This window comes from Phalangium opilio, unplaced genomic scaffold (genome assembly GCF_054372755.1).
Source record: "Phalangium opilio isolate 3A_F unplaced genomic scaffold, DU_Popi_V2 ptg000013l_1, whole genome shotgun sequence".
Classification (NCBI taxonomy): Eukaryota; Metazoa; Arthropoda; class Arachnida; order Opiliones; family Phalangiidae; genus Phalangium; species Phalangium opilio.
In genome coordinates this window covers 9,859,663-10,000,058 of record NW_028324148.1, presented here as the reverse complement: position 1 = coordinate 10,000,058, position 140,396 = coordinate 9,859,663, and the positions used below count along the sequence as shown (strand labels likewise).

Here is a 140,396-nt window from a genome sequence, read left to right as displayed (position 1 = left end):
AAAACGTCTCTCCTCATCATGGAATTAACCTCAATAAGTAACAAAAACAATCCTGATTGCAAAAGAGCAAGAGATGTTATTAAATCCAAACTTGTTGTGCATTTCCTCTGTTCATTCTTTTATTCATCTCAGACATAGATATTGTGAATGCATCAGTTGGTTTAGGGGCTTCAATTGAAGGAACTGCATGTGGGAGTCTCTTTATTATTTCTACCAAAGCAATTCAGAGAAAAATGATAATGCAAACGAAGTGGCTATTAGTAAACTATTAGTCTTTCTTTAATGGAACAAGACATTATCTTGCAAAAGACAAGGCATCATTGCTTGGTCCACCGATAAATTTAAACATTGTTTCCTAACGTTGGGATTATTTGGGAAATATACATCCATTTCTGTGCTTCTGAAACTCGGGATTGGACATTTACAACTCATATTTATTTAAGAAATAATAAATTTAAATCCTAAAGACAACTTATTCCCATAATTATACAATTATAATAAAAACTCAAAAAATATTAACTTATATTGTTTTGTAATAAACCATGTGTATGTTGTTTAAAACATGGCGAGAAATATATTTTAAAATCTATATAATACCACGAATATTCATCTTTTTATTAAGATTCGAACTAACATTATCTGTAGCAAGACCAATGTTCTAAAACGAAGCAATTTCAATTTCGCGCCATAGGATAGATTTTTCCTGCCATCTACGTGTTGCTGTTGGAAGTAAAACATCCAATGGTTACCGCGCATGTCAATGGGAGGGGCTATACCTTTCCCCACTCGGTCTAATAGTCACGTGTACCAGGAACTATAACTTCAAGAGGTAGGGATACAAAGGTACAAGTGATTCGCCACCGCGTTACTGTGGTTTTCCGCTAAGGCGTGGACGTTTAAGAGAGCGAGAGAAATAACACGTTTCATAACAACGCGGAAGTTCTTCACTTTCTGTACGTAGTAGCCTATTCACTTTTGCAATAACTAAACATTCCCTTTCAAAAGTTTCTGAGCATAAGTCCTTGTTTGAAACTTATAATATGCGATAAGTGTGAATCGACATACGTCTATGCTGTAAACTCATCGAGGGGATTATCACTAAAACTATCTGTTCTTCGATTCGCCGGAATATTAGAATTACAGCATAAGTAAATTTATACGGTTATAATTTTATCACTGTTTAGAGTAGGGAATCGAGGGGCTATTAACTCTGATTCTATGCACGGTACATCATTTAAGCATTGAAAAAGATAGCGCTATTCACTCATTAGTGTAAGGTATAGAGGGGTTATCCACTCATTAGGGTAGGGTATAGAGGGGCTATTCACTCGTACGATATGGCTACTATTACGAGCCCTTGGGCCGTCTTGTTTATATTTATATTAGTTGGTTTGTTTTTGTGCTTCGCTTTTCGTATTAAAATGTATATAAATCATTTTTCATTAATTATTATTTCGTTTTGCATAATTGCTCTTTTATTTCTTTGAAATGCGAAAAATCATTTTCAAGATTTATTTGGCACTAAACCACAAGGCTACACCAAAAACCAGGTTTAGAAATAAGTCATTGAACTTAAAATAGAGGAGCTGAATCTCACCTAAAATTGTAAAAACAATTGGATTGTGTTATAACTTAAGTTAGTGTTGTAGCAAAACTATGTGAATACAAAAACATAATGAAATAAACTAGTTCGCAAAAAGCTTGCAAGTGAGTGCGAGCTACTTTAAGAGTGCGTGCATGTTTAGCAAAATGTTGCATGGTGCAAGTACCAATGAAAAGAAAAGTTTGTAAACTTAATTTGTTTTGTGCAGAAATAAGCGAGCTCCAACTCATAAGCCACCGTTTCTAATGTTTCATTCCGATAGCATAGGCTTTAAACACAAAAATATTTTGTGAGAAATAATTTTAGTTACAACCGGCACCAAACGAAGACCATTCGTCGGAAGATTCTTACAAAGAGAACAGAATCTTCTGAGGAGAATGATTTACTTCCTTGATTAAATGCGATTAAAAATTTGCTTAAAAAGGTTTGGTGGTGTAGTTTCTGTCTTCTCGCAAACGTAGTGATATCCATTATGTCCGATTAATTTACCGTCGCAAGTTGATATAATTTAAACGGACAAAATTTAGACTAATCGTCTTTTATTACAATAGAAGACGATTAGCCTAATTTAAACTTATCTTAAATTGTAATAATAATAATTTTTATTTTATTATTATTATTATCGATTGTTGCAAAAGTTTTCAATTTTGAGTGGTAGTGAGATTTCATACATTCTTATAAACTTTTATCATAAAAATCAGATAAAATAATGTGAAACCGCAGCTCACTGTAAAAACAGAGCTTGAAATACAGCTAGTTTCTAAAATTTTCTAAACAAAGATTTTTCAATTACCCCATATTGTAAAGCTCGGGATAAAATGTGTCCCGCGTATGTAGAGTTTTCCCCATATTTCGATTGTAAAATCGATGTCACATCTCCATATTTCAATTGTTTTATTCTGCAAATATTATTAAGTGGCATAAAATTAAAAGGATAAAAATTTCAAGTAGTTCCAAAAATCTAGTTTGCAAACCAATAATTCACAGATACCTATTAAAGAGTTTGATGGCACTTTTTAGTAGTTAAAGTCATTTCAATATTAGATGTCTCAATTCATAGAATTACAAGTAGGAAAGAAATGAAAAGAACACTTTATTTTACGGAAATCGCAAAACTTCTGTCGTAAAATAACACAATTTTAAACTCTACACCCATTTAATTGGGTATACTATAAAAAATCAGCGTAACGAGTTTGAGTTTACAAGTAGATTATCAGTTATCATCCAATTAGATTATATACATAACGCAAGATTAATAATGTGGAGATGAGGCTCGAACGTTCAACGTTACAAAATTTGAATGGCACCGAGATTAGTACATTAAGTTTTCAAGCTTCAAAGCGTGGTCCCATTTTAAATTTAAAATTCTATTGCACGATAATTGATGAAATGAATGGCTTATTGCTCCTATGTAGTTGTTGACTTTAATTTTTTTTTAAATTAAAATAAATGTATTTGAATTTAAATATAAAATATGCTAAAAATAGAAAATACGAAAATGAACTATTTTGATAAAACCCCGTTATAGTGAAGTAAATCAAAATAGAAATTTGTAAATCACAGAGATCCCCAGAAATATAATCGAAGATAAAAGGGGGTGGAGGAAATATTTCCCTCGACCTCCTAAAAACATTTCCCTCGACCTCCTAAAAACATTTCCCTCGACCTCCTAAAAACATTTCCCTCGACCTCCTAAAAACATTTCCCTCGACCTCCTAAAAACATTTCCCTCGACCTCCTAAAAACATTTCCCTCGACCTCCTAAAAACATTTCCCTCGACCTCCTAAAAACATTTCCCTCGACCTCCTAAAAACATTTCCCTCGACCTCCTAAAAACATTTCCCTCGACCTCCTAAAAACATTTCCCTCGACCTCCTAAAAACATTTCCCTCGACCTCCTAAAAACATTTCCCTCGACCTCCTAAAAACATTTCCCTCGACCTCCTAAAAACATTTCCCTCGACCTCCTAAAAACATTTCCCTCGACCCCCTAAAAACGTTTCCGTCGACCTCCTAAAAACGTTTCCGTCGACCTCCTAAAAACGTTTCCGTCGACCTCCTAAAAACGTTTCCGTCGAACTCCTAAAAACGTTTCCGTCGACCTCCTAAAAACGTTTCCCTCGAACTCCTAAAAACGTTTCCCTCGACCTCCTAAAAACATTTCCCTCGACCTCCTAAAAACATTTCCCTCGACCTCCTAAAAACATTTCCCTCGACCTCCTAAAAACATTTCCCTCGACCTCCTAAAAACATTTCCCTCGACCTCCTAAAAACATTTCCCTCGACCTCCTAAAAACATTTCCCTCGACCTCCTAAAAACATTTCCCTCGACCCCCTAAAAACGTTTCCGTCGACCTCCTAAAAACGTTTCCGTCGACCTCCTAAAAACGTTTCCGTCGACCTCCTAAAAACGTTTCCGTCGACCTCCTAAAAACGTTTCCGTCGAACTCCTAAAAACGTTTCCGTCGACCTCCTAAAAACGTTTCCCTCGACCTCCTAAAAACGTTTCCCTCGACCTCCTAAAAACATTTCCCTCGACCTCCTAAAAACATTTCCCTCGACCTCCTAAAAACATTTCCCTCGACCTCCTAAAAACATTTCCCTCGACCTCCTAAAAACATTTCCCTCGACCTCCTAAAAACATTTCCCTCGACCTCCTAAAAACATTTCCCTCGACCTCCTAAAAACATTTCCCTCGACCTCCTAAAAACATTTCCCTCGACCTCCTAAAAACATTTCCCTCGACCTCCTAAAAACATTTCCCTAGACCTCCTAAAAACATTTCCCTAGACCTCCTAAAAACATTTCCCTCGACCTCCTAAAAACATTTCCCTCGACCTCCTAAAAAAATTTCCCTCGACCTCCTAAAAAAATTTCCCTCGACCTCCTAAAAAAATTTCCCTCGACCTCTTAAAAACATTTCCATTGAACTCCTGCCATACCTTTTAAAGAAATTTTTGTTTGTAGTTCAAATTTACAGCAACAGAATCAAGGAACTTTAGTACAGAATAAATTTTGTTATTATTTGCCATTCCTAAACTTATAATTGGCCGTTTAACGATAATTTAACTTTGCTTGATTGATTTTAAAACATTTTCCGTAGACTTCTTTAAAAAGCATTGTCCTAATTTTCCTAAATACACCCTTGAATGGTTTCTCTCATAACGTCAAAATACTTTTCCAAAAACTTCTTAAAAATACTTTCCCATAAACTCCCATAAACGGTTTCTCCCATAACGTCCCAATAACTTTCTAAACACCTCTTACGAATAATTTTCCAAACACTTCTTAATAATAATTTTCCAAACGCTTCTTAAGAATACTTTTCCCAAAAACTCCTATAAATGGCTTTTCCCATAACGCCCCAATAATTTCCCAAACACTCCCTTAAATGTTTTCTCCCGAAACGTACAAATAATTTTCAAAAGATATCTTAAGATTAATTTTCCCAAGCGCTTTACTCCTAAAACCTCCATTCAATTCCCAATTATATTCTAAAGACTTCTTAAGACGTTTTTTGGAAGGCAATGGAGATTTTATCCCACCATAGAGAAAAAACACCATCCTTTCTCTGTAATCCCACTTGACTCAGAGAGCTTTAATTTTGCTCTTCCCAACTTGTTTCATCTGCTATAAATAATGAGTGAATGCTCACACGTTTATCATAACGTGTTTGCATCCAAACAAAGCATGTTCCGTCTCAAGAAAACAAGTGGGTCAAACACCATATCTATTTTACCCTTGACTTTTAAAAAGGGTATATTGCTGATGATTCAGATAGGGATTGAAATTAAGACAATAGATAAATTAATGTTATAATATTAATTTCTTAGAAGAACTCATTTATCTGATTTGAATTGCTGTATTGGTTCAATTTAAACGCAAACTCTAATATATGTGTTGTTAATCTAAGTATATTGTAAAATTCCAAGTTACCCACACGACTTTCACGTACTGTACTTAGATAATAAAAACACAACAAATGTAATGGTATTTGATATGGATGTGAAACTTACGTGATGTTTTGAAGGTTGCTTAAAACGTACGAAGATAGCACATAAACGTTAAACTCATACTGGGGAATGTTACCGTTGGTAATATACGGTAAGTAAATTTCATCGACCTATTTAATGAAAACACAATTTTTACATGTAAGGAATAATAAAATTAAGGTAGGTAGAACAATGTTCCTGAACAAGATTTATTTTAAAGAGCGTCAGTGACATTACTCATTGCAAGCCCAAAGTTCCGTTTCGTAGTTTCAAAATTCTGATAGTGAGTTAGACTCGTGCTCACACTCTCGATCGTGACGCCAATTAGGGGCCACACAACGTAACTAATTTAATTGTTAGTATCGGTGTGCCAAGTATAGGCTTTGAAAGTGAGTTCTTTTTTAAAAAATTATATTAAAAACTGGAATGCAATATACAAATGTATATTTTGAATAAAATTGAATTTCTTCAGATAGCAGTGTAGTGAATTAGGCCCCCTAATAATAAAATTTTGATTTAACACTGTTACATAGTCTAATAGACATAAGACTGATAAGGTTTATTTACTGATTAGATAATAATACGTTGCGCTAAAAAACATAAAAGGTAAGGTAAAATACGAGTTAGGAGGATATAGGGGTGAGGGAGTATTCGACTGTCCGTTATAAGAGCTCAAGTTTCGGCCTCTCCGCGATGGGAGATTCGTGCACGCACACCTAGTTAACCGCATTACGTGACCACGCAAATCAAAATTCAAAAAAGAGCGGGGTTTTTATGCTAGCTTAGGCCTAGAAGCAACGCCGCCTTGTTGTTGTAAGAAGTAAGAGATTAGGGGAAAGAGATGTTGTAGGCACTTGCAGATAGTTTTTAGGCCTTCCGGGAACCGCTGAAGGAGTTGCAAAGAATGCTAGACATGGAGGTAATAGCAAAGGGAACAGAGCCCACCGATTGGGTACACCCATAAGTCATAGTTCCCAAGGACGAGATCAACATAAGAGTCTGCCTGGAACCTAGGAACCTAAATCTCTCATTAAAACGAGAACCCTTCAAGCTCCCGACGTCTCAGGAAATCTTTAGTAATCTTAAAGGAAGTACGATATTCTCCGTAGGACTGTTCACGAGCTCGAGCCAGCTCGGGCTCGTGACGAGCGAGCCGAGTTCGAGCCGAGCCGAGCCGCCACTTTTGCGGCTCGATTAATTAACGAGCGAGCTTTTTTATGGTCGAGCCGAGCCGAGCCGATAGGCATCGAGCCGAGCCGACTCGCGAGCCGGCTCGCGAGCTTAGTCACTGATATAGTGCTTTCCTTTTAGTCTTTATTCTCTCCACCAATAGCGTTCCGTTGTATCTTTACATGAAATAAAGCGTGGGAAAAATCTCTCGTCTCTAACCTTGAGCATATTTTAAAGAGCGGGGTTTACTGAACCACTACATTCCTAAACATGGGATGGCATTTATAGTCATTCTCAAGTTTGACGTTAGTAGTAGCAATTTTTTTTAATCATGTATATGTTAATCGAGCCAGCTCGGCTCGGCTCGATCATTTTCGAGCCGAGCTAGAGCCGAGCCAAGACCCAGCTCGGCTCGAGTCGAGCCGAGCCGCCGTTTTTTTGACTCGAGCCGAGCCGAGCTTTTAAAAAGCTCGCTCAGCTCGGCTCGTGAACAGTCCTAATTCTCCGTCCCTGATGCCAGTATTGCCTTTTGGCAGATAAAACTAACCGAACAGAGTTCCCGACTCTGCACCTTTGCCACACCCTTTGGACGGTTCAGATTTAAGCGTGTCCCATATGGCATCGCAACTGCTTCGGAACTTTGCCAACGTGTCATGCATGACGTACTGTCTTACAAAGAGCTCGCCAGGTTGGCATCAAGTTCAACGCAAAGAAACTACAGCTGGCTTTACACACCGTCAAGTATTTGGGTCACATTCTGTCACAAAATGGAATCAAGGTTGATCCTAACGAATAAAAAGGAGTTGCAACAATTTCTTGGACTAACCAACTTTGTCAGCAAATTCATATCGCACCACTCAGAAAAAGCGGCACCGCTCAGGAACCTACTAAAGAAGACCTCCGAATTTATATGGAAATTTGAGCAACTACAACACGAAATCATGCAAGCTCTAGTCCTCGCCTTCTTCGACCCTGCGAAGCAAACGGTGGTATCTGTCGATGCCAGTCAACATGTCATCGGTGTCGTTCTGCTGCAGGAGAATTGACCAGTCCAGTATGCCTCAACCACGCTTACCATTAACCAGCAAAACTACGCCGAAATAGAGAAGGAACTATTGACCATCGTCTTACCATCAAAGCTGAGGATGAGGAGAAGCTAGCCTTAATAAACTACTCAACGGAAGGTTGGAACTAACTGTTCTTAACGACTAGAAGCTAAGCTATTCTTGCACTTCTTTCAACCTTAACTATTGTTTATGAACTTGATTTCAAATATTACTCACGGGTAAAAGCATAAGCTTGATTTCCATGTTTCTGTAAAGAATTTCGCAATAGTTAAAACCAACATAAATAAAATAATAAATACAAAATGCACCCCTTCCCGTTTTTATAACAAATCAATATATAAATTCTTTTAATAAAAACCACAACTGAAGGGAATTCCATCTTAATAAGCTAAATAACATAATTTGATTTTTTTTACTCAATTTTTAATTGTCACACTTCCATATTTACGACTAACTAAGTTACCCGGCTTTAGTTACTCGTATGATTCTGCATAATTCAGATTTTAGAAACAGATTTTTTGCGAGTTTTTACTTCTATAAATCGACGATTAAGGGTTATTCATAAAGCCTAACTGCTAAGGGTATTGAAAAAGACGTTCACAACTCCCTCAGTAGCAGCGTATTTGCAAACCCAACCTTGAAAATCTCAACTAAAGCATTTTTAAAACCGTCTACGGCTGTTACAGATATGAATCATGCAGTTTGTTAAAATTAGGTACCGAAATATGAACTTGCATAAAGAAGAAAACAAAGTAACACTTTCTCAAAAATGTCTATGATATCCTAAACCTGGTGAGAAATACTAAGAGCCATACTATTTCAAAACGAATTAGCTAATGCCGTAAGTTCATTAGATATATGTTACGTAAGATTGTTACAGTGGTTATTGAAAGCTTGTCATGAAGTGACGTAGATGAAACGTCATAGATTCTTGTAGGGAGACGCCTAACGATTCGCTGTCAAAGGCTTAGTGCAAACTGAATTGGAAGATGGACTGAAAAACTAAGTGTAGCAAATTCTCGCGTCGTTCTCGAACTAACTCTCAGTAAGTCTCTAGCGTTACGAAGTATTAGAGGCGTCACACTTATGTAATATATCTAATCTACTTATGCTAATACGGTACTATTTTTCAAAAGAAATTGAAAACTAGTATACTTGCCTTTGCTGTAATATACTAGAAATACTTTGCTTATTTTGTAATCAATTTTTGAGTGTTAAGTCCGAAGTAAAGAGCTGCTGCAAGTCGTAAGCGAATATTTTGCTACCAGAGACTAATGTAATACAGTCCATAAAAATGCACATACAGGTTTTTCTACGATATATAATAAGAAACGTAATAATAGTAAGTATGATAGTTGAGTAATTCCAATTTCTTAGGATAGGTATGTTTTCTCATTATGGTTAGAATTTTTCCGTGAAAACTGTATGTGGAAGTTCATGCAAACTCTAAATTTTTAAAACTCTTAACCCTTCTTGTTTATAGCGATCAACTCTGCCTCATAATAGGTCGTTCAACGAATGTATTACTTATAAACAAAATGCATTGACGAACTTGACTAAGCGTCATATTTACCGTTGTTATGTATGTATGTATGTTACGGATATATCTAGATACTTAACTTTGTTACACAATAGGATAATGGGACAAGCAACAATCGAGATAAATTACTTTGATACCGTTACAGCCATTTTATAAGAAACAAAACATTCTAATTTCCATGACAACACTACTAAGAGAAACAAAACATTCTGATTCCATGACAACGATTTTTTCAAAGTTTATAGGAACAGAGCAACTTAATTAAAATGAGAACCTTTTAAACTTTATATAAAGTACTTCACTTCTTAACAAACCTTTCGTCAACAAGAGGCATAGTTGACCGCGCTCGAATTGAAAAACTAGCGAGCCTGAACCAAGATAAACATTTTTTAAAGCGATTTCAAGAGCTTGAGGTATTCATAGTATTACCAAGAGCGGTGAAATTAAATATCTCGTAACTATATCAGAAGTAAATGAAGTTCATTTACTTCTGTAACAACGCAAACCCTTATATTTTGTAAACTAACAGTATTTAAAACAATGATTTAGTTGTCTTTCTTTCTAAAGTCAACAACACCAAGAACAATATAGTCCATTACCTACCATTACCGCCATTAGCAACGACGAAGTGTAGTCTGCTAAGTTCCGGTGGAAAAAGAAAGCAAAAATAAACCGGTCAATTAACCGATTCATGATGGTGAACGGTTTGCCGAGTTCTAAAATTAGTACTTTGAATTTGGTGTATATTTTGACACGTGTCAATGTCGTCTGCTCGAAAATTTCAACCTCTCACAAGTCTTAAGTGAGTTTTGCCCCAAAACCGCCACCGCCAATGAAAAGCCTTAAGTTCGATCCTGACCGACCAATCAGCGACCTTAAGTCTGGGGGAGGAGCAGGGTGGGAAACAAGGATTTTTTTTTAAACTGGACATTGGGCCAGCGACCCCTCTGGCCTGGAATAAATAAACTGGTCCATGACCACTGACCAGGGCGCGTCGTCTGCTAAATTGAAGAAGTGGATAATTACAATATATTAGCTAATGTCTGGACTCTGGAAACCCTTGAATTTTCTTAGTGGTCCTGTGGACCACTGACCCCCCTCCGATTTAATTTTTAAACTGGTCCAGGCAATTTTTAAACTGGTCATTTGCCCTGTGCCACCGCCTTATTTCCCACGCTGGGGAGGAGCATACTTTTTCTGCAGAATACGGCCGATGTTTGAAAATCAAAAAATATTTTCGCTTCTAATTCTAAAACCCAAGATGGTGCTGTTCACCTTACGTTTAACAAAAAAAAAAGCTGAAAATTTTCAGCATCAAACTTTTCATTAAAGTATGCCGTTAAAACGTTCGTGTATAATAAAAAATATTGGCAACTCCAACATTTTATCACCCCTCTCCTTAAAAAACGTTTCGATTCTAAATTTAGTGATCGTTTTGAAAATTCTATCCGCTTCTATGGTCAGTAGCCCTATCTTGGAACTCTTTCTCAAGCTCTTTGGAAAGTCAGATTTTTCAGTACCAAATAAGTTACTGAAGTTAAAAAGCAGACCAATACAATAAGTTTGAACTATTGCCGATCGATTGCGCCCATTTTCAGATTGCTAAGACGCGTACTTTTCCTGCAAAATGGGTTTTAAAAAAGGTCGATTTCCGCCCTAACTTGGAACGGTCCGTCCTAAATTGGAACGCCCCCGTCCTAAATTGGAACACCCCGTCCTAATTTGGAACACCCTAATTTAAATACGAAAATATCTGAGTTTTTGTAACTAATAATAGGCAAATATAATTTGTTAGCGATGCTACGACCATCTAGCGACCAACGCTTGCTATTTTATACCTGTACATATATTTTAAAGGGCACTGAGTGTCATCTGCTTATAAAGCTTCAAAAATTGGCGCGCTCTCATGTTCAATACGGTTAAACATTGTAAATTAAATGCACTCTAACGGTATTTCGAATGAAATAATTACAAAGTTAGATCAAAGTAACCTAAACTGTTAAGTTTTTGTGGCGAAAAAGTTGTCGAATCTACATTTTACATCAAGTGAGTCATGATACGGTGTTTGGAAATATAGTTAAACCCAATATCACTCGGCCACATGCTAAATCAGCTAAAATTAGCATCACGTTTATGACTAAATCTGGATACTGGGCTAATAATTCCCGTATCTTTTCCGCATCTTAATCTACGCTTACGGGACCAAAATTATTAAACAGGCAATGAATCAACGCATCTTCTAAGGTCTTTTTTGTTGTCCTTAAGTGAGTAAAACATTAGTTATGGATGTAAAAAGACAGAGAAATTTCCGTGTTTCGGGGTGTTCCATTTTAGGCAAATGATGACATATTTTCTATTCGAGTTTTCTCAATAATTTTTGGGCCTAACCTGGCGTTTAAAGTGTTTAATTTGAAGAGAAAGATCCGAAGTTTTCAATAGAATCGTTTTCGTAAGCCTATGTTTTTCCGATTGGCCGTGAAAGCTTATTTCCCGAGACCCATGGGAGAACTTTCCCTTCATTTTGGAAAAAAATAATTATGCAAAATATGAGGTTGTCTAATTATGCTTGTATCTTCTCTGGAATTTATGATAGAGTCTTGAGGCCGTGTTTTATGGATAGAGGGATGTTCATTCTTCCAAATGAGCCCTTAAAATATTCATTTGAAGCTCTCAAACTTAAGTTATGACGATTTTAAGAAAAGTGTTCCAAATTAGAGCTGTTCCAAATTAGGGCAGCTGACCCTAATCAAGAATATTGTGAAAATGAGTACTTTCCTTTTACAGTTATATATTTGAGAATCTAATGTTGTCTTATTTCATATGATTTTGTTGATCCCTAATAAAGTTTTGAATATTAAGTCTCAACTATATGGAGAGTATCGTATGTGGACTTATTACTGCCAGTGACTAATACAGAGTTATTTCCTAATGTTACACATACCATTATGAAAAGCACTTACAGATGTTTTTCTACGCCATATAATAAGAAACGTAATAACCGGAGCCCCCGAAATGAACTAGGCCCATGCATGTCAAATTTTATGTGGCGAAATATCCAGTTTGTTAAGGAAAATATTTTCACCATATATGTGTACGAGATGGCGCTTATATTACCGTTTTGGCAGGGGTCTTCCTTAAATTATCGTTGATATTTTAAGGGTCAGTCTTAAAATTTTTATGATAGAGAAAAATTTCATCCTAAAATTCACGTAAATGTTTTTGGGGCTATTCACTTTTTATTGAATCTTTAGATTGTATTGATGACAACAAAATAAATTATTTCAATTAAAATAATTCAGTAAGAGTAATAAAAACGTATACTTACAATCCGCGACCTTGGCCCAAATACTTAAGCAGTCGACAGGGTCACGGGGTTGAACTTTGTTTATTTTACGGTAATATAAGCGCCCCCAAGCGTAAAACCACGGCGAACTAAATTGGTTAAAAATATTCTCCCTTCGCGACAGTCATGGGCCTAGTTCATTTCGGAGGCTCCGTAATAACAGTAAAAATTATACCTCCGAAATGCTAGTTTCGCAAGAAAGATATGTTCTCACGTTATAGATAGTGGTTTTATGTGAAAATTGGATGTGGACGTTCCTGGAAACTCTACAACTATTTTAACTCTTCTTCTTTATAGCAATTAGCTCTGTCTCACTATAGGTCGTCCAACTACAATAACAAATTGGGCGGCATATGCCATGTTTTATTCATAAACATACTTTCATTAACGACTCTGACTGAGCGTTATATTTATTGTTTTTTATGTTACTTAAGGTATTATCTAGATACTTTACTTTCATTTCACAATAGGATAATGGCTCCCTGAAATGTTGAAATAGTAATACTTACATACATTTCTTCGTTTACCATGCAATCCTTTTATAAGACAAAAAACATTCAAAATCTCCATGACAACACATTTAAGAGAAACAAAAAATTCTAATTCCTTGACAAAGATTTGGTCAAATTTTAAGAGGAACAGAACAGTCTAATTTAAATGAGATCCCCTCTTATCCAAACTCCGAACGACATAAAAAAATATTCTACACTTTTTACCTCTCTAAATGACGATGACGTCAACTTTAGAAAATATTAAAAGAAGAGCAAATGAAACTTAGAAAATGTTAAGAGAAGAGCAAATGAAACTTTAGAAAATGTTAAAAGAAGAGTGAATGACACATTGAGGTTCAAATAACCAAAGCAAGCCCAACCTAACCTTCCCTGACCCAATAATATTGGGGTTCGAATAACCAAATCAAACCCAACCTTACTCGACCTAATACTATTGGGGTTCAAATAAGGAAACCAAGCCTGATGTTACCTGACATAATACTATTGAGGTTCAAATAACCAAATGTAATACAATTGGCGTTCAAATAATCAAACCTATACATACTAAAACTGTGGTTCAACTAACCATACTTAAGCTGGCATTATGCAATTGGGCTACAACTAACCAAACCTCATCTAACCGGATACAATTGGTGTTCAAATAACAACACTTAAACTGACCTAATACTAATGGGTTTGAAATATGAAAATCTAAAATGACCTAATACTATTGGAGTTGTTATAACTAAATCAAAACTGAACTAATACCTTTGATGTTGAAAAAACCCAATCAAACCTAACCTAAACTGATCTAATCTAATCAAACTGTGGTTATCTGGGCAACGAGGGTGCTGACATGTATGCTAATAGGGGGAGGAAGCGAAGTTCTTTGAACCTGAGTCTGCAGTTCCCATCCCCCATTATCCACCAATGGATTCACTGTCGGATGTCTGCCCTTCAACTGCAGCTCTGGCTCGATATGGATGGGCAGACAAACCAAGGAGTTGGTCCCAGGTCCTTCCTTGGCAAAGGAACTGCTTGCTCTCACCAAAAACAAAACCAAGCTGGTTACCAGTTTCCTCACTGCACACTGTCGGCTTAATAGACACCTGCATCTAATGGGCATCGTTGATGACCCGCTCTGCAGATTCCGCAGGGAGGCGGAGGAGACCTCCTCCCATATCCGCTGCAGCTGAAGTTTTAGCGCTTTGGCATGTATTCTAAGGAACCTCACCAGTCCTCTTTCTCGGCTAATCGCGTTCTCCTATTCATCGAGGCGACAGGACTCAGTGCAGTCTAACCAGCTCGGGGGCACAATATACCTTCGGTTTCGGTGGTTGACGTGGTCACGCGTCACCCCTTTCAACATTAAAATTAACAATCTAACCAAACCGAACCTAAACTAATACTATTTAGGTACATATAACCAAATTTAACGTGATTTAATTAACCTTATATGATCTAATGTTATTGAGGTTCAAATTATAAACGACTGTCACTGCTGCTGATTACGGAACTGCTGTAAAAGTACGTCGCGTTTACGAGAACAGCTGTACAGGAAACAGCCGTAACGGGTAAACTGCGTTTTCGGTAACCCACTATTTAGGGAACCGTGGTTATGAAGACCGCTATTATGGGATCTGCTCATATAAGGGTTTCCCATAAAGACCAATAGTCCCATATTCAGGTAATTAAGAGGGTATAGATTGGTTTATTTTTTATTCCCAGCTTGTTTACTGATAAATTGGAAGTACTGTACATATACAGTTTCTACAAGTTGTATCTGGATTTTTTTACTTTCAGAATTATTGTACATTATTTTAAGCAATTCATTGAAAAAATGGTCATATATATAACTGAGCCCAAAATTTTAAATCAAGTTGAGTTAATCAGGCGAAGTGCCCTCCACCATTATTATTATTATTATTATTATCTTATTATTTGATTGACAGATTAGACAATTTCTACCTACCTATACTGTATAGTTTATATTTAAAGCAATGCAATGAGGGCATTTATACAGGAGCCCAAAATTTATAATTTTGCTGGGTTAATTAGAAGAAGTGCCCTCCACCATTATTCGCTCTTGAATGTTCAGAAACACGGGTTTATGCGGCTTCCCAATGACGGCGAAGTTCATGTGCAAGCTTTCAAGAGGGTCGGTTGATTTAATTTCAAACGTTCTCAACATTGCAGCTAAAACATTCCTCAAAGTACGATATGCAAAAGCCTCGCCTACAATTTAAAAAAAATGCGTTTAAAGAACCTGTGCTAATTTCAAATGCACCACAAGAACGCTTTGACTTAAAAAAGGTATATTTAGATATTCACCAAGACAATTTCTTGGTCCAGATGAGAAAGGGAAATACGCGTATGGATGCCGTCCAGTTGCATTTTCCGGAAAGAAACGTTCAGGGATACACCTTTCCGGATCTTTATAATACTTGGAACTTCTGTGGATAGTTGGCATCAAAATTGCAGCCTCTGTGCTCTTTGGAATAAGTTTTCCTTCTGTAATGGCGTAAAGCAACATTAAACCATATAGTCTAGGTTTTGTCAAGAAAATTACATATGAAGCAAATAAAAAATATCTTAAGAAGACTTTTCCATCGATGTCCTCTGAAAGAAGCTATTGCCGTAAAAGGATAAGAATGCCAATATTTTAGACATAGCTCGTAAACGACAGAAGGAAAATTAAGTGTTTTTCATAAAGTTCGGATGAAATTTGAGAAACATTTGAAAAACTTGGACAGAATAGAGAAAAGAACACACTTTGAAACTATAACCTGGGGGCAATGGGGCACTTACCCCCCGGGCGCAAGGCTTGTTGGGGGCACATTTAGTTAAACTATTCCCCCTTATCAACAATTACTGCTCCTTCTTTCCCGGCCTAAGGTGGTGCATATTATCTCGGCCCCCAAGTGTAAAATTGCTTAATTCCGCCCTCTCAATGAGAGTGTTTAGAAAACAAGGAATCTTGTCGTTAATGACTCATTTTGGGATATACAGTATTCCCTTGTACTTAATACAAAAATTTCTAGCAAGGGGTCAAAACTCATAACATTGCCGAATTATATTAAATTTTTACCAATGTGGAGATCGTTTTTCAGAATTCGTCCAATGAGAGGCACAGAAGGGTAGAGTCTCAATGATTCCTTGACAACGCATTCCAAATACTTCATTTTATGAAAGTCCTGGCTCGTTATCTCACGCGTTCTGTTCGATCCAAATATATCATCCAATTCTTGATGAATCTTTCTCTGAATTTCAGGATAGTGTCCGATCAAAAACACGGCGTATGATAGAGATGCCGTAGTCGTTTCAAAACCCTGAAATGGTAAACGAAGTCCATTTGGAAGAAAAGAATACACCACGCATGCTGTATTTACTAACAGGTAGAACGATAGTTTGCAATTCATGAATGATTTCCTCGTCAGAGAATGATTCCATGTTTTCCATTTTATGGGATATCAAATGATCTAAGAAACAGGGCCGCTCTTCCGCTTGTTCAACTTCAATCTTTTTCAAGAATTTCTCTCGTCTCTCGTCCAAAACCTAAAATGATTTCTATGAGTTGTCAGCAAATAAACGATACTATTTAGAAATTCTGGTTTTTACAGGAAAAAACGCGGGGGGATGCTTGTAACTTGCCGATATTTTCGCGTTTTCTAGTTTGGAAGCACAGGATTGGGTTTCTATTATAAAGCAATTTTTTGGGAAAGGAAAGTGGTGACCAATAGGAAGCGACAAATACATGATATCATATACGTAATTTTGGTCAGCTCCTGAATTTTGTTTCTATTATTATTTTTTATTTGTAAATAATTTTACGATTCCGTGATACTTTGGTCGGTTAAAACTATCCTTTATAAAAGAGACTGACTGTGAGCTGCTAGGTTGGATAGTACATACTATCTAGTTGTGAAAAGCATAGTAACGAGAAATCATTGTGTACAATGGTTGTCTCTCAATTTTCAGAGACGTTATTAGGAGCTAGACTGCTTCTCTTCATTTTAAGATCCACGTAATATAGCAAAGATTGATATTTTTAAACCGCGGGTAGACCAATGATCAGTGACTTTTTAAAGTTTGTCCAAGGAGAAGGTATCTTAGAACACGAACTGTTTCGAATGTACTCTAAAGACATTATTGGGGTTTCAACCACGTTTTTAAATTTTGTGATGCTTTCTCAATTTTGTTAAAAAAATTCACATTTTTCTGTCTGATATACAAAGCGAATTCTGTACCGACAGTTTTCTCTAACCAAAATGTATTAACGTCTAAATAAAGTTAAAGCTCAATGTATATTGTATATTTCTGTAAAGTCCAAGTGATTTAGAGAACCTTACCTCTTTAAAGAAATTCATGGCAAAATTCGAATGATTTTTGCTTTCCTTTCCAATGGGAAACAAAGAGAAAGTCGAATCTGGAGAGAGCCACACATAATACATTCGCTGGGCAGCAATTTCCATAAACCTGTTTTAAAAAGTACGTTCACAGCTCTCTTTGGATGCATCGGTTAACAGAAAAAAGTTTTTTTTTAAATAAACCGAAGCATTTTTTCTCGAGGGGCTAACCAGTCTCAGAGTATCTGTACACTGCTCACGGATTACGCTTAATCATGGTAGGAATGTAAAAGATTACTAATAACAAAAACGGATTTATGGGATAAGAACGTCGGATCATAGCTTTAGCCTCTAGTACCATCCTCGCATACTTTATTGAGAAACTTCGTCTGCTTATATTTTGACTCCACCCACAAATTCGATCTCTAGAAGTAGCTATATACAGAATTTGTGGGTGGAGTCAAAATATAAGCAGACGAAGTTTCTCAATAAAGTATGCGAGGATGGGGAGTGAATTCGCTAACTCCGACGTTCTTACCCCATAAATCCGTTTTTGCTAATAATATGTTAACTATTCAGTCAAAGGTTTACTGTTTCCAGGAGCTTACACTTTGCAATTGGTGTGTATGATTGGCCAATAAAGCAACAATGCACAGAAGCAGCGCAACGCGATTCTATATTCTAACGTTCTCAAGCCTTACTTATTTCCAGAACATATAAAATTCTCATACCGTTCAATTGATTTCAGTACTTGACTTTCGGATGTGATTTGAACTTCATAATTCTTTCCAGTTGAAGCCTCTGTAATTATTCAAAGTTAAAACGGTATTCTACTCCGCTATCCTAGCGGTGCTCTAGGAAGAATACACGTTTTATCATATCAAAGACGACCCCTAGATCAGTTACGATAATATCGAAAAACATCTCAACTTTGATCATTGAAAAACAGTATTATTACAGAATTATAGCGGGTCTTATTTGCGTAATTAAATTCCACAAAATTTGTTTGAATTGGTAAATTACCGTAATTTCTAATCAATCAGCAATTTCCGCTGAAGAGCTTCGTTTACTTAGCATTTTTACTACAGTGTATATATAGCACTTAGAGTTACCCGTCTTTAACATTGAAAATATCTCCAAATGATGGAACTCTTTGTGAGTGGTGGTATAAGCAAGAATTCATAGAACAACGTACAGTACAAAAAATCAGATCTATCACTGTTTAAATCGTCTCATCTCTTTTAATATGTCCCAAACATAAACTCCCCCAAACGAGTAGCCATATCTTCAGTGACCGCAATAACTCTCCCTTTTTCACAGGAATATCAAAACGAAAGTACTCTGCAGTATTAAAAATGTGTCTCTTCCCTTTAAGCCATCCAGACTCACAACTTTCTAGTTTACTGATTTTTTAGTCGTTACATAAAACTGCGTCTGCTAGACCTAGGCATGAGCCGCACAATAGCAAAGATTAGGGCACCAAAACTAACAGACGAAGTAACAAATGGGAATTTATAAGGAAAGCTTTTCAAGAGCTAGAGACTGACTTTAGTTCTATGAAAGTTTCATACATATAAGAGAGAGTGGGACAAGTACCTATAGCGGTTTTCTTTATGTGAAATGTTTGAGTGAAGAATGTTAATCCCAATTGCAACAAGCTAAATATTATTGCTTTTACCCATGGAGATGTCGAAGGTACACGCTCCGAAGATAGGTCCCACGTCTACTGGATCGTTTAAGTTCAGTTTCTTCATTTTTTCCACCATGATCAGGGATTGACGACTCATTACTTCTTGAAAGCGCTCCAGCATTTTTACGTGGAAAACTGGATTTATAATTTTGCGGTGTATTTTCCATTTATGACCCCCGCTTTTTTAAATTAAAAGGAAAACTAAATTTAAATAAAAGATGTTCATGAACAGACCCTACCTTGTCGTAAGGAGACCTTCTCCTAAAACGGTTTTCATTGGTTTATAACTTGGGCCTTTGGCTAACTCAGTTTGACTTCTCAGAATAACCTAAAAGATGACGGAACTATCACCATAAGCGAAAAATAAATAAGGAAAAAGCCACAGCTGGCTTTGATTATATTGCAAGTTGCATTGTATTTAATGTTAGTATTACCAGAAGTGGTATGAGACTAGAAGTGAAGGGCTCTAGCATTGGTAATAGATCCTGGCACTAGTGAACAAATTTGAGGATTTTATGCCGCTTCCCACGCGCTAAAACTAGAGAGAGAAAAATTGGTCGAGTTCCAAAAATATTTCCTACCCCCTTCCCCTCAACCTAAAGCGGCCGAACACGGACCCGGCTCCTTGATTATAGTTCGGCCGTCTACCACCGCGAGCGTCTCACGTTTTGGAGGGAAAATTCTGCAACCGCCACTAGAGGGCCAACCGTTTGTGTTTTATCAAGTCTTTTCACTAATGCCGAGTGAACAATTTGGTTAGCTCAATACTTCTAGTCTCATACCACTTCTGGTATTACGGAACTTCTATTGTCTTGGAAAATAATGGACGGAGAATCCCTGGAACAAAACTGACGAACATAATAATATTAGAAGCTTTATCTACGAAGGGATACCTACACGAAGCGTGTGGCCTTTCCGCTACGGGTGGGTCCTTTTTACAATGCAAATAGCGGTTTTACAAGCAATTAAATTTTGATAATGGGCACGACGCATTAGGCTTCTGTTCGAAGCACTGCATGGGGACGTCATGTACCACCTGACGGTTCGTTCAATAGGGGTACTGCCCAAAGCTTCGCGCGGAAGCGTAACGAGTATTGTCCATATCTTCTTCAATATTGTAGATAGAAACATGGTTCCATTTTATATATTCAATATCCGACCAATCACTTTAATCCTGTTTTAAAACTTACCTCAGCTGTTTCCGCGGAGTTTAGAATTACTAAATTTTTTAATCCTATCTTTAATAGAAACATTCCAGAATTTTCAACTTTTTTGAGGTCTCTTCAAGCCAAGCGATGGCAGCTGCAAAGTTAAAAGGATGCAAAAATTCAATAATACTGTTCTAGAGAACTTTACACCCCAACTTGAAGCCAAAAGTTCTTAATTATTCGTTCGGAAATTAGAATAAGGCACGTATTGCAGTTTAAGAACCATAGTAACAATAAGAATGACACTTCCCACTGTCGTAATGCTCAATGTTTTGACCAAGTTTTGTTATAGAACGTGTTTCACGTGAAAAATGTATGGACAAGTTTCACGCAACTCCAAAACTATAATTTCTCCTTGGTATTTATAACTATTGACTCTGCCTCACCTGGGGTCGCTTCTTCGACCAGTCATATTTGGCCAACTAAACTAAGGTCATCACTAACAGACAGAAAAATAAAGCTAAATCTTTCATGTTATTAATAAAAAAATAATAGAAAGTTTTAAAACTTCAAATAATCTTGCAGTCAGGAGTCAGGATAAATAGGTAATTTGTTTTACGGTCTTTGGGAAATCAAGACATATATATATATATATATATATATATATATATATATATTTTCCTGAGACTTACCCGCGCCAATTGGAGCAGATCTTAGCTTTGTTGGAATATTTGCGAAGAAATTAATTAAATGGCCAAACGGAAAAATCCCTGGAATTGTGGGTATTTCTTTCGTCCATGCTGGATTGTAACGTCGTTTCAGTAGAAAATAAACTAATACGCTCAAAAATAAAATTGTACTGGTTAAGAGAAAACTGGTTGTTAACCCTTCCATGTCAAGAAAAACTTTGACTTCTGATGTTTCAGAATAGTGATTTTATATTCAATCGCAGGATCGTATTTGAAGTACAAGGTCTCCGTTGTATGGAAAGTTTAACACACCCCGAGGGAAGGAATATAAAACACTGATAAAATCATTTTAGTCGTAGTTTTTACATTTTAGCCATACATCTACGTTGAGGGCATTAATTTCACCTACCGTGTTGTTATCGCTGTGATGGTGTCGTCGGCGTGCCACAATACCGGCTCTGGCTGTATAAAAGTTTTCATTCGTCACTGAGGGGAGAGTGGATTGGAGAAAATTGTGAGGAGGGGTCTTTTTCGTTCGTGTGTTTAAAATGACAAGGAATTTATAATAGCAAGTTGAAGCATAGCATTTAATTGCACTAGTTACGGGTAATCATTTTATCACTGGTAAACTCTGTTAGTGTGCTCTACTACAATCGTAACAGAAGTAAATTCATTAAAGTAAGCTTAGCGCAACGAGCGACTATTTCCTCAAATTTTAAAAGAAGTTAAATTTTTGAAGTTAGGATATGGTTTGTTCCACCTCTTGTTTTCAACGAAATAATATGACCAGGAATGTATGGAGGGGCTGGAATGGCTAAGGGGGCTCTCGTTGTACCCTTGATGGTGGAAACATAAGGCGAGTCCTTTTTTTTTTTGAAAAGTGTAGCTCCTCCCCCTACGTCTGTTTAGCTGTCTACCGAAGGCGAAAAATGCCATGACTCGTTAAAAAAGGCATGGCAGTCTTTGGCAGAAGTGACCTTTTAGATTTTTTAAAGTTAAATGCGCTGATTCGCCGCCGTTCGCGTTCATATTCGATTCTCTCAGCCTAGGCAGACGACCTAGGGTAGAGGGTGGAGAATTATAGCAAACAACTTTTTTTGGCAGCCAATGAATGAATGAAAAAGTGGTAAATACGATTTTTATGTCAGGCTATGACGTCACTAGCGTAAATTAAGCCACGCCAGTTGTTTCCAAGATCATTTCACGCCGATTTGGATTTGACCTTAGCCATTCCAACCCCTCCATAAATTCCTGATATGACTTATAAGACTTAGAGGATGGGAACGATGTGGCTTTTATATGGGTCTTGACCATCTAGTTTAAAGCAACTTTTACTGTTGACCGCACCCTCTAGAGAAGCTTGTTTTACAAAACAGCCCATGGAAAAAAATTACTATTATAGAAACGAGCCTAATTTCTGGTTTAGGAACGCCTTCATTCTTGAAACTGCAGTACATCTGAAAATAATGGAAGAGCCCCTCTACTGCATATAATTGATACCAATAAAGTTTTAAATTTATTTTAGTAATGAAGTAGAATCAAGAACGGATTTAATCTAATAAGTTCTTAGAGGCATACTTTAGCCTCTGCTACTATCCTCGTATACTTCATACTATAGTGCTGACTTTATGAATGACGCAAAGGGATTCATAAAGTCAGCACAGGAATTTATGGAATGGCTAAGGTCAAATCCTAATCGGCGTGAAATGATTTTGGAAACAACTGGCGTGTCTTAATTTACGCTAGTGACGTCATAACCTGACATAAAAATCGTATTTACCACTTTTTCATTCATTCATTGGCTGCCAAAAAAAGTTGTTTGCTATAATTCTCCACCCTCTACCCTAGGTCGTCTGTCTAGGCTGAGAGAATCGAATATGAACGCGAACGGCGGCGAATCAGCGCATTTAACTTTAAAATATCTAAAAGGTCACTTCTGCCATGCCTTTTTTAACGAGTCATGACATTTTTCGCCTTCGGTAGACAGCTAAACAGACGTAGGGGGGAGGAGCTACACTTTTCGAAAAAAAAAAGGACTCGCCTTATGTTTCCACCATCAAGGGTACAACGAGAGCCCCCTTAGCCATTACAGCCCGTCCATACATTCCTGGTCAGCACTATGTTACATCATTTTTGGTTGACGTGGCTTTAGGCCCACTTAAATTGATAGAACTAAAAAGTAAGCGAATGTGATTATGTGCGAAACGTTGTTAAAGATAAAAATGTTATTATTAACAAAAAATTCATTTAAAAATAATAGAAAACCTTTTCCTTATGATTTAGTTTGCCACTAAACTAAAGCACTTTTGTCTTCTAAAACGGTTTTCGGGTAGAAATATTCCATTTTCTTCTCGTCTAAAGCTTAAAATTCGAGAAAATAATAAATCAGTTTTAGATAATTCAAGGTTAAAATTCTACATAAGAAAAAATCTTTTTAACCGAAAAATCGAGAAATATTTTTTGGCAAAGGCGTTGAATTTGAAAGTGTCTGAATAATTTTGTCCGCAGGCAATTATACTGTGGATTATAAATATTCATATAAATAACATTTTTAGTACGGGTACTTTCGTACCTTTTCTTTTTTATTGAGAATAGAGTTAATGATTTATGAAGCCCTGGGCGTCTCCGAAATTTTGTTATGAACAAGAGTCATTCCATTGTCTACTCCTTCATGAATGTGAAATAAGGCAATTAAAATCAAATCTGAATTATAAATTGAAATTAGTTCCTATTACATTAAAAACATCACATCGCTAATGCGCATAAAAGAGTGCGATAATTATGTGAAATATTTTTGAAAATTAAAGGCATTTCGATTAAGTAGCCTTGAAATATATTTTAACGCAAATCTTACTAATAATATGATGGTGCTTCCCTAATGAGTTCGCAATCTTACTCCAATTCTTGTTTGCTCATTTTTTACCAGGTTTACAATATGGGCTTTATTTTCTTGTAAAAGGTATATGAAATTAAAAATTAACTCTAAAACAATTTCCTTTATCACTGATTACAGTAACAGTATTTCTTAAAACAAGAAGGCATTTGCAAGTGTGTGCTTGCGTTGGTGAAGCAAAACTAATTCGAAGTTTCAACAACTCACTTCATCCATGCTGCACAAGAGTTTCGAGTTAAGGTCAAAAATTTAACATCTCTATTTGGAGGTATTTTTCAAAACGTCCCCTCATTGAGACATCTCAAGGATATGTTTGGGAGACCATATCACACTTACTATAGGTTGCAGACCTCATGTTTTTTGACACTTCTCACTCAGTTTGATCCAAAGAGCACACACTTTCATTTATAACAGGCTTATCAGAAACACCCTGCAACGCTTTAAAGATAAGGCAGTGATAATATTTGGTTTTTAATCTTACATCATCTTTAAAAGCACACAAGAATGCAATTTAACGGCCAATAACAATGCGATACATTTCATACACAATTACTAAAATCTTACAATAATGTCCCTTCGTACTACAAAGGTGTAAAGTTGCATTTGATTTCACAGATTATATGCTGTAAGTGAGCAAAATTCTGCCATTTTTCTTAAATTTGGTTGTTTCTGATTATCTAAAATCTTTGCCAACTGGAAACCATCTTAGCCAAAATTCTTAAGGAACGAGTTATTTTCAAAGCCGTTAGGATTGAGTCAGTTTCTACAAGATGAAAACCGTAGTTCCCCAAAAATGATTGGTAGTCTTAGTTATGATAATACGCGTGAGTTTCGTACAATAAGTACGGTGAAGCAAACTCTATAGTGAGAGAAAATTCAGACTTCCCCAGGTTCCCAAGCGATATTGCGTAAACATATGGAGAAATCACGGACGAAGTCAAAAACTTCAAAGTGCATCAAAGAAAGCTAATTCCGTAAGATCATCCAATGTAAATGTTATCAATGATCGATGCCGCGTTCGGTGATCCTATTTGTCATCGACACAAATAGCATTGACTAAAGTTTGATGTGTGAGAACTAAAATTTGTATATAGTGATACATATAGTAGTGGAATATACTATAAACTATTTACATATAGATAATCATTTAAACAGCAATTACAGTATGAGAATGTTCAAATTGAAAGTTTCTGATAGAATTTGCAAAAAAAAAACGTAACAAGAAGTAGCAAAATCCACCGTGTTGTATAATCGCTCTGGATCAGCATGAGAAAACTCGGTTTATTGCCAAATCACCTGAAGAGTCTCTAAGGAAATCCGAAACAAAACTCGGTATGTTTAGTCCGTGATTAAACCCGAAGATTTCCTTAGAAGTTACGGATCAAAAAACACAGGTGTACGTTTACTCAACGATCGAAAATGCGTTCTGCGGTTTTTTTCGGCTTCAACGATTAAATGAAGTTGATGATGATTTCCAAAAATGCCACGAACGACGATAATGACAGTCCGCAAGCCAAGATCAGAAAAACTCTAGATAGAAATCCAACCGACAATGGTCCATTCTCGTGAACTTGAGACGTTTCGGTAACCATAATAATCCTATAATAATAAGCTTCCAGTCTAGCCCTAGGTTCGAACAGACCGATCTCTGCAAACTTTAAAATTCTGAAATAATAGAGAAAATATTTTTTGATATCATATATACAGGGTGTTTGTGAAAAGTCCATCAATAATGAAAGGGCGTATTTATTGGGCCATTTTGAGTCGAAAATGTTCTATGACATTTTGCCGTCCGAGCCACGGTTTTCGAGTTATGATTTGAATATTTTAGGGATGACCCCTTCATTAAATTAGCGCTGTCTTTCAATTTCTTAATTAAATTTAAGGGGTCATCCGTAAATTACTCCAATCATAACTTGAAAACAGTGGCCCGAACGGAAAAATGTCATAGAACATTTTCGACTCAAAATGGCCCAATAAATACGCCCTTTCATTATTGATGGACCTTTCACAAACACCCTGTATATGTACAGTGAACGCTCCTGTTTAAGAGAATGGGCCAAAGATTCAAGCCAATAAGGATAATGAAAAATTGGAGTTTGGATTCTTAAGTTCAATCAAGATTATCGTCTTTCCTGATTTACACTTTAAGACTAGCAATGTTCATTGAAATATTTTTAAATTAAACCCTAAAAACCACATGAAGGAAAATTTTCAAAAATAATAAAGGAAATAGGCACAATCATTCCTTCACACAAAATAGTCTCTTACAGTAGGGCAGTGTACGTATTTCTATGCTACTCACAAGTAATCCACTTGTTCGAGAATGTGTAGAGGAAGTCTTTTGTTGAAATTAAAATGTATCCATGTGCTTTCATATATCTCTTTACCAAAGTATACTTTTCGATTTAGGTTTTTCATTTCACCTACGACATTGACCCGCATCAGATTGAAATATATGGTTACTCTTTCCATAAACAGTGCTCCATGTCCTTTGATGAAGATATCAAGAATGTCCTTGGTATAATCATCGAAGTAAATTCCGTTCTGTTGCATTCTATTTGAAAGCCGGGAATATTCCGTACGTCTATTTTCCTTAATAGAAAAAATAGACACATTTTATTGTAGCAGTTAAACTGCTAAAAGTGTAAGGTAGGTTTAAATAGTGCTTTCGAACTTTTAAGGTTCTGTACAGAACCATTTTTAAAATGATGGGCTACATTAAGTGTAATGCCCATAAACAGCAAAGGGGCTTAGATAATGTATCAAGACGATCAAATCAATTAAAGAAAACAGGTTTCGAAGCATAAGTGAATCATCCATTCAAGTGTTAATCATTAGGTCTTAACGGAAGCGTCTTCTGCCTGCAATTGTCTTAAGGATTCATTAGACCTGATCATGTCTCATACTTAGAGTAAGATACATCAGAGATAGGCATTTCCCTTGTATTTTTTTAAAAAAATACAGTATGGCTCCAAGGGTGAAATATCGCAGCGTACGCGACATTTCTTGTATTCAAATTACTCATAGCTGTTGGGCCTAACAGGTTTTAAAAAATCAACCCACTTTGATTGAAAGGCCCAATTTATTGTGTTTTTGGACCAATGGTTTCAGTTGACGTTGTCTCAAAATGTCATCGATATTGTTGATGTATTCGGAATTTTCAATTACCATTTCGCTCTTGAGTAACGAAGAATAGCATTTTAAGAAAACGAACGAAAGGAATAGCCAACCACAACGCAAAAAGATGGATCGCTTTCCGAATTTCTTGGAATCTGTAAAGATTTAAACTTAGGAACTCAGTATAGCCCATTGCAATTAGACCAATGAACTATAGTCTGTCAAACGAAAGAAGAGCCCTGAGAAATTTGTCCAAATTGGTGTCGCCACCATCGACCCCATAGTAATTTATCAACTTGTTTTGTTTTGTCAATTGTCGTCTGTAATATAGTCTGCTATAAACAGATAGGCTTAATCGCAATAGAACCAATACATTTTGCAATATATATTTAATATGTTTATGTTTCATGGTTTTTAACGATCATCGAGTATTAAAGAATATAAAACAAAATTAACGACAAGACACCAGTTTTATCTTTGTTGAACTAGCATTGCAATATATTTTAATGACATAAGTTAAAGTACTTGTCATATATTGCAAAATGTATTGATTCTATTGCGATTAAGCCTATCGGTTTATAGCAGACTATATTACAGACGACTATTGACAAAACAAAACAAGTTGATAAATTACTATGGGGTCGATGGTGGCGACACCAATTTGGACAAAATTCTCAGGGCTCTTCTTTCGTTTGACCGGAGCCTCCGAGATTTCTAGGCCCATGCATGTCGATTTTTACGTGGGGAAATATCCAGTTTCATAGAGGAAATATTTTTACCCTTTGTGTGTACGAGGTGGCGCTTTAATGACCGTTGCGACCGGGGTCTTCCATAAATTATCGATGACATTTTAGGGGCCAATTATAAAACTTTTATGAAAGAGAAAGGTTTCACCTTTAAATTAACGTAATTTTTTAGGGACTATTCACTTTTTATTGAATCTATTGGTTAGATTGTATGGACAAAAAAGTAATTATGAGATTTTAACATCGTTGTTTTTTCAGTAAAACAACACTTCTTGAAGTTGGTAATTCACAGTTTTCATGTACCATTAGAGGATTTTTTACCCCTTCAAAACCTTTCATTTTTTTAACCTTAACATTTTTATCCTTTACTTCTTTGGAATGATTGTTTAATAAAGGTCTTCGGAAATTTTCAAAAACATTTTTTAACTATCCGCGACTTTGGCTTCACCGCTCTACGTCTATACCTTGCCCTAGTATTGTAGCAGTCGGCGGGGTCATGAGGCTGAACTTGTTTATTTTACGGTGCTGAAAGCGCCACCAAGCGGGAAAACACGGCGAACTAAATTAGTGAAAAAAATATTCTCGCTTCGCTTCATGCATGGGCCTAGATATCTCGGAGGCTCCGGTTTGACAGACTATAAATCAAATTAAGAACAATAAAATTGCAACGGAAATGCAAAGTGCAGGTCAGTTATGTTTCCCCTTAATGCACTTTGCAGGTGTTATAGCGTCTACAAACGTAGATCTAAGAAGTTTGACAACTGGTCCGAAACTCTTCTGTCATACTGGCCTAGAATTTTAATATGAAATATAAAGTTAAAATCGTTTAACGTGCAAGCTCATTTAGCAAAGATTTAGATAAAATTTGGCATTTTTCAGTTGTCTTTCATTCTAGTTGTCCTTTCTCGATAGAGTAATATCAAAAACGGATTGATGTACTAAGAACGACGAATCATAGCTTTAGCCTCTGGTACCATCCTCGCATACTTCATTGAGAAACTTCGACTACTTATATTTTGGCTCCACCCACAAATTTTGTATAGAGCGACTTCTAGTGGTCAAAAATGTCATTCTTATCTCTATTCTCCTGGTCAAATAATTTTTTCCGAAATTGCGCCAGTGGTAAAAAAGCAATGCGGACAACAATGCTATATAATTCCCGATTTAGTTGAATTATGTTTTAAAGTTCAAAATATATTAATTGATGTTTCTTTATATATCTGGTTTTTACTTGCTTTGCATTAAAATTATTATTCTAGTACAATTTTAACTTATTATCATTATTTACTTGCCTTATACAGTATCCATATTTAAAGCCCAAAATATAAGATAATAAGGCCGATAGATGGAAAGCGCGAGTTTTTTTAAATTATAAGTCACTCCCATTAAAACATTCAAAGTAGTCGAGGATGGGTAGGAAATTTGCAATGTTAAACGTTCTTACATAAATCCGTTTTCGGTAATATTAAGATAATCCCATCATTTCAATGAGACTAGCACCAACGGTAGGCGGTAGCTAAGGTTGAATCGAATATAGAATATTCATGAAACCCAAGTCATGGAATTTTTCTAAACATTCCAAGCGGGCCATGTAGTGATGATTTTGAATTTTTTAGTCGAATCGCCACTTTTTGGTGTGACAAGTGCGTAAGTAAAGAGAAAACAGTGCTGAACAATTGACTTAACAGTTTTCGAAGAAGCAAGACGTGAACTCCCACAGTTTCTCGTAGAAGAGTTTCAATTGTGAACGGACTCTTGTTTTGACGTTCACTTCAAGAAAGGAGGCGAACGCCACTGCAACGATAGAAGCAATTGCAAAGAGCCAAACAGTTGTATCGAAGCCTTGTATCATTAAGCGAGCAGCATCGAGGTTCTTAGCAGCATTCACGGTTGTCACTATACAAAAATCTGCAATTCTAGCTGGGGATGATACGTGATAGAATGGAAAGTCTCCCGGAGCAGCGTGATATGTATATACAACAGCGTCAGTTATCTATTATAAAAAGAATTATAATAATTTAAAGAGATTGTGATGTCACTTGCGTATCCCGTTTTAATTCGCTAGCATTACGTCCAATGATAGGAAAGTAACAAACAGGTGAATTCTCTCTCTGACGCGAAGTCGCATCGGAGCTAACGGCTAAGCCTTGGTTGTTACGCCTTTTTACTGTTTCCTTGATCTTTCAAGCTCTTCCGGCGTTTAGTGAATCAGTTGTTAGAAAACATATCAATTTTGAGCGGTAATGATTTCGTAGTTTATATTTTCTAACTTTTATCATATAAATCAGATATAATATTCTAAAACCACAGCTCACTTCTACATTTGCATAGCTCTTAGAAATATCTAAGCAAAGATTAATCAATTACCCCGTATTTTAAAGCTCTGCTAAGAACGTGGCCCGAATATGTTGTACTTTCCCCATATTTCGTATGTAAAATCGATCTCGCATCTCCATATTTCAATAGTTTTAAGCTGCAAATAAAGTGGTATAAATTTATCAAGGATGAAATCCGCACCGAATATCAGCATTTCCTAGACAGATTTTGCACACCAAAACAAATGCCTATTAAAAGCCGGTTTCGTTTTCAAAGTTATTTTAATATTTGATGTCTCATTTCGTAGAATTGAAAGTAGGAATACTATTATAACACTTTGCGAGAATCGCGATAATGCTGTCGTAAGATAACGCCTTTTTAAATTGTACATCCATTTAATTTAACGTTTGATTTTACAGGTAGTTTACCAGCTGTTATCTTATTAGATAACGGGTAATTAAATACATAACTCAAAATAACCGATGTAGGGATAACGTTTCAAAACTTTAACTGCTCTGCGCTTGCGAATTACAGAAATCTCCAGAAAAATAGTGTCGAGCAAATGGGGTTTCAGTTAATTAAAATTGATCGTTTTCAAGAAAAGCAGGGGTAAAGCTCGGTTCTAAAATCACTAGTAAACGGAGTCGATAAATTTAGGTCGGCTCTCAAATAGAACACAATAGAGAAAATATACCAATTGACTCGGAGAGGTACAGTTTTGGTTTTAACAACTTGTTTCATCTGCTATACCCGGAATTGTCTCAAAAAATAAAGCTAATTCAATCACACATTTATCATTACAGCTTGTTTTTCTAAATATATTATGAAATTCCAATATGTCCACGCGACTTTTACGTACTGAGATAATAAGAAACGTAACAAATTTAAAATGTTATTGTTAAACGTGATGTTTCGAATGTTGGATAAAACGTACGAAGATAGCACGAACACATTAGGATAAAACTTTGAAATGTCTCCGTTAATAATAAACGGTAAGGCTCATCGTCCTATTCAATAAAATACAGTTATTGCGATGATATCTAAATAAAGTACATTCTATAGCGTATAAGGATTAAGATAATTAAAGAAGGTAGATTGGTTTTCCTGAAAAAGTTTTATTCCAAGAGCGCTAGGGCACTGCTAATTGCAAGCGCTAAGTTCCGAACCGTAGTTCTAAAATTCTGACGCAGCAACACCAGGATTAGACAAAATAACAGTTCTTATCGACAAGATAATCTCGTTTTCTTGTACACATTTCTACCTTTACTATAACTTATGAACTTGAATTTAAATATTACTTACTGGCAAAATCAAAACCTTCATCTCCATTTTTCTGCAAAGAATTTAACACTAGTTAAAACACATATTATACACAAATTGTACTTTATAAACCAGATGTGCTAAAGAAACGCCGAATAGGGCATTTCCCGTACATGTTTTCTCATAATGCGATTTGTTTTTGTTTTTTTAGCCACATCGTAGTATACGATGGTATGTTATCGATTGGGCGTGTTATCAAAACAGCATTGTCCAAAACGGCATTTTCATAAACGCGTTTGCCATTATAGCCATTTCTCGTTTTAGCGCAATTTGATTACAGCGTTTATATCTTGAGCGTACGAAAGTACGCCTTTTCCAAAATATTGTTGTTTATCTTCATTAACTTCCCAAAATAATATGCCTTTTCCAAAAAATTATATTTTATATTTACTTCCGATATAACATTACTCCTTTTTGCATAATATTGTTCTTTGTCCTATATACTTAATATAATAGATATTTCCCTTCCTATCAATCACAGTTTGGGCGGAAACAGCAACCGCTGTTTTGGGAAATAGCGCTGTATTGAGAAACGCGGAAACAGCAACCGCGGTTTTGCTTCCACGCGGTTTTGGAAACCGCTGTTTTAGGAACCGCTTTATTCCAAAACGCTCTTTTGAAAACCGCTCAACTACCCGTGAACCGTATACGATGAGGCTCTTAGTTTGACCCGAGCCGTAGTAGTAATAGTAGTAGTAGTACATGTCGCCGGAGTTTTCGCTTTCGTTATCGTTATTTTTTATCTTAAAAGGAACTTTATATTACCACTACCCACCAATAGGGGTAACTGGGCTCAGTTAGAGATTTAATTTTAATTAAAAATTTTCAGATTGCAGCCGGGAATCGAACCTGGGTCGCTCGCGCAGTAGACAGAGATTCTACCACTGAGCCATAGAGACTTGATAAAAACCCTAGTTTTTATCGTTTATTTTAATCTCTAAAATGTCGGGGTGATGTGGGGTGGGGTACATCTTAATCTGTGGGGTCGGATACTTTTGATTTTTTATCTGTGGGGTCGGATACTTATGAATTTGTATGTTTGGGGTTTTTATATTTATTTCCTTTTTAGCCACATCGTAGTATACGATGAGGCTCTTAGTTTGACCCGAGCCGTCGTAGTAGTAGTAGTAGTAGTAGTAGTGGCCGGGGTTGTCGCTTCGTTATCGTTAGATTTTAGCTTAAAAGGAACTCTATAGTACCTCAACTCACCAATAGGGATAACTGAGGTCGGTTAGAGATTTTATATTAATTAAATTTTTTTCAGGTCAGACCCGGGAATCGAACCCGAGTCGCTCACACAGTAGTAAGAAACTCTACCACTGAGCCATAGAGACTTGGTAGAAGACCTGATATTTTATGCTTTAGTTTTATCTCTTGGGGTTTTTATATTTATTTTCTTTTCATTTATGTGCTAATTAAATAGATAACGATTTTCCCCGTTTCCTACCGCGCTCCTCATGTGTTTCATTCTCGTTCGGTAGCTACCGCCATCTATGTTATGTTTGACTCAACGTTTTGGCGGTTAATTCAAATATGGGTTTAGATAGAGCTAACATAGTGTTAAACGAGCGTTATGCGTTTGATCATTTTAGCATTGCTAAAGGTAATTATATAACTATAACTAAACTTTCTCTTTCAAACGTTTCTGCGCATAAGTCCTTGTTAGAAATTTATAAGATGCGATAAGTGTGCATCGGCATAAGTCTATGTTGTAAACTCATCGAGGGGATTATCACAAAAACTATCTGTTCTTCGATTCGCCGGAATATTAGAATTACAGCATAAGTAAGTTTATATGGTTAGTTATAATTTTATCACTCTTTAGAGTAGGGTATCGAGCGGCTATTAACTCTGATTTTATGCACGGTAAATCATTTAAGCATTGTAAAAGATAGCGCTATTCACTCATTAGGGTAAGTTATAGAGGGGTTATCCACTCATTAGGGTAGGGTATAGAGAGGCTATTCACTCGTACGATGTGGCTACTATTACGAGCCCTTGGGCCGTCTTGTTATTTATGTGCTAATTAAATAGATAACGATTTTCCCCGTTTCCTACCGCGCTCCTCATGTGTTTCGTTCTCGTTCGGTAGCTATCGCCATCTATGTTATGTTTGACTGGAACGTTTCGCGGTTAATTCAAATGTGGGTTTAGATAGAGCTAACATAGTGTTAAATGAGCGTTATGCGTTTGATCATTTTAGCATTGCTAAAGGTAATTCGATTCGTAATCACTATAAACACAAGGTGAATAATCTAACACCAAGGACCTAGCTTTCCAGCTTAGGAATGAGGGTATTGTGTGTCCGGTTCTCTCTAACGAACGTCTCATCTCTAGTGTTCCTAAAACTTGATATCCCAAGGCTAGGCCGAATGCATCTACTGTAGAGTAAATGGTAGTTGAACACCCAAAGTTTTTCTCTCCTAACATATTTTCTCGGCGCCAACTAACATCAGCCGCGGAAAGCTGGCTCTCACTAAAAAAATTTAACCCCCCTTAAAAAAGGTACGAAACTTCATTTTTTGGATTGGAGGTTGGGTCCGCTTGCGATGAGCTTCTCGGCCAATAGAGAGACGGAGATCATATTAGATGATCGGAGTTTACGTTACGGCGGAGCAAGTTACAAATAACGAAACGGATTTAGGTCTCTCAAAACAAACGCAGTATATCCGTGCCAGAAAAAAAATAATTCGGTCGGCTTCTAATTTATCCATTATGTCGACTTAATCACCCTCTTGAAAAACGTTAGCACTCCACACGATACGCCGTTGCCATAAAAAACGTAAACACCGTGGATGAACCCTCCATGCTTGAACTTACTCAGATAAAAAAAATTAGCCCCGCCTGTTTTACTTCACTCTCCACCGCTGTGGGGCGCTGCTTCAAAAGCTCGTTCTCGGTCGTGGCCGAGATTTTAGAAATTTTATCTCTCCATTCACGCGAGCTCCGTTGGAAACTTTAAAAAGCTTAACGTCAGAACTTTCAGACACAGAGGCTACGGCAAAAAATCTTACATAGGAACTTGGTGTAAGATTATTCTACTTGTGCTATAACTAAACTTTCTCTTTCAAACGTTTCTGGGCATAAGTCCTTGTTAGAAATTTATAAGATGCGATAAGTGTGCATCGGCATAAGTCTATGTTGTAAACTCATCCAGGGGATTATCACTAAAACTATCTGCTCTTCGATTCGCCGGAATATTAGAATTACAGCATAAGTAAATTTATACGGTTATAATTTTGTCACCGTTTTGAGTAGGGCATCGAGGGGCTATTAACTCTGATTTTATGCACGGTAAATCATTTAAGCATTGAAAAATATAGCGCTATTCACTCATTAGGGTAGGGTATAGAGGGGCTATTCACTCGTACGATGTGGCTACTATTACGAGCCCTTGGGCCGTCTTGTTTCAATTCGAAATTGACAGACATGCTTTCATATTTACGACTAGCTAAGCTATTTGGCGTTGCACAGTTGTTTATGGAACGGGAAACTACGAAGATTTTCTATTCTACGTAGACTCTAAAACTATACAGTGTTGTCGAGATAAGACCAACACCTTCCCCTATATTGCCAACGGATGACATCACTATACTAAATTATACAGGGTGTAAATAAATGTTTGGGATTCATGTTTTATTGTATGCAAGTGACAAGGAGTGACAAGGTACAAAAAGAAAATTCCGGAGAATATGCAACAAAAGGTTTTAAGCACAGTCCTACGATTAGTCTTAGAACTTCGGCCTCAAATTACAACCACACCTAAACATATATATTCGGTAAAAAAAGGCTTCTATCACAAATTTTGTGACCAGTTTCATTTTATTATTTTTGTATATGCAAGAATATTGTAAAAATGAATACTTGCCTTTACAGTAATATAGTTGAAAATAAAATGTTGTCTTATTTCATGACTTTCCTGATTCCAAAAACATTTTTGAATGTTAAGTCAGAAGTATGTAAAAAACTGCTGCAAGTCGAACGGGAATATTTTCCACCAGTGACTAATATCAAATCTAGTACAGTCCATTAAAAATGCACTTAACAGAAGGTTTTCTACGCTATATAATAAGAAACTTAATAACAGTAAGTATGATATTTGCGTAATTTCAATTTCTTAGGAAAGATATGCTCTCTCATTATAGATGAGATTTTGCGTGACAACTGGATGTGGAAGTTCCAGGCATCTCTGAAACTATTTTAACTCTTCTTCTTTATCAACTCTGCCTTCCCATAGGTCGTTCAACGATTGCTTTCTCACGGCGTATTCCATGTTTTATTCATAAACACACTTTCGTTAACGAATATGACTGATCGTTATATTTATGGTTTTTATGTTACTTAGGCTATATCAAGATACTTAACTTTAGTTGCACAATAGGATAATGGGACAATGATCAATAGGAATACATGACGTCGATATCGCTACAACCCTTTTTCGAGAAACATTATAATTTCCATGACAACATCTTTAAGAAAAACAAAATATTCTTATACCATGACGACACCTTTAAGAGAAACAAACATTCTTGTTTCAGGACAACGATAATATAGTCCACTAAACGATAAGTGGACGCAATGGGGTATCGTTCCTTTCAACCGAATTCCCAATGGACCGAAATCCCATTCGACCGAATATCCCGCAATGATTTTAGATTTCCAGCCCAATGGCTATATTCCCGATGGACCGAAATCCCAATCGTCCGAATATGCCCCTAAAAAATACATGAATATAACTTGAAACACTGTAGCCGTCAGCGATTCGGTGGTGTAGTGGATACGATGTTGGACTGCGAAGCGATAGGTTGTTGGTTCGAATCTCCGAAAGGTATGTTAATAATATTAAAAGTAAATGTTTCGTGATACTAATTAAAACGCTCACTTTCATTCCTTTCAAGGCAAGAGATATATAGAATTAATAATCAAATTGTGCTTAAAATGAAGTACAGTCTTAATGGTAGTTCCATCAAAGTCTTTAAATTAAAATTTTAATATTTTGGTTTCGGGTGGGTTAGGTTAGGTTAGGTGAGGTGAGGTTAGGTTAGGGTTAGGTGAGGTGAGGTGAGGTTAGGTTAGGTTAGGTTAGGTTAGGTTAGCTTAGGTTAGGTTAGGTTAGCTTAGGTTAGGTTAGGTTAGGTTAGGTTAGCTTAGCTTAGGTTAGCTTAGGTTAGGTTAGCTTAGGTTAGGTTAGGTTAGGTTAGCTTAGGTTAGGTTAGCTTAGGTTAGGTTAGCTTAGGTTAGCTCAGGTTAGGTTAGGTTAGGTTTGGTTTGGTTCCAATAATTCGTTGACACCTTTTCCAAAATATGCTCCTTTTAATTAGCTACCACCTTTTCCAAAATATTCTCCCTTTAAATAGCTACCACCTTTTCCAAAACATTCTCCTATTAATTAGCTCCCACCTTTTCCAAAAGATTTTCCTATTAATTAGCTGCCACCTTTTTCAAAATATTCTCCTATTAATTAGCTGCAACCTTTTCCAAAACATTCTCCTACTAATTAGCTACCACCTTTTCCAAAACATTTTCCTATTAATTAGCTGTCACCTTTTCCAAAATATTCTCCTATTAATTAGCTGCAACCTTTTCCAAAACATTCTCTTACTAATTAGCTGCCACATTATCCAAAATATTCTCCTTTTAATTAGCTACCACCTTTTCTAAAATATTCTCCTATTAATTAGCTGCCACCTTTTCCAAAAGATTTTCCTATTAATTAGCTGCCACCTTTTCCAAAATATTCTCCTATTAATTAGCTGCAACCTTTTCCAAAATATTCTCCAATTAATTATCTGACATCTTTTCCAAAATATTTCTATTATTGCTAATAAATTGTTCGTGGTAAGAGGCGGGCTTTTAATACTCATATAAATAATCTTTTTACCTCCAAACAAGGTTGGGTTGGGTTAGGTTAGGTTAGGTTACGTTGGGTTAGGTTAGGTTAGGTTAGGTTAGGTTAGGTTAGGTTAGGTTAGGTTAGGCTAGGGTAGGTGAGGTGAGGTGAGGTTCGCCGTAATTAAAACGTAGTTAAAATAAGTGCAGTAATACATTTTCAACTCACATTTATTTTAACAATAATAAGTTGTGAAATTAAAAATATATTTAATGCAAAACCACACAGTATGTCTTCTTCCAATAAGACTAATTTTAAAAATAAAGAGAATCAACATGGATATAAATCAAAACTATTTATTTGGGTGTAAATAACCCCAGAACAAATACAGAGAGCTTTCGGCTCGTGAGCCTTTATCAATCTGAGGAGTTAATTTCTAAATTTTAATTTTACCAAAGTAAGTTATTTTTTAGGCGCAAAATGTTTTTTGTTGATAACACCCCATAATCCGGATTCTTCACATCCTTCGTCTAGGTTTAAAACACCCTGTTTTTTATGAACAGTCCTTCGACAAACTTCCGTTTGTAATACCCCCTTCTTTGTGTAAGATTTTTACACTGTCAAGGTTAATGCTATGAGTTTTCTCTTCCAGCATGTGCTTGGCTAAACCGTTATTGAGGTCCCCCTTTTTTATTGCTAATTCAGCATTAACCTTGACAGTGTAAAAATCTTACACAAAGAAGGGGGGTATTACAAACGGAAGTTTGTCGAAGGACTGTTCATAAAAAAACAGGGTGTTTTAAACCTAGACGAAGGATGTGAAGAATCCGGATTATGGGGTGTTATCAACAAAAAACGTTTTGCGCCTAAAAAATAACTTACTTTGGTAAAATTAAAATTTAGAAATTAACTCCTCAGATTGATAAAGGCTCACGAGCCGAAAGCTCTCTGTATTTGTTCTGGGATTATTTACACCCAAATAAATAGTTTTGATTTATATCCATGTTGATTCTCTTTATTTTTAAAATTAGTCTTATTGTTTAAAATACCATGGACATCAAAAGTTTTAATATGTCTTCTTCCAGTTCAATAGAATTTCGGTCCAATGGGACTATAATAAAATCGCACCTTTGGCTACGTTCGGTCGAATGGGACCCCAAAAAAAAACCCCTTCTGTCGAATGGGAATTCGGTTCAATGGGACCAAAGCCATAATGGATGATTTACTCCCATTTAACCCAAACCGTTTCTCCCAATTCCCATATCTCCCAATCCCATTTGACCCAACACTATGCCTTTTCCCCCAATTTCTTTTCTCCCAATTCAGCATAAAACATATGTTAATAAATTAAAAGAGAATTTTTTTGTTTTATTAACAATGGTATGTTATACATATTCAGTTTAGTTTGAATTTCCATTTTATGATTTCTAGATATTCAAATGGAGTTTTTCTCCCCGCATCCAGTTCCCTTTTTAGTTGTTTTATTCTTTCCTCCTGAATCTTGTATTTTCTGATTGGTGGTCGAACAGGTTACCCCCCATTTCACCCAATTTAAAACACCCAATTCCCATTTACCCAAACATAATTCAACCCAATTCCCAGTTCTCCTATTCCAATTAACCCAATATTGCATACCCAAAAAGACTCAAATAGAGTAGAATTTGATGGTTTTATTTATTTATTTTTTCATTTAATAAGGGGTACACTTACTTAAAATGTATAACCGCTCCAAAGAGGAAGAGACGTCCTCCTAACCAAACCAAACCTAACCTAACATAACATAACAGTAATGTTTTGGAAAAGGCATATTATTTGAGAAGTCAATGAAGCTAAACGTCAATATTTTGGAAAAAGCGTAACATTGTTAAACGATTTATAAAATATTACTAACCTAACTTAACCAAACCAAACCTAACCTATCATAACAGTAATATTTTGGAAAAGGCATATTATTTGAGAAGTCAATGAAGCTAAACATCAATATTTTAGAAAAGGCGTACCAAAGCTAAATGATTTATAAAATATTTTTAACCAAACCTAACCTTACATAACATAACAGTAATGTTTTGGAAAAGGCATATTATTTGAGAAGTCAATGAAGTTAAACATTAATATTTTGGAAAAGGCGTACCATAGTTAAATGATTTATAAAACACGAACTTTCTCGTGGATCTAGCAGAAAAATATAATACATTTAGAATAAAACTTCACATTAATTGGAAGGAAAATTATTTAACCTAACCTAACCTAACCAAACTTAACCTAACCTAACCTAACCTAACCTATTCGCATTAAAAATAATCAAAGTCATTTTGAAAGCAACCCTTTGCAGCATAAAATATTAGACGAAACCATTCGATTGGGAGAAATGAGAATTGAATAGTTTGGGATAAAAATTCCGATTGGGAAATATAAGATTGGGAGAACTGGGAATCGGAAAGTTTGGGATAAAAATGTATTTTGGGAAACACAGAATTGGGAGAAATGGGACCATACCTAATGGATGCTCGAATTTTTACTTTTTACAACATGATTATAAATTTCAATTATTTATCAAAATATTTAAATGTATATTTTTTTATCGAAATTTCATTTGTCGAAAATATTTTATGATGAAACGATAGCATTATTGTAAAAGTTCGGAAACCAAAACAATAACTCTGCTAGTACATAGGAGGACTACCTACAAACTTATTTACCTAAATATGCAATTATGGCTCTTAACTGACAAGCAAGTGGCTTACGTTGAAGTTAATGAAAGCTGTTATCCTCTCGTTATACCTCAAAGAAATTCTTAGTTTGTGAGCCTGACTGTTAGTCAAATCAACTTTCTTCTAGCCGTACTGAAACAGAATCTGCTCAACAATAATGGAAGAATCGACGCTATAACCCGAGTACGCTCTTCACCAACCGCGGTATAATTGCCGTCATGACACTTGGTTCTAGAAGTCAACCAAAACCTGTTCATATTAATGTGTGTTTAACTCTCGGCTCACTCTGAACCGGTGCAGTCTCGTCATAAGAGACACGATAAACAAAACACAAATTTTAATCCATTTCATTCAGCACTTTCCTGATGTATCTAAATTAGCGTTTAGGCTATATATAAATGTACTATAGTTAAATAAACATGTATATACCCATAACAAATATTATTATCAAAAGATGTTCTTGAAATATCGTAATGAAACGGAGATTTATAGATACAAATAATTAAAGCCATAGCAAGTAGGAAAAATATTTCCAATATTTTTGCTATGTATTTTGAAAAAAATAATAATTTTGTAGCATTTCTTTAAACTGTTAACGTATAGTGATCACCGACGCACCCAAACAGACACACCCATAGATGATTTTGTTGCTGTTTCTGTGTTAACATTGAGCTGAGAAACGAGATTGTCTTAAATATTAAAATAAATATAATTAAAATTATTGGTTTTTTTTCGTTTCTAATTCACCTTATTGCGCGATACATCGTTTTAAGATTTATCAATTGAAAGAGACTACTGTTGAATCTTCAAATGCAGTGTATGCCTGTTGTTTCACCATACACAAATCAGTAGTATATATGGGTTTCGAATCCCAGTGCGTTGTAAGTACAGCGCAATTGTCTGAACCCCGACATTGTAAGGCCAAACGTTTCTCGTAACCCTATAATCGATCGCCGTGAATATCTTAACACTAACGATGATAAAAGTGTAGAAGTCAATGTTTTCAGATTGGTGTCTATGTTTCATAGACAAAGACAAGAAGGCGATATAAGTACTGATTGGTGTTTATGCGGAATAGACGCAGGACCAATCTGACTGTACAAGATTTTATTATTTGATTGACAGATAAGACAATTTCAAAATACCTATATAGTTTACAGGGCCGGATTAAGGGGGGGGGGCAGAGGGGGCACCTGCCCCCGGGCGCCAGCAAAATAGGGGCGCCCAAGATGTCTGGTGATAACCAAATCTGAGCGATTGTTTTATTAAATTTTCGAAAAACTCAAAAACATGACGTTAGTTTTGAATGATTACGGGACTGTTTTTCGTTTTTAAATAGGTATATTAGCTATCGAGACCAATTTATTACACCAAATTAGTTGGGAGGAGACGATAAATAAATTTTCCGAGTCTAAATCTAGAAAAGCCTATTCAAAGACATGGGCAGGGCTGATACTAAGTCACTTTTTTCAAATTCGGTTACTAAAAGTCACTTTTCCAAAAATTAGTTACTATTTGTCACTTTTTTTGGATTTTTTGAGTCTTTCGGTGTTATTTATCTTCTCGACCACAAGGTTAAACGTAATATATTTGACTGTATGACGGTTTAAACGCAAAAACAGCGAGATTACAGTTGATAAAACCCAAAAAATTGTGGAGCTCGCTTCGCTCGCTCATCAAATATTTAACTTAATATTTATAATCAATCCAATTCAAATGAATGTTTTAGTTTTGATTTAAAACGACATCAATTACTTTGCATTCTGAGCTGTGCTCCAAAATGGTTTAATTCAATTTCGCCGTAGAAATTTTATGATTGGACCTTTCCTTTGACTGGAAATATCTAAGCCCATAGATTGGGCTTAATTACGGCACCGACCTTTAAAATATCTTTAACTACTGAAAATAATTATGAAAATCGATCATGTCTGAAAACATTTCATTTAAAGTGCCCTTATTTTATAGCTTAATTTGCCTTTATTTAGTCACTTTTTGTTTACTATTTTTAAATTTATTAGTCACTTATTCAACTAAAATTGAGCGTATGAGTGAGTATCAGCCATGCATAGGGATACTTTTCACTTAACAAAATTACAATAGGGAGCTAACAGCTGGCTAGGGGGGACGTCACGCAGCCGCCCTCTGGTTGGCATTTTTGCGCGTAGAATACTGTTTCCAACCGTTAGGGGGATGAAACTCCAGTAAGAGATAGAAGGGTGTGAGGTTTCAGGGTCAGAACTGTTAGCTCCCTATATTTCTAATAAAAACAAAATTGTTAAAATTTCTAGCTGGTTTTTATAAATTATGGGGCCAAGGGAGGGGGCACCCATCGAGCCACTGCCCCCGGGCAAAAATCTTCTTAATCCGGCCCTGATAGTTTATATATAATGAAATGTAATGAGGGCATTTATACAGGAGCCCAATAATTTTGCTGGGTTAATTTGAAGAAGTACCATCCACCATTATTCGCTCTTGAATGTTCAGAAACACGGGTTTATGCGGCTTTCCAATGACGGCGAAGTTCATGTGCAAGCTTTCAAGAGGGTCGGTTGATTTAATTTCAAACGTTCTCAACATTGCAGCTAAAACATTCCTCAAAGTACGATATGCAAAAGCCTCGCCTACAATTTAAAAAAATGTGTTTAAAGAACCTGTGAACCTGTGTTCTTAGTATTTTAGTGCTAATTTTAAAGACACCACAAGAACGCTTTGAGGTATATTTAGATATTCACCAAGGCAATTCCTTGGTCCAGATGAGAAAGGGAAATACGCGTACGGGTGCCGACCAGTTGCATTTTCCGGAAAGAAACGTTCAGGGATACATCTTTCGGGATCTTTATAATACTTGGAACTTCTATGAATTGTTGGCATCAAAATTCCAACCTCAGTGCCCTTTGGAATAAGTTTTCCTTCTGTGAATGTGGAAAAAAGTATTTCAACGCTTTCTTTCTGAAAGCAGCAAAAAACCGTATAGTCTAAGTTTTCACAAGTGAATTAAACATGAAGTATATGATAATCTTAGGATCACATTTCAATTGATCTCCTCTAAAGATGCTACTGCCGTAAAGGTATAAAAATCCCAATGTTTTTGAATAAAATAGACAGCTCGTAAACGAGAGGAAAAAATATTAAGAAGTGTTTTTTTCACAAAGTTCAGATGAAATTTGAGAAACACTTAAAGAAAAAGTACAGATAGCATAACATCATAACTCAAAAGAACGGCCTTGTTCTAAATATAAAAGAAATTAAAAAAATAAATGATCTCTCATTTAAAAATAATAAGCATTTAATTTGTCTTAAGAAGCGAGGACTACTGCGTCGCAATTGCTTTAGAGGAGTCAGCTAAATCGAACCTCTTACCCCTAACCCATCTCAGCCTGTGAGAATTCAACCAATCCCTTTCGGCGTAAGTGGTTCGATTTAGCAGACGGCACTAAACCAATGACGGTGCAGTAGTCCTCGTTTTTAAGACAATATCCTGATTTGGAAAGTACTTTTCATGTCACAATCTCTGAATTAGGTTGATTTTTAATCAAAGAATCTAGTCGTTAATGACTAGTTTTAGAATATAGAGTATACCCTTGTAATTAAAATAAAAATTCTCGTAAGACCTTAAAATTCATAATACAGGCGAATTATATTAAATTTACCAATGTGGAGATCGTTTTTCAGAATTCGTCCAATGAGTGGCACAGAAGGGTAGAGTCTCAATGATTCCTTGACGACGCATTCCAAATACTTCATTTTATGAAAGTCCTGGCTCGTTATTTCGCGCGTTCTGTTCGATCCAAAAATATCATCCAATTCTTGGTGAATCTTTCTTTGAATTTCAGGATAGTGTCCGATCAAAAACACGGCGTATGATAGAGATGCCGGAGTCGTTTCAAAACCCTGCAATTAGAAACGAAGTCAACTTGGAACAAATGAATACATCACGCATGGTGTATTTACTTACAGGTAGAACGATAGTTTGCAATTCATGAATGATTTCCTCATCAGAAAATGATTCTATGTTTTCCATTTGATGGGATATCAAATGATCTAAGAAACAGGGCCGCTCTTCGGTTTGTTCAACTTCAATCTTTTTCAAGAATTTCTCTCGTCTTTCGTCCAAAACCTAAAATTATTTCTATGAGCTATATTGTCAGCAAATATACGATACTATATGGAACAAAAATAAATTGTGGTTTTCACTGGCAAAAACTTGAGAAAATCGAGTTCTGCGACTATTTTCAAAGGTAACTTGCCGCGTATTTTCGCGTTTTCTAGTCAAGAAGCACGGAATTAGGTTTTTATCTTTCAGAAATTTTTTTGGGAAAGGAAAGCGGTGACCAATAGGAAGCGAAGAATACGTGACGTCATAGACGTAATTTTGGTCAGCTTTGAGGACTTATGCTTATTTATTTTGACGCTTCCGTGAAACTATGGTCGGTTAAAACTAGCCTTTATGAAAGATACTGACTGTGAGAAGCTGAGTCAGAAAGTACATACTATCTCCTTGTGAATTAAGAGCACAGTAACGAGAAATAGTTGTGTGGAATGGTTATCTCTGAATTCTCAGACAAGTTATTATATCATCATAGGGCCTAGACTGCTTCTCTCCATTTTAGGATCCTCCAAGTATATCTAAGATTTATATTTTAAACTGCGGATAGACCAATGGTCAGTGTCTTTTTTAAGTTTGTTATGGCGAAGCTATCTTAGTAGAAGACATCGTTTTTACCTTTTGTGATACTTTCACATTTTTGTGAAAAGAGTTTCAAATTATGACTAGTGAGCTCTTTTAACATTTTTCTATCTAATATTCAAAAGCGTGTTCATTACCCACAGTATTCAAGTTTAATAAAAGTTGAAACTCAATGTCTATTTCCTTATAGTGAAAGAGATTTAGAAAACCTTACCTCTCTAAAGAAATTCATGGCAAAATTCGAATGATTTTTGCTTTCCTTTCCAATTGGAAACAAAGAGAAAATTGAATCTGGAGAGAGCCACACATAATAGATACGCTGGGCGGCAATTTCCATAAACCTATATTAAAAAATATTTTGCAGCTACCCTTGGATACAGAATAGTGCCGCATCCGTTAAAGGCCGACTTCCATCGAAAAGGGTTCTTACGAACTGAAAACCGTGCATCGAGAGTAACAATGGAGCGACCCTGCCGATTTTCGAATCCCCGCTGGACAAAATTTTGAGGGGTTCTTACGAACTGAAAACCTTGATACGGGGGTTCTTACGAACTGAAGATAAACAATAGATATTTTCCTTCAGAGGGTCGTAAAAATCGGGAATAAAATATTTAAGAGACTTTCTATTGTTTATCTTCAGTTCGTAAGAACCCGCATAGCATGGTTTTCAGTTCGTAAGAACCCCTCCAAATTTTGCTCCAGTGGGGACTCGAAAATTGGCACGGTCGCTCTATTGTTAAAAATCGATGCACGGTCTTCAGTTCGTAAGAACCCTTTTCGGTGGAAGTCGGCCTATAACCGCAAAAAAAAATTCAAATTTTTTTCCCGAGGGGCTAAACAGTCTCAGAGTGTTTCTACACTGATCACGGATTACGCTTAATCATTTTAGCACTGTCCATGGCAGGGCTATAAAATATTACGCGTAATGTGTTCAGTACAGTCAAAGATACAGCCGTTTACACCGATTACGCTGATTGACTGTCATTTAGGTAGGACTGTTCACGAGCTCGAGCCAGCTCGGGCTCGTGACGAGCGAGCCGAGTTCGAGCCGAGCCGAGCCGAGCCGCCACTTTTGCGGTTCGATTAATTAACGAGCGAGCTTTTTTATGGTCGAGCCGAGCCGAGCCGACAGGCATCGAGCCACTACGACTCGCGAGCTTAGTCACTGATATAGTGCTTTCCTTTTAGTCTTTATTCTCTCCACCAATAGCGTTCCGTTGTATTTTTACATGAAATGCAGCGTGGGGGAAAATCTCTCGTCTCTAACCTTGTGCATATTTTACCGAGCGGATTTTACTGAACCACTACATTCCTAAACATGGGATGGCATTTATAGTCGTTCTCTATTTTTACGTTGGTAGTAGCAATTGTTTTTAAAAATGTATATATTAATCGAGCCAGCTCGGCTCGGCTCGATCATTTTCGAGCCGAGCCAAGACCCAGCTCGGCTCAAGTCGAGCCGAGCCGCCGTTTTTTTGACTCGAGCCGAGCCGAGCTTTAGCAAAAGCTCGCTCAGCTCAGTTCGTGAACAGTCCTACGCCTAGGTTTATCTTTTGTGTCATAAAAACCCAAATAAGGCTTGAGAACGTATAAATAAAAATGTTCAGTGTGCTTTTGTTCACAATATAATTGTCAATAAAACAGTAATTCACGAGAGAACGGATGTTAGTGGGTGCAAAAAATCTGAAATCACAGAAGCAGCGCAACGCAATTCTATATTCAAACATTCTCATGCCTTACTTATTTCCTGAACATATAAATCTTCATACCGTTCAATGGATTTAAGTATTTGACTATCGGATGTGATTTGAACTTCGTAATTCTTTCCAGTTGAAGCCTCTGTAATTATTAAGAAAAAGTACTCGTTTCATCCAATCAAAAACCACCCCAAGCATAGTTGCGATACTACGGAAAAACATCTCAACTTAGATCATTGAAAAAATAGCACTATGATAGAATCCTAGCCGGTCTTATTTGCGAAATGAATTGCCAAAAATTTTATTTGAATTGGTAAATTATTGTAATTTCTCATCAATTAGCAAATTAGGCATAAGAACTAATGACGTTTACTAAGCATTTTTTTCTGTAGTAGCACTTAAAGTTGCCCCTCTTAAACATTGAACAAATGATGGAACTCTTTGTGAGTGGTGGTTTAAGTAAAAGTTCAAAGAACTACGTTTAAGGCGTCTCATCTCTTTTTATACGTCCCAAGCACCCCCAAACGAGTAGCCATATCTCAGTGTTAAGCGCCCGCGAAAACTTTCGCCTTTTCACAGGAATATCAAAACGAAAGTACTTTGCCGTTTAGAAAGAAAAATAGTGCCTCTTCCCCTTTAAGTCACCCAGTTAAGACTAGAGTCGCACCCGAGGGGTCCGTCACTCGTTAAAAATGTGTACGAGATTTGAAATCTATGCAAATTTCTTTGATTTGTGATTTGTTACGGATTGGAAGATTTGTTAAGGATTTAAAGATTTGTTAAGGATTTAAAGATTTGTTAAGGATTTAAAGATTTGCTAAGGATTTAAAGATTTGCTAAGGATTTAAAGATTTGCTAAGGATTTAAAGATTTGTTAAGGATTTAAAGATTTGTTCAGGATTGAAAGATTTGTTCAGGATTTAAAGATTTGTTCAGGATTTAAAGATTTGTTCAGGATTCGAAGATTTGTTCAGGATTCGAAGATTTGTTCAGGATTCGAAGATTTGTTCAGGATTCGAAGATTTGTTCAGGATTCGAAGATTTGTTCAGGATTCGAAGATTTGTTCAGGATTCGAAGATTTGTTCAGGATTCGAAGATTTGTTCAGGATTTGCAGATTAATTAAGGGTTTGCAGATTAATTAAGGGTTTGCAGATTAATTAAGGGTTTTCAGATTAATTAAGGGTTTGCAGATTAATTAAGGGTTTGCAGATTAATTAAGGGTTTGCAGATTAATTAAGGGTTTGCAGATTAATTAAGGGTTTGCAGATTTATTAAGGGTTTGCAGATTTATTAAGGGTTTGCAGATTTATTAAGGGTTTGCAGATTTATTAAGGAATTCAAAATTCATTACGAATTTGAAGATTTATTAAGGGTTTGAAGATTTATTAAGGGTTTGCAGATTTATTAAGGAATTCAAAATTCATTACAAATTTGAAGATTTATTAAGGGTTTGAAGATTTATTAAGGGTTTGAAGATTTATTAAGGGTTTGAAGATTTATTAAGGGTTTGAAGATTTATTAAGGGTTTGAAGATTTATTAAGGGTTTGAAGATTTATTAAGGGTTTGCAGATTTATTAAGGGTTTGTAGATTTATTAAGGGTTTGCAGATTTATTAAGGGTTTGCAGATTTATTAAGGGTTTGCAGATTTATTAAGGAATTCAAAATTCATTACGAATTTGAAGATTTATTAAGGGTTTGAAGATTTATTAAGGGTTTGAAGATTTATTAAGGGTTTGAAGATTTATTAAGGGTTTGAAGATTTATTAAGGGTTTGAAGATTTATTAAGGGTTTGAAGATTTATTAAGGGTTTTAAAGATTTATTAAGGGTTTGAAGATTTATTAAGGGTTTGCAGATTTATTAAGGGTTTGCAGATTTATTAAGGGTTTGCAGATTTATTAAGGGTTTGCAGATTTATTAAGGGTTTGCAGATTTATTAAGGGTTTGCAGATTTATTAAGGGTTTCAAAATTCATTACGGATTTGAAGATTTATTAAGGTCTAGCGTGTAATAAGAATCAAAACGATATAAAGAGTGGGTATATTTTACTGATGACTAATATTTTTGTAGCACCCTAGGAGCAAATTAGGCACTCGGCGTTGCCCGTCAGCCCGTCGGGACATTTTTTATTGCTTTTCATACTGACATTATTCCATAAAGAAAGGTTTTGAAGTTTTTGGCCGCTATTTAAAAATATGGCAAAAAAGAGCACCCGAAAGACCTTTCAGCCCGTCTATAGGTTAAAGCATAAGTTTATCATTAAAGGAAACCAGTGTACTAAATATGAGTGAAATCCGTTAAAACGCGCGGACTCTGTTGCGTAGAGAAGTTTTTTTTACATTTCTAGGCCCCATTTATTAGGATGGTGGCAAATTTGAAAAATCTTTCTTAGTACGCGCCTACTACTTATGAGTAGCGTTCCTACAAATTTTAAGCCTTCTAGGGCAAGCGGTTTGGGCTGAGCCTTGATTATCAGTCTATCATTCAGTCAGTCAGTAAGGATTTATATAGATATAGATTTAAAATATTGTCTAGGGATTCGATAATTTGAAGATTTATTAGAGGATTTGAAGATTTGTTTTGGGATAAGAATTTGAGAGCAATATGATAATATTAATTTTAAGACCTTTTTTCGGTAGGCTTAGTTATTTTAAACAACTCTTTTGAAAACATGCCATATAGTGTGCTACCACGAAGCTAGGGGGGAAAAACTGTGACGTCAATATTGGGTCCCGAATTTGTATTGCCCAAGCTGACGACGTCTCGCGACTGCCAATATGGTCGCCTGAAAATAAGGTAAGAGATAAGAGCATGTGACGTCACTACAAAGTTCGTGGTAACACACTATATAACTTTTTCTCGTGCGATACTAGTAATCACCCCTTTAAAAACAGTCAATTTGGTATCGTCCAAAATGGGGAATGGGAATGGAAGTTATGGAACGGTTGACTCAAGGCTAGTAAATGGAAGAGTCTATGAAGTCCTTTCGCGGGAGGGAAGCACTCCGTTCATCGCTGCTTAAACCCCGGGAACATACGGGCTTTATGTAGTCAGCAATGAGAACGCTTCAAGAAATGTAGCAGTCACGTGGGATAACTGTCTGTGTGGATTTAAAACTTGAGAATGATTTGAACGTTGATTTGAAGAATGAAAGACTGGGAGTATATGGGTTGAAGATTGAAAGATTGGGAATTTTTTTTATGGATTTTTAAAATTTATGGACGTTGTGAGATTGGAAAGCTTTATCAAGGATTAAAAAGATTTTCTGGGATTAGAAAGATTTTCTGGGATTTGAAAGATTTTCTGGGATTTGAAAGATTTCTTTGGATTTGAAAGATTTCTTTGGATTTGAAAGATTTCTTTGGATTTGAAAGATTTCTTTGGATTTGAAAGATTTCTTTGGATTTGAAAGATTTCCTTGGATTTGAAAGATTTTCTTGGATTTGAAAGATTTTCTTGGATTTGAAAGATTTTCTTGGATTTGAAAGATTTTCTTGGATTTGAAAGATTTTCTGGGATTTGAAAGATTTTCTGGGATTTGAAAGATTTTCTGGGATTTGAAAGATTTTCTGGGATTTGAAAGATTTTCTGGGATTTGAAAGATTTTCTTTGATTTGAAAGATTTTCTGGGATTTGAAAGATTTTCTTTGATTTGAAAGATTTTCTGGGATTTGAAAGATTTCCTGGGATTTGAAAGATTTCCTGGGATTTGAAAGATTTTCCGGGATTTGAAAGATTTTCCGGGATTTGAAAGATTTTCCGGGATTTGAAAGATTTTCTGGGATTTGAAAGATTTGAAGATTTTTAAGATTTGAAGATTTAAAATCTTCTACTGTACGAGATTTGAAGGAGCGTCGGACCCCTCGGTCGCACCTCTCTTGTTTATTGATTTTTTTAGTCGTTACGTGAAACTGCGTCTGCTAGACCCAGGCACGATTGCAAAGATGAGAGCACCAAAAATAAGAAAGTAACATATGGCAATGCATACGGAAAGCTTTTCTAGAGTTAGTGACTGACTTTAGTTCTATAAATGTTTGGTTTTAGACCATGCCATTTTGCTTGTGTGGAAATATAAAAGCTCCTGATTGGCTGACACATATAAGGGACAAGTATTATAGCGGTTTTCTTTGTGTGAAATGTTTGAGTGAAGAATGTCAATCGCAATTGCAACAAGCTATATATTATTGCTTTTACCCATGGAGATGTCGAAGGTACAAGCTCCGAAGAGTGGTCCCACGTCTACAGGATCGTTTACGTTAAGTTTCTTCATTTTTTCCACCATGATCAGGGATTGACGACTCATTACTTCTTGAACGCGCTCCAGCATTTTTACGTGGAAAACTGGATTTATAATTTTGCGATGCATTTTCCATTTGTGATCACCACTATTTTAAAATTAAAAGGTAAACTAAATTTAAAGAAAACATGTGCATGGTACGTAAATGACCCTACCTTGTCGTAAGGAGACCTTCTCCTAAAACGGTCTTCATTGGTTTATAACTGGGGCCTTTGGCTAACTCAGTTTGACTTTTCAGAATAACCTAAAAGGTGTTAGAACTATCACTCTGTATTTTCTTAATTTTTAAGATGAATCAAGGTACATGGAAGTGCATCCGCCAAGTTGAGCACCTCGTATATTAGATAAAAGAACTCCTAACATTCTCGAAACAACTTAAGCACTTTTAAGCAACCTGTATATTTGTTGTGGGTGCAGGTAGAATTCTGAAATTTCACTTACTAAGAGTAACAGTTACTCCAAAATTACAAGTTTGTGCCTTATAGCGTTTACGATATATCGCAAGCCAAATTTAACTTATTTTGTCCTATATAGTTGGAAACTCTCTCACTCACTCATCAATATTCTAAGATAGTGCAAGCAGTGATAGGAACATATAATTTGGGAACTGGAACGTTTAATCTGCCACTCATATCGAGGATTAAAAAATCTTTTTAGGGATACTACGAGGTAGGATATTTTCATCTTTAATCGTAAGAGCGTAATAACTACAACAATATTTCTATTTACAATATTAAATAACATGCAAGCAATTAAGTTTAGTTAATGGATACTACGCGTTAGGCTTCCTAGCGAACCACTGGGGACTACCTCAGACGTCTAGTACCACCTGATGGTTCGTTCAATAGTGGTACTGCCCAGTGCTTTGCGGAGAAGCCGAACGAGTAGAGTCCATATCGGATACTTAATTGCTTGTATTTTCTTTTATATTGGTTCTAATTTCTATGTTCATTTACTTCATTATCCGTCTCTAAGTCTGTTAAACTTACCTCGGCTGTTTCAGCGGTGTTAAGAATTACTACATTTTTTAATCCTATCTTTAATAGAAATATTCCAGAATTTTCAATTTTTTTCGAGGTCTCTTCAAGCCAAGCGATGGCAGCTACCAAGTTAAGAGGATACAAAAATTTAGCAATACTGTTTTACAGTATAATTTAAAGTTAAATTGCTTAATTATACATTCAGAATTTATAATCAGGTATGTATTGCAGTTTACTTCATTATATCTGAAATACCATGAACCACGGTAACAATAAGAGTGTCACTTCTCATGTTAAAAAACGTGTTTATCGTTAAAACGGGATGAAGATTTTCCGCGCAACTCCAATTATAAACGATAATTTTTCCTTGGTATTTATACCTATTGACTCTTCCTCACCAGGGGTAGCTTCTATTACCATATATATTTGGCGACATAAAATATATCAGAGCGTCACTAACAGACGGAGAGATAAAGCTAAGACCATTAAACACAGATGGACTGGAATGGAGATAGGGCGGGTGCCAGGTGGTTCCTTGTGGGAAGCGTCTTTCTAGCGTCCCTCTAGCGCCTCGCTAGCGCCACGCCGCGACCAATATTGAAACTATTTCGAATCAAGCAAACAGGCGCGTGAATTAGCAGACGACATTAGGCCCGTTAACGCTCGAAAGTCTATGTTAGGTTAGAACACAACCTAAGTTAGAGAAAATGTTTAGTTGAATGTAAGTAACTTTCAATAATATTTCGTATTTAAATAGGTATAAGAATTACTATACAAGCCTTAACCCATAGTTCACTTTTAGAAAGTTGATATTTGGGGTTTGGTATTGTGTAGAAAGTAATGCCTTTCATATCAGAATAACGTTAATCATTTTTTACAAACTCCGAATACGCACCTTTTGCTTGGCATCTTAAATACCCAAATTAATCCTTTAAATTACTTATAAGAAAATGAAAAAAAAAGGCGAAAAAGCGGGGAGGGAAAACCTTACCGTGCCTAGACCGTACAATCATGAAAATTCTACAGAGCAGACGACATAATAAAGGTCACATCGAAAAGTCTCGGGAGTCTCCCGCTAGGGGCGACGATACGCGCTGAAGTTTGAAGATAGGGGTTTTAGCTTATCATTCTATATATTCCATCTGTGTTAATGGTCTTAGGATAAAGCTAAGTGTTTCATGTTATACTTATAACTCAAAAAAATAAATACTTTTCAAAACTCAAAATAATCTTGCAGTTAGGAGTCTGAATCAATAGCAAATTTGTTTGACGGTCTTTGGGAAATCAACGTAAATATATAAATTTTAAACTTACCCGCTCCAATTGGAGCAGATCGTAGTTTTATTGGAATATTTGCGAAGAAATTAATTAAATGGCCAAACGGAAAAATCCCCGGGATTGTGGGTATTTCTTTCGTCCATCCTGGATTGTAACGTCGCTTCAGTAGAAAATAAACTAATACGCTCAAAAGTAAAATCGTAGTGGACATGAGAAAACTGGTTGTTAACTCTTCCATGTCAAAAAGAAAATTTCACATCTTATATTTTAAAACAGCGATTTTATACGAAATTTGTATCTCTAGAATATAAGGATCGTATTTAATGTACAAGGTCACCGATTAATGGAAAGTTATACCCACTCCAAGGGAAGGAATGTTAAACATCGATAGAATCATTTGCGTCGTAATAGTTGGAACTAGTTTAAAGCTAGTTTTCACTGTTAACCGCGCCCTCCAGAGACGCTCGTCCTACGAACAACCCATTGAAAAAAAAAACCAATTCACTTTTTTAGAAACGAGCCTTAATCTCTGGTTTAAGATCCCTCTGTAGAGTTTTAAATTTTGGCTTATTAAAAGTGGCCTTGATGTTGTAGAATAAAAAACGGATTTAAGCTAATAATAATAACATGAAACGATAGCTTTAGCCTCTGGTACCATCCTCGCATATATACTGGGTTGAGACGATTCTTCCGTTAATATTTATGTCACGTATCTAAAAGCATGCAGCGCGCCCTTTAGGCGATAGACTTAAAGTAGGAATATTCTTTTGCTTCGGCTTTTACGCAAGTATTTCTGGATATCACTGCCTTGTTTTTGATTTAAAAACTTTTCATTAGTTACTTCATGAGTTTGACAATACCTATTCTTCGTAATGCTTGAGACTTACTGAGAGCTAGTTCGGGAATGACACGAGAATTGACAAGACGGGATTTTGCAGTCCATCTTCCCATTTAGTCTGCATTACTAAGTCTTTGACAGCGCCTCACCAGGCGTCGCTTTACAAGAATCTATGCCATTCAACTACGTCACTTGATGATAAGCTCTCAGTAACAATGCAATGACAAATATTTGGAACATATCTTATGAACTTATGCTAAAATTTATATTGTTTTCGTCCTAGATCTTATACATAGAACCTATTGTCAAGAATCTCTCATTTTTAGGTCTCGGCATTCGAATACTTTATTTCGTAGTATCCTACAAAAGAAACCATACTTTATTTAGTAGAAATCGGGTTAGGTTAACAGAAGTTAGCAAGTATAAAGCCTTGTTATGAACTTCCAAATTACCTTTAAATCCATGAAGGTTGAAAATGGAAAGTTTTTTTACATTTCCAACCGCCATTTTCTAGATCTTATAGAGTACATACCAAAACGTTTGCTAGATAAAGTGGTTTTGTTAGGCGTTGAAAAACTAGATTTCGTGAGCTACGTGATTATTGAGCTCGATTTTTTACAGTGGGCTATGAAAAAATTATAATGTAGATTTTTAAAATAGACAACGAAGTTTACGCAAACCCCTTTTCTTGGCTATTATTGCCTTATTTATCTTGTATACAGTGTGTTTTTGAAAGGTCCATCACAAATTAAGGAGCGTGTTTATTGGACCAAACTGAGTGAAACGTATCAAAGAACATGGGGTCTACAACATTTAGTTTCGGAGATATGGCCCCCCAAACATTTGCCCCGAAAACGAGAAAATATCCCAAAATGTGGAATAAGGGTTATTGCCATTACCCAATTTGTTTCGAAGTCATAGACAATTTCAATAGCCTTGAATTTGAGAAACACTACTGTAACTTTAGATAGCAGAAGGGTATAAATGGGTAGAAGTGTAATGTAAAGCTAATACCAAGTATCATAGTGTTTTACGATTTCTCAGCACCCAGTAAAATGGTTGCGATTGAAGGTTGAGTTTGTTCATTACGTTAGTGTTTGATGTGTCACAGAGAAAACGCCATGATACACTGGTCAGTAATGTGCACGCTGTCTTTCATTTGGCAGCAACAATCAAGTTCGATGAAACCATGAAGTAAAAGTTACACCACGGTCGACGGTGTAGAGGTCTTTATCTTTGGTCCGATCATGCTAACAGAGCTTCAGTAAACATCAATGCAATTGGTACCAGAAGATTAGTGGAACTGTGTCGCAAGCTTCAACATTTAGTTTTAAGTAATCAAAGAATGGCTTGTCAAGGCCAAGTAGTTCACTTCATGATTGCAATAACAGTCTGCAGTGCATGTATCGAAAGCGTATTGCAGTTGTGACGGGCAAGAGATAGTCTATCCTTTGCCATTAGCTTCTCAACAATTCATTGAAAACATTGAATACGTAACAACTGTGCGAAGATTTTGGTTCAGATTAAAAGAGCGTGGTTGATGGACCAAGACCTTTTGACCACAATTACACTGGTCGGGTGGACAATCATAGCGACATCACGGGTCTCTTCGTGACTCCCAGCAAGGTCTTATTAAGCTTTCATTCCCGTTGATGTGGTCATCAACTTGATGCTCGTAGTAGCTTACCACACTGCCGTGGAAAGACCAAAGAAAATCAAAGTCTATAACTGCACATCTGGTTCAGTTAACTCCTCCTCCTGGGGTTGGGGGTCATCGCCCATCCGTAAATCCTTAAGATAACCACGTAGCGATGTCCACCGTTATCCTGGATGCGTTTTCAAGTCTAGTAAAGTCGAATGTAGGACATAATCCCCCCCCCCCATTTGAGAAGAGAAGGACATAATCCCCTCAGGTAGGAGACAAAATCCCCCGGACAATTCCCCCCCGAATGGATGCCGAAGACAAAATACCCCCAACCCCAGGACAAATTCCCCCCAAACTGTGTTTACGACAAAATACCCTAGAGAACGATTTCAATTTATATGAAGATTTATAAGGAAAAAAACCTCAATTCATGCGTTTAATAATTATATTCTTTAATATTGAAAGTAGATTTTCTTAATTCCAAGCCAAATTATTTCCAATACAGTTCAAGAACTGTTGCATGTCAACCCAACCCAACCCAACCTAACCAAAGCTAACCTAACCTAACCTAAACTAACCGAACCGAACCGAACCGAACCTAACCGAACCTAACCTAAACTAACCGAACCGAACCTAACCGAACCTAACCGAACCTAACCTAACCTAACCGAACCTAACCTAACCAAACCTAACCAAACCTAACCAAACCTAACCTAACATAACCTAACCTAACCGGGGATTATGACCGGGGAATTTTGTCTAGAGCGTAGGGGGATTTTGTCTTGAGAGTGGGGGGATTTTGTACTCTTAACTTGGATGGGGGGAAATGACCAGGGGATTCTGTCTTGAGAGAGGGGGGACTTTGTACGTTTTTAAAAATGGTGGGATTATGACCGGGGGTCTTTTGTCTTGGGGGTATTTAGTCCGTATACCAGTAAGGTCATTCGTAAAGTCAGCACTATGAAGCAGCATTATTTGCCAGCCACTTTGGTTAACTTGGCTTTGGTGGTCAGGGCCAGGAAGCCAAAGGTTGTCAATATCTACAAGGCAGCTGCAACTACCTAAATTTAAATTATAACTTAAATCTAGGAGGATATAGGGGTGAAGGAGTCTTCGACTGCCCGTTCTTAGAGCTCAGGTTTCGGCCTCTCCGATGGGAGATTCGTGCAGGCGCACCTAGTTACATTGGTTACGCGCATCACGTGACCACGCAAATCCAATTCAAAAAATAGCGGGTTTTTCATGCTAGCTTAGGCCTTAGAAGCAACGCCGCCTATATTACGTGTTCACTGCACATGTAGAGATATTTTTTAATTTTATCGGGCGTAAATTCGACCCTCCCACAGGCTTTAATCCACCTTAAACACTTATCTAGTAGAGTTTTTGGTTTTGGGAAAGAGTAAAAAACCGTTACCTTTACTTCAGTTTTATCTAAGAACCATAATTTACTATTAAAAAAAATAAAATAATGATAAATGTTCCGTTAAAGCACTAAAAAATGCAGCGCCTTTAACAAAAATTAAAACAAACGACGCCCGATGACGATGAGCGCGGAACAAGGTGCGCGGCTAAGAATCTCCCAGAACGGACGATAATCTGTAAGCGCGTTTCAATGGGAAAACGGGCAGTCGAAGACTCCTTCACCCCTATATCCTCCTAGCTTAAATACCTTTGTGAACAAAGGAAGCTAAGAAAAATTAGGCGTATAAAATTGTTTAAACTAAAATGTAAGCGAATAAGCCAAAGGTTATTAAAAATAAAAATGTTATTTTTTAAAATAGATTTCACCAAAAGTTCCATTTAAAAAATAATTTTTTTTCTTATCTTGCCACTCAAAAACACTCCTGTCTACTTAAACGGTTTTCTGGTAGAAATATTCAATTAACTTTCCATTAGAAGTTTAAAATTCGAGAATTTTTTTAAATCAGTTTTAGATAAATAATGGCTATAACTCTAAAAAATAAAAACATATTATTGGCTGGAAATTTGAGAAACTCTTTTGGTAAAAAAGCTGAAATTGAAGGCGTCTGAGTAATAATTAAGCTTTTGGGTATAAACTATTCATAATAATTAAATATTTTGCAGGGATATTTTGGTACATTTTTTTGTGTTGGGAATAGAGTTAAAAGTTCACGATGCCTATCAACAAGAAGCAGTATCGTTCCATTGTCTAGTTTTGCACGAATGGGAAATATTAAGGCAATTAAAATCAAATCTGAATTATAAATTGAAATAAGTTAAAATTACATTTAAAATATCACATTGCTAGCCGTTGGAATAATTATGTGAAATTTTTGAATTAATTGTTAGGTAGCCTTCAAATATATTATAACGCTTATGTAACCAATAGCAAGATGACGAGTCTCCAATGTGTTCGCATTCTTACTCCAATAGGTAAATGATAATTTTCACAAGGTTCAGACCTCAAGGTTTTTACGGTATAATTAGTGTATTATATTTTAACCCTTTTTTGCCGATAAATCATAACGAGTTTTTAAATATAGGTTGATTTTTCGTCGCGATGGTGTTCAAATGTATTAAAGTTATACCGCAGATAATATAATTAGTGACTCTCGGCAATTAAATAAATGAACTGCACCTCTTTATCATACGACCTCCTAGAAATATTTGGAACTGATTCTCGAACTGATATTTAAGTCATTTTATCTAAAACATTTCCAAAAGTATTATTTAAAACATTCACAACCAAATAATTGCAAAACCCAATTTAACTAGTGAATATACTTAACACAATATGGTAACCTAGGTAATAATCAGCGGAAATTAGTTTAGCATTGTCATTCCTGGCATTATACATGTATGAGAACATGAAAATTTTCAACGACAGCCGCCGGTTGAAAATTGTAATATGGCGAAAAAATTTATAAAGATCATGATTTAACCTAAGTGGTTGGTGAAGACTTTTACAACATGATTGTGCTTGTATAAATGATGTAACGGCTAAAATTAAACACACGCATGAACTACTGACTCTGTTAGATAAGTATTAAACTAGAAGTAAAAAAATTACATTTCTGATACTATTCGGATTACCAAACAAATTTAATAGCTATTAGCCAATGTTATGATTTTATGATCCTGTGTTACCAAGCTTCATCGAAAAAACCATTAGGTTGGTTTTTGCTGTAATAGATTTATTGAATTATTGATTTTTATTTTAAGCAGTTGATTGGAAAAATGGCCCAAAAATTCATATTTTTAAAGTAAATTTGCACAGTTAATCAGATGAAGTACCCTCCACCAATTTGCGCTCTTGAATGTTCAGAAGCACGGGTTTGTGCGGTTTCCCAACGACTGCGAAGTTCATGTGCAAGCTTTCAACAGGGTCAAAGGACTTGATTTCAAAAGTCCTCAATAGAGCTGCTAAAACGTTCCTCAACGAACGATATGCAAAAGCATCACCTAGAATTTTACAACTATTGTTGAATGAACCTCGAAACTTATTGTTTTTAATATTTAACTAAAAAATAAGATTAAAACGCTTTAACACAAAAATATCGAGAAAAAAAAAACATATTGAAGCACATTGACATATTTACCGAGACACTTCCTTGGTCCAGACGAGAATGGAAAATACGCGTAAGGGTGCCGTCCATTTGCATTTTTCGGAAAGAATCGTTCAGGGTTGAAGCTTTCCGGGTCTTTATAATACTTGGAACTTTTGTGAATTGTTGCCATCAAAATTACAACCTCAGTGCCCTTGGGAATAAGTTTTCCTTCTGCAAATTTAAAAGAAAATATTAAAACACTTTTTGACCCAAAAGCGGCATTTGGATATAACAAATCCATTAATACTTTACCAATCTGCAGATCGTTTTTCAGAATTCGTGCAATAATCGGAATAGAAGGATAAAGTCTTAATGATTCTTTGACGACGCATTCCAAGTACTTCATTTTATGGACGTCTTCGTTCGTTATTTCGCGAGTTCTGTTTGATCCAAATATATCATCCAATTCTTGATGAATTTTTCTCTGAATTTCAGGATAGTGTCCGATCAAAAATACGGCGTATGATAAAGATGCCGTAGATGTTTCAAAACCCTGCAATTACAAAAGAAGTCAACTTGGAACAAGAGAGTAAAACCACTCATGCTGTATTTACATACTGGTAGAACGATAGATTGCAATTCATGAATGATTTCCTCGTCAGAGAATGATTCTATGTTTTTCAATTGATGGGATATCAAATGGTCTAAGAAACAGGGTCGCTCTTCCGCTTGTTCAACTTCAATCTTTTTCAAGAATTTCTCTCGTCTCTCGTCCACAACCTAAAATGATTTCCATGAGCTATATTGTCAGCAAATAAACGATATTATATGGAACAAAAATAAATTGTGGTTTTCACTGGCAAAAAACCTGAGAAAATCGGAGTTCTGCAACTATTTTCAATGGTAACTTGCCGCGTATTTTCGCATTTTCTAGTCAAGAAGCACGGAATTAGGTTTCTATCTTTCAGCAGTTTGGGGGGGAGAGGAAAGTGGTGGGAAGAATACGTAATTTTGGTCAGCTTTGAGGACTTATGCTTATTTATGTTTACGCTACCGTGAAACTTTGGTTGGTTAAAACTAGCCTTTATAAAATATACTGACTGTGAGCCGCTTAGTCAGAAAGTACATACTATCTTGCGAATTAAGAGCACAGTAACGAGAAATAATTGTGTGCAATGGTTATCTCTGAATTCTCAGAGAAGTTATTATACCATCATAGGGCCTAGACTGCTTCTCTTCACTTTAGGATCCACCAAGTATATCTAAGATTTATATTTTTAAACTACAGATAGACCAATAATTAGTGTTTTTTTTTTTAAGTTTGTCAAGGCGAAGGTATCTTAGAACGCGACCAAATGGGAATGTACTCTAATGCAATTCAAGTGCAATAAAAGTTGAAGCTCAATGTCTATTTCCTTATAGTCCAAGCGATTAAGAGAGCCTCACCTCTCTAAAGAAATTCATGGCAAAATTCGAATGATTTTTGCTTTCCTTTCCAATGGGAAACAAAGAGAAAATTGAATCTGGAGAGAGCCACACATAATAGATACGCTGGGCGGCAATTTCCATAAACCTATTTTAAAAAATAATTTTGCAACTACCTTTGGATACAGAATAGTTCCACATCCGTACGTTAACCGAAAAAAAAATTCAAATAAACCGAAGCATTTGTTTCTCGAGGCGCTAAACAGTCTCAGAGTGTCTCTAGACTGATCACGGATTACGCGCAATTATTTTAGCACTGTCCTTGGCAGGGCTATAAAAGATTCTGCGTAATGTGTTCAGTACAGTCAAAGATACAGCCGTTTACACCGATTACGCTGATTGACTGTCGCCTCGTTTTTTCCTATGTTTTATAAAAACCAAAATAAGGCTTGAGAACGTATAAATAGAAATGTTCACTGTTAGTTTGTTCACAATATGATTGTCAATAAAACAGTAATTCACCAGAGAACGGATGTTAGTGGGTGCAAAAAATCTGAAATCACAGAAGCAGCGCAACGCAATTCTATATTCAAACATTCTCATGCCTTACTTATTTCCTGAACATATAAAATCTTCATACCGTTCAATGGATTTAAGTATTTGGCTTTCGGATGTGATTTGAACTTTGTAATTCTTTCCAGTTGAAGCTTCTGTAATTATTAAGAAAAGTACTTTTTTCATCCTATCAAAAACGACCCCAAGCATAGTGGCGATAATATTGAGAAACATCTCAACTTAGATCATTGAGAAAAAAAAGCCGCATTATGATAGAATCCTAGCGGGTCTTACTTGCGAAATGAAATTCCACAAAATTTGTTTTAATTGGTAAATTGTAATTTCACATCAATTAGCAAATTTCGCTGAAGAACTCAACGTCTACTAAGCATTTTTCAATATACTTAAGAGTTGAAAGTCATAAACATTGAACATAGCTCCAGATGGTGGAGCGCTTTGTGAATGCAAAAGTTTAATCTCTCATTGTTTATGGCGTCTCATCTCTTTTCTATGCCCCCAAAATTCAAACACACAAACGAAGAGCCATAACCCAATGTTACGCGTCAGCAAAAATTCTCGTCTTTTCACAGGAACACCAAAACAAGATGGCTGAAGGGCTGGGCCATAATATTAATTAATTTTACACGGACTACGTGTCTCCCCATATAGTTGATCTCATTAAAGTAACATTAAAAATATCATACTATTAGAAAACATTTCTGAAGCACAATCGTGGGTGTATGCCCCTCAAGTATTATTCCTAATAACGTCACATCTCAAATAATATTACAGAAACGACATAGTGCACTTCACTAAAGTATAATTTTGAAAATCCTTACGAGTCAAATATAGTATCTAAAACAAAATCATGGATCCCATAACGTGTGATATTAAAAACCATAAGACACAATGACCGCGAACCGTTTCCTCTATGGAACGAAACCTAACCTATTCTGGTATGACATAATAGAATCCAGCATAATCTAACGCATCACGTGTACAAGTGCACGGAAAATTTATGTTGTTTCCTTGGCTCAAAATTTAAATTACCTTTCTTTCTTCTCGCCTCACGGGGAGGGACGCCACCCTCTCACTTACATACGATTCCGTGTTAAATTAAAAAATAGTGTATCTTCCGCATTTTGTCACCCAGACTCACTCCTCTCTCACTTACTGAATTTTTTAGTCGTTACATGAAACTGCGCCTGATAGAACTAGGTACGAGAGAAAAGATGAGAGCACCAAAACTAGGGACTTTTGAATGTAGTTCTATGAACGTTTGGTTTTTAGACTGGGGAAAGCACGTCATTTTGCTTATGAGGAAATCTAAAAGCTACGGAATAGCTGACATAGTAAAGAGTGGGGCGTATACAAAAAGGACTATACTCAACCCATTGCGGTTTTCTTCAAATGAAATATTTGTGTGAAGAACGTAATTCCCAAGTGCAACAAGCTATATATTATTGCTTTTACCCATGGAAATGTCGAAGGTACAAGCTCCGAAGAGAGGTCCCACGTCTACAGGATCATTTACGTCCAGTTTCTTCAGTTTTTCCACCATGATCAAGGATTGACGACTCATTATTTCTTGAAAGCGCTCCAGCATTTTTACGTGAAAAACTGGATTTATAATTTTGCGGTGCATTTTCCATTTATGATCCCCGCTGTATTAAAATTGAAAGGTTAACTAAATTTAAAGAAAATATGTGCATGAACAGACCCTACCTTGTCGTAAGGAGACCTTCTCCTAAAACGGTTTTCATTGGTTTATAACTGGGGCCTTTGGCTAACTCAGTTTGACTTCTCAGAATAACCTAAAAGATGACGGAACTATCACCCCACGGAAAATATTAAAAAAAAATAATAAAAAAATCAAAGCTATTGTATTGTCAATTGCATTGTATCGAATAACTCTGTTAAAAATATCTAATAGCTGCTTAACTGTCATGATTATTTTTGGTTAATTTTTCCTCAAAGGTTTTCAGGTTGGCAATTTACTAACTATTAGTTCAATAAAAATCAAATAAATCAATAGAAATAAAAAAAAATCGATTTTATTGATTTTTCTTAAAAAATTAAAAAATCAACAACCCTGGTTAGAGCGCAATAAGTAAAAAATGTATCAAGTTCAACAACTCTTCTATTTACAATATTAAAGAACATGCATGCAATTAAGTTTTGTTAGTGAATACTACGAGTTAGGCTGGTACGTCTATTGGACAAATAGTACCACCTCAAGGTCCGTCCAATAGCGCTTCGCGTTCAAGCCTAACGAGTATATTCCATATCGGAAACTAAATTGCGTGTACCTTCTTTTATATTGAAGATAGAAACATGGTTCTAATTTATACATTCATTCTCTGACTGCAAGTGTGTTTGAAACTTACCTCAGCTGTTTCAGCGGAGTTTAGAATTACTGCATTTTTTAATCCTATCTTTAATAGAAACATTCCTGAATTTTCAAATTTTTTCGAGGTCTCTTCAAGCCAAGCGAAGGCAGCTGCAAAGTTAAAAGGAAACCAAAATTCAGGAACACTGCTCCACAATATTTTACAGAACAAATTTGACGTAAATAAATGCTTAATTGTACGTTCGGATATTTGATAAAGCATGGCAATAAGAATGTCACTTGTCATGTTAAAAACGTGTTTCCACCCAACTCCAATTATAAACTGTAATATTTCATTGGTATTTTATACCTATTGACTCTGCCTAACCAGGGATCGCTACTACGACCAATTATATTTGGCGAACTGAACTCTATCAGAGCGTTACTAACGGACGGAAAGATAAAGCTAAGTCTTTCGTCTTATAACTGAAAAAATTTATAGTTTTCAAAACTCAGAATGATCTTGCAGTCAGGAGTCAGAATCAATACATTAAGGGCAGTAAGAAGTCTTATCTAAGAGAGCTACCGCTCTCTCAGAATAGAAAATTTGTTTGACGGTCTTTGGGAAATCTACGTAAATGGAAATTATCGCCTGTAACTTACCCGCAAAAATTGGAGCAGATCGTAGTTTTATTGGAATATTTGCGAAGAAATTAATTAAATGGCCAAACGGAAAAATCCCCGGGATTGTGGGTATTTCCTTCGTCCATGCTGGATTGTAACGTCGCTTCAGTAGAAAATAAACTAATACGCTCAAAAGTAAAATTGTAGTGGACAAGAGAAAACTGGTTGTTAACTCTTCCATGTCAATAAGCAAATTTGAATCTTATATTTTAAAATAGCGATTTTATACGAAATTTGAGCCTCTAGAATATAAAGATCGTATTTAATGTACAAGGTCACCGATTAATGGAAAGTTATACCCACTCCAAGGGAAGGAATGTTAAACATCGATAGAATCATTTGCGTCGTAATAGTTGGAACTAGTTTAAAGCTAGTTTTCACTGTTAACCGCGCCCTCCAGAGACGCTCGTCCTACGAACAACCCATTGGAAAAAAACCAATTCACTTTTTTAGAAACGAGCCTTAATCTCTGGTTTAAGATCCCTCTGTAGAGTTTTAAATTTTGGTTTATTAAAAGTGGCCTTGATGTTGTAGAATAAAAAACGGATTTAAGCTAATAATAACATGAAACGATAGCTTTAGCCTCTGGTACCATCCTCGCATACATACTGGGTTGAGACGATTCTTCCGTTAATATTTATGTCACGTATCTAAAAGGATGCAGCGCGCCCTTTAAGCGATAGACTTAAAGTAAAAATATTCTTTTGCTTCGGCTTTTACGCCAGTGTTTTGGATATCACTGCATTGTTTTTGATTTAAAAACTTTTCATTAGTTAAATCATAAGTTTATGAGATATGCTCCATGAGTTTGATAATACCTATTCTTCGTAATGCTTGAGACTTGAACTGAGAGCTATAGTCTGTCAAACGAAAGAAGAGCCCTGAGAAATTTGTCCAAATTGGTGTCGCCACCATCGACCCCATAGTACTTTATCAACTTGTTTTGTTTTGTCAATAGTCGGCTGTAATATAGTCTGCTATAAACAGATAGGCTTAATCGCAATAGAACCAATACATTTTGCAATATATATGTTTATGTTTCATGGTTTTTTACGATCATCGAGTATTAAAGAATATAAAACAAAATTAACGACAAGACACGAGTTTTATCTTTGTTGAACTAGCATTGCAATATATTTTAATGACATAATAGCAGACTATATTACAGACGACAATTGACAAATCAAAACAAGTTGATAAAGTACTATGGGGTCGATGGTGGCGACACCAATTTGGACAAATTTCTCAGGGCTCTTCTTTCGTTTGACAGACTATAGTTCGAGAACGACACGAGAATTCACTGCACGCTGTTTTGCAGTCCATCTTCCTATTTGGTCTGAACTAAGCCTTTGACAGCGCCTCACCAGGCGTCGCTTTACGAGAATCTATGACATTCACCTACGTCACTTCATGATAAGCTCTCGGTAACCATTCCAACTTAAACATTTGGAACATATCTTATGAAATGGTTATCTTATACATAGAATCTACTATCAAGTATCTCTCATTTATCGGTCTCGGCATTCGAGTACTTTTGCTTATATCGTAGTATCCTACAAAAGAAACGGTACTTTCTTTATTTGATATCGGGTTAGGATAACAGAAGTTAGCAAATATAAAGCCTTGTTAATTACTTCAAAATTAACGTGAGGTAAAGATAATGCATTAAACTTTTGTATGCCTTTCAATCCATGAAGGTTGAAAATGAAAAGTTTTTTACATTTCCAACCGCCATTTTCTAGATGCTAGTGGAACTATCTTAGAGAGTACGTACCAAAACGTTTGCTAGATAAAGTGGTTTTTTTGGGCATTGAAAAACTAGTTTTCGTGAGCTACGTGATTATTGAGCTCGATTTTGTAGAGAGGGTTATGATAACCGTGGTCGAGAAACTACTTCCGTCCTGCATTGACATCAAATCCGTGTATGTCCTTTAGAGACCCAAAAACGGACAAACAGTTCAACAAAGACCCGAGGAAACGGTCAACAAAGACCCGAGGAAACGGTCAACAAAGACCCGAGGAAACGGTCAACAAAGACCCTAGGAAACGGTCAACAAAGACCCTAGGAAACGGTCAACAAGGACTCGAGGACATGGCTAACGGAAATGTGAAGGAAATTCAGGCTAGGCCTACTGAAACAATTTCTCTACAAAGCAAGTGCTTATAAATCCAACTTTATCGCGATACGTTGGTCTTTGACCGTATTAGATTCGAGAATCTCATCGCCTTGTCCCAATTTATTCCAATAGTTGGCAACAATATCCGCCTTCATTATGATCTTATTTAGAAACACTGGTCAGCAATGTGCACGCTGTCTTTCATTTGGCAGCAACAATAAAGTTCGATGAACCCATGAAGTAATTTACAATACAGTCTTAATCTTTGGTCCGATCATGCTAACAGAGCTTTAGTAAACATCACTGCGTATTTTAATTAAAGGTAAGTGTTTTTATTGATATTCTATTATAGTATTGTTAATTTCAATCTAATATATATGAAAATTCATTTAAAAAATTTAATAATGAAAGTGAAGAAATGCACGTACAAATTAAAATGAAATTTCAATTATACTTTTAACATATGAACGATAATAAAGTTTTTCTTAAAGTATTTAAATATGTAATTTATACGTCTAAAACCGAGAGTTCATTGAACTACGTACAAAGAGTAGTTACTCTAAAATAGCTTGTTTTTTGTACCTTGAATTTCATTACTTGAGCCAATCGACATTCCTAAAAATTGCAACGGTCAAAAGAAGTTCCCTCTTAGGATTATTCGATTTGAGGGTTGAGTTATATGAATATTTAAAATTATTTGGTTAATAAATTACTAGTTTCATATTTCTCGGGTAAAATTTGCCAAAATGATAAATATAAAAATAATTTAGTGAATGCGACTTGGAGAGGTATTGTATTGGATTTCTCAACTTGTTTATTTTCGACTTTTACAAAGTATAATTACGCTTTATTCGGGCCTAAATCAACTTGGGACTTTTTTTGTTTCTATATTCTATATTAGTAATGTCGTTGGCTCTTAATGTTTTTCCTCGAAGGTTACCGGTTGGGGCCCATAAGTCACGTGGGGCTATTACCCATGCCGCCATGCCTTAAATAGGTTCTGTTAACATTAACATTGCGTAACATGTTTGCTCTTGGAAAATTATCTATACGCTCATCGGTGGCGAAGATTTCCAATGTGAATCGAGCAGCAGTGTATCATTTCACCTCAAGGTGGCGCTCGTTCAAGGGGTTTGAGAGGGATATAGAAAGACCATTCTTTCGGATCCTATGAAATCCTGTTTAGGCCCTTCCCGGTTAGATTATGAGATCGCAAGATTGGGTAGCTTAAAATATGCAAGTAATCTAATAAATTTTTAGTTTAGGAGTATCCAATCGCTCTCCATTTTATAAAATATTGCATTCCTTATCTAGTTGATCTTTGATTGCAAGTCAACTTTTCTCATTTGGGAAATTCGCTTTTCTGTTGTGTATTGAGTCAATATAGTAAAAGTCACATTATACGACATTAAGCAACACTGAACACTACATTAGTATAAAAAGAAAGTCCCAACTAGTGTTTCGAGTAACCTCGTATTTAATGGAATATTTCATTGTTTGAAATATTTGGAGCACTGCACGGAGAAAGACAATATTCGTTTTTTTCCCTGATCGTTAACCTAATTGCCTCTTCGAGTAACGATGACGTTACGGAGATGTGTTACACTGGCCGTTTCTGTATGTGTGTCTGTCACCGCGTTCGCAATTTTCGTAACGCGTTCCCATTTCATAGAAGTTCGGAAAATGGTATTTCACTACGTTATCTAGCTATCCGCCAACTTTTCCATCCACTAATTATCATCTATCTCACATACACACCAATCTGTATTTATTATCATCTATCTCACATACACACCAATCTGTATTTATTATCATCTATCTCACATACACACCAATCTGTATTTATTATCATCTATCTCACATACACACCAATCTGTATTTATTATCATCTATCTCACATACACACCAATCTGTATTTATTATCATCTATCTCACATACACACCAATCTGTATTTATTATCATCTATCTCACATACACACCAATCTGTATTTATTATCATCTATCTCACATACACACCAATCTGTATTTATTATCATCTATCTCACATACACACCAATCTGTATTTATTGGCCTCGAGCTACACCGCCATCTACTAGTCTTCCAATAATACCACATCGACACATTTTTCATCGGTCGTTTGCGATGATCTATAATCTTCCAAATAGACCAAATTCCCAATAACCACCACCTCACCATTATCAAACGACAATCGGAATTACACAATTTTGCATCACCTGATTGGACTCTGTTGAATGGGCCATTAAGGAAATTATTTATGACTCTTAACTTGGAAAAGCTTGTTGTACAAATTTAAGTGTCTTTTTCAATCTTGCCTCTCCTGAGATAAATTTCATTATTTTGAATAGTGGAAACCTTCCCTGTCACGCCATATCTTCTTTAGCGAAGTAATATACCCTGCAGTAAAAAAGAGGATCTGATGAAATAGAGTAACAATAAAGTACTATTCATACTTTAAGTTATTATTTTGCCTATTATTTATGAAAAATTGAAATGCCATATGCTAGTGTTGACTTTTATAGCAAATCAGCCTTTGTTCGACGAACATTATAACCTACATTTTGCTTTAATGGATTTGAACTTTATATTATATTTATTTTATAAAGAAAATAAAGCAAATAGAAACGTACTGTCTCTTCAACACGCTATTCGTGAATATGTATAAAAAGTCCTCCTTTCTGCGTTTGAATCCCCGCTCTTTCTCCGAGTAAAATGCATTAGCTTTATTAGGAAAGGTTCATTATTGAAAACCGATTGAAGTAACGGTAACAATGTAAAGTGTCAGACATGTCAGATTCACGTGTATATTTTTAAAAGGGATTTTTGGACTACTGAATCACTTTGTTTAGATTACATTATAGAAACACGGCTATATTATTGACGTACAGTTTGAAATTTTATAATATACAATTATAACCCTATAATGTAGAAGTATAGCTCTGCCGTCACCCATTGCAAACAATCAAACGTGTTTCCTCTAATACGGAACCGAATAAAGGCATTACCTACAGCGATTTACTTCCTTAGATGATCCTTGTAACTTGTAGCGATAGAGAACACAATAAGCCAATGTTTCTCTTTATGATAAATGACACCAGAGGCCCTAGCAAAGATAAATACGATTAAAATTGGCGTTGTTTCGTGTCCTCTGTGAAGTTAAATTGGCGTTGTTTCGTGTCCTCTGTGAAGTTAAATTGGCGTTGTTTCGTGTCCTCTGTGAAGTTAAATTGGCGTTGTTTCGTGTCCTCTGTGAAGTTAAATTGGCGTTGTTTCGTGTCCTCTGTGAAGTTAAATTGGCGTTGTTTCGTGTCCTCTGTGAAGTTAAATTGGCGTTGTTTCGTGTCCTCTGTGAAGTTAAATTGGCGTTGTTTCGTGTCCTCTGTGAAGTTAAATTGGCGTTGTTTCGTGTCCTCTGTGAAGTTAAATACACATTTTAAATGAATAATCTTACAATCCTTTAATATAATTAAGATAGCGTCCATTCTTTTGTGAATGATCTCTTTTGTACGGCTAGAGAATAGTAGAGATAAATTTTCTTTGGTATAGACAAACGTTAGCAATCATGCTGGGTAACTAAGAATATTGTTGAGGTGTAACGAAAGGATAGAGTTTACAGCCCAATGGAGCCTGAAGTTGCTTACCAATAAATATAAATAGTTCATAGTCCTCTCAGAGAGGTAGTATTTTGTTTCTCAACTTGTTTAAATCGGCATTACAATACAAATTCAAAACACGCATAAGTCAACATTTTCCTAGCCCCGAAAGTTCTGCTTATTATTCTCTACACCAAATTTTACCTTGAAAAAGGCAGGAACCAATCGGAAATCGGTTTCGAGGGCGCAGTTAAAACTAGCTTTTGCTAAGTCAGTCAACTCCAAACCTAGACTATTGGAGAATCCAGTGGCATTTGTTTGTTGTCCCAGAAACTTCACAATCAGACGATACGTCCTTCTGTAAGACCCTTCTTCGCGATACCGGCCTCACACACGATGAACTCATTCACGTTCAATATTATCGCATCGGCAAACCCGACGTTAAGACGCAACCCAGACCGATTATATTTAAATTCCCAACTGTGAAAGACAGACAAAATTTTATAAGTCAGCTACACGTCTTGAAATCAGACCAAAATTATGGCTTTTCGTACTCGTACACTGTCGACCGTTCACCAGAACAGCGACAACACCACACTGAGTTGCGTCATCAATTGCGTCTTCTTCGGGCCCAAGGTCGCAACGACTTAGTCATTCGCCAAGGTAAAATCTGCGAAAGATCTTCCAATCGGCCCTCAGAAACCCTCCAAATGCCACAAGTGCTTAATCTCAACCAGGACGATACTACTCATATCAAATCCTTCAACCGGTACGACACCCGTCCACTTTTGCCAACACCCCCTATTCAGCCAAGGGCTCACCCTAACCTGCACTTGCCACCTAGTACTCTTCAAGTACCTTATTACGCTCCAAGTCTGTCCAATCCGACAAACATTACACCACTCTCACGTCAAAACTATATGCCGTCGTTCAACAACGTCTACCCCAACAACACGATTTACCAAAAAAACTGACTTTAACCCCTATACTCCAAGTCACCTCATCTAGTCAAGCTACATCATATACACAACCCCAACAACCTCACCTTAGATCTTCGCAATTACCACTCAACCCCAGGGTTTCGCCCTTTATGCCTTCATCAGACACGTATCTCCATTGCTTATTGGCCTCACTGCCATCAATCAGTCCACCGCAACCTAAACTTGCCCCCCCCCCCCAATTAAACATTCAAAAGGCATCTTAGTCAACGCAAGAAGTTTGTGCGGCACCTTAAAATTTGCAGAATTTCTCTTACTATTTAAACTCCATTGCCCTCTGCTTGCTACTGTCACCGAAACTTGGTGGACACCGGAACATTCACCTAATGAACACTTTATCCATGGTTACAACCTATTTCGCAACGACCGTCCCCATTCCCATGGAGGCGGAGTGGCTTTATACTTGCTAGAAACTCTCCCCACTAGACAATTAGACCCCACTGAATTTCATTTCTGCCCCCCCCATCGTTGCCTATAGCGGATTAGACATTTTAACAGTCCAAATAACACTTTCGCATGCCCAAATAGTCATCGGTGTTCACTACCGCTCCCCAACTTACGATAATCACGATATTTTGACTATCTGACCAAAATTACCACCTACTGTGATTCCCGCCAACATCTTTTGCTACTAATGGGAGACTTTAATTATCCCAAAATAGATTGGACAACCTACACGAGCCTACCAGGGGCTAGCCCCCAGTCGCGTACTTTCCTCACCACTATAATTAATTGCGCTCTTACCCAAACAATTACCACTCCTACCCGTAATGGTGGATTACTCTCCGACGATAGCCTCCTAGATTTGGTCCTTTGTACCGATGGAAATTTTATTCAAAACCCAACCTTTGAACCCCCACTAGGGCTAAGCGATCACAATGTAATATTATTCACCACCCACATATCTGGCTCCAACTATATACATCGTCCCATTAGAAACTTCTTCCGTTGTGACTTCGACTCCTTCTCCTCATATCTAAATACAATTAACTGGGTTATTCTCCTCCAAGATAATCACCCTGATTCACTATGGAGGGCCTTCCATTCGGTCATCTTTCGTTGCATAACTGCCTTCGTACCCTTTCGCACAAACACAAAATCACCAACCATCAATCCCCGTACTATAACTTCGAGAAAACATAAGACTACTGCCTGGCGTAAGCTTAAACGGGCTAAATCTCACCACGCCCCTGCCCCTATCATATCGACTTACCTACAAGAAAGTCGCAAGGCTACTACTGCACACACTAACCACCTGAGAAGCATTAAACGTAAACACGAAGCAAACTTAATTACCCAGATATCCTCAAACCCCAAATCATTCTACGCCTACGTCAACAAATTCAGAAAAAGCCGTTTCCCGATTATGCAGCTACGTAAACCTGACGGCAATCTTACTCTCACCAGCTTCGAAAACGCGGAATGTTTAAATTCATATTTTGCCACGACAGTAGCAGCTCCAACATCGCAAACATATCCCATCATCCCGACTCTCGTTCCGACGCCACAACCATGTCCCGTCGTCCCGATTCAAGGTCCGCCAACAGCTCTTACCCTATTTGAATGTCCCTTATCCAGTCTCACTAAGATCCTCCTAACCCTCCCTGCTACCAAATCCCCGGGTTCCGATAATCTACACCCAATATTATTCCGAAAACTTATCCATAATTTAATTACCCCCCTACACCACATCATATCCGCATCCTTTACATCGGGTACCCTACCTAAACAATGGAAAGAAGCAAACATTACGCCAATTTTTAAAAAAGGTTCCAAAACCGATGTCACTAATTATCGCCCAATTAGCTCCCTCAACCAAATAGCTAAAATCTGTGAACGCTTAGTCTACGATCAAATACTAAACCATCTTACTACCACTAATTTCTTCTCGCCAGCCCAGCATGGGTTCCTCCGTAAACGCTCCTGTTTGACCAATTTGTTAGTAGCTACCAATCAATGGACAACCTGGCTAGATGAGGGCTATAATGTCGACATAATTTATTTAGATTTAGCTAAGGCCTTCGATAGTATCCCTCACCATAAGCTCCTCCAGGCACTCTCTGAGGCAGGTATATCTGATTTGGCGCTAGCCTGGTTAAATGATTATTTAACTGATCGACGACAAAGGGTAGTGGTCAAGGGCCAACACTCTTCTTGGGCACCGGTAGAAAGGGGGGTCCCCCAGGGCTCAGTTTTAAGTCCCCTACTTTTCAACATATTCATCAACACCCTCCCATCGATTGTGCGATCCGCCCTAATACTGCTATTTGCTGACGACACCAAACTCTCGTACCATATTCGCTCAACCTCTGACTCACTCCAACTACAGGCAGATTTGTCCTTAGTTGAATCTTGGGCCACCACGAATGGCCTAAAATTCAACATCGACAAATGTGCAATCCTACATTTAGGTTCCTCAAACCCGCACTTTACGTATCACCTCTACGGGTCTCCCATTAAAACTACTTTATCTGAGCCTGACCTAGGGGTTCTAACGGATCCGCACCTCAAATTTTCTAACCACACTAACAAAGTAGTAAAGCGGATACACTCCCTCTCAGGCTTAGTAAGGCGTACCTTCAACCATAGGGCCCCAAAATTAATAACAACTATATATAAAGCCTTAGCGCTACCTATTTTAGACTATGCTTCCCCGATATGGACCCCTTCCTCCACTCTCGATATAAACGCCCTACAAAAGGCCCAAAATAAATTTACAAAATTAACCAAAAACTTTGATACTATACCAGCCACAGAACGCCTAAACAAACTTAAATTAGACTCCGTCAGTACGCGTCATCGTATAAATAACCTATGTCTCTTACATGACTTCTTCAACAATAAACTTGCGTTAGATTTAGACACTTTCTTCAGTCCGACCCTTTCACATTCAACCAGAGGTCACTCCCGTAAACTCCAAAAACCTAGGGCAAAAACAACCACTAGGCAACACCACTTCACTAACTCAGTCATCACTGATTGGAATGCCCTACCAGAATCACTCGTGACAATCCCTAATAAAACTAAATTTCGCACTGAATTATCCCTCCATTTTGCTAAGTCGAAGTCACAATCACATTCATAATAAAATTCACAAAACATTTCTACCCCTCCCTCACCCCAAATTTAAATTCCGTTTTTTTTTGTTTTTTTTTATATATATCAATTCCCCCATTTTTAATTATTTAATGTAAACCCATACATCATTTACCGTGTATATGCCGATTTGCCAATCTTATTATGTTGTTTATCTTACAATTTTTACTATTTTACTAAATTCGCTCTCATAATATTGTTCATCTCACAATTTATTACCATTGTACTAAATATTGTTACAAAAAAAAAAAAATACTACCCAAGCCAAAAAAGGCTTACATGTATTCAACCCAAATAAATAAATAAATAAATAAAACTAAACCACAGCCGAGACTTGCTTTTAGTCTTGTCGTAGCTTGTCAAACAAGCTGCCACAGCAGAAAGGACACTCGTGCGGGATATGTAAGATAATAAAAAAGTGAAAAAATAGGGGCTAAAAAAGCAAGCATGAGGTGAAAATTTCTTTACTAGACGCCATACCTTCAGTTTTGAGCGAATTAAATATTAACTTAACAGTAGAACACGTAGCAGACAGCGTAAGTCTTCAGAAGGAAAGTTATTCCCTAGCACCATCCTTAAACCACCGCACCATCGTGCGCCACCATCACTAAACCACCGCGGGCTTGGGAGGAGGCGGAGTCTATTTATCCTTTTTTGTGTCTTCAACTAGAGTTCGTTCTGGTGGAGTCACCAAATAAGTGTTTACTTAAAAAACTCGAAATCGGAGTGCTGGGGATGAAAAGCCCCAAACACACGGTATTCCTGTCGCCTTGTATTGCCAAAGCTATGCTAGAGAGACCTTGAAAACCGGGATTAATACTCGTGCGAGGGGGGGATTCTCCCCCGCACGAGTAAAAATGGCATAAATTTCATATTCAGGTAAATAAATTGTTAGATAGTCCACGTCTGGGCTCGGAGAGGTTTTATTTTGGTTTACCAACTCGTTTTCTATTGACCAGTTTCGTTCGTGCCCAGCAACCAGTCCACGATACCGGAATTGTTAATTTTTCTTTTAATTGATTCAAGGAGGAAGTATCGTTATAAACACTTTCCCAAATATTCCTTGTTTTTTCCGTGGTTCTTTTTGCACATGGCCCAGGAGCGTCAGAAATCTGAATGTTTCCACCACATCACCTGACACGCCTTAGGCTTGGTTAAAACCAATTCGAAAATAACGAATGCTCCAAATCGATAAACCTAAAACTGTAAGACAGCAAATGCGTCTCGGGGAATAGCACAACTACGAGTTTCTGATAACTTTCCTTTTACAGGGTATATTTTAACTCCCGATCTAGATCCTCTTTGATAACATGTTAACGTTTGGGAAATTTCCCATTCGGTTGCGTGTTTGAATCAATATAATAAAAGACACGGCGAACGACATCATTCAGCCTTGGACAAGGCTAGTGTTAAGATAAAATGAATGTACCAAGTAGTGTTTCGAGTAACCGCGTTTTTAACGGAATATTTCATTGTTTAAAATTTTTCGGAGCATTTCACGGAGTTGAGAAAACAAAAAGGAGTCGTATTAAAGCGACACTAACTTTGATTTGTTTAAATGTATTCATTTTAGACAGTGTTCGTTGCTACATATCCGAATTTTACCGCGAAAGGGGCAATATTCGTTTGTTTCGGATTGTTAACCTCATTTTGGAATTAACAGTGACAACGTATTTTCTTAATGCTACTCTGATGAAACGCGGGATTGCGACAACTTGTTATAACGCGCTTTCGCTGTTAGAGTCACAAACGCAAAAAAACTTTAAGCTCAATTTAAATTACAAAATTGGCGATATTAGTTTACTTGCCGGCACGCAAATTATATTGTACGCTATGTACATTTTGGCCATAGTTTTGTATTATGCGCTTGATCTCACAAACGAAAATCACATCGAAGAAATTGTTTTATTTAATTTCTACGGTTCTGAGTTTTTCACGAGTCGACCAAATTTAGTGTATGTTACACTGTCTATATCGCTCATGACAGACTTGATCCTCTTCACACTTTCGACTTTAAGTCGAGCAATGATCACTTTGACTGCAGAAAGCATTCGACTCAGTGTTATAGAGTTGGGTGAGCTACTGTTAATATATATTTAAGATGCTTTTTCAAATGTAAAGCATGTTATAGTGTCTACAAATTCTAATCCAAGGGGTATGTTACATTTAGAGGGCGGAACTAATTAGACATTTATCTGGAGTAAAATATTGCCATACTTTATGCCGACAGCAAATTAAGCGGTATTATAAATGTCAGACCTAACTAGAACTAAAAGTGAGGGATCTGATTTCACGAATACAGCGACATTGTACTCAAAAAAACTGTTCGTCTAATCTGTTACACAATGTACAATATTTATAAAGTGGGGTTTACATATTAATTGGAATCAAGTAATTTATTTCCCAAGTGAAACCTTAGTGACTTTATAATATCGCTAAAATAATTTATAACTCCAAACTTCATTTTCAAATTCATATAGTTAATAATGGTTTTGACCATTTACCACCCAGCAAAACTAATATGTGCATTAAAAATTCTAGGTGACCGCCTTCTTTTAGTGAAAAATAATCACGACGTTCAAAAAATCGTCATCGAACATACAAATTTTATAGAAGTCGTAACAGAATTGGACTCAAAGCTACGTGTGGGAATATTTTTGTTGATCATAGAATGGGTCGGATATTTTTGTTTTCGATTCACATCAATATTCGAAGACAATTTTACAAGTGAAACTTTGATTAGCTCTTTGTACACAGCATTTGGAACCGCTCATAGTATGATATCGGGCGCGGTAACGGTTTTTGTCTTATCACTAATGTCGGATTGTTCGGAATTTCTAGTGTCACGGTGTCATAACCGTTTGGTTAAATTTGGTAAATCGTACGGGTTTGTCGAGCATTTTTACGAAAATTTCCTAGGGGCCAAAATGAAGGCTAGTGCTTTACAGTTTACATTCTTGTGTTGTATCGTTCTGGATCGCGGTTTCATGTTGACAGTATTTTTAGGGGCAGTTTCATACTTCACTTTTTTGATAACTATTGTGCCACAAGATGCAAACTGGGCATTTCAGCACTGTAATTGCACGAACTCCAGTATCATATAGTGAAAATAGCTCTCTTCATTTCAGTGCGGATTAATAATCATACACTTTGATTCAAATGAAATAATTATACATTTTGATGCACGTGGAATAACTATACATTTAGATGCACGTGGATTAATCATACATTTTGACGCACATATGTTTGATGCACATGGAATATTCATAGAGTTTGATGCACATGGAATAATCTTAGAGTTTTCGATGCACATGGAATATTCATAGAGTTTGATGCACATGGAATAATCTTAGAGTTTTTGATGCACATGGAATAATCTTAGAGTTTTTGATGCACATGGAATATTCATAGAGTTTTTGATGCACATGGAATATTCATAGAGTTTTTGATGCACATGGAATATTCATAGAGTTTTTGATGCACATGGAATAATCATAGAGTTTTGATGCACATGGAATAATCATAGAGTTTTGATGCACATGGAATAATCATAGAGTTTTTGATGCACATGAATATATTTATTTAGATCTCATTTCGCTTCGAATTGAAATATATAATTTGTTCTTCGTTAAAAATCATAAAATATTACATCTATCATGGTTGTTTAGGTTTGTGTATACTTGTAGAGAAACCAAAGCACAAGCGTAGAGCCACAATCGGAAGCTATTTCCCTTGCGAAACACCAGTTCACTACATGTGGGAGGCTTACGAACTCGCGCTGCCTTGTGGTGTTTGCTTCTGTTATGGCGTTAAAGGAATGGTCTATAGGACTCATTAAGTGTGGGGAACACACTGCCTTGTTTAACCTGACCCAGAGTGGCTTCAACATTGGGCCCATATTATCTAGGATCAATAAATCGCGGACGCAACTTTCATCAATACCATCCTGTAAAACATATTTGCCATTTAAAAGCCTTTAATAAATAAAACCTTTCAGCACATGTTGATGTTGTATTACGATGGACAATTTATTAAATGTTTCCAGAAGTTGAATTCTGTGATCTTTTTTAATTTCTGCTTTTACCATAAGCCCAAAATTTACGTTCCATAAGTATAACATTCGACCCTTAAATTATCTCTCAACGAGAATGAATAATTGGACTAATGCAATTATACAAATTAGCAATGGATACCCAGGTATACTCGATTTTGTTAATTTAAGAGTAAATATGACAACGCCTCTGCTTATTTTCACAACATTGCTCTAAATGCGTTCTAGAATAATTAATTATTTCATTTCGTGGCACTAACTTTCCAATAACTGTTCATATTTATTACAATTTAGTATCACTAGTGAAGACATATCTGTATATTCAAAAAATACGAAACATCTCCAATGATTTAAAACAATTCATTCAGATATAACAAGCTGCGAAACCAAAATGAACCTCTCCGAGTCGAGACGCAATTAAAGAGGTTTTTCTTAAATAATTAAATAAATATACTTGATATTAATTATTCTAATCGTCATTAATTACCCTTAATTCTGGTCAAATCGTTTTAAGAAACTCAATTTCTAAAATCATTTCAAACATAGCTACTTTTGAATTCAAGCGTATGCCTCTTTAACAATTTTTGGAAATTTAGGATATATAAGGCGATTGATTCACAATAAATGATAAGAAATAGCGCAATTTCGTGAACCTTTGGTGGAGACTAGAAGTTTTTCCTAACTCTAGCCGATCGCCGCGTACATCTTAATCCTAATGATGATAATGGAGTAGAAGTCAATATTGCTTTCTGCGAACACGTTTGCTCCAATTTGCCAACTGCGAACGCTGTGACAGACACACACAGACAGGTCCAGTGTAATACATTTCCCTGACGTCACCGTCACTCGGAGAGGTAATAAATTAATTAAACATTGATCCTCCGACCGTCGCGTAACGCCCCTTGTTCCAGCTGGAAAATTATTTGTCAATTTGTCACGCTATATGTCGAACAAAATTAACGGTGACACGTAATAAAAATAGCTGGCCTCTAAAATCGTACAAATTATCCCTGCCTAATACCAACGTGTTAGCGTCGCCGGTGAAGGTTTACACTCAATTCATATTATCAGAAGGGGATAATAGAAGAAGGATGCCACTCGGTATCCTCTTCATACTTCAGTTATGTAACGTTATTCTACCCAGGCTCACCCTTTTTGTTTGCTTTCCCGCTCATCAAACTTCAGATGGGCATCGCACCGTAAGGTGAATTCTATAATTGTTTGGTACTAAATCCCCAGCAATCAACCCGCAAACCTAGTCTTGGGGCGAGACAAAAATCCACAAGCGCGTCTTGCCAAATAGTTTAGCGCTAATAGAGTATTGATGAGGGAACTATTTATCGCGTATGTGATTCGGTTTAGTAACCTTGCTCCAAATATTACGATGTTGGGAAGAATGACGTTACACTTACCCCGCTTTGTGGTACACTTCTCTCGAAGAGAAGTATTATATACTTCTGATTATATCTACACAAATCGTGACGCTTTGTTTAATTATTTAATGTGTAATATGGCGAGCACTCTGCTAATTAGGCCATGTTCCTTGGGGCAAAAATCAAATATTTCATTCTATAGAATCATTAATTTTTATAACAAATAATATTAATGCATTTAGAAATACACTCGGGTGGCCCTGTCTTTGTAATAAAATTTGTAAATTTTGACAATTTTTATAAAATTATTTCCTACTGTAACACGGTTATTTACATTTTTTATTGAAGCCAGTATAAATAAGTCCTCGACTTAGTAATATTGTGATATCAGTCTTTTCTTAAAAGTCGAAAGTTTTTTGATATAAATTTGAAAAGCGAAGAGAGATATAAATCCTTTACTGCCTAAAGAGATACAAGTGTCAAGATTTGACCCGCAGCACTAGAAGGTCTGGCGTGCAACGTTTCTGGCATACGTAATGAAAAACTATTAAAAATATAAATCTACTGATATGGGTGAGGGTAGCTCAAGAATTGTAACCTAGACCAGAAGAAAATAGGGGAAGTGGGTAGCTTGGGCAACTTCGCGAGGCGTCCCGTTTACGGATTTTTCGCGCCATTTCCCTCCCCGTGGGGGTGAAGAGAGATAGGATTTTTACGCGCATTAACACACGAGTGACGTGATTCTGTGGACAGTACGGTCCTACGCCTTCCAACTGACTAGAGGCGTCTGCTAGAGGCAGTGAGGCACTCAGGCAGAATGGCAGAGGCTGGAATCGAGTGGTAAGTACTAAATTCATAACTTATTTTAAAATATGTCTTTATTTTTAAATACAATTGTATTTCTAAGTTCCAGGGAAAAAATTAACTTGTCCGAAGTTTTAAACTGTGATAGGGAAGAGTTCAAAGTAATAAAGTTGTATCCAAGTTGTTGTAGTTTGATTTTTAACATTGGGATTGGTTTGGGTAGATCTTACTTTTCCTTTCAACACAGCCTGAGTTTTCTTATCGGTAGTGTCCTTGTACGTTAAATCACACTGCGTACTCTTAACGACATTCATTTTATTAAATAACCGAATTTTCGTCCTTAATTAAACCAATATCCGCATTAACCCGTTGCCTGACGTAACCCTAACTCAAACTGAAGCACAGCAGAAATATAAGCAGACTACACAAGTTAGTTCCACAGTTCGCTACATGGTGGCGTTCGCAATGAAATCTGGTACTATTTTATGCTTCGCGCCGATTGGCCACATTCAAATTTTAAGGGTGGTAGGGGAATCGACCATTGTAAGTGAGAATCACTGGACGACTTGTATGGCTCAAGGCTACGGCTACCCACTTCCCCTATTTTCTTCTGCCTAGACCTAATCAGATAACTATTACATTAAACTAGAAGGGTACGTAATAATTAAATAACAATGGTGTAACTATTTCTCCCACGTGATCATTGGAAAATACACACGAAAATAAAGTACTTAATTACTTACGTAGAGAAAAATATTTTATTCGGGGTTGCTTAAACCAAAAGTATGGATTCTTAAAAGCAGAATTGAGATGAGACTAGAAGTACTGAGCTAACCAAATTCTTCACTCGGCGAAAGCGAATATTCTTGATAACACACCAAAGGTTGGCCCTCTAGTGGCGGTTTCAGAATTTCACCTCCAAAACGTGAGTCGCTCGCGGTGGTAGACGGCCGAACTAGATTCAAGCACCCGCGTCCGTGTTCCGCCGCTTTAGGTTGAGGGGAAGGGGGTAAGAAATGTTTTTGGAACTGGACCAATTTTTTTCTCTCTAGCGTAGGCGCGACTGAAGCGGCGTAAAATCCTCAAATTTGTTCACTAATGCCAGGATCTATTACCAATGCTAGAGCCCTTCACTTCTACTCTCATCTCACTTCTGTTAAAAGCAAAAAGTAAACACTTCGTTGAAACTTGCTGGCACCATGTAATATGAGAAGCCCTCCTTTATCCCAGAATGGAGTGCGTATGATTACCTTCCCGACCGTAGCACGGGGAACAGTAGCAGATGCTAGCTCTAGCACCAAAAACTAAAATTGGATCGCAAGTATCATGTACTGCTTTCCGTAAACCTATGACGTCAAGAAGCTCTTCCTTTATTGGTTAGTTCTTGTAGGAGGGTAGTTTGCTTCTCAGTTTACATGTCTTCTACAGCCAGAGGCAGGGAATTATTAATGGAGTGTACTTTGTTTTTATATCTATTTACTTCTTCTTAAACATGATAAAAAATGTGGAATTAACGTGAAATCTGAGTTATATATAAAATACATGGAACCGAAATTACTTTTTAACTATATGAAAACGCAAAATAAGGATAATTTAACCGTTAAATTTAAAAATATACCAGTTAATTAGAAGAAAAATAAGAAAAAAAAGACCATTTTTGTGTTTAATGTCTTGTGCAGTTTCTACATATTCTAAATATTCGGCCGTATTCTAAAAGGGGCGCATATTTCTTGCATCATCCTCAAAAATTTGCACTTTATTTCTGCACTCATTAGTCTTATGACCTGATCTTTTACAAAAATGAACATTTCCCTTCGAACTGCAACACCTTTTCTTCTTTCTTGTTACTCCCTTGATCCTCTAAGCCTTCGCCCTTCATCTGAACTACCATATTTACGCGCCATACTTTCTTGAACACAATATTCTTCCATAAGTTTATTTTTAATATATTCCGGCCTAAAATTTTCATCTTTTACATTATATATATGTTGAACAACCGTGTCGTAACTCCTAGGTAAGTTGGCTATAAGTTGATAAGCCAAGTCGTTATTGCTAACTTCGTATCCTGCATCTTCTAACTGACTCTTTGCGTAACATACTCTCCCAATAAATACTGACATACTTTCATCAGCTCGTAAACCCATCCCATGGAACTTCTTTCTTAGCTTAGCTATTCTGGAACGTGTCTTGGGTTCAAAAAAATTCCTCAAGGCATCCCAAGCCTCTCCAGGGAGCCTATTCTCTAAAAATCTAAATCATTTGGACGATGATCCAAATCTAAACGTTTGGATCGGCTCCATTTGGATAGGGCGCTTAAAACCGTATTCTCTAACCCAAATCCAAATCGACATTTGGATCTCCCGCCAAACCTTTATCCAAACCAAATGTACGTCACTTCCTCTTTCATTACCTAATTTTACTTACTGTTTATTGGTCAATTCTTTTGCAGCGTTTAATATAAAAGTAAAATGTTTTTAAGCCTTGGGTTTTTGCATGTTAGATTGTAATAATTTTGTAAAATTAAGAAACCTCTTAATTTGATAGTTTAAGCTTATTAGGCCTAATTAATATTAAGTGGGAAATTAATTTGAATGAAAAATAGGTGGATATCTTTTATTAATTGGGAAATAATGCACACATTTTTACATTTGAATTTTAGAAGCTAAGTTATTATTTATTTTGTGTATATAAAATTCAGCGTTAATTTCACTAAGGCAATAAATTAATTACCAACAAGGAATTAACTAGTACATATGTTTAATATTAGAATTTAATTGTTTCAAAACTAATAAAGTTTTGAACCGGTTTTTGTAATTTAGTTATTAAAATTTGTGATTGTCGATTGGTCAATATTGTAAATTAACCAATGGTGGAATAAATTTTTTTAAACTCAATGAAACTGAAATATCAATCAACCATCTACTGAAAGAGGTATCAACCTACTTTTTTTTCAAAAGAAGGTAAATAAGGATTAGATGGCTTGCTGCTTCAAACAAGATTTTTAATCATGAAGAGAATATTTTGTTAATTTTGGTCAAATTTAGATATTCGGTAATCGAGTTGATATGAATAAAGCCCTTTTTGCTCATGTCTATTTTAAACTTTAATCACAGATTTCGCTTACCATTTTACAAGCATAATAAACACTACTGAAGGACGCAAATCTATCTGCAATCGGTAATGGTGACCAATATAGCAATTTGCCCAATTAATCAGTTAGAACTTCATTTGCACATTTCTACTCGTTAATTTGATATGTTGCGAGAAATTTGAATGGAATATAAGTAGTTATCTCTTTCAGTAGATAATTTTTGATGTTGATATTTAAGATTCATGGAGTTAAAAAAAATTATTAAGCTTTGATATCAACATCGGTTAATTTACGATATGGGCTTATGATGGTAGTCTGTTTATAAGATTAAATCGTTACTTTAAGTGTCACTAGACAGTATCTACCTCCAAAATCGAGACTTAGTAACTTTATAACCATCTCCTAGTCACAGGATATCCGAGGGTCAATTTCTTACATCATTGACATGTGATAGTGATTATCGGAGGAAGGCTTGCTATAGCTGTCAACTTTTGGCAAGGCCTAATACCGTTTTGCTTAACTGGCGCCGTCAAATTCCTTTTAAAGCATAGATCATATAGTATCCACCCTTGATTTTCATTTAGCAACACACGTTGGATTCGTAAACCTCGACGCGTACCACGATTAGAAGCATTAAAATGCAAAAACAACACACTGACCGCATACATTTTTTTAGTAAATAACATTCACTACAGCTGTTTTGGGGGCTGACAGACGATAAAGAAAAAGCCTTCGGAGTCCGGCCCCTTAAAGGGGGTGGTTTCGAGGGAACGAAATTCAAATGCAAGGCGCGTCCCTTGAATTCGTAAATACCGACGTTTAACGCAATTATAATATTGAAATCTTATACAATTAAGTTAAATTTAAGAAAACAAAGCACTACTTTCAAAGTCTAAACTTTAAAAATACGACGATAAGAGAAGGCGAAGTAACGGGCAACGAGACTCGAGAGGCAAACATTTAAATGGCAAAAATTAACGGGAAGCCAAGGCTTAGCGCAATTTCACCGCCTTAAAAAAAGGGCCAAGTTTAGAAATAGATTGTGGGACAATAAAAAGGTGGAAAATTATGATATTAGGCTTATATTAAAGCTTGAAACCTACTTTATATTATATTTAAAATCCATCCATAAGCAAATCCTCAAAAAATATGAAAATGACCACGAAAAAGAACCCACTCTCAAATTTTTTCCCCTTAAAAAAAAATGGCGGCCACAAACGGGGTGAAAATGGGGAAAAGAGCTATCCAAATGACGATTTGGCCGGCCATTTGGCTTGCCAAATGTTTGGATAGGGTTTGAACCAAATGAAAAGGGATTTGGAGTTACAGAATACCGATTAGTGTCATTTGGGGATGAGCCGACCCCAAATCCAAATCATTTGGATTAGGAACGATCCAAATGTAGTTAGAGAATAGGGTCCCTGGGCTTTCAGCGTTTGCCATTAGGCTACTTAACTCGTAACTAATGCCCAAACCAATGGTCGCATGCGCTTTGGTCTCACGCAACTTGTAGTTATTTCGCTCTTCAACACTGGCGGTCAAATCTGGTGCAGATTCCGTACTGGTAACTATGTCCCATAATCCTTTTTCTTGCAACTGCGCCTTCATTTCAAATTTCCAGGTCTTATAGTTTTTGAAGTTCAATTTGGCTATAGGCCTAGATTTCGTCATAATGATTGAATCGTCTTCATACATTTCTATATTGTCTTATTCCCAGTTTTTACAATTAAACTAAATTAATCTACGTTTGATAACTTTGATCATAGCCCACTTGATCACGCACGCTGGCTGCACGCGCTTTAGAAGCCCGTCCAAACGATTTTTTTTACATGTTAACTCGCGAATACGGCGCGTCACATAGGTTCGGTCTAAACTTTCAAACCCGTCTGGTTTTATCATGGGCCTCTATGGGAGGGGACCAGTTTTTTCAACGTTTTTGACAATATTAGTGCATCCACTGGTTCAAATCTCTTGAATTTTTAATGAGACGTGTATTGAAAGGTTTGATATTATCCTGTAAAATTTAAAGTCTTCAGCTATAATAGTTTTTTTTATAAAAAATAAAAATCATCACATAGTAGAGAAATTGAAGGGGCAAAATTCTCTACTAAGTGATGATTTTTATTTTTTATAAAAAAAACTATTATAGCTGAAGACTTGAAATTTTACAGGATAATATCAAACCTTTCAATACACGTCTCATTAAAAATTCAAGAGATTTGAACCAGTGGATGCACTAATATTGTCAAAAACGTTGAAAAAACGGGTCCCCTCCCATAGAGGCCCATGTTAAAACCAGACGGGTTTGAATTTTAGACCGAACCTATGTTATTCTCATTTTTAGGGTCGATTGAGCGGGCTTCTATAGCGCGTGCAGCCAGCGTGATCAAGTGGGCTATGCTTTGATTAGCAAAACATCAAGGCTTAACACACCTGATAGACGTTACTTCCGATTCTTCCGACAATGAAATGAAATTACTTCCGATTCTTCAGACAATGAAATGAAAAAACTGCAAACTCATGCCGGTTTTTATCGGCTGCTAGAAATGTGCTACCATGGAGCGATATTCAAGGAAACTCATGCTGTTACCCATTGTCTGCAAAAATCTGCCACCATGGAGCTATATTTGAGGAGATTAAGACACAATGCATGCACTTTTTTAGGAAGCTTTAACTCTAACTCCAATAGAACTACTCCATGGAAAATGCCAATTGAAAACGGCCCCAAACAATCAATATAAATTAGTGTTCTAATCTAATCTTATCTAATCTAGAGCTTTCTGTTGCTTATATCTTATCTAAGACAAACATTCTAGGTCTACTTAGATTATATTTTAGGCCTTATGCCTATTTAGGTGAAAGTTCTATTTGCAGCCGCCGTAAAGACAAACATTAGCCTATGTAGTTAGTAATTTTTTCACACGCTTTTATTTATATTTACTTCTTTAACTGTCTGTAGAATCTCGCGGCGTTTTTCGTTAGAAAAATATAGTCACGTGATGGCCCGCCATTTATTTAGAGAGGGATTCTGCCTTGGCGTGAGCGCGTGGACTGTGGTTTTGGTAACTGATTATCGTCTGCTTCATTGTTCTGAGAACTAAAGGGCACGATTATAGAATTTTCAGCATCTATGCCGTATTCTTTAAGGTGTTACCAAAAGGAGATGATCTTAAAGGACATTGCTTTCCAGCCTAGGAATGAGGGTATTGTGTGTCAGGTTCTCTCTAGCGAACGTCTCATCTCGAGTGTTCCTAAAACTTGATATCCCAAGGCTAGGCCGAATGTATTTACTGTAGAGTAAACACACCCAAAGTTTTTCTCTACTAAAATTTTTTCTCGGCGCCAACTAATATCAGCCACGGAAAGCTGGGTCTCACTAAAAAAATTCCACCCCCTTAAAAAATGTACGAAACTTCAATTTTTGGATTGGAGGTTTGGTCCACCTGTGGTGAGTTACTCAGCCAATAGAGAGACGGATCGGAGACGATCGGATTTTACGTTATGGCGGAGCAAGTTACTAATAAGGAATCGGGTGTAAATGTATTAATTTAGAAATGGATAAAAGGCTTTCAAAATAAACTCAGAGTATTTCCGTGCCAGAAAAATATAATTCCGTCGGCTTTCTTTAAAAACGTTTGCACTCCACACGATACACCGTTGCCATAAAAAACGCAAACACCGTGCACTTGGATGAACCCTCCATGCTGGAACTTACTCGGATAAAAAAATTAACCCCGCCTGTTTTACTTCACTCTCTACCGCTGTGGGTCGCTGCTTCAAAAGCTCGTTCTCGGTCCTGGCCGATATTTTAGAAATTGTATCTCTCCATTCACGCGAGCTCCGTTGGGAACTTCTAAAAGCTTAACGTCAGAACTTTCAGAACCAGAGGCTACGGCAAAAAATCTTACATAGGAACTTGGTGTAAGATTATTCTACTTGCGGTGTTACTATAGAGTGCTTTCAATAAGAACTATTTGACGTCATTTTACCAGCGGACTTTGTCATCTTGTTTTTAAATCATATTGTAGCGCCATCTTCAGTACAAATGTTTCAGAAACAAACCCTAGACCCAAACAAACCACGGCCATTACTGTTACCGCTTTTGAGTTATTATGGGTAGAGTTTGCTGTGTAAGTACTTGTCGCAGAAACAGTAAAAAATATCCTGAGTTTCGCTTTTTTGATATTCCAAGTGTGATTAGTAATCAATGTAGTAAAACTAAAGTATTTTCCGAAAAAAGACGCGAAGAATGGATAAAGAAGCTAAGCCCTAGCCCAAGCTCAGTTGAAAATCAGAGGGTGTGTTCGGTAACTCTAATGGCCGCCACGACACCTATTTGTGATCTTAATGAGAAATTTTAAAATAGAGATGGCGCTGCATACCGTGGCAAAAGAATATTGCCCTAACGTGACGTATTATTAATTCAAAACCAAGGCTTCTGACAGGACTCTATTTTCATGAACGTTTAAAGATTGAAGTTTCCAATTTAGTTAAATATCTGCCGTCGGTCCATTTTCCCGGGGGGTTGTGACGTTAAAAACGACTTTTTCCAAATAAAAATTCAACGGTCCGCTGAACGTTTTACAGACCCTTTAAAAAGGCCAAAAAGATAATGAAGAGTGGCAGTTTTATAACTTGAAAATTCTCTTAAATTCCACTCAGTTCCTTATTCTCCTCTAACCTTTCTTCACCAAGCATGAATCACTCAATGTAAATTATAAACGGAGGTTTTGTTTAATTCTCACGGGAATAACCCTAGAACACAGAAAAACTTCAACATTTTTAGAGATCTTTCTTTACTGTGGACAATCGGCCAGGCATAAATATAATTAAATAAAACCTAAGCAAATAAGTCATATACCAACAACTTTCTAACTTCAAAGCTAATGGTTATGGGTTTAGGCAAAGTAGTCTAATAATTTAACAACACAACAACGTCAACATGTAGTAAAAATATGTCAAGCTTCGCTCGTGGTACACGTAAAATGTTCTGAGATCCCATTTTAACCAAGTTTTAAATAAAGAATTTTTCAGTTCCTTTATATTGTTATTATTATATTATACTTGGTTATAATACTGGTAATATTGTTATTATTATATTATACTTGGTTATAATACTGGTAATATTGTTATTATTATATTATACTTGGTTATAATACTGGTAATATTGTTATTATTATATTATACTTGGTTATAATACTGGTAATATTGTTATTATTATCTCATTTTTCCTGTGCTATAGCCAAGTGACAATATATTTTATACAGTGTATAAAATTCAAAACTATTTATACGAAACTTGGTTGTACATGGGATCTCAAATCTTATACGGTGTAGAAGTTCCAAATTGAAGCTTTGAATATTTTTGAACGTGAGTATTTTTGTTAGGTTCTCACTTCTTTTCATAGGTAGTTTTTAAATTGAGAACTAGAAAAATATTTGTGGAATGTATTTTCTACCCGGCCAATGTTGGTCAGATTTAGGGATGCGCGGTGCATGCTTCATTGGTAAAATGAGCCTTGAACTCCATTAATATTGGCTTGCCGATACGGCAATAATAGTACGAAACAAATTTTACGAAGTTCTACATAAGAATCGAGGGGCTAATCACATTCAAGGAGCCTGTACACCGATTACGGAATATGTAATCAGTTCTGCACTGTCAAGGGCAGGGCTTTTAAAGATTGAGCGTAATCAAGTTAGTACAGCCGTGTACACCGATTATACTCAGTGACTGGCCCCTCGATAAGAGACCTTACCATTACCTCTCTCACCCTGTGAGAATTCAACCAATCCCGTAGTGGTAAGTGGTTCGATTTCGCAGACGCCACTAAACCAATGGCGACGCAGTAGCCATCGTTTTTAAGACTAAATAAATGCTAATTATATTGTAATAAGAGATGATTTTTTTTTAATATTTTTTATTTTATATTCAGAAAAAGCTCTTCTTTTTAGGGTATAATGTTACATTATTTGAACTTTCCCTTTATCGTCTTAGCCGAAATACTATTTAATTAGTAGATTTAAGACTTCTATTAAAAATTCTTTAATTAGTGGAGTACTTCGCTTAGTATATTATAATTAAAAATACTGTTACTACTAATATACTACTTCATGTATGTGAGCGGGAAACTCTAGTATAATTAGTTGGCAATACAAGTAGCAGCGATTTTTAGATGAAAGGTAAAGGTTAAAATTTTCCGAATTATTGGTGTACTTAATTCTCTCAACGCTGTCTAATTATACTATAATTCTGCTACAAGCGAATGTACCAAATTGAAACTAGTTTATACAGAAGAGGGTTAATCGAGCCGGTCTCTGATATAAGTGCCGGCTGAATTGAAAGCCGCCCTCATAGTAGATTTGGTTTTGAAAAGTCACACAACTTCCAAGAGTTTCCGACAAACATCTTTCGCTTTGGTATGTTACAATATTTCTATAAAATTTTTCAAATGCAAGTTTTTAAATCTGATAGAAGTTAACTATATATAATAAAATAAATATTATATTCTAAAGAACTAATTAGTAAATCCATTGCAGTTTAACATTTCTGTTAGTAAAAAATTTGTCACTAAACATTTATTTTTGTAAATTTATTACACTCAAATGTTTCTATTAGTAACTATATTGCAGTTAAATGTTTCTATTAGTAAATATATTGCAGTTAAATGTTTCTATTAGTAAATATGTTGCAATTTATCATTTCTATTAGCAAAAATATTGCAATTTATTATTTCTATTAGTAAATATATTGCAATTAATCATTTCTAATAGTAAATATAATGCAGACATTTCTAATAGTAAATGTAATTAAATTTTCATTTCTGTAAATTAATTGCAGTTAAACATTTCTATTAGTAAATATAATGCAGTTAGAGATTTCTAATTGTAAATGTATTGCAATTAAATTTTTCTTTCTGTAAATTAATTGCAATTAAATTTTTCTTTCTGTAAATTAATTGCAATTAAAGATTTCTTTAAGCAAATATATCAAATAATATGTAATTATATTATTTCATTAAATTTTATTAATGAAAACTAATTGCAATATATTTGCAGGAACAAATAATAAAATGCAAAATATTTACCAGAAATATATTTACTAAAATAAATGTCTAACTGCAATATAGTTACTAAAAGTAACGTTTAACTGCAGTAGATTTACTAAATGATTCATTTATTAGAAACATTTATTGAAATAGATTTACTTGTTGATTCATTTACAAGAATCTGTGTTGGTTTCTCTGTACCTAATTAAGTTAATAATTAAAAATAGTATAACTGATATATATTTTTATTATGAAGAGATTAACCTTAAATTTAGCAGTAATCTAATTCCCGAACAATTCTTAATTATCTTTGCTTTTCATTTTCACGAGGCCCAACTCTATGCTTAAATATCCTTGACCTTTACGCTTTATGAGATAGAAATCTAATGTTTGACCGGTATTAGCGCTGCAAGTCGTGTTTCGGTCCTACCCACTATCATGGCCAATTCAATAAAATTTATAGTTGCTATTGCTAAAGTTACAAAATTTCGATATGTATTTTAAATATACATGATTTTCAAACATTTTAAATTCTGCACGCAAAGGGCCCACCCCAATGTAATATCTGAGTACTTTATGTCGTATTTTAATATAAACAAAATCTTTTAAGAAATTTCACTTTCAAATAAATGTTGTTTAATTAGGCGTTGGTCATAAAGCTAAAATGATAGCGGGTGTCTAGAATGGGTAGTACTTTACAGGCTTAGAGTCGTCTTCTGTACAAACCTTGCACGAATCAACTGAACCACTTCTAAAAACCTTTCCCTAGCGTAACTGATACCAATCATTTAGTTTGATAAATTAAATACGGAAATTATCTAATTGAGACTGTGCCATAGAACAAAGAAAACATATTCAAACAAACTTCTTTTTGAATTACAGGCCTATATGAGATAAGAATGAAAATAATTCTAATTTTGTTAATGATTGTTTCTGTTGAAATAATGAGTATGTTAATAGCGAGTACGTAGGGAAAGTAAGATATTTCCCTAACACTAGTACTTAATTATAAACCATCATAACGGAAAACGCCCGTTGGCTATCTTCCTTGTCAGGCGATCGGGTAACCCACAAGCTCACGTGCTACCTTCATACACGTGTGACATAGTAAAGACCGAAACGTGATACAAATTGAGTTTGACCCGCATTAAACGGAACTTAGGGGGCTCGCTACCTGTATCTAAACGCTCATTGAGGACTCTTTGAAGTATTTGTCTTTTTTACCCTCTGGCATCTAAACTTTCTCCTTACAGTATTATCTATGTATTTAGAGAATTATTTTACCCTGCAGCCAGAATGAGAATCACAAACTAGTTTCATTTTATATACTAGGTAACCATATTTCCATTTTCAAAGGTTTCACGGAACTAAACACTTTCTATTCAAATAGTTTTCAAAATAATAGGTTCCTATTTACAATAATTAAACTTTTATTATGAAAATTTTCAAACGCTTAAAGGGGAATGAAATGGACAGACAAGCATTTTATAATCAATTTAGGCTAATAAAAGAATTTCAAATCTATTAAAGGCCGAATTCCATAGAAAAGGGTTCTGACGAACTGAAAACCGAGCATCCAGACTAACAATGGAGCGACCGTGCCGATTTTCGAAGCCCCGCTGGGGTAAAAGATGGAAGGGTTCTAGCTTCGAGAGGAAATAAATTTAAAAGGATTTCTATTGTTCATCTTCAGTTCGCTAGAACCACATTGCACGGCATTCAGTTAGCGAGAACCCTTCCATTTTTTGCCCCAGCGGGGATTCGACAATTGGCACGGTCGCTTCATTGTTAGTCTCGATGCTCGGTTTTCAGTTAGCTAGAACCCTTTTCGCTGGAAGTCAGCCTTTAAATTGAAAGTGTGAAGAATAATCATGCAATTCCTATAATAATTATATAAACATCCAGGAAATACCTCTGAATGATTTTAAAATTCAAATAAGTTTGAGATTTAGATAATTTGAAATTAGCTCCTCCGATCAATCGCGTAATTAATTAATGAATTTTAATATCCCGCTTAGGTATTTCCTGGAATTTTCATTATGCAGAATGATCTCATAATTGGTCGATAAAAAAATCATTTAATTTTCATTTTCATCTTCAATTTAAGGAAACTTATCTTTCAAAGTTTTCTATGTTGTATTGCTCGGCCTAACTCATTTATGTATTATAAATTTCGTTACCTCTAACCAATTACAGCGCGCCGATCTATCTGAAATAAAACACGTGCTTTCTCTCAACGTGATCTTGCGGTCGCTAAATTATTTAAAGATTCCCAAAGGCGATTTTCTTAAAAAATAAAAAATTGAGAGTTAGTGTTAGAATGTCAGCTTCTGAATCTTTGAAACTTTTTAAAAAAAATTAACGTTTTGACAGGTGTTGATAATGATTTTAATATACTTTCATTAGCTTAAATCGATTAAGAAATGATTGCCAGGCTATTTCATTCTTATCTGTATATATTTTAGAAAATGGTTTGTTATTATGTATGTTCGATGTGCATGGGAAGGCCATTATACTTTAAATTCGCATTTTACTTTGAAATTCCTGATATCGTTAATTTCGGCAACCATGACGTTTTAGAAGTTTCAAAAAACTAAAATAAAGTTTTGCCTCGTAAGTTAGTTTTATTATTTTAAAATTAAAAACATTTCGAAAAGAAAAAAATATACAGCCCATGGGTGTTGACCTCATAATGTTATCGCGTTCACGTAGTGACTTTTTCGAGCACGCGACTGATGCTTGCTCTATATAACGCGCTGCGTTCGACGACACCATCACGTGTTTGTCATGCCACCATTAATTTTTTATTTTTTCATGCTAGCTAGTCGGCGGAAGTCAAGTATTAAAATAAATGCGGAACAAGTATATATTAGTGTTATCTTGTTTATATATTAGTGTCGGATAATCAGTTTTTACGATATAGCACGTGAAACAAATTAATCACACTTAATCTCATACTTTCACAAAAAGGACTCCATAAGTTCTCATTTTCTTCTAACTGAAATATTTCGCTTCCGGGTATCATTTTAGATTACACTCTCCACAAAGATTTATCACTAGCATATTATTTATCTTTTACGTGAAATCTTTCAATTTGATGTCTTTGTAAAAGCTTAACGAGCATGTCTGAATTAAAATGCACTTTAATGAGCTAGGGGGTATTTTTCTCTTTAAATCAAGCCAAGTTTCGTTAAAATTTCGCCAAGATACAAATTTTTCAAATATTTTAAAAACCCTTTCACCCACTAATCGATTGTTATATTCGAATTGCGCGGGAATTATTTCCTTCCCCTTCTGCGTCATAATTACGTAAGAGGTAGGCTCACGCGTGAGCTCTCGCAGGACGCGAGCCTCAATTTAAAGCTCTAAAAAAGACTTAGCAATAACATTGTGTATATGATTAGGCTTAAGCCTAAACCTTATTTCTTATATGCTTTTCACCTTTAAAATCACATGGAACCAACATTAACTTTAGTCTCGCGCATTATTTATAGAAACTAAATTAAGGAGTACTGAATGTGAGGATTACATGAAAGTACACAAACTAAGATGGTTAAATATAACAATGCCATAATATCAATTAGAGTTAAGTAGGCAGCGGAAACCAGTTGATAATTTAAGATAATATTGATTAATTAGGCACATCTATGCATATTATTATTAACATTAAACCTATGATAATCTCCATAAGGTTAACATTCGATACGACCATGCGTCCGATAACAAGGCGTGTCGTATTACCATATTAACCAAAAAATGAAACCATTGCTGTGATAACTAACACATTAACCCATGCCTCTATTCTGTTTTTTTTTAAATTTTATCTCGCATATAAGGTTTTACGGCAACCTGATACTTATGCATTATAGGCGCGTCGTGTTATTGTGAAAGTGAACCATGAAAAACACATTAATAGATTCGTTTGAACTCTGATCACAGATCGACCTTGTAATAATTTATGTTTGTTTCTTTATTTTTTCAGATTACAAACAAGTTGAGAATACAAATGGGAAAATTGCACAACTTAAAATTAAGCAAGATATTCCATCAATAAAAGACGTTGCAGAACTTTCTTTCAAAATTGAAATAACCCAAATATCAAGATGTTTAAATCCATAGCTACAACTTTAGTTCGAAACAATGTCTGTCGTTACTCGACACCATGTTTGGCAGCTACCATCACATTTCTCCCTCAAACTCGATCTAAGAATTCATCGAGAAAATTCAGTTGCAGCTCAAGCCAATATCAGACCCCAAAGACTAAATCTGTAGTTTACCTTCTGGGTTGGACAGGCTGCAAAGAAAAAAACTTAAAAAAGTATACCGATTTCTACGAGGAACAAGGATTTTCAGTGGAAAAATATTGTCCCGCTTCGTCTCTCGTATTTGGAGCTAACCCAAAGAAGATACTTCTCAAGCACTCCTCGCATATTTTGAAAAATCTCTACGCTCAAGATTACCAAAATGGGCTGATCTATTTTCACAATTTTAGTAATGGCGGTACTTTCATGTACTACACTTTACTGAAAGAAATTGAGAAAGCTGGATTGAGAGACATTAAAATTGCTGGTACAATTTTCGACAGTGGCCCATGCCCCAACACTTTAGGGATCACATACAGAGCAGCTTATAACGGGGTCAGTGGTAGTAACCTCCTAAAGGCTTCGGTAGGTTCACTCGCAGTCGGTTGGATCTACTTTATTTTGCATCTGAATGCCTTAAGAGCCAGGTGCAAAGGAATGACCATGGATATCGAAAGATATCGTTATTACGTAACCCAAGCCTTGGCTGAGATGCCAAATCACGGCCCTGAACACTTCATCTACTCCAGTTCGGATCTTATCATCCCAGATTATGGAGTGGAATGGTTTATGACAGAAAGGCAAAAGAAGGGAGTTAACGTTTCGTGCACCAAATTTGGCGACTCTGCTCACGTCAAACATGCTATTAATCACTCCGAGGAGTATCTGGCTATAGTAGATAAGTTTATTTCTACCTACACCGAAGGATTCAGCGTTTGTGATAACGCGATGAGTAGAAATTATGCGACTAGTGGAGTTTTAGCTAGTAGCTAAAAATCTTAGTGAACCAAACTGGCTTTGAACATTTCTTACTCGATTAAATTTTTAGCTTCCACTATGACCTTCAGAAATTTACCAAAAAATTTCTGAAAATTCTAGCTAATCTTTTAAAATGAATAGTAAACCGTGGACAAAGTTCTTTAGCATAAATAGTTTCTTTCTCGATTGAAATCATTAAAACCATTACCATTTAATCAGAAATAACGTGCTATTCTTTGGTTAATGACTATCAATGAATGATTACTAATATTTAATGGCTTAAAAATAATTCATTTTTCTTCAAATAACCGAATTTTTTATAATTTTTATTTTGAATTGTTTACAACTTCAAAAAGTCAATAGAAGGTGCTAATAACATTACATGATATCATTATAAGAACTGATGGTACTTTTTCCTTCATTCGTGAATATCAATGATTATTTTTTTATATTTAATTACTCTATTCAATTAACCGAATTTTTCAAAGATTGAATTTTTATTTCATTACCATTTCAGCAAATCAATATTGGGTGATGATAACATAATATTATTAATACTAACAGGAATTTAAGGATGATTTAATTCGTTGTGGGTGGGTAATAATCTCGACCAATCACTTAATTTTGCTGACGTCATAATTTATAAACTGCTGATTGGCTGCCTCGAATAAGATTCAACGTTTTTCCGATTCTTCATATGAATCGTTCGAGCGACAATTCACAGTCCTAAGTGCTACTATCTATAAATCCCTGATACTAAAGATATATTATTACATTTTACCGAAATATATTTCATACTTTCCCTTAACGATAATATTGTGAACTTAAAGCTATATTTGGAGTTTATGTTTTATTATTTTAGTGTATAATTTCTTTGATACGAAATATATATATATTTCAAGGGTAAGGGTTTTTACAAATATGTGCATGATTGTTTTTATACGACTTGTAAATTATATTATTACACTGAATTTTGAATGTTTTGTATCAAATTCATCATAAGGTATTAATAATTTCAAGAATGATTTTAAATTTGTGTTGTGTCATTAATTATTATAACTTCAGGTTCTTACATTGTTAATTAGGCATATTTGTTGCTATACATTTAAATGTAATCCATCAATTTCTCAGGAGTATAACCATAAGTATAGTATATACAGCCTGGCTTACTTCAGTTACTAATTATGCATTACAAGATAAACGCTCTCAGAGCGTTACTAACAGACAAAGCTGAAAAAGTAGGACCAAGGATAAACTAACTTCGAAAGTCGAGATCTGAATTTAGACAAACTCTATTTAACTCTACTTTTGGAACTTTTGGTAAACCCAATTGCAAATTTTTCAAACAGAAAAATAACACTGCAACATGAAAGGAAGAAACCTTGAAGTAAGAATAACGGCAACAAATGCTCCATTCCCAAAGGAGTTTCTTGGCTGTCGTCAAGTTCCTCAAAATTACATTTTTTGAAGTCCCTCAGCGAGTACTCGATCCATTTGTTTATAATGTGACTTTCATAAAGCCATTGAATTCTGAAAGTAAGTAATTCAAAATGATTGTTCTTTGTAATTGGAACAAAAGTGAATTTGTTAAAGGGTCTAAAGAAGAACTTTAAATTCTATTGGCATAAAAATTAACCAGGACATGAAAGTGAGTTCTCAAACAATTTTTGTCTTTATTTAAAGTCTACTTCTTTTATTGATTTCTACCAGGTAAAGTCTCTTCTGAATAGAGCTTGTAATTATCTATCCATTATCCACGTTATTTTATCTTTATCCATACTCGAAAATTATCCGGAGAACTTACATGCTAAATCATATTATAATCCACAACTTTGTTTATAAATAATCGGTTATCCATCAATTTGTGGATAATGGATAGAAAATGCCATGCACTACTTCTCAGCAAAATGACAATCACTGTTATGATTTCTTTGACATATAGCTCCGAAAGGTGTAAGTTCACTAGTGTTTTAGGCTAGATTTGAGTCGAATAATACGCTGACAGGACGTTTAGTAAGTCATGGTTCAAATGTTTCATATCACGGCTAAATGGACGCCGTTCCCTTCGTATTTTAATCAGGACTACGATTATGACGTAAGCCGAATGACGTCGTGCCTGCCCGATTTTAGTACCCACCCACTATTTTTCAAAGTGCTTCAAACTATAAATTACTTATTCTGTTTTAAAAGCTCTTCTTCAACATTTCATGTCTCAAAAACTATAAGCAGTTATTAACACCTTTTATTCATGTCTTTTATCAATAGATCGGGCAAACCACGTCGAAAGGCGAAGATAAAGTTGTACGGAAAGAATGTCTCCTTAACAAAGTACATGGATCTGTCGTTGGTCAAATTGTGGCAAAAGATTGCAAGCAAAAATTTGACGACACTGGCGTCGGCAACACCCACACCTATTCCGTCCTTAATATTCTGGTAAAGTTTCGGGGTTAAATATCGTGTTGGAGGGACGATACCTTCCTCTCCGTATTTAAGGGAGTGCCTATATATTTTCTGATAATCTTCCAAAGGTGAAAGCTATAAAAAGAGAGAGAAAATCTGACGTAAATAAACATTCATGTGGAAATAGCGAGAGTCAGACCAGGCAGATACTATTAGCACATCAACCTCTAAGTACACATCTGTGACTGCTCGATGGATCGTTTCGGAAAAGGGCAAAGGACGAAAGTTTTCTTACCATCAGTGAGCACGTATAAGTAGGCAGATAGGAGAGACCAAATTCTTTGGCAGTCCCCTTTCAAAACCGGTACCGAGCTGTGGCTCGGTATCAGAGTTCCGCGCAAGCGCAATCGGTGCAATAGTGAGTGAAAACAATCAGAGAAGTTTGTTTACGGCCAGTATTCTTAACATATCACGTGATGTCAGGATCCTCGGCTGTGCGCAGAGGTAGGTGCGCGTGAGAGAGATATCGGGCTGTGCCGTTATAGTTGCATTCCCCTTCTATCTACGACTCTTCTTATACATGCTCACTGTTATCATGGTTTTTATGGCAACCACGATAAATATCACCTGTCAACCAAAATTTTTCAATAGGTTTATGAAGAATCACAAAAGGACCAAATGGCCTTGAGTGTTCTCAAAATTCACATCCCCCAACCCTTTTCCCGGCGCTATGCTAGAGAGGACTCAGTTCGTACAGTGGAAGGCGAGCGTTTTCCGGTCCTCTTCCAGACATGGCTACTTAGAGGTTGATCTGCTTACGCAGATGCTTCGATGTTTAAACGCTACAGGGGCTGATAGTTTTTACTTCTTACACTCTTACTTCAAAAACCTCTGAAAAAATGGAACCATCCGGCAAGTACGTTATAACATCCGTTCTCTGAGCTAACTGATGTACGGTGTCAATAATGCCAGTTTTGGATCGCACCATTAGAATTGATTTAAACTGGCCGGTGAAGGCGTTCATCAGAATCATTATGGACAAAAGCCACAAAGCCAAAATGTTTTTTCCAACTCCAGAGGTTGGGTTTCTTGCAGAACCTAAATTGATAGATAATTGCATTTGCTTAGGTAAGTGTTAAAACATCAAATGTAATTAATTTAAAGCATTGCATAAAAGTCTATATTTGACTAATGTTGGCGCTAAAATTGTAACAAAATCGTAGGTATAGACAGTTAATTATGTGAACTGAAATTTTTCAAGAAGCCTAAAAAATCGATGTGGCAGAGATTGTTTCTTATGTTGTATTTGGCGAGAGGCAAAATGTAAGTATCAGTTTTAAATTCAGCACATCAGAGAGATTCTCCTAGACATGTCCATTTTTTCTACAAAAGGATCACGTGACGCGTGCTCTCTTCCAATCAAATGCGCATAAAAAGCGCCCTCTGGATAAGAAATTACAGATTGCTGTCAATATCATTATGTCGGGGGGACATCTGTCTTTCTTGGTGGCATTATTTCCAAAAGACCCTGATCAACTAATATCTAACAATAAGTAAATGGTGACTCTCGATCGATAGTGCCGAACACGACCGAAGAAAATTTGACATAAGTTACGGCCGGACGAACCGAAATTCCGTCGGGATCGGCGTAATTTGTTTTCGCTTGAACCCGTTTCCGTCCTCGTTTTGGGTCGAGTGGGAATTTTGCTTTATAGCTTCCCAAGTAGTGGAAATTGGAGTAAAATCTCGCTTGACAACGAATGACAGTTCTTTAACTACTATAGAAATCTTTACCTTCTGAGAGCAAAGCCGCCAAGTAAATCCAAAAATATTGGGTCAGTTTCCTTTTAATACCACTAGATAGGGCGCGGAACGACGATGTTAATCGATTTTCATGTAACAAATCAGCAAAAACGGCCAGCATAATCAATACCACGAATCCGCCCATCAAAGCAAACCATATCTGAAATCCACCAATAGTCGATCGTTATTGTCAAAAAGTATACTTTTTCAACTAACGTAACGTTTTAAAAATGAATTTACATTATTCAAATAGGCACCATGTATCCATCTATAATAATAACATTGAACCATCTAACGCTAAGGTTCCATGATATTAAACACGTTTGACTGGCAGAATATAACACAAAATACCAACAGCCATAACATGGGTTAAGGAAGCTGCACCCTTAGAGTTGCATTATTACCATGATGCCTATCGAAGAGAAAACTCAAGTACGTCTTCTATCCTAAGTCTGGGTAAAATGGAGTCTATTGTTTGACCACCTTATTTTGGACAACAAAGACGTTAGATATGACTTCAACGAAAAGGACTTGGTGGACTGGAAACTTCCTATATCTAACGTCTTTGGATCAACACACCGAATGTGCTGTCTTATCAAACAGACGACAACTTCGGCCCTCTTTTGAAAAAGGTTTATTGTAGACGGATAAATGGTTCCAGTTTAAAATATTTTTTAAGAATATAGAGTTCTATCGTGAACCGTTCATTGGTAAAGTTTCACTAACCTCTCCGTCAAAAGTGTAAAGAAATCCAAAGAAACTACTAGGTTCGCTTTGTCCGCTTGACGCGAGTAAAACAATTTCTGATGTAAAAAATACTGTCGACTCGGTCATCTTAGACGACAAAATCCTTCTCTCGTCCAGAACCCAAGGTCCGAGTATTAAATCTATGTCCTAGAAGACATTTAAACACATTTCATACAATTTTGGAATATTCCTTTCTTGCTGCAGGATTTCGCAATATTTAATTGAAAACAAACGATACCTTGTCAACTAGTTGCGCTATCATTCCATCGTATGATCCGTTCGGATAAATGATACCGAATCGGTGATCTCTACCCATATGCGCTTCTAAGCTGAAAATATTAGTGCAGTCTTCAAAATTTAAAGTAAAATTAAAACAAAAGTATAAAGTAATTCAATTCAGTGTGAGGGACCTCTATCAAAAAGCATAAGCCCATCATAATCGTCATTAGTATGGGTCTGCCGTAGGGGCTATATAGTATCTGCATTATCCACGCGAGACTAATTTAGAAAGACTGCTACGCCATCTTCGTTCTAAAGTTTCTCCTTTAAAACGGAACAGAATACTGGCATGGCCTGCTGCGATTTTCTCTTTTTCGAATTATGATTAGATATACGCCACGTATTCTGTTTTTGGTGAATACGCCACCAGGAACTTAGAGAAGAAGACACGGGGTTAAAAACATTGCCTTCCATCTCGCTTTTCGGCGCCTGTGCTGTAGCCTTTTTGTACCATGAGAGTGGGCAGAGACGGCTATGGGTCAACCCCCTTGCATGCCTCGATACCGGGGGTTGTCTATCCTCGTTTTTCCATCGAAGAGGCTTATCCTCTACACTTTTATTAAGAATGCATGGTACTAGACTAGTAAAAAATATTTCGACCCATACTTGAAGAAAGATAGAGGCTTATGCTAAAGAGAATTCTAGACTGTAGAAATTCTATAGCAAACGCAAATTTTTTTACAATGTATAATTGTTGGTTTACCTTATATTGTAAATACTACATATTGTGCTCAATATTTTGTATTGCACACCATCAATTTGAAATTTTCCTGAATCCATACCGGTAATGATAATCCAGGGTGGGAACTATTAAGTTAAAAATAATTATTTATATTCAGTCGATTTTGCCATGTGACGCAAATTTGAGTTAGAAATAGGAAAAAAAACACTACGGCTAAGATTTTACTAAAGCACCAGTGTAAGAGCGCCTTCTAATCAATGATGAAACCAATTTTTAAACCGTATTTAAAAATGCTCGTTGAGAATAACTTCCTAAAATTCAGATCTATCGTAGTCATTTAAATATTAACTAACTTCGATAAATTAACTCACAAGTTTTTGTAAGATTTCATAATGATTCTTATTTTCTTTCATTAGTCTTAATCGATAAATACGATTGTCCGCCCATTTTATTATCCGTTAGATGCAGAACAAATATATAATTCTAAACTTCAGAAAGGAATGTAAACTATACAGTCGAAAATTTTTCATTATAAAATATTTTCCACAAATGGAGTTTGGTGAAGAAAACGAAGATAAGTAATATTTTTTTTTAATAATTGAGGTTTTATAATTTATTTAAAACTAAAAATTTTAATATCTTGTACTTCAGCCAATTAAGTTTTTCCACATATCTTTTGTTTTTTTTTTCATGTCTTTGTCTACAAAGGCAGTTTTTTTAATTGTTATTGATTGAAATATTTGGAAATGGGGCAATAACAATTTAAAACATTCAAACAGGATAAAGCATGCACCTTAAAAAAAATTTGACCGATTTTGTCCGGTTTCGTATAAATTTAATATACTGATATATAATTTCTACAAAGGATGCAGAGTTTTTGGTTTGAATTCGCCGTCATCTTAGATAACGGTGACCATAAAAGTAACCAAAAGAAACAGACTAGAAAACTTTCGAATATTATTACCAGGCAGCTTTTTCATGGGGAAAGCCGACAATTTATCCTACTAATATAATTCCCAAGTTGTTCCTAACTAGTTACGATAATTAAGAGCATTGCACTTAGTTGAATAATATAGTTTTCAGTTATATGATTAAGTCGGAATCATTTCTAATGGCTAAGCGTTGCATATGGAACGCCATTGTGGAAACGCTCAATTTGTCCTCTTATCTCTTATCAAAAACGTAAAATTTGGAAGGCTTCTAAAAGTTGTTGCAGAAGGGGCCCAAAGAGAAGTATTATATACTTCTGGTTGCTGAAAAACTCTAATTTAGACTGCTATTAAATTTTTTAAATTGTCTTCTGGTCTGTTTTTAATGTTTAACATTCTTCTAAATATTATTTTATCACTAACGGTAATTAGTTTTATTTTTGCAGATAAATTCTTCCAATAATTTGTAATTTAGGTTATCAAACTAGCATTTAGGTGAACGTTCTTACAACTCAGTAACCTTTGAAATAAACAACTGCGTCAATAAAGATAACAAATTTCACTTACGGGAAGAAATCCCATTTTCAATGTACTTAAGTTTCCAGCTAAAGACTAATACACATAAAAAATGATTAAATAAACGTTACTTTGAATGTTTTTGGGTGCTATCGTACCATAATTCAATCGTTTAGAGGTAATGATATCGCTTTCATAGGATGGTGTTTGTCTTTAGACTGGTAAGAGCTAAACGAAGCTGTTGCCTTTTTTATAAGGTATTTAGACCACTAGTATCATTAAAAACATAATTAAAGTAAGTATGACACTTCCTACTGCCGCATAATGCTACATAACTTAAAACTTAAAGTAAAAAGCGACTCTTAGCATGCTGCCTAACAACCTGCACATCAATTTTACCTTAACAAAGGCAGGAGCCAATTAGAACTAGTACACGAGGACAAAGCTAAAAATAGCCCTCTCCAAGCAAGTTATGTAGCTTGTAATAGCTAGGAGCTTGACGTGAAAACGGAATAGGGAACTTTCCAACGCGTCTAAACCATGGGTGCTTTCAGCCATTGCGAAAAATCCGTCTACTTCAGCATATTAAAGAGCTCGCGAAGTATCGAGGCTTAACTAGCTTCATTGAACTTTAGTTAATTTCAGAAATGATTGGGCTAAAACTCTATTAAAAGCAAATTAGATGATTGTTAGTAAGAATTATTTTCACATAATTTGCGTTACGTTAAAAATTTCCTGGATTATCCGCCAAACAACTTTAATAGCACGCGTACAAATTATTACAAGTGATGTCACGAAAAGGTTGAGCAACAAAATAACCAGCTTCTCCAGTATCGACGACCCGATTTAAACCGCGACGTCAAAACCGGAAGTAAAAAAAAAAGGTCACCCAAAAAATAAACTCTGTTGCACTCAGCGCTATGTCCATTGCGAGTTGTTGAACGCAGTCCATATTTAGGCTTTGTATTTGGCTGTACCTCAACAATAAAATGTGGGTTTGAGTTGGAAATAATAATTAACGTATTTTGATGGGAGTTGTACTTATTGTCGTTATGTTACTTTTTTATCTTAAGACTTTTGAAAAACCAATACTTAAATAATTCAATAACTTAATTTGTCGTGTTTCTAATGAACTACAATCGATAAGCCATTTGCCAAAGTAAATTTGCAACAAGGTTTTTCACTTAAAATGTTTTTCTAGTAACATCAATAAAAAGTTTCTCTGGTTTTTTATGGTGTCTCCATCTTCCAATATTTTTTAATGGTTTCAATCCATACTTTTTGACGGAGGCGGAACCAATAGAAAAAAATATCAGTTTACCAGCAAGGCGGATAAATGTTTTTCCAAGTCTACGTCAAGGAGAGAAAGGTAGCGGAAGATGAGTTGAGAGGTCAATTCTGGGTGGCTTTTAATAAAAACCTAACACTTCAAGAATCAAAATGATATTTAAAACATATTAAAACCAAAGGTGGATCATCAGACGAAAAATGCTGCTGTTCTGCCGATGACAAAATAAGTGGTCAGTAAGTGTCACACCTATAACACCAAGTATGACACTGCCTTTTAAAGCTAGAAATTATAATAATAATCTAAGCTTTACCTATGAAGGGATTTCCACACTAAGCCTGTGGCTTGTTTACAGGTGGGTCCCTATACAGGGTGTTTGTGAAAAGTCCATCAATAATGAAAGGGCGTATTTATTGGGCCATTTTGAGTCGAAAATGTTCTATGACATTTTGCCGTCCGAGCCACGGTTTTCGAGTTATGATTTGAATATTTTAGGGATGACCCCTTCATTAAATTAGCGCTGTCTTTCAATTTCTTAATTAAATTTAAGGGGTCATCCGTAAATTACTCCAATCATAACTTGAAAACAGTGGCCCGAACGGAAAAATGTCATAGAACATTTTCGACTCAAAATGGCCCAATAAATACGCCCTTTCATTATTGATGGACCTTTCACAAACACCCTGTATAATGTATAGAGGGGTGGTGGCTAGCCCCTATGCCACAGCTAACCTACAGCGACTTATACTAACTATTACAATTAACCTAGCTGCAAGTTTTGATGGAAAGGAGAAACCGGGTTACACCGCGGAGGAAAACTCCTTTTAACAAGCGGGGAGATAACTTGCAAACTCTACTCAGAAGGATTTGTTCCCAGATTTTCACCCAGTGTTACAATCCGGGATCGAACCCGGGATCCTCTTGCTACTAGGCGAAAGCGCTATAACCGCTACGCCACCCCACTAATGACGGATCTAATTTCACCAGTAGTTGAAAGACTTTGTACTCAAAATAGGTGTTCGTCTGATTTATTCCATCCAAGACTTAGCTGGTGTAAATAAAAATAAAATCAATATTTATTATTGCAATTGTATTGCCCTTTTTCAGGACGTCGGATTACGCAGCACCTAATACTTATGGTCAACGACACATAATTGTCGAGAGACTATTCTGTGAGGGGAATTTTCAATAATGTATGTATTGATAGAATTGGTAGAGAAGTAAGTGAAAAATTCAATAAATTAATAAAGTTTTTCAAAACCAATATATTTAATATTAAAATGACATAATAGTTACTTTTGGGCTTAGACCAGTTGCGATCGGTAATTCCATTACAGCAGGCTTCAAGTTGAAGAAAAATAAATTCTATATTACTCGACCTTTAAAGACCCTTCTCAAATGTCGGGGTAAAATAGAGTTTGGTGTTCGACCACCTTGTTTTCTGAAGAAGGAGCATCCGGTAGGTGGATCCAAAGACGTTACAAACGGCTTCAAACGAATTAACTTTGATGGGCAAGTAACTTTGAAGCCCTATCTCACGTCTTTGGGTATATCTAGCAGACGAAACTGCAGCCCCCTTTTGAAAAGCGACTGTTCATTCCGAGAAATAATTTCATACAACTCTTTATTCATTTGCTCGCAATACAAATTATTCGTCAAATTTGACGTAACCAGCTTCGTTTAAAGCAGTGCCAATATCATTTAAAACTTCAGGGTTTTCCACTCCGCTTTCCTAAATATTGCAATTAAAAGTTGGTCAGTTAAGTTAATGAGTTAATGTGAGATTTATGAATATAAAAGCTACCAGTATTTTAAGTCCTTTGGTCAAAGCCGTTATACTTGATCTGTTAATTTTCCCTGTCGGGGTTCGAGGTAAATCTTTCACAGGAATTATTTTACCGAAAGTCACAGCTTCGCCAAACTGTCTCGACAATATTTCCAATATCTCATCCGAAATTCTTTTCAAATTATCAATGTTTCCTTTACAAAAATTTAACATAAGTTGAATGTTAGCATCATTAAAATTATTGAATATACTTGTTTTTTATCATTTAGTCATCACCATAACACAAGTTCATAAGTTATGATCAATAAGTATTACACTACCTATACTTCGTAATGCCAGAGATTTTTTAGAGAACTATTTCAAGAACGATGCGAGAATTGACTACACGCAGTTTTGTTGTTATTTAGTCAGTACTAATCCTTTGACAGCGCCTTCCCAGGCGTCGTTTTACGAGAATCTATGACGTTTCATCTACGTCACTTCATGACAAGCTCTCAGTAACCAGTGACAATTTTATGGAACATATCTTATGAACTTATGCCACAAGTAAAGTAAGTGATAATGCTAAGTTTCAAGGAGGGTTTGTTCCCAACTTCATACATAGGGGTTTTTGCGTACAGACGGGATGGGCAACTCAACAAAAATATTACTCCTTGGTCATAATATCTAGGGGTGGCTTCACGATTCACGAACGGCTTGCCTTATACCGAGTTATTTGTCACAAATAACGTTTTTCTCGAAAACGCAACATTACTGATTGCATTGTTGTTATGTTGCTTAAGTTATCACTAATTAATTATAAGAGGATTTTGCGTTACCGTTTTTCACCATAAACAATGTAACTGGAACTTCTTTAAGGATTAAATCTGGAGTCGAAATCACTGCGCATTCCGAGACTTCAGCATGACTCATCACTGCCTGAAACAATCAATATTGCTCCACATTTTATAATTATATCGTAGATATTTAGGCCAATGTGTGTCCACTTCTCTGGTGTTATAATTACCTCTTCAACAGCTTGAGCTGCTAAATAAACGGAACCATGTTTCATCATAAAATCAACCCTTCCCTCAATAAACAATCCGCCATTTTCGTCTAAGTAGCCCTCGTCTTTCGTGTCAAAGAAACCCTTTAGAGAAAATAACAACAGAAATTTACAAAAAATAATAAAGTGTTGAAAATATTGGTGAAAGTACGATAAACGCCACATAAGTAATTTACCGGAAACTCTTCGAAGTAACTCTTTTTACATTTTTCATGTTCATTAAGGAGACTAATTAGTCCACCTGGTGGTAGGGGTAATCTAAAATAATAACGTTATTGTTAAGCAAGGACAATCTTAAGCTTTTATAAACTTGCTTCAGTAAAATCCTTCCTATTTCGTAAGGTTTTGCCGTGGAATTGTCAGCTTTCTTTATGACAACTATTATTAAACATTATGCAGTATATTATATTGTTGTTGGCTTCTAACTTTTGATTAGCAAAATAATGAAACAAACATTCAATTCCTGGTAGTGGAAATGCCGCACTAAAGACCCTTCTAACAGAGTTCTTTGGAACAGGATTGATTCCAGCAGTAACTAGACTCGACAGTTCTATTATAATAGAATAATTCAAATGTTTTGATTTTTTTCTCTATTGTGAAATACTTGCACTGAGTGTTTGCACTACGCACCAGTTTGACCGTAAATATTCCAAACTGTGGTGTTAAAAGTTTCTGCCGTCCATTCTGAGGTTAACTTATCTACTCTTTCACCTCCGTAAATTATTTGCCTTAAACTGAAAATAATAACTTCAGTTCAGAATTATAGAAACATGCCTAATTAATACATAGTTTACAGGCGTGGAGGATTCATACCATTTGCACAAGGAGACCTGGCAACTTAGAGTGTAAAATAGCAGACGATTTTACACTCAAAGCCGCTTGGTCTCCTTGTGTTAATGGTAGGAATCCTCCACGCCTGTAAACTATATATTGCAGTGTTTCCCAAAGGGTGTTACTATGCCATGAGAAATTCAGATCAACTTTTAAACTTCGAGTTCAAAATCGTGAATAGTATTACGATACAAAACCGCCTTACCCTAATATATTACTGAAAAATGTCTAGGCCATATGTGGTAGTTCCATTTTGGTTCACAAATAAACTCATTGTCTCTAGTGTTTTTAACACCGGCTATGAAATAATATTTTCACCAAACATTTAAATTACAGTATAGGTCAATGTGAAATATAGAAAATGTTCAAAATAAAATTCTTTCAGATCCAAAAAAAAATGTTTTCACATGAAAAACTGTTTGTCATATTTTATAATCGGCAAAATATCTGACGTACTAATGAAAACTTTGGGAGACACTGAGATTTTACGAGTAATTGCGTTCAAAATCCCTTACGATTTCAGATTAAATTGTGAAGCGATCTCTCCTCGAGGATCCTTTAATGATATTTAAAATAAATGACCGATCATTTTGCTCCGATCACAACGAAAACAACAAGACTCGCAGCTTACCATCGATTTCAAGATTTTCAAAACTCCAGCTCTTAAAGATAATCTAGTCACTTGGTTTCTTTCGACTAGCTTGTAAAGAGCTGTAACGTCAGAAGTCAACAGAGGATCTCCCTGTTATAAAACATCATTGTCTATTATTTTAAATATTTGAAATTAATAGTCTTAAATGTATACCTCGTAGATTACTGTTTTAAAATTCATCATTAATGGCATATAAACCAGAATGCTATGACTAGCTATCCATCCGAAGTTGGAAGTCATGTATATTACTTCATTTTCCTGGTCACACATTATTAACCTTGGAAATATTTCATATTTTAATTTTTATAGCTGTCTAGATTCCTTATTAGGACAAATTACATTGGCTTTTTTTTAAGAAAAACATTCCAACGCTTCTTGTCTTTGAACAATCTATTTCATTTGACATTAAACCTTTGGTTTTACTTTCTCTAATTTAATACTCTATTGTGAGTTCTATACCTTACTCTGCTTACGTCGCCCCCTAATTATATATTTATTAACTATAACAGATCTAAATTAACAATGTAGTCCCTTATCCTACTTCTGATCTGAATTAGCGACATAACTGATTCGAATTAACAATACATCTGACTTAAATATGTATTATAACTATTAAAAATCGCAATAAAAAAGGATTATTATTATTATGATATCACAGTGTTTATGAATTTTTTACTTTTGCTAAAAGGGCATTTGCAATTTTCTACTAAAAAAACTCATAATTTCAACTTACGAGTCGCAAATGAGCTTTACCGAGTAGCCTCCAGTTGGATGAACAATTCCCTGCACAATTAAAAAACAGATCACAAGAAAGGTCATCATAGTTAATACGCATGACTTTCATACCTTTGGTGCTCCTGTAGACCCTGATGTGTACACTACGAAGAGTGGTTGATTGGCTTCGACGGAAACACACTCTAGAAATGGTTCTGTATTATTTAATTTAGTTTCCCAATCATCGTCCCTTCCATCCGTCATGGACACCGGAATCTAGACGTGAACTAGTTTTATTCAACTAATCTCCAGTTAATTCCTCTTTGTAACTACCTCTTGGTGATGTTTCAACACTAATATATTATCCGGTTTATGTTTTGACATCTTGCACGCTTCGTCAAGCATGATCTTATAACTAACCCAACCATTTGCGTGGTATCCATGTGTAGCCGTCAATACGACTTTAGGCTTTCGAAATGATAATAAAACAAGTTGGGAAAACCAAAATATTACCTCTCCGTGTCAAGAGATCTACTACTACAAACGTATTTACCTAGATATGGAATTATTTCACTTTTTTGAAGTAAAAATTTACGAAATATTGAAGCAGTATTCCAAACATAGCGAATGTACAGTAAAGCAGACGATATTTTACATCCAATAAGGATAAATCTTGGACACATGGAAATCAGTCAATGGGGAAAAGAACAGGAAATGAAGTCTACGCTTCAGCTGTTTACCCTATATTCTGAAAGCTACATTCACAACTGGTTTGCAGTGTAAACACTATCGTCTCGTCTCACCTCAACAATATTCTTAGTTTGCCAACATGAGTGTTAACGTTAAATAACACCAAAGCTAAATTGTAGCTAGACGCACTAATAGTCAATGCGCACCATAAAGAGAATAAACAGTCTGTAGCTACTACCAGGGAGTAAGGAACGTTAGAGGGAGTATTAAAGTGAATAGGCGCGTTCGTTAGATTCGTGGCTAAAATCGTCTCTCTCTGGCGCTGACTCGGGGACTCAACGCGGTGTCCGCGCGCATGCGTCAAATTTAAAAACCGTCGTGTATCTGTTTTTTAACGAGGTATTTTTCTGTTCTCGCCGTTACGGCAAGCCCGGCCGCCGGCGGCTCGAGATGCGCCGCTCGGCCTCAGCCGATGATATCTAACCAAGGCTTATTATTATTATTGTTGATGAGGAGGGTACGCGCCCTAGCACCGATGCCAAAGGCATATTGTGCATCCTCGTAATCAGGCCTTGAATAGGCCTGTGGCTGCAGCGTAGCGAAGAATTCGCTCCACCGTGAGAGAGGAGACCCTCGAGGGTTCCAGGGTGTGTGAATCAAAATATTCTAATCTAAGCGAGGCGAAGTAGTCGCACTCGCAAAGTACGTGGGCGGATGTTTCTTCCATCTCCTGACACGACCTACAGAGAGGGTCGTCGGCAAAACCCATCAGATGGAGGTGCCTATTAAGCCGGCAATGCCCGGTCAAAAGACCGGTGGCCAGCCTAATATCCCATCTGCCGAGCGAAATTAGGTCCCTAGCACGAGACCTGCAGGGACCATCGACAAACAACTTTGTCTGTCTCTGGCCCTCCATGCTGTGCCAGAGCTGATTTTGTATGACAGTCAACCTGTCATGCAGACACCGTTTGACGTGCCTGTAGGGGATGGGGACGGCCGGCTCCGGCCCCAAGAGCTTGGCCTCCGCACCCCTTTTCGCAAATCTATCGGCTTGCTCATTGCCATAATATCCGCTATGCCCTGGCACCCAGTACAGCAGAACCCTGTTGCAGGATGCCAGTCGCGCTAGCAGGTCGAGGCAGCTACGCACCAGTTGAGAAGAAATCTGACACTGGTTCAGAGCGTGTAGTTTTCGTGTCTAATTTTATTCTCAGAGCTATATTTATGTTGAAATTTAAAGAAAATGTTATAATATTTAGTTGAAGACTTGGTAAATGTCTCAAAAAATTTCGAAACTTGAGCTTTAAAACGTTGAATATTTTATAACGCCTACCGAACGATACCGCAAATTCGCCTTCCGGGCTTCCCGGTTATCTCGACGGCGAGTCGAACAGAGTGAGTGGGGCAACAGTCGATGGAAGCGGAAGCTGGCGCTGGCTGCAGAGAGAATTTTTAAATTCTCTCTGCTGGCGGTAGTAAACGACGTCACTCGCGCCTGCGCGTTAGCAAAAATTGAGGAACGGAGATAAAAATTCCTACCCCCCACTTTCTTTACCATTTGCCACTGTATGACGGTTTTTTTAGCATTAGCTCAAAACTCCCTCTAACGTTCCTTACTCCCTGCTACTACCCGTTTACCATTAGCCCTTTTACTATTCTAATTGCCACCACGATCTTTTCTTCTATTATAAAATCTTAACCTGATTATTTAAGAGTGTATTTAACTTTCGGCTCACTCTGAACCGTTGATGTCTCTTCATTTCAGACACGAAAATCAAAGCCCAAAGTTTGCTTCACCTCAGGCTTCAATTATTTACTCTTTGTTTCACTAAGCCTATAGCGAATAATACTTGATATATCCGACGGAGTCTAGGTCTTAGTTTTCTTCATGAAATAACTAAACCCAGGATTATTCTATATACAGATGTAGTATAGCTTAAGTAATATATAAACAGCCATTTCAAATAATAATATTAAAAAACATCCTTGAAATATCAAAATGAAACAGAGCTTTAAAGCTACAAAAGTACTAAATGCATCGTAATTACAAAAAGATTTCCACATATTCACTTTATATTATGGAAAAAGTGAATATTAAGGTTCTGTAGGATTTCTTAACACATCAAAACAAAGCGAACTGCTAACTCGGCGCACTAGTGTGATAACGGACAGACACACACAGACAAAAAAATAGACTGCTTTTTAACTCTTTCCGTATTAATTTTGAATTGAGAAAAGAGATTATCTTAAATATTAAAATAAATATAATTATTTTTAATTATTTTAATCTTCAATTATTAACATTAATAATAGTTAAATCGTTTAAAATAAAGTTATACCTATTATCATCTCAAACTTTGCTAATATTGACGTTTAAAGTGAAGGGTACCCCTCTTGCCCGCTTTCCTCAAATTTTGGGGTTTCCATTATAATAGTAAGGAAAAAGCGCAATTGCGAAAACCTTTGGTGGCGATCCCACCTTAGGGAGGCTAGACGTTTCTCGTAACCCTAGCTGATCGCCGCGTATATCCTAAAACCAAACGATGATAATGGAGTAGAAGCCAATGATACAGATTGGTGTCTATGTGGAATAGACGGAAGACCAGTGGATGGTGGTGTTAGAAGCCAATGATACAGATTGGTGTCTATGTGGAATAGACGGAAGACCAGTGGGTGGTGGTGTTAGAAGCCAATGATACAGATTGGTGTCTATGTGGAATAGACGGAAGACCAGTGGATGGTGGTGTTAGAAGCCAGTGTAAGTGCAGACGGGTGTCAATGTGGGATTGACAAAGAACAGAAGATGGTGGTGATTAGAAGCCAGTATGTACAGACTGGTGTCCAAGTGGAATGGACGAAGACCAGAAGATGGTGGTGATTAGAAGCCAGTAAGAACAGACTAATGTCCGACCAGATGATGGTGTGAGAACTCAAGTAGAGGAGCCATTTCCGTGACTGTGAAAGCAGTTCGGAAATGGCGAACACGTTTGCTCCGATACGCAAACTACGAACGCGGTCACGTGGGTGTAACAACGGACAGACAGACAGACACGGCCGTTACAAAACCTCTCCTGGACTACGTCACACGGAGAGGTAAAAATATAAGTCCCATTTTCACATTTCTTCTCGAAAATGAGAGATTATTCAATTTTCTACACCAGACTTTCCATTACCGAATTTTTAAAGATGACTGAAGTTACTTTAATTTCTCAAATCATTTTACTCAGCGAGTCGGCGATTGTACGCAAAAATTATGATAACAATCTCATTATAACAAGTATTACCTTAGAGTGATCCATTCTAGTAGCCAAATCTTTCGCTGGTAGACCACTTGGCATGGCGCAATGAATAGCCCCTATTCGACAACATGCCAACATTGCAAAGACACCTTCGGCTATCATGGGCATGTATATTACGACTTTATCTCCTTTGTTAACCCCATATTCCTTCAGGACTCCTGCGAGACGAGTAACCTAATATAAACGTAAAATATTAAGCAGCTACACAAATTTAATGAAAACGTCATATTTGTACCTTATCGTAGATCTGATTATAAGTGTAAGTTTTCCTTGTCTCTGTAACTGGACTATCGTATACTAAAATTTCCATATCTCCACATCCATTCTCGACATGTCTGTCAACGCAATTGTAACACATGTTTAGTTCCCCGCCGGTGAACCATTTCGTGATTGGGGCATCGGATAAGTCGCAAACCTTGTCCCATGGTTTAGTCCAAATTATCTGACTGGCGACTTTACCCCAGAATTTATCTGGCGTTTCCCAGGCTTCTTGTCGAAGTTCATCCAATTGTCGTTTTTTGAACTCAAATTCTCCCAAGTTGTCTGTTGAAACAGAAATTTAGTAAGCTTTAAAAATCGCTTCTAAAGGACTTAAACGGGGTAGAAGACGCCAACCAGTGCCGGATTAAGCAATTTTGCACCCAGGGGCCGAGATAATATGTGCCCCCTTAAGCCGGGAAAAAGGAACAGCAAATATTGCTAGAGGGGAATAGTTTTACTCAATGCGCCCCCAACAAGCCTTGCGCCCGGGGGTCAGTGCCCTCTCTCTCACCATTTATCCTAACCTAAAGCGATATCTAACCTAACCAGCAGAGACATGCACCCGGCGTTGTCCGTCAGCCCATTGGGACATTTTTAAAACTTGTTGGACCGCCATTTTAAAAGATAAGCAAAACCAAGCTCAAAATCCATAAAAACTCATTATAAGATATTTGAAACAAGTGTACTAAATATTAGATCAAACAATTGAAACGAGCGAAGGTTATTTCATTAAGGTTTTACATTTCTTGCTGCCATTTTTCAAAATGGCCGCGCATAATTATTGTAAGTGTGTGTTTTCTGATTTTGAAATTCTGTATGCTTCAACAATTGATTATATTACGTAACTATTGAATACGGTCGGTTGGACATGAGCAAGAACCGGCCATAACCTTTAATATACCTATGGAAATCATTCGATGGAGCCGTTCATGGAATAAAGCGAGCTGGTATTATTTATATTTGAGAAAGACGGTTTGTTATTACGAAGTCTTATTATATTAATGACGGCCATATTTAAAGATGGTTCCGCAATGGAAAAATCTTTCTTTATGTCTTTCTATTACTTAAGAAAAACATTTTTACTAAATTTCAACTTCCTACGTAAAGTTTGTGGGCTCAGCTTGTCAGGACTTAACTCCATCTAAACGACTGGCTTTTTGTTTCACGAAACCTGATTTTAAATTGATTCCGAAAGATTCTGACAAACTGATTTGTCATTCCTTACTCCAGATGTGAAAAAAATATATATATTCAAGGTAATGTAGTTTTCTAAAAAAATAGAATGTCTTCTATCTGTGCCCTAAATGTTTTCTAACGTGCATCCACTAAAAATAGTTGGTGGTATTTTTTACTCAATATACAGTGTGGAAGAGATAAGAGCAACACCTACCTTTGTGTAAAACCCCCAAAACCCTGACGGACTACTTCACTGCAGTACATTTTCGAGCTCGTATACAGGGTGTGACATGTGTCATTGTATGCAAATGAGAACGTGCAACAATTATCATAGTGAATATCGTTTAATGATACGCACTTTGAAACGTTAAAGACCTACGATTAAGCTTAGGAACTAAGGCATCACACTACAAATTAAAGGGCTTTTGGTAAACCCATCAGCCTAAATGTTCGATGTGCCTACCGTCGTGGTGTAGGCACTCTTCAAGACGATTGTCCATGCCTTGTATTACGTTTTTTAGCATTTGAGGAGTGATTCGTTCAATTGCGCTTCGAATTCTGGCCGTCAAGTCGTCTACTTTTAAAGGTTCTGTTGCAAACACCTTCCCCTTAACATATCCCCATAAGAAGAAATCAAGTGGGGTTAGGTCAGGGGATCTTGCTGGCCACGGAATTGGTCCACTTTTACCGCTTCAACGGTTTGGAAAGTGCTCAGTTAGCCATTGGCGAACATTGACCGCCCAATGTGGTGGCGCACCATCCTGCTGGAACCACAGGTCCCGCATCACTGCTAATGGTAATGCGTCTATCGTATCACTAAACTCGTGGCTTTGGCCTACTTAGATAAGGAATCCATTCGAGGTTACGAAGGTCAGAATTTTCCGCGGCACTGAGAATTCGGCACATTATTCAATCAAACGTATACGCGTCGTTACTAGCAGCTTAGTTCGTATAAACGTTGTAAGTCCTGTGTCGTAGACGAATGGCAGCCTACTTCAACCGAGAAAAATTGGACATGACGTTTATTTTGGGTGAATGTCGCGGTAACGTTCAACAAGCGGCATTGCTTTATGCCGAACGCTTCCCAAACCGACGAAGGCCGGTTCGAAGAACCTTCACGAACATTAGAGACAACCTACGAGATTTCGGGAGTTTCGTCGTGTAAGACCGTAAACGTAGAAGAGACCGTATAATTGGTAATCATGATAGGGAAGTCGACATTCTAGCACGTTTTGAAGCCAATCCTCAACTAGTAGTAGAGCGGTCGGAGAAGAGGTTGGTCTAAGCCATTCAACCGTTCTTGCCATTTTACATCGGCATCACTACCGGCCCTATCATATCCACCTCCATCAAGCCTTAACGGACGATGACTACCTAAGACGTCAAGAGTTCTGTCTTACCATGCGCGAGCTAATTGAAGCCGATCCATTGTTCTTAAGAAGGGTTCTTTTTTCTGATGAGGCGACATTTCACAAGGATGGTACGGTAAACCGACATAACTTACATTACTGGACCCAACGAAATCCATACTGGTTACGGCAACATTAACATCAAATTTGATGGAAGATAAATGTTTGGTGTGGCATTCTGGGAACAGAATCATCGGACCTTTCTTCTTCGAGGACAACATTACTGGTGACAGATATTTGCACTTCCTGCGCCACGAGTTTAGTGATGCGATAGACGCATTACCATTAGCAGTGATGCGGGACCTGTGGTTCCAGCAGGATGGTGCGCCACCACATTGGGCGGTCAATGTTCGCCAATGGCTAACTGAGCACTTTCCAAACCGTTGGATCGGTAGAGGTGGACCAATTCCGTGGCCAGCAAGATCCCCTGACCTAACCCCACTTGATTTCTTCTTATGGGGAAGGTGTTTGCAACAGAACCTTTAAATCTAGACGACTTGAAGGCCAGAATTCAAAGCGCAATTGAACGAATCACTCCTCAAATGCTAGAAAACGTAATGCAAGGCATGGAAATCGTCTTGAAGAGTACCTACACCACGACGGTAGGCACATCGAACATTTACGCTGATGGGTTTACCAAACAGCCCTTTAATTTGTAGTGTGATGCCTTAGTTCCTAAGCTTAATCGTAGGTCTTTAACGTTTCAAAGTGCGTATCATTAAACGATATTCACTATGATACTTGTTGCACGTTCTCATTTGCATACAATGACACATGTCACACCCTGTATACGAGCTCGAAAATGTACTGCAGTGAAGTAGTCCGTCATGGGTTTTGGGGGTTTTCCACAAAGGTAGGTGTTGCTTTGATCTCTTCCACACTGTATTATTAAAGGGCAACTCTCATTTTAAATGCACTTTTTAAATCCAGTTAGACCCAACCAACAAATAAACAAGTTGGCTTGGTCTCGTCTTCATCTAAGGGATAGGATCACGTGACTAAAAAAGTTGACTGTAGTATCATCCGTTGTTGAGCGACGAAAATAAATCTCTTATTTTTCAGATTGGGTTAGAGTCTGACTCTTGGGGTAAAACAGGTTCTGCGCATGGCAAAATCCAGCCCGAGAACAAGATATGAGCCGTTATAAAAATTCAAATGATTTGTTGGTAGGGGCTATTGTTCTCTTTGAAATAACACAAGTTTAGTTAAAATCGGTTAAGATTTCACCTAGACACAATTTTTTGAATTAATTTAAAAACCATCCAGGTTCACCCAAAAATCTAATGTGATGTTTGAAATGCGCTTCTATTATTTTATTTCCCCATCTGCATCATAAATAATAAATATGTAAGAGGTATTTAAAGTTTCAAATTAGCCTTGGCAATAACATTGTCTATAAGATTAGGCTTAAAGCAAATGTCGACTCCTGTGGCACCCCTAACATTTTGGCTGATCTTCTGCACACAAATTTTACCTTCCCAAAGGCAGGAGCCAATTGGAATTCGTCCATAAGGGAGGAGCTAAAACTAGTCTTGGCTAAGGTTAGAGTCCAATCAACTCCACCATTCGATTATGGCTGCATCTAGTGGCATTTGTTTAAACTAAAGCACAGTCGAGACTTGCTTTAAACCTAATTAAGCCTTATTTCTTTAATACTTTTGACCTTCAATGTCACAGGGGACCAACACTAACTTCCGGTGGCGCGAAATTTTGAAGATTATGTTTTGAGGAAACAAATTTCTTTTTGTTGTTTTAAACGTTTGAAATAAATTAAAATTTTGGAATTATTGAACAATTATTGTTGTATTTATATGGAGTGAGTAATAGAAGTGTTCAAGAGTGTTTAAAATTTTACGATTTAAATGAGACTTGCCCTTAAAATTTAACGCTTTTCTATCGTTTTATACGAGATTATGGCCATCAAACCTTGATATTCATATTACCAGGAGTTCATAATAGCCCGAAGTACGAAACTGGCTAAAATGCCCGTAACAACAAAGTTTCGCCGTAAAGCTCAGCGGATTCATACACCGCTTAACTCCCAAAGAAATAGTTACCCCATTTTTAGCGCCTACGCGCATTAACTTACACACTTCCGGGTTAGCACTATTTTTATCTTGTGATTTTGAGAGCGAAAATGGTTCACGTCTGCTTATGTCGGGACGGTGTAAATTAAGCCTTGGCTAAGAAGTTGGCTTTTAGTCGGGGTTTCTAGTTTTCTACAAAACATTTAAACGATCGTCAATGATGTTTCGTTGTGATATGTGTGAGTGAGAATTCCGTGGTTAAATTAAAACAGTTTGGACAAATTTATTCCCAGTATCTTTAACATAAGAATTGCAACGTGTTTCTACGTCCACCATATCGCCATTTTTCTTTTCGACGGAGGTCCCACCCAACGGAAGTTTTGGAACGAAAACCAAGGAGCATAAATACCACTACGATATACTGTAAGGTTGTATGTCCACAAACAGGCTAATCCATTCTATGCGCAACGACAGAATCTTGTTGTTCGCGATTTTTACATTAGCTCTATGGCCAGTTTCATACTTCCCCCCCGAAGGGGGGTTATTATGAACTCCTGATATTACTGAAAAAAGTCTTAAGTAAAAAAATACCATGCCGTACCAAGAGATAAGAATACCACTGAACTTTTTTCGCCATAGAATCTTAATAGATCTTTTCAAAAGTGGAGCCACAGTTTTGACGGCTCGATAAAGGGTTAAGACGGAATATAGGTATGTGGACGTTTGATAAATAAAAAAATACCATGCCGTACCAAGAGATAAGAATACCACTGAACTTTTTTTCGCCATAGAATCTTAATAGATCTTTTCAAAAGTGGGGCCACAGTTTTGACGGCTCGATAAAGGGTTAAGACGGAATATAGGTATGTGGACGTTTGAAAGGACAGTGAGCACGTATAAGGAGAATCAAAGCGGGAAAAAAGGTAACTATAACGGCACAGCCCGATATCTCTCTCACGCGCACCTACCTCAGCGTGGGGTACTGGGGAGGGATTTGGCATAACCCTGCGAGTCCATATTCACAAATACAGTATATAAATGTGGCCTAGGTTAAACAAATAAAACTGGGAGTCGACGTGAAATAAAATTCAGGAACCACGACAGAGGCAAGATTGTGTCGAGAATAAACGAGGTGTTCAAATTCGGCTTACTTTACAGAGAAAGCATTCGGAATCGCCTTGGTTGTACAATTTTTATTAACCGTTTCTCTGAGAAACTTTTACACTTAGCCGTAGTGGAGACAATTAGTCCCTTGAAGAAGAATTATTACCTTGTGATATTCTCGCATTTGAGCCGTTTAATCTGGTAATGTTTGCTTAGTGGGCCGAGTGATTAATATTGGGCAGGAATCTCAGCTAGTTAATGTCTAAATAAGTTTCAAGGTTTCTCAATGGATTTGTACTCAACGTTACACATTCAATAGCTTGAAAATCAGACTCACACAACGCTACGCTTCATGTGAGGCTTAATACGGTCGAAATGAAGAGAGAGATTTAAAACTCTATCGTTATACTTTTAGCATTACAATGCATACACGAAATTACCGAGGTCGTAGTCGTACCATTAATGTTGACTATCATAAATTGATAATGATAATATTTTCAAGAAAAACTTAAATTATTGAGGTTGAATGCAAATGTAATTATAATAAAAAAGAAAGAAAATCCAAGATTTAATTTAATTATTAAATACTTACATTGTTGGGCAGCCATCTCAAACTCTATCCTCTTATTAAAAAAATCTATTATTTTACGTGACTAGTAGGATGGTAGAATATGTGTCAAGAAGTGTTAAGATAAGGGTTTTCTTATCGTGTTTTTGGCCTTCATAGTGTGGGAAATAGAGAGTAATTCAACAGATTGTGAACGGAAAATATAAGTAGCGTTGAACCAAGCTGTAAAGTATGATGAATTGAATCCTTTGTATTCAAATTTTCAACTTATTTGAAATCGAAAAATAAATCATATCTCTGATAATACGGTTAATAAAAACATGTGTCATGGTTTGTTTACTTTGAAAACGTTTCCCCTTCATTTTGCTACTACTACTATAGTAGCACCAGTAGCTCATGACTTTAAAGTCATATATTTCTGGTAGCACCGATACTACCGAATGGTTCAGAATAGGACCAGCTGGTCAAACTAACATCCCATACTTAGGGCCTACAAATTTTGACCTGTTCAAAGTAATTGAAAGTATTCGTTTTGACCAAATAATGAGCTGAAAATTCGCACCGACGAATTCAAATATCTGTTTTCACAGAAAAACACAGATTTCATCTACTTGGAATCGTTAATAAGTCATTTTCTGTGTTTTTCTGCTTGAGTTAAAGTGGAGGAGCTGTAAAAACCGTCACCCATACGTCAGGGACAGGCATAATTTTTCTGAACTTAGAAATCACGTGATATCAACGAAACTTGTGAGTTGTGACCTATCCGTACCCAACAGAGGTATCCAAAACATCGTATAGGGAGCTGACAGAGAGGTGTGGCTTAAAATGGCCCCTCCCTTTCCACCAAAATAGCGGCAAATTTCACAGAGGAAAAGGCTAGTGGGGGAAGGCTCCTGATTGGATAAGTGAGGGTCTGATGCTTTGTAGGGGAGATTTTCACCCCTTTGCATTGAATAACCAATGAGACGCGAGAAAGGGTGAGCTGGCGGTTTAACAAAGTTTTAAACACCTCCCCTTACCTTCAACCAGATATTAGTATGGGGTATATGGGCGCTTAAAGAAGCAGAGTAGGAGAAATCTATGTATTCCTGGTTTTCACTATTCTAGAATACGAAAAGACCGACCATTTGGTTTAAATGGTGGGCTTTTTGTCTGTACCAAACTATTTGGTATTTGGTCAGTTCTGCCGTTGTAGGAGGGCGTTAACTGCAGTCAAGTCCATTCTCTATTACATCATTACGATTTTATAAGCCTTTCCTCTGCGATAATTTATAATTTGTTACTTTAGTTGATTAATTTAGTCTGAACCCGTTGCCTACGCTATATCATATAACGTAGGCAACGCTTAACTGGTATTTAGCCTAAATTTTTAAACCTACTATTTTGCTCATTTTCAAAATTCCTACTGATTGATGTTCTTAAAAAACCGATAAGTTTGATATTCAACGAAAAGTGAAAAAGTCCTATTCGCACAGCCTATAATTAATTTCACGTCACCATATAAAATGTACTATTTTAACGTTTACTTCTTCTTAGTATAATCATAAGTCTATAGGGAAACAGCATGAAGCGGTTTTTGACCTTCTAGTGACGTCACGCCCGGAAGCCGCGACCTCTGGATTTGTTTTTATTTAATGGCCGCCATGTTGTATGTGAATTATTGGTAAAAAGCACCTTATAAATATAGTGGAAGACATGGCAAATCAACAAATTAATTTCGATACATCAGATTATTTAGAAACTTTAGCCGAAACAACTAAAAAAAGGTATAGGCCTATAGAAAAAATTTCATTGGTTAATTATGAGGATCCTTACTGTAAAAATACGGTAAATTGGAGCCAAGGCTTAAATGATTACCCGGCCATAACGTCCCAAAAGTTGATAAATCCAAGGTTTTTTACCTTGATTTCTTATTATTCATGGAATTCTAAAGAATATCTCACGACTTTCAGCAACAGCTTTGCTTTTACACTCAAAAACGCAACAGTATAGCACCATCTTTCGAGAGTTCAATGTATTTTTGTAGAGGGCGACACATACAATATGGCGGCCGATTCAAAATTCAAATCGGGCGGTAAAAATTACAAACCGGTGACGTCACTGAATTGTTCGTGCTGTTTCCCTATTATGTAAGGGACCTTACATAATAGACTTATGGTATAATCCAACATTACATATTTTTGATAATGTTTTAGACATAATGAAATTTTGTCCAGTTTCCCAGCAGGCTTCCTCAATTTTAGCTTTTGTTTTTAGTCTTTTAATAGCTCGTTATCGAGCAATAGCACTAAAGGTACTATTTGTGATTTCAAATGTGTTTTTGCTCCTTGGTATATCTCTATCATAACTGTCTGTAGCGGACTTCATTACTTCGTTTTCAAAACTCCCGCCAGAAATGGTGCTGTTGGCCTCAACCTTTTGGGTCTGCAATATCTCTTTCCAGTTAGACTGGCGCGTTACGCGTGCCGAGTTGTTAGGTCTGCTGGTCTTGCAACAGTAGCGTCGTCTGTTTATGAAACAATATTTGGGTTTGGAAATTGGAAGTTAAGGAAGTGAAACAAGCGGAAAGTGAGTTTCTAAAACCACCGTAAATGTATTTCTAGTGTATTAAAATTCCAAAATGCATCAGTTCCTTTAAAAGTATTCGAAAAGTAAACAATAGATAGTGGTAAGTTAGTAAAAATTGTTTCATTATGTAATGAGAATTATTTTAGACGAAAGGCTTAAAACTGTTTGCATATCAGTGATTCATTCTATGTGCTATAGGTCAAGATTCGTAGGTGTGTCTTTCATTTCAATATAAAGTATTGTTGTTCGCGAGAAATATATGCTTTCTGTAGCCAAATAATCTCTAAACACTTAAATACACGCCCTTGGTTCGCGACAGCAGTCTAAGGCAGGCTAGTAAAGGCTACTAAGAAGTTGAAGGGACTTGGATATTCATTCAAGCTTGATCTATAATATTTAGCCAAAAGACGTTTTATATTAAAAAGACCCCTTAATTAGGGGTACTGAAGAATTTTTCTAAGCTTTATGCAATGTTATATCCTCAAAACTTAACATTTGATAACAATATAGGTGTTAATTCCCCATTGAATTTCACATTTCTGCCGATATCTGAAATGAAAATCCAAATTTTGGAGTTTCTTCATTCTCTCTTTCGATACACCCCTTATGCTGAAAATATCTTATCAGTTGCCAGTTGCGCATATACCGTTTTGAAATAAATCATCATAATGTCAAGTGACGTCAATTTTTAGAAATTTCCATTTTTCCATTTCCATATCAGCTTTAAACTGATTATAGACAAGAAAGTTGAATCACAATCCCGACCATTTAGTGATGCAGATTGAATACAAAATTGTACTCTTTAAAAAAGCCCTTTTAAGGTCATAAACCTAGCTTTAATTAAAGTTAATTTTTATTTGAAATCTGGTTTTAATCTCTTTTACAGGATTTAAATTTAAATGAATTTGGGATGTAAAATGAATAGTTTATCATCATCCTGCATTAATTGTTCCGACAAAATAGGACTTTTACAGCGGAAGGTACGTATCTAAGTACTGGACAAAGAATTAGCAACAAGCTAGCGAAATTTTTGACTGATGCTCTGTTATTTGAATCCATGTCTTTAGAAACAAGGATTAGAGTTTAACTTAACATTATACCTTAAAATAATGGCCTTTTTCTAAATATAAAAGGAAAAATAAATGATCTCTTATTACAAAGTAATTAGCAACTAATTAGTCTTAAAAACGAGTATTATTGTGCCCCAATTTGTTTAGTGGCGTCTGCTAAATCGAACCTCTTACCCCTACCTCTCTTAGCCTGTTAGAATTCAACAATCCCATTTAGCAGACGCCAGTAAACAAATGGAGACGCAGCAGTCCTCTTTTTAAAGGGAGGGTGAAGTAGGAAATCAAGTGATTTTTCATCAATTCTTCTACTAATTGTAAGACCAGTCTGCATAGTGAAACATTCAGGAAATACAGTTTCCGAATGATTTTAAAATTATTTCAAATTAGGTTCAGATTTTAAGGATAATTTTAAAGAAGGACCTCCGACCAATCGCGTAACGCCTTGCCTTCCTGTTAACAAAATTCTCGTGGCACCTTACGTGTCGAATGAAATTTATCACGAGATTTGATAAAATTAGGCGCGCGACGTGACAATCGTGGCGCGAGACACGGAACGTGCCACGAGAATTTTGTTAATAAAAAGGCAGGGCGTTACGCGATTGGTCGGAGGTCCTTCTTTAAAATTATCCTTAAAATCTGAACCTAGTTTGAATTTTAAAATTATTCGGAGACTGTATTTCCTAGATCATGTTTGACTTTGCAGACTGGTCTTATAATTAGTAGAAGAATCGATAAAAAATCACTTGATTTTCTACTTCACCCTCCCTTTAAGCCTCTTTTATAAAATCCCTTTTTTGAAAAAAGGTCTACATTTTTTTATTATGTCCAATTTTAAGCTGGGTTTTCACACGTTACTCCTTTGTGTATTCTATTAAAAATTTGAAGTCTAATAATGGACTAATTGTAGGCTAGAAATAATTAGTAACAGCTGATAGAACAAATTCACTTGTCACTGGCCACTTAATGCATGCTCTAATGATGTGCTGCGTTCATAAAATTAGTAAAATTCAGGGAAATTTGCGTCAATCAGGGGGCGAGTAATTAAGCAAAATCTTCATAGGATTAACATTACACTAAACTTGGAGGTTCAGAACTCTGGTTCTAATAGTGATACGGGGATGTCCTTTGAGTATGTTATAGTCTTATTTGCCGCCCCCCCTCTTTCGTTAACATTTGCTCCATAGGATACTCCATATACGGGAAATACCTGGAAAACTCAGGGAAATTTGTTTTCCAAAAGTTGTATGAACCCTGATGTGGTGCATGTAATTTTATCTCACTTAGTTTTGATCTTAATTTCTTCTTCAATTCATGAAATGAATTAATAAGTGCCCCATTTAAATATAAAATACTAGCTGTTACCCGCGGCGTCGCTTGCGTGTAATAAGAACTTCCATCAAAATGATACAAAGAATGGGTAGATTTTACTGATGACTGATATTTTTGTAGCACCCTATAGGAGCGAGGGCACTCGGCGTTGCCCGTCAGCCCGTCGGGACATTTTTTATTATTTTTCACGCGGACATTATTCCATAAAGAAGGGTTTTACGTTTTTGGCCACCATTTAAAAAGATGGCAACAAATCGAACCCGAAAGACCATTCAACCCGCCGATAGGTTAAAGGAAAGCAGTGTACTAAATATTTACAAAATCGGTTGAAAAGCGCGGACTTTGTTGCATAGACAAGACTTTTTACATTTCTGGTCGCCATTTTTTAAGATGGCGGCGGATTGGAAAAACCTTTCTTAGTACGCGCCTACTACTTATGAGTAACGTTCCTGCAAATTTTCAGCCTTCTAGGGCAAGCGGTTTGGGCTGGGCGTTGATTATCTGTCAGTCTGTCAGTCAGTCAGGACTTTGATTTATATTGATATAGATTGGGGCCCATGCACTTGATTCCCCAACAATCTCTCAATAACCAATGTCACGTTTATGGAACCTATCTTATAAACTTATGCGTTGTTCTTGGTTGAGTTCTGGCATTGCGTCCATTATTCCAAGCAAAGCTTGAAGTGACTCATTCTATCAATTAATTTTTTTCAGCGGCTCTGTTGCGACTGCAGTCATGTCTTCTGCTCATCGTGTCTCCCGAAGGAAAAGGGCGTCTCTAAAAGAAAATGTGGGAAATGCAAAATTCTTTCGGCCAGTCCCCTAGATCGAAATACAGTTATGAATCTCCGTGTTTGTGATTTAAAATGGTATTTAAAGTCAACGTCAGTGTCAATGTTCGCGTGTACGGAAAAATCCGAACTGGTTGATCTGGTGATGCAACACGCTCCCAATGTTGCCTCCAGTAGTTCTACGAGCTATCACTATGACAGAGAAGGTCTCCTTGGAAGCAGACTCTCTAATAACGCTAGTCAAAAACCCCCCGTGCCAGCTGCCGAATCACCTGGAAACGATCACTACACTTCTTCTCAACCACCACATCAAGTGAGTGACATCAGAAGGGTAGTATCAGATGGTTGAGAGTTATACTAATGAGAATAAAGGGGAGAAGTGGAAGCTTGTTGCCCCTAAATATTACTAGAGGTACCAGCTAGTTTCTGGATTTCTCGCTTTTGATTGGTCTATGGTCGCGCCACCAACGATATACTATCAACTCATGGATTAACTAACGCTAGGGATTGTTCACTAACCGTGTTTCCCATGTATTGCTATCGCCAACTACATGTTCCGAATTATTCCTTGATTCCCCCAATTTATTGGACCAAAACGGATGTAGATATAGCGCCATCTCTAGGCAACATAAATCGTTTTTGCGGATTTTAAAGATGGCGGCGCCCATATTTAGGAGGGATTTAAATTTTTGACGTCATAGGACACGTGAAATTTGGTCCAATCTTCTTATAACTTCCTGTTAGGGATAGTAACTGCGGCTAGGGGGCGTTTGGAACATGCATGCGTTATCTTTTTGGGGGAACGAACAATCCCTAGCGTTAGTTAATCCATGATCAACTGGTGTGAGTGTGACGTCATAAACGAAATTCCTCTGTATACGTGCTGAAGATGCTAGATGAAAAAGGGCAAATAGTTTTCCACTGTGACTCTTTACTCTCTTAAAGTATACAACACAGTTGAAATACATTAAAACAAAGAGACAATGACACAGATTAGGCCTAACTAATCAATAAGGATAGCTAACTCTTGGCACTGTCAGGGTTCCAGAGATATTCTGTTGTCTGCTCTCTCCCATGACTAGTTTACTATCTTCTCTCGACCTCAAGTGTCTCAAGTTTATGTCCTACACTCTCATAGCGTAGGCTGTTTCCCTATATTATCTGACGTCATATTTTTTTAAACTAAACCATAGACGAGACTTGCTTTAATAAATACTAATATCAAATTTGTTTTCAGGAAGAAAGCAGTGACTCCAGATCGTGCCCAACTTCCCCAAGGTCAACGGGACTTTATAGAAGTAGTGACAGCAGCTCAAGCCTTACAATTAACCAGGTATCTATTTGAACGTGCCCCATAAGTATGAGACTTCCTATGCTTCGTAATGCTAGAGACTTACTGAGAACTAGTTAGAGAACGACTGAAGCGAGAGTTGCCTACACTCTGGTTTGCAGTCCATCTTCCTATTTAGTCTGTACTAAGACTTTGACAGCGCCTCACCAGGCGTCACTTCATGACGAGCTCTCAGTAATCAGTAACTAACTTATGGAACATACATACTTGCTTGGAACTAAGAACTAGATAGAAATGAAGTGATTTTGTTTTTAAGGGAACAATTGAAACTATTACTACCTCAACTCTGGAAGATTTGAAAGGACCAGACCAAATTGCTCAACTAAGTACCCGCCAACTTAAACTTATTCTTGTCAGAAATTTCGTCGATTATAAAGGTTGCTGCGAAAAATTGGAACTACAAGATCGAGTTCTTAGACTATGGAACCAAAAACGAGAAATAGGTAAACTCAGGTTTTGCCCAAACACTGTTTCATGAGATTTTCGGATCAACTGTTTAATTTTGGGTCAAAAGCGTAAATTGCAGGGCTGTACGGTTCCAGATTTTTTGGGTGTCGGGTAAACTCCGGGTAATAGAAAATTTTACCCGCGGATATCGGGTCCATCTTCTATTACCCGTCAGGTCCTCGGGTCCTGCAAAATCCCCAAAATTAGCTTTCGGGTCCAATTCGGGTCTTTGTTTTTCGACCTTACAGTCCAATTAAAAGCTAGATTTCAAAGCCGAGCCATTATCCCATAGTGTAATACATTAAACAACATTAATAACTTGTTACTTCTTTAATTATGAAAGACATAAGTATTGAAACATGCGCGGTAACGTCATGAACTGGACCCGTGGGGATTTTGTCAGACTCGGCGGATATTGGCAAAGGCTTAAAATTGGGACTCGGGTACCCGTTAGGGTCCTAAAAAATGTGTTTCGTACCCGAGGGAACATTATACCTTAAAAGAACGGCCTTTTTTTAAATATAGAATAAAGAGTATAGAGTAGTGGCACTCCATGTTAATTTCTCATAGAGCGTAACGTAGCCAAAGGCAGGGAGGTGCCATTACTCTATAGAAAAAATTATATCTTATTACAAAATAATTAGCATTTAATTAGTCTTAAAAACGAGGACTACTACGCCATCCGCCATTGGTTTAGTGGCGTCTGCTAAATCGAACCTCCTACCCTTACCTCTCTCAGCTTGAGAGAATTCAACCAATCCCGCAGGGGTAAGAGGTTCAGGCTAGCAGACGCCACTAAACCAATGGCGGATAGTGCAGTAGTGCTCGTGTTTAAGACTATTAAATGCTAATTATTTTGTAATAACTAATAAGATATAACTTTTTCTATACTTTTACTTTTATATTTAGAAAAAGGCCGCTCATTTAAGGTATAATGTTAGGTTATCTGAACTTTTCCTTTAAAATTAATTAATTAAATTAACCTTTAAAATTAATTAAATTAACCTTTAAAATTAATTAAATTAACCTTTAAAATTAATTAAATTAACCTTTAAAATTAATTAAATTAACCTTTAAAATTAATTAAATTAACCTTTAAAATTAATTAAATTAACCTTTAAAATTAATTAAATTAACCTTTAAAATTAATTAAATTAACCGTTAAAATTAATTAAATTAACCTTTAAAATTAATTAAATTAACCGTTAAAATTAACCTTTAAAATTAATTAAATTAACCGTTAAAATTAATTAAATTAACCGTTAAAATTAATTAAATTAACCGTTAAAATTAATTAAATTAACCGTTAAAATTAATTAAATTAACCTTTAAAATTAATTAAATTAACCTTTAAAATTAATTAAATTAACCTTTAAAATTATAATTAAATTAACCTTAAAAATTAATTAAATTAACCTTTAAAATTAATTAAATTAACCTTTAAAATTATAATTAAATTAACCTTTAAAATTAATTAAATTAACCTTTAAAATTAATTAAATTGACCTTTAAAATTAATTAAATTGACCTTTAAAATTAATTAAATTAACCTTTAAAATTATAATTAAATTAACCTTTAAAATTATAATTAAATTAACCTTTAAAATTATAATTAAATTAACCTTTAAAATTAATTAAATTTAATTAACCTTTAAAATTAATTAAATTTAATTAACCTTTAAAATTAATTAAATTTAATTAACCTTTAAAATTAATTAAATTTAATTAACCTTTAAAATTAATTAAATTTAATTAACCTTTAAAATTAATTAAATTTAATTAACCTTTAAAATTAATTAAATTTAATTAACCTTTAAAATTAATTACATTAAATTAACCTTTAAAATTAATTACATTAAATTAAATATCTTGATTTAGGATTATTTTTAAATAAATATTATATTCGTTTCAGAATCCAAAGGAGTTGTTGATGAAAATGTGTGTAAAATCTGTTGGGAAGCACAGATAGACTGTGTCATGTTGGAATGTGGACACATGGCCACTTGTACACCTTGTGGAAAGCAAATGAACGAATGCCCTATATGCAGGCAATATGTTGTCAGAGTCGTCCATACTTTCAAAGCTTAAAAAAAACATTCAACGTTCAACGTTAAAACATGCCTTTCCATTAATTATATTTGAAAATATATTTTATGTAAAAATTTCTATTATTCCTTTTGCCTTCCTGTTAAAATGATGTACTGTTTAAAAATAAAAGTCAAAATTTCATGCTCACTCAATAAAAAATACATGACGAAACAATAATTGGAGACGAAAAATTTCTTAAAGGACATGTGTCCAGTGATCCCCCTTTGACAGGAAAATGTATGGGACATTGTCCAATGGATTGTGCCAAAAATAGTGTCACAATACAAGCTATCAATACTTTGGAAAATTTATTGGTCAAAATGTCCAGCGACCCTGACCTGTTAATTTTAAAAAAATATTATAGGACATTTTATAATTTTATTGGACAATGTCCAGTGTCCCGTGCTTATTTCCGGCCCTGTACCCTAATTTGCTGACCATTCCTCTACACACCTTGCCAACCAAAGAAAGGAGGCAATCAGAACGTGTCTACGAACGAAGAAGCTAAAATTAGCCTTTGCCAAGCTTAGAGGGCCAGTTAACTCCACCCTTCGACAATGGGAGCCTCTAGTGGAACTTCTTTAAACTAAATAATAGCCGAGAATAATGCAAATCTACTTGCAATTATTATTAAAAGCAAAGAGAATATAGGGGAGGAGTGGAACCTCCCCCGCTCCACAAGCGTAAATAGTTATGTCTCGCCTAAATTATACTAGCGGTACGAGGGAGTTTCCGGCTCAGTCGCCCCACCTACGATATCATTTAATGTCTCAAACGGAAATGCCTCGGTACTGCGCGTTGAAGATGCGCGGTAGAAAAGCGTGACAAGTTTTGCCCCTCTTTCCACTCCTCCCCTATACTCTCTTTGTTAAAAGGAAGGTCATATTTTAAGTAAGATAAATTATGATAACTGTCGTGTCATGAGTAAGATCATGGGCTAAAATTCGTTCATAAAGAAGTTGATTATCAGTCAGTCAGTCTGTCAGGACTTTGATTTATGTAGATATGGATTTAATTTTCTGTTTCAAAGGAATATCCAATTTGTTAATTTTTTGAGATTTTTCTGCATCGTTTAAACCAAAATACGAGCATTTTTAGCCCTATATTTTACCATGGATGAAGGATGCGCGTGAGGAAATTTGTTTTCACGCTATAGGATCGGCAACTCCCTATCTCGAACGACAGCTTATTCTGTATATACTCTGTTACAACATCGGTTGTCAGCACGCGCAAAGCTAGGTCTCTATGTAACTTAGCTTTGTACGTGCTGTCAAGAGACAAAAAACTTCAGGATCTTCAGGATTTAAAATATCCGCGAGTTTTTTAGCTCGAGTGCACGGACCTCTAGGCCTTAGTTTCAAATTCCTGTAGTAGGCTGGAGGCAATTTCACACTTATTTGAAACTAAGGCCTAGAGGTCCGTGCACTCGAGCTAAAAAACTCGCGGATATTTAAAATCCTGAAGATCCTCAAGTTTTTTGTCTCTTGACAGCACGTACAAAGCTACGTTACATAGAGAAATAGCTTCGCGCGTGCTGACAACCGATATTGTAACAGAGTGTATACAGAATATTCTGTCGCTCGAGATAGGGAGTTGCCTATCCTGTAGAGTGAAAACAAATTTCCTCACGCGCATCCTTCATCCATGATATTACTATAAAAAACATTTTTCTCCTAATATAATTTCGGAAAAAATTCCTATTTTTCCATAAAGAATTTAAATTCTTGGCTGACTGACTAGTCCTTTATTTATTCAGTTTCAGTTTTTATAAGACTAACAATTGTTTCTGAGTTGGATTTAACTCGAACATGAACATCTCCGTGTTTTATTTGAGACTCCAATTGCGAAACCTTACGGTTCAAAGATTTTCGCTTGAGTCTAATGTTCTTAAGCCTAATTTTGCGGTTAGTTTGGGATAGAAACGTAATTGGATAATTGCTTTCAGCTTTCGTACGTTTCGCGTTCACGTTCTGAGAAAGTTCAAGATGTTTTCTTTTTTTCCTATTCGTCAATGTTCTTGATGAAACGTAACAGGCGTGACATTGACGTTTTTTCGAATTTTTGTCGACTTTATACAAGACGGGGCAAGAAACCGATTGCAACCTTGGAAAGGGTTTATCAAATCTTTCGATGCTGTTAAGGCCTTCCGCAAATTCGTGTTTCGATATGATACCCGGACAAAACGCCAAATTTACTCCAAGAAGAGTATTAAGTACTTCGTCTAAATATACGTAATCTACTTTAACGTCCGAATCATCGTGAATTGTAAAGATTTGCTTGACACGAATTTTGCAAAATGGGATGACACTGGTACACTTCCCGGATTCGGTAATGTAGACTTGTACAATGTCGATACCTTCCTCGAAAAAGTTCAGGCTTTTTGGATTTGTTACGAGAATTACGTTACCAGTCGTTTTTGATGTAAACTGTATCAAATATAGTAATTATTAATTGCAATACTATAAATATCACCAGAAGTATATAATACTTCTCTTCGAGAGAAGTGTACAAGCACAAAGCGGGGTGAGTGTAACGTCACTCTTCCCAACATTGGAACACTTAGAGCAAGGTTACTAAACCGAATCACATACACGATAAATAGTTCCCTTAAATATTTGGCAAGACGCATGCGCTTGTGCATTTTTGTCCCACGTCAAGACAATCAAGGTTTGTGGGATGATTGCTGCGGATTTAGTGCCAAACAACTATCGAATTCACCTTACGGTGCGATGCCCATTTATAGTTTGATGAGTGGGAAAGTAAACTAAAAGGGGGAGTCTGGGGAGAATGACGTTACATAACTAAAGCATTAAAAGGATACAGAGTGTCATCCTTCCTCTATTATCCCCTTCTGATATCACAGAAGCTTGTGTAATTCAATGAGATAGAATATATGTATTAAACCTAGAGTCACAACGTGGGATCTCGAGATCGACGTTTCGCGATACACTTTTTGTCGAGCATGAATCTTTATCAAATACGGGGGTGGCGCCACCTATTAATCACTTGAAGAACCTTTTTTATTACCGTCTGCTGCTATAATCTGCGTAACAAGCTGTCAAGATAGTTTTTTAAACGTGTTAAATAAAATACGCGAGCTAAATAATAAAAACTATAGTCCTTTTTAATCTAATAAACAGATGAAATAAAAATCATAACGATGTTTCTGATTGCAAATAAGCAATAAGTAAAAGTTGTAATTAGTTCCGCTATCGGCTCACAGGTGGCGCTGTTATGTTTTGATAAACGTGCTTGATAAAAACAATGTGTTTCGCGGAGAGCCGATTTGAATTGTAACTCTAGGTTTAATACATATATTCTATCTCATTGGTTTAATTAGAGGCTTATATTTTAAACATGTTGAAATGTATAGTGTAAATTGTAAGGAATCTTATATCACTGACTCATCCAAGCTTCTCTGGTTTCCTATAAACCCTTTCCTAATATATATAGAATCAAAAACATGTACATACTCTAATATGTAGCCCCAAAGCTCTGCATCTCTCAATAATATCTTGGAAGTATGGTGTTGTAATAGATTGATTTCTATTTGAAAAAATTCCTTTTTCAAAAGGACACGTCACTTTGTCATCAGTTTCAGTACTATCGTTTACCATAAGTGTAAGTGTTTGGGTAGTACGATCTGAAAGTTATTTAAACAATCAAGTAACTCAAGTTTCAATTAATTTCCCATCACCGTTCAACCATGATTTGAGAAGGGAAGCACCTGAAGTAGCGAGAACCAGGCATTGTGTTTGAAAATTTCGTGTTTTCCTTTTCTTTGGTTCGGCGATTACTTTTAGGGTCTGTGTTGCTGCACTTCTGTTCTTGATTTGTTGGGTTTGAGTTGTTTTGACTTTATATGTTCGCGGGAATGGAATTATAAAATTACATTGAGTATATTTGGAATTATCCATGTTAATTGGAAACAAGTTCTAGCTTCTAAGTTCTATTCTAACTGATCGCCGTCAAGGCGTCAATCTGACCATAGCCCCCTGGATCACGCGGCTCGCGGACGCAGGCTGCTCGCGCTATAGAAGCCCGCCCAATGGGCCCGAAAACGCGTATCAAGCATTTTAAGCCAAAAATCAAAGCCGTCAGCTTTTAACATGGTCGTCTATGGGAGGAACACCCTTTTTTGGCCCTAATTTGGCAAATACTGGCTCAAATCTCTTGAAATTTTAATCGGATGTGTAAAATAAGGTTTGTGATTTTTGTGCAAAGTTTCAAAAGATTATATCTAGTAGTTTTTTTGTAAAAAATAAAATTAAAACTTAGCCGTCTATGGGGGAACCACGTTTTTTGCCCCTAATTTGGCAAATACTGGCTCAAACCTCTTGAATTTTTAATGAGATTTGTAAAATAAGGTTTGTGATTTTTGTGCAAAGTTTCAAAAGATTACATCTTGTAGTTTTTTTGTAAAAAAATTAAAACTTGCCGAAAATCAAAGCCGTCAGCTTTTAACATGGTCGTCTATGGGGGGAACTAAGTTTTTTGGCCCTAATTTGGCAAATAAGGGCTCAAATCCCTCGAAATTTTAATGAGAGGTGTACTGAAGGATTTTTAATGATCAGACAAAGTTTTAAAGCTCTAAAACCAATAGCTTTTCCCTGAAATTCAATAAAGCTTTGTTTGTACATGAGCGCAACCAGAAGATCTAGATTGCTTCCGGTGACCTTTGACACCTGTCGGCTTTTTTCAGAGCGTGTTTGGTCAAAAACCTATATGATAATCATTTCTTCCTAGATGCTATTGAAAAGATAGGAATTAACATACGGAATTCAGGTGTTTGCCAATGAACTGATGTGGTTCAGTCTAATTTTAAGAGGAAAATTCACAGCTGATACAAAGTTATTCTAACTGAAATTTCCCAACTATTTGAAGGGAAAACTAACCTATTTCTAAGATTTAAATGCTTTAACCATACAAATATAAATCTAGGGAACTTCTAACTGTGGATACTAATTAGCATTTCAGGAATTATAACAAATTGTATGTGCTTATGAATTTTTTTATTATCACTAGAAAATTACAAATTCTCTCTGGATTCTGGAAGCATGGAGGATTGAAGGTGGAAGGAGAGTGGGAGGTAAAGTGAAAACCAGTTTCAACAGCTAAAAACCGGTTTCAACAGCTGGTAACCAGTTTTTCTCGCCAATATTTCGCGCCGAAACCTTACCGGGAAATTTAAAATGAATAATGGTTGTGCTCATGTACAAACAAAGCTTTATTGAATTTCAGGGAAAAACTATTGGTTTTAGAGGTTTGAAACTTTGCTCGGTCATTAATATTCCTTCAGTACACCTCTCATTAAAATTTCAAGAAATTTGAGTCAGTATTTTCAAAATTAGGGCCAAAAAACCTGGTCCCCCATAGACGGCGATGTTAAAAGCTGACGGCTTAGATTTAGGCTACGTTTTAATTTTTTTACAAAAAAACTACAAAATGTAATCTTTTGAAATTTTGCACAAAAATCACAAACCTTATTTTACACCTCTCATTAAAGTTTCGAGGGATTTGAGCCCTTATTTGCCAAATTAGGGCCAAAAAACTTAGTTCCCCCCATAGACGGCCATGTTAAAAGCTGACGGCTTTGATTTTCGGCAAGTTTTAATTTTTTTACAAAAAAACTACAAGATGTAATCTTTTGAAACTTTGCACAAAAATCACAAACCTTATTTTACACCTCTCATTAAAATTTCAAGAGGTTTGAGCCAGTATTTGCCAAATTAGGGGCAAAAAACGTGGTTCCCCCATAGACGGCTAAGTTTTAATTTTATTTTTTACAAAAAAACTACTAGATATAATCTTTTGAAACTTTGCACAAAAATCACAAACCTTATTTTACACATCCGGTTAAAATTTCAAGAGATTTGAGCCCTTATTTGCCAAATTAGGGCCAAAAAACGGTGTTCCTCCCATAGACGATCATGTTAAAAGCTGACGGCTTTGATTTTTCGAGCAAAAATCCCCGATACGCGCTTTAACATAGGAAAAAAATTCTTTGGGCGGGCTTCTATAGCGCGAGCAGCTTGCGTCCGCGAGTCGCGTGATCCAGGGGGCTATGATCTGACAGAAACCAGCAAAATGAAATAAATCTCGGTCGAAAATTCTGCCGGACTTGCGACGTAAAAATAAGTTCTCTCGCTCAGGCCTATGGATCATACAATGTCAGAATCATTCAGAATGACATAAATATTTGAATATGGTCAAAAAAACGGATTTATGTAAGAAGAACGTTGAACATGGAAAATTCCCTACCTATCCTCGACTACTTTGAATGTTTCGATGGGAGTGGCTTATAATTGCAAAACTCGCACTCGCCATCTATCAGCCTTATTCTCTTATATTTTGGGCTTTATGAACAGGGCTCTACATAAGGATATTTTTTTTAAGTAGTCAGCCTGACTAGTGAGCCCCCTATCCCAATTTGTTTTAGTAGTCACTGACTAGTGAGACGCATAGTTTACGAATATTTGGGACATTATTTTTACTAGTCAAGTGGACTAGTGAACCCCCAGATTTCGATTTATTTTAGTAGTCAAGGCATTTTTTTTAGTAGTCAAATGCCTTGACTAGTGCCTTATGTAGAGCCCGGTTTATGAATACTGTACTACAAGAAAAGTATATAATAATAAGAAGTTATAATAAATAATAATTTTAGTACAAAGCAGAATACTTTAGATACTTAAAGAAACTACTATTTAAAGAAACATCAGTTAAATATATTCTTAACTTTAAAGCCTAATAATACTAAATCGGGAGTTATCTCGCAATTGTTGTCCGCTTTGCTTTTTTACCACTTGCGCAATTTGGGAAAAAATTATTTAACCAGGAAATAGAGAAAACGATGACATTGTTTGACCACCAGAAGTCGCTATATACAAAATTTGTGGGTGGAGCCAAAATATTAGCGGACGAAGTTTCCCAACGAAGTATGCGAGGATGGTACTGTACCAGTGGCTAAAGCTAAGATTTTACGTTCTCAGTACATAAATCCGTTTTTGATATGGTCCCATAACATTGAGCACGTATAGCCCCAAGACCAAATCCAGACAGCTTTTCCTGAGACTTGATTAAGTTATAAACTATCTTAAACCCCATTATACCTGCTACTCTAATTATATTATTACTCTTAATGTAATTATATTTATTACTCTTAATTTAATTATATTTATTACTCTTAATCCAACTTTATTTACGACAATTAATTTAACTATAATGAATTATTCTACCAACGGCTAAGTGAAATTCTTCTAAAATTTCATCAATTATTCACCTCAATGCAACAAATCGAATGAGCTATAAATGATAAATCATCATACTAAAATCTTTCCTTCTTACTCCAGAGGACGTGCGAGTTGGTTAGCCTCCCGCATGTAGTGAACTCGGGCTCCGTCTGGGGTTGCTTTTTGGCGACAGGGAGGATACCCAATGGCGGCCTCGCCCCGATGTGTTGGTTTCTCTGATTGTAATAAACGAATTTGTCTATACCTACATTTATATCTAATTTTTGGCCCTTTGTGAGTTTGAAGACAGTCCTTGTTTCGCTAGGGATAGGGATTGAGTATAAAATGGATCCTGGAAACGTGAAACCTACGTGTTAAGGTTACACTAGTTTAATATGTTATAATGTATTCCTGTTGAGCATTCTTGAAACATTAAATGATTAAGAATTATATTTCAATTGTATCAGAAGTCTATAACCCCCCCTGTGTGATGGACTCCTGATATTATTTATTAAATGACTCAATTCGGAAGGGTGCTTGATAGGTATTAAATTAAAAAATGTGTCTTATAGTCTTAATATATCAACTTCATGCAATTTCAGGTGGGAAAAATAAATTTATATCGCCTTTCCAAGAGTGCGTTTCTCAATCGATGACCCTTGAATTTGATACGTGATATATGTCGTTCATAGTTACTACAAGCAGAAGGGAATAAGAATTCCCTTCTGCTACAAGGTATAGCATAAGGATAACTAATTCGTCCTTCGCTCTATTTGTCTTTCGAAACTAAAATCCCACGCGTGCTATTATTTAAGAGTATTTTATCTTTGAAATTTCCGCTTTCTAGGTAAAGCGGTTACAGGCTGAGAGTCGATTATCAGACTGTCAATCGGTTAGGACGTTTATTTACAGATTGCCTCAATTTTTTATGGTAGGAACGTAGTTTATTTAATTTAAAAAAACAAGTTGGGAAAACCAAAATATTACCTCTCCGAGCCGAGACGAATTTACTTTCTAATCTAAACACAGGTTCACCAGCCAGTGAGAAAAACCGGAAATACGTAGTTCAAATTGGCGGTCTATTGCGAAGGTCATTTGTAAAGGTTTAATCGTTTAACATTTCCCTGTGTATCCTCATAATTCTAATGAGGACCTAATATCTATCACTTATGCGTGTATTTAACTTTCGGCTCACTCTGAACCGTTAAAACCTCTTGTAAGAGGACACGAAACAAGGTCAACTCTGGTTTAAATCTAGGGTATCTTATTTCATAGCCCCAATAGCTTCAACACTTATAGAGAGCCGAAGTATTAAAACCCATTTTAAGTAGTGAAGTTAAAAGTTGTGTTTACACTATATATAAATGTAGTAAAGCTGAATTAAAAAGTAAACACCAAATTTGAAATGTTAATATAAAAGATTTTCTTGGAATATTGAGATGAAACAGAGCTTTATAGCTACGCAACTACTAAAAGAATCGTAATGCCGAAAATTATTTAAAATATTTCCATTTAATATTCTGCAAAAAGGAAATGTTATCGTTTTGTAAGAGATCTTATCATCCTACTCGCTTATTATTAACTTTGATAAGCGTGTAGTGTTTCGATTCGGATGCAATCTTCATTACTCGTTCTATATAAACTCTCACTTGTGTCATTACATAGAAAGAAGTTTATCTTAAATAATTAATTAAATATAACTGATATTAATTATTTTAATCGTCAGTATTTTACGTTAATTATAGTTAAGTCGGTTTAAGAAACTTAATTCCTAAAATAATTTTAAACATAGCTATCTTTAACGTTATACCTCTAGGGAACACCTATATCAGAACTTTTGTGAATTTAGGGTATATAAGGCGATTGATTCACATTAAGTGGTAAGAAAATGCGCAATTGCGTGAACCTTTGGTGGCGATCCCACCTTAGGGAGGCTAGACGTTTCTCGTAACCCTAGCTGCTCGCCGCGTACATCTTAAGCCTAACGACGATGATGGAGTAGAAGCCAATGTTACAGATTGGTGTCTATGTGGTATAGACGAAAGACTAGTAGATGGTGGTGTTAGAAGCCAATGTTGCAGATTGGTGTCTATGTGGTATAGACGGAAGACCAGGAGATGGTGGTTGTTAGAAGCCAATAAGGATAGATTGGTGTGTATGTGTTATACACGAAAGACTAGCGCATGGTGTTGTTGTTAGAAGCCAATAAATACAGAGGGTGTTGAGTGAAAGAATCGGCGGTTAGTCAGCAGATGAAGGCGTAACGACTAGTCAATGATTGGCGTTAAATAAGATAGATAAAGTTTTTCGGAATTTCTGTGTACTGCGAACGCGGTCCGGAAATTGCGAACACGTTTGCTCCGACTTGCCAACTGCGAACGCGGTGACAGACACACACACAGACACACACACACACAGACAGACAGACAGACAGACAGACACACACACAGACACGTCCAGTGTAAAACCTCTCCGTGACGTCATCGTCACTCGGAGAGGTAAAAATTGAAATCAAGTTGAATTTTTTATCTCTCCGAGTGAGAGAAACGTCTAGCCTCTCAATGGCAGGGCTTCCACCAAAGGTTCACGTAATTCCGGGTTTTCTTATTATTTATTGTGAATCAATCGCCTTATGGGGAGCTAACAGTTCTGACCCTGAAACGTCACACCCTTCTATCTCTTACTGGAGTTTCATCCCCCCTAACGGTTGGAAACAGTATTCTACGCGCAAAAATGCCAACCAGAGAGGAGCTGCGTGACGTCAGACTATCTCTTCCCCCTAGCCAGTTGTTAGCTCCCTATATACCCTAAATTCCCAAAAATGGTTAAAGAGGCATACGCTAGAATTCAAACTTCAACGATAGCTATGTTTAAAATTATTTTTGGAATAAAGTTTCTTAAAACCATTTAACTAGAGTTAAGGTAAATTAATGACGACTAAAATAATTAATATCAATTATATTTGTTTAATTAATTAAGAAAAACCTCTTAATTGCGACTCGGAGAGCTTTATTTTGGTTTCCCAACTTGTAATAAAGTTAACGACGTTCTTCATTTAAATCAAACTCAGTTAAACGATTTTACATCTCTCCGAGTGACTATGACACAAAAAGGTTCTGTCCTTGAGTCTTTCTCTGTGTGTCAGTTCGTTATTACACTAGAACGCGTTCGTAGCTTGCGTATGAAAAGTAGCTATTGTATGAAATTTTCTGTAAATCTATTAAAGGCTACGGCTAATCTTATTAGCACTGTTAAAGCTAGAACATCGAGGGGCTACTCTCTTAACCGAAGAACTGGTTTTCGTTCCATATCGATATTATATACCGATTTTGACTTATTCTAGCGTACGCACCTTCAATTTTGCAAATGTAGAAATATCATCTTCAAATTCCTATATTGACTCAATAAAATTCTTCAGTGAAATTTGTGTTCATACGTCCTCCTTTTAACCGTAATCACAGCTAAGCTAACCCAGAATAAATTGTCTCTCGCCATATAAAAATGACGAACTAAAAATTTGATGCTGCCAAAGGCGTTACTGTGGCACTACGAGTACTACTACTACTAAATCCTCATCGTTGATATACATCATATCATCCGGTGGGGCTAAAAGAAGAAAGGCATAAAAAATTAACAAATTCTTATTAAGAAATTGCTATACTATCTTCCACCAATGAAAAAATTACTTTCGTAAAAAACGGTTTTTTCTACCAAAGATAACGGTTTGAAAAGAGCGGGTATAAATTCACGATATAACTAGAAAAGCTACTGGGTTTTTCTCAGGTGGTTAAATACGTAAATACGTGTTACTAACTTTAAAACGATTCGCTTTGAACTAATAATAATAATAATATTTTATTTCGGATACGATTGTGATTACAATTATCGTGAGCCGGCCAAGTCGTTAATCGACTTTTAGGCCGCGTTTTATACATTGTAGTTAGAGAATAGTTTAGGATTCACCTTGTATTTGTTGCATGAGGTTATTGCTTATGTGACTCTTAAATTGGGCCAGATTAATATGAGAAGGAGGGTTTATGCTATTGAACATGTTAACAGTTCTGCAGAAAATTGAGTTTAATTTTATAGAGGTCCGTGCATATGGTACTTCTAAAATATAACAC

General features: G+C 36.3%; 8 protein-coding genes and 3 long non-coding RNA genes across 22 annotated transcripts; 3 read left to right on the top strand and 8 right to left on the bottom strand.

Moving 5' to 3' along the window:
* Nucleotides 1-14,965: 14,965 nt before the first annotated feature.
* LOC149708951 (cytochrome P450 4V2-like) lies at nt 14,966-22,728 on the bottom strand. The gene is made up of 11 exons (XM_089863887.1): nt 21,084-22,728; nt 20,434-20,545; nt 19,483-19,571; nt 19,232-19,422; nt 18,252-18,354; nt 18,092-18,109; nt 17,557-17,683; nt 16,601-16,762; nt 16,296-16,536; nt 15,539-15,718; nt 14,966-15,442 (listed from the first exon to the last, which is right to left on the bottom strand). The coding sequence occupies exons 2-11, from the start codon at nt 20,494-20,496 to the stop codon at nt 15,258-15,260; spliced, it is 1,359 nt and encodes a 452-aa protein (XP_089720013.1). The 5' UTR covers nt 20,497-20,545; nt 21,084-22,728; the 3' UTR covers nt 14,966-15,257.
* Nucleotides 22,729-41,106: 18,378 nt separating this feature from the next.
* On the bottom strand, nt 41,107-53,211 carry LOC149708950 (cytochrome P450 4V2-like). 9 transcript variants are annotated; one of them, XM_089864395.1, is made up of 11 exons: nt 52,576-52,815; nt 51,880-51,926; nt 51,690-51,802; nt 50,856-50,944; nt 50,598-50,788; nt 46,473-46,542; nt 44,918-45,044; nt 43,972-44,133; nt 43,667-43,907; nt 42,749-42,928; nt 41,107-42,637 (listed from the first exon to the last, which is right to left on the bottom strand). In XM_089864395.1, exons 1-11 carry the CDS (start codon nt 52,587-52,589, stop codon nt 42,453-42,455), a joined length of 1,419 nt encoding a protein of 472 aa, XP_089720521.1. In that variant the 5' UTR covers nt 52,590-52,815; the 3' UTR covers nt 41,107-42,452. The 9 variants fall into 9 exon arrangements, with proteins under 9 accessions (XP_089720521.1, XP_089720520.1, XP_089720522.1 ...); XM_089864394.1 differs by lacking the exons at nt 51,880-51,926; nt 52,576-52,815 and adding an exon at nt 52,995-53,211; XM_089864396.1 differs by lacking the exon at nt 51,880-51,926 and having other exon boundaries at nt 52,672-52,821.
* A 5,468-nt stretch (nt 53,212-58,679) lies between these two features.
* LOC149708949 (cytochrome P450 4V2-like) lies at nt 58,680-63,566 on the bottom strand. Its single transcript, XM_089863886.1, has 9 exons — nt 63,521-63,566; nt 63,318-63,430; nt 62,656-62,744; nt 62,385-62,594; nt 62,235-62,274; nt 59,569-59,730; nt 59,263-59,503; nt 59,002-59,181; nt 58,680-58,864 (listed from the first exon to the last, which is right to left on the bottom strand). The coding sequence occupies exons 1-9, from the start codon at nt 63,564-63,566 to the stop codon at nt 58,680-58,682; spliced, it is 1,266 nt and encodes a 421-aa protein (XP_089720012.1).
* Nucleotides 63,567-65,833: 2,267 nt separating this feature from the next.
* LOC149708947 (transmembrane protein 53-A-like) lies at nt 65,834-96,225 on the top strand. 2 transcript variants are annotated; one of them, XM_089864393.1, is made up of 3 exons: nt 65,834-66,050; nt 66,193-66,382; nt 94,116-96,225. In XM_089864393.1, the coding sequence occupies exon 3, from the start codon at nt 94,237-94,239 to the stop codon at nt 95,206-95,208; it is 972 nt and encodes a 323-aa protein (XP_089720519.1). In that variant the 5' UTR covers nt 65,834-66,050; nt 66,193-66,382; nt 94,116-94,236; the 3' UTR covers nt 95,209-96,225. The 2 variants fall into 2 exon arrangements, with proteins under 2 accessions (XP_089720519.1, XP_089720518.1); XM_089864392.1 differs by lacking the exons at nt 65,834-66,050; nt 66,193-66,382 and adding an exon at nt 89,180-89,504.
* LOC149708948 (uncharacterized) lies at nt 82,581-86,437 on the bottom strand. The gene is made up of 2 exons (XR_016381237.1): nt 85,519-86,437; nt 82,581-84,791 (listed from the first exon to the last, which is right to left on the bottom strand). It is a non-coding gene; the product is annotated as an uncharacterized LOC149708948 (long non-coding RNA).
* Nucleotides 96,226-97,120: 895 nt separating the features above from the next.
* On the bottom strand, nt 97,121-100,293 carry LOC149708946 (ionotropic receptor 93a-like). The gene is made up of 4 exons (XM_089863166.1): nt 100,123-100,293; nt 99,388-99,556; nt 98,474-98,691; nt 97,121-97,728 (listed from the first exon to the last, which is right to left on the bottom strand). The coding sequence occupies exons 1-4, from the start codon at nt 100,228-100,230 to the stop codon at nt 97,426-97,428; spliced, it is 798 nt and encodes a 265-aa protein (XP_089719292.1). The 5' UTR covers nt 100,231-100,293; the 3' UTR covers nt 97,121-97,425.
* A 6-nt stretch (nt 100,294-100,299) lies between these two features.
* On the bottom strand, nt 100,300-102,640 carry LOC149708945 (uncharacterized). The gene is made up of 3 exons (XR_016380069.1): nt 102,601-102,640; nt 101,126-101,229; nt 100,300-100,472 (listed from the first exon to the last, which is right to left on the bottom strand). It is a non-coding gene; the product is annotated as an uncharacterized LOC149708945 (long non-coding RNA).
* A 2,804-nt stretch (nt 102,641-105,444) lies between these two features.
* LOC149708944 (acyl-CoA synthetase short-chain family member 3, mitochondrial-like) lies at nt 105,445-113,027 on the bottom strand. Its single transcript, XM_089863159.1, has 15 exons — nt 112,840-113,027; nt 109,199-109,333; nt 108,998-109,141; nt 108,885-108,934; nt 108,305-108,428; nt 108,131-108,241; nt 108,015-108,055; nt 107,299-107,402; nt 107,123-107,218; nt 106,983-107,046; nt 106,845-106,926; nt 106,630-106,752; nt 106,442-106,541; nt 105,642-105,817; nt 105,445-105,569 (listed from the first exon to the last, which is right to left on the bottom strand). Exons 1-15 carry the CDS (start codon nt 112,960-112,962, stop codon nt 105,486-105,488), a joined length of 1,557 nt encoding a protein of 518 aa, XP_089719285.1. The 5' UTR covers nt 112,963-113,027; the 3' UTR covers nt 105,445-105,485.
* Nucleotides 113,028-121,908: 8,881 nt separating this feature from the next.
* Nucleotides 121,909-129,220, top strand: LOC149708943 (E3 ubiquitin-protein ligase rififylin-like). Of its 3 annotated transcripts, none has more exons than XM_089864389.1 (6): nt 121,909-122,067; nt 122,854-122,947; nt 125,081-125,470; nt 126,395-126,490; nt 126,765-126,951; nt 128,868-129,220. In XM_089864389.1, the coding sequence occupies exons 2-6, from the start codon at nt 122,867-122,869 to the stop codon at nt 129,041-129,043; spliced, it is 930 nt and encodes a 309-aa protein (XP_089720515.1). In that variant the 5' UTR covers nt 121,909-122,067; nt 122,854-122,866; the 3' UTR covers nt 129,044-129,220. The 3 variants fall into 3 exon arrangements, with proteins under 3 accessions (XP_089720515.1, XP_089720516.1, XP_089720517.1); XM_089864390.1 differs by having other exon boundaries at nt 121,913-121,967; XM_089864391.1 differs by lacking the exon at nt 121,909-122,067 and adding an exon at nt 122,751-122,788.
* Nucleotides 129,221-130,772: 1,552 nt separating this feature from the next.
* LOC149708942 (uncharacterized) lies at nt 130,773-133,023 on the bottom strand. The gene is made up of 3 exons (XM_089864388.1): nt 132,771-133,023; nt 132,517-132,686; nt 130,773-131,469 (listed from the first exon to the last, which is right to left on the bottom strand). Exons 1-3 carry the CDS (start codon nt 132,958-132,960, stop codon nt 130,792-130,794), a joined length of 1,038 nt encoding a protein of 345 aa, XP_089720514.1. The 5' UTR covers nt 132,961-133,023; the 3' UTR covers nt 130,773-130,791.
* An 87-nt stretch (nt 133,024-133,110) lies between these two features.
* On the top strand, nt 133,111-134,663 carry LOC149708941 (uncharacterized). The gene is made up of 2 exons (XR_016381236.1): nt 133,111-133,246; nt 134,069-134,663. It is a non-coding gene; the product is annotated as an uncharacterized LOC149708941 (long non-coding RNA).
* Nucleotides 134,664-140,396: the final 5,733 nt, after the last annotated feature.

Excerpts from the sequence above, each read along its gene's own strand:
- LOC149708951 (XM_089863887.1), bottom strand. The coding sequence starts at position 20,496 with ATGTTTCTATTAAAGATAGGATTAAAAAATTTAGTAATTCTAAACTCC. Across the intron at positions 16,763-17,556 it reads CCATGAATTTCTTTAAAGAG|GTTTTGGACGAGAGACGAGA; the intron begins GTAAGGTTCTCT and ends AAATCATTTTAG. Across the intron at positions 15,443-15,538 it reads TGGACCAAGAAATTGTCTTG|GCGAGGCTTTTGCATATCGT; the intron begins GTGAATATCTAA and ends TTTAAATTGTAG.
- LOC149708950 (XM_089864394.1), bottom strand. The coding sequence starts at position 53,196 with ATGGAAGAGTTAACAACCAGTTTTCTCATGTCCACTACGATTTTACTT. Across the intron at positions 50,945-51,689 it reads ACACCGCTGAAACAGCCGAG|GTTATTCTGAAAAGTCAAAC; the intron begins GTAAGTTTAACA and ends AACACCTTTTAG. Across the intron at positions 50,789-50,855 it reads GAAGGTCTCCTTACGACAAG|TGGTGATCACAAATGGAAAA; the intron begins GTAGGGTCATTT and ends ATTTTAAAATAG.
- LOC149708949 (XM_089863886.1), bottom strand. The coding sequence starts at position 63,566 with ATGACAAGTGACATTCTTATTGCCATGCTTTATCAAATATCCGAAC. Across the intron at positions 63,431-63,520 it reads GCTTTATCAAATATCCGAAC|CTGCCTTCGCTTGGCTTGAA; the intron begins GTACAATTAAGC and ends TTAACTTTGCAG. Across the intron at positions 59,504-59,568 it reads TGCAATCTATCGTTCTACCA|GGTTTTGAAACATCTACGGC; the intron begins GTATGTAAATAC and ends TTGTAATTGCAG.
- LOC149708947 (XM_089864393.1), top strand. The coding sequence starts at position 94,237 with ATGTTTAAATCCATAGCTACAACTTTAGTTCGAAACAATGTCTGTCGT.
- LOC149708946 (XM_089863166.1), bottom strand. The coding sequence starts at position 100,230 with ATGACCGAGTCGACAGTATTTTTTACATCAGAAATTGTTTTACTCGCG. Across the intron at positions 99,557-100,122 it reads TTTACACTTTTGACGGAGAG|ATATGGTTTGCTTTGATGGG; the intron begins GTTAGTGAAACT and ends GGTGGATTTCAG. Across the intron at positions 98,692-99,387 it reads GGCGGCTTTGCTCTCAGAAG|GTTCTGCAAGAAACCCAACC; the intron begins GTAAAGATTTCT and ends CTATCAATTTAG.
- LOC149708944 (XM_089863159.1), bottom strand. The coding sequence starts at position 112,962 with ATGCCCATGATAGCCGAAGGTGTCTTTGCAATGTTGGCATGTTGTCGA. Across the intron at positions 108,242-108,304 it reads TTAAAACAGTAATCTACGAG|GGAGATCCTCTGTTGACTTC; the intron begins GTATACATTTAA and ends GTTTTATAACAG. Across the intron at positions 107,403-108,014 it reads TCACAATTTAATCTGAAATC|TTTAAGGCAAATAATTTACG; the intron begins GTAAGGGATTTT and ends TATTATTTTCAG.
- LOC149708943 (XM_089864389.1), top strand. The coding sequence starts at position 122,867 with ATGAATTTGGGATGTAAAATGAATAGTTTATCATCATCCTGCATTAAT. Across the intron at positions 125,471-126,394 it reads CTTCTCAACCACCACATCAA|GAAGAAAGCAGTGACTCCAG; the intron begins GTGAGTGACATC and ends ATTTGTTTTCAG. Across the intron at positions 126,491-126,764 it reads CAAGCCTTACAATTAACCAG|GGAACAATTGAAACTATTAC; the intron begins GTATCTATTTGA and ends TTTGTTTTTAAG.
- LOC149708942 (XM_089864388.1), bottom strand. The coding sequence starts at position 132,960 with ATGGATAATTCCAAATATACTCAATGTAATTTTATAATTCCATTCCCG. Across the intron at positions 132,687-132,770 it reads CCTGGTTCTCGCTACTTCAG|ATCGTACTACCCAAACACTT; the intron begins GTGCTTCCCTTC and ends AATAACTTTCAG. Across the intron at positions 131,470-132,516 it reads CTTTGGGGCTACATATTAGA|TTTACATCAAAAACGACTGG; the intron begins GTATGTACATGT and ends TATTTGATACAG.